The sequence below is a fragment of the Nyctereutes procyonoides genome, unplaced genomic scaffold (genome assembly GCF_905146905.1).
Source record: "Nyctereutes procyonoides isolate TBG_1078 unplaced genomic scaffold, NYPRO_anot_genome, whole genome shotgun sequence".
Taxonomy (NCBI): domain Eukaryota; kingdom Metazoa; phylum Chordata; class Mammalia; order Carnivora; family Canidae; genus Nyctereutes; species Nyctereutes procyonoides.
In genome coordinates, this window is record NW_026575126.1 from 68363363 (window position 1) to 68475581 (window position 112219).

Below are 112219 nucleotides of genomic sequence, written 5' to 3' on the forward strand. Positions count from 1 at the left end.
TTCCCAGAGAAGGAAGTGCTTATGTCTGTTCAAGTAAGTTGGTGACAAAGGACTCTAACAGAGGGGATTCCATTGGAACCGGGTGGGAGGATGAGTAGGATCCTTGTAGGGGGCACAGGAGCATTTGTAGGCAGAGGAAAGTACATGGGTAAAGGTGTGTAGACCTAGCTTGTTTGAAGGATTTCAAATATTTAGGGGTGCAGGGAACCATGGTGACAAGGACAGGTTAGAGGGTTAAGGACAGTGATTTTAATGAGTTTCTGTAACCTTTGAGATTACTGATGACACTGAGTTGTTTATTGATTTCCACAGAGTATGAACTCATAGGAGATCAAAATGGAATTGTTTACCTTACTTTGCCAATGCTCATGGCTGGGGGGTTGCCTGCTGGTGGAGCACATGTCACCCTTCTGGTGGCTGTAGCTCCAGCCCCGCCCCCTTTCTGTATATATATAGTCTAGTCTCACTGAATCCCCACAAGTGGGAATGAAGCTCTGCACAAAAGGCCATCAAAGACTAGCACACACCGCTGAGTGAAAGTACAGAGAATTCACAGAGGACAAGTGGTCATGGACTTGATCCCAAGCTTTTCCACAGAAACCTGGCTTCTTCTGGCTATCAGCCTGGTGCTCCTCTATCTGTGAGTAACTTTCCAGGCTCATTGCCTCTGTATCCTTGATTTGGATTGCTAATTAGCCTCTACCCTGTTTTCCTTTTCTGTTTTGAAGATCAAAAGTGTTAACAAAGGGGATGTAGCTTGTGTTGAATGCTTCATACATACTAGGAACACATAAGAGGTTATTATTGGCCTTACCAAATCTGCTGAAAAAGTGCTCCCCACACTGGACTCTAACTTCTGTAGCTAGAAGGTAGAGTGATATTTCCTCCTAGGGATGATCTTCTGATTGCCTATATATTGGGACCTAGATTAATTAAGTAGAATTTGGCTGAGGCACAGTAAAATCAACAGGTCCCTGTGCTCTAGGGTCCTCATCCCTTTTCCAAGCTGTGACAATTCTGGAGGTAGAGGGAGTGACTTAGGTCTTTGTCTTATTATCTTCACCTTCTCCTCTCTGTTATAAGAGACATTATAGAAGAATTGGGCTTGTGTCACTCATGTGGCTCCTGCTCCCCCCTCTCCACCACCAGGCATCATACACACAAGGCACCTGGTGCAACCAGTCTTTGGGGGAGGGGGGCTGAGGATGTCTCATCTTCTTCTTCCCAAAGGTCTCTTCCCTCTTTTCTGCCCTTCTACTTACCATTCCCCACCCCTACCCCCCATAATATACAGAACTCCTTACCCCTAAATGAGCATCTTTACAGCTGAGGAGACTTGGCAGATTTCTAAAAATGTTATTCATTTCAACTTTTCCTTCTAGTCTCTGGGAGGGCAGAAATCTCAGTATAGAGATTTCTTTACCCCCAATATGAAATCTGCCAGCTGTCACAAAGACATAGCCCTGAAAGCCAATTTGGATTTTAAATATGTTTTTGCCTTTATATTACAGTACTGGAGGAGGAATCCAAACATCTAGCATAGGAATTCCTTTCAGTGGTGGGATTACCAGCATCATGGAGCAGTTTGGGAAAGACTGAGTTTCACAGTGTGGGTAGGGATGGACCGTCCATGTCACGTTTCACCTCTGTTTCAATTTCACTTTCTTTAACAATAGGAAATCATGAGGACATGAACATAGAACATGAAAACCTCATTTTCATTTCCTGAGAGAAAGGTTAGGATTCCCAGGTGCTATGGCAACACATTTTTTGTGTGATGACATTTAAGATTAATTCATGTGGTTTATTTTTTTTTTAAAGATTTTATCTATTTATTCATGAGAGACAGACACACACACACAGAGGCAGAGACACAGGCAGAGGGAGAAGCAGGTTCCATGCAGGGAGCCCGATGTGGGACTTGATCCCGGGTCTCCAGGATCAGGCTCTGGGCCGAAGGCGGTGCTAAACCGCTAAGCCACTCGTGCTGCCCAATTCATGTGGTTTAATCTCATTCTATTTAATTATAGATTTTTTCTGACATAAGACGCTTTCCAGCAGGTTCTTTCTGAAGGATACAAGAGGGCTATTGGTTCAGCCTTTACTACAAAGGAGTGTAAATAACCTACATCTTCTAGAGTGATGTTGAGGATATGAAATTAGTGTACACACACATAGTTCTGCGATATAGGTCATATATATTTTTAAATACATGTGACCGGGAGGTTATTTTAACCTCTCAGCACAGGGGAGTAGTGAGACTGAACCAGTACTGATGTGAGAGGCATCCAGGTAGGACTGGGGATGGAGCGGGAGAATATTCTTTCCTCAGAGCAGATCTCCCAGAGATTCTTCTTGATCCTGGTCCCACAGGATCATTGATGTGGTCATCAATGGACCACAGGGTTAGCATCTCATCTGCTTGCAGCCAGTTGTCAGGGTTACCATGTAAGTCATAAGTCACAGTGTGTGTGGTCTGTCTGGCAGTGGGGCTGTCACAGGATACTGTCATCACCAGGTAAACAACACTGTAGACTTAGAAGACACTGGTGTAGCCAAGATTCAGTAGCTGTAGACAGTGCCCTCTGCATGCAATGCAACGTAAAGGCAATAAAAATGAGTGGCTTTATTTTAACCCCTTCATTTGTACCAAAAGCAATATTAATCTACCAAGAAGAGGGAAGCTGGAAAGAATCAGAAAAATTTTCCTGGCCTATCCTCCATGACATATGGAGCCATGTGGGTCTAGACACTAGACAAGATCTTTCCTTGGGACACATCACTCACTAGTTTTGCCTCAACTGGGAGCTCATGTAGGAAACAAAACAGAAACTGATTTGTTGTGGTGGTGATGGCAAGGAAGGAATGGAGGTGAGACTGAGGCTACCCCGGCTCCTGGCAGTTGGTGCTCCTGTGTCCAACTGTTCTGGAGGAAGGAAGGATCCAAACACCCAGCTGGGCCCAGCTGAGGTGCCTCTGCTGATCCCTTAATGCAGTTTTGAAGTTTTATTTGATTATATAAGAGTTGCTGGATTTGTACAGAATATCTGGAATTTCTACTGCCTTAAAGGCTAACCTCCAGAAAAGAGAGAAGGTCTTCATTCCAATTAAAAATAACATTTTATTAACAGTGAAAGGGAATGAAACTAGACCACTCTCTTGCACCATACACAAAGATAAACTCAAAATGGATGAAAGATCTAAATGTGAGACAAGAGTCCATCAAAATCCTAGAGGAGAACACAGGCAACACCCTTTTTGAACTCAGCCACAGTAACTTCTTGCAAGATACATCCACGAAGGCAAAAGAAACAAAAGCAAAAATGAACTATTGGGACTTCATCAAGATAAGAAGGTTTTGCACAGCAAAGGATACAGTCAACAAAACTAAAAGACAACCTACAGAATGGGAGAAGATTTTTGCAAATGACGTATCAGATAAAGGACTAGTTTCCAAGATCTATAAAGAATTTCTTAAACTCAACACCAAAGAAACAAACAATCCAATCATGAAATGGGCAAAAGACATGAAGAGAAATCTCACAGAGGAAGACATAGACATGGCCAACATGCACATGGGAAAATGCTCTGCATCACTTGCCATCAGGGAAATACAAATCAAAACCACAATGAGATACCACCTCACACCAGTGAGAATGGGGAACATTAACAAGGCAGGAAACCACAAATGTTGGAGAGGATGCAGAGAAAAGGGAACCCTCTTGTACTGTTGGTGGGAATGTGAACTGGTGCAGCCACTCTGGAAAACTGTGTGGAGGTTCCTCAAAGAGTTAAAAATAGACCTGCCCTACGACCCAGCAATTGCACTGTTGGGGATTTACCCCAAAGATTCAGATGCAATGAAACGCCGGGACACCTGCACCCCGATGTTTCTAGCAGCAATGTCCACAATAGCCAAACTGTGGGAGGAGCCTCGGTGTCCATCGAAAGATGAATGGATAAAGAAGATGTGGTTTATGTATACAATGGAATATTCCTCAGCCATTAGAAACGACAAATACCCACCATTTGCTTCAATGTGGATGGAACTGGAGGGTATTATGCTGAGTGAAGTAAGTCAATCGGAGAGGAACAAACAGTGTATGTTCTCATTCATTTGGGGAATATAAATAATAGTGAAAGGGGATATAAGGGAAGGGAGAAGAAATGTGTGGGAAATATCAGAAAGGGAGACAGAACTGGGGTGGTGGAAGGGGAGGAGGGCGGGGGGTGGGGGCGAATGGGTGACGGGCACTGAGGGGGGCACTTGACGGGATGAGCACTGGGTGTTATTCTGTATGTTGGTAAATTGAACACCAATAAAAAATAAATTTATTATTAAAAAAATAGTGAAAGGGAAGGGAGAAGAAATGTGTGGGAAATATCAGAAAGGGAGACAGAACAGAAAGACTCCTAACTCTGGGAAATGAACTAGGGGTGGTGGAAGGGGAGGAGGGCGGGGGGTGGGGGTGAATGGGTGACAGGCACTGAGGGGGGCACTTGACGGCTTGAGCACTGGGTGTTAATCTATATGTTGGCAACTTGAACACCAATAAAAAATAAATTTATTATAAAAAATGAATAAATAAATAAAATCTTTAAAAAACATTTTATCATTACTCATTTTTTGTTGTATAGCATGTATTCTGCTGTCCTTGGAGGTATCAGGACTTTGGAAAACCCTCTGTTAGTTGAAATCACCTATAGGCTTGTTGAACCATTTCTACTCATCATCCTTTCCCTCCATACTTTCTTAATTTGCCTTTATGGGGTTAGTCTTGTAGGCCTAGCAGGTTAATGGGTAAAATGGTTTCTGGCAATGTCTTTCCTCAGCCTCTCTTCTTCCATGCTGTCATTTCTCAGCAACACCTAATCTAGAACCCCCCGTTGTGGGATTCCACACATAACACATGAAAGATGATTGTAGGCAAACCTGCCATAAGAAGCACCATTCATAATGGGTTTCTGAGATAGTTGACACACAGATTCAGTAAACTAACTGCTATGTGAGTAACCATCTTGAAAAGAAAATGAGTGTACCTGGGAGTGTGCTGAGCAGGTGAGTATCACAGATTGAAGGACCTGATGCCACGATGGGAAGGATGGTCTGGAAGTGGATTGTTTCCTTACCGATTCTTTTATATGGAATCATTTAGGGCACATATTTGTCAGTCCCCCTTCTCTGTAGCTCAAGAGAACCAGAGTGCCTGACAACAGAGACTTGGGTAGAGCTAAAAGTATCTCACTTTTCTATGAGGTCAGTGGAGCCTTGGACACAGTTTTCATTGTATAGAAATGACAAGAGTGTCATTGCTCAAAGTGTCTCAGTGAAGAGATAATTAAGAAGGACCAGATCTCACACAGTGATAGGTCCTACAAGGAAGGAAAAACACAGAAGTCTTTGAGCAAGCTGTATCAACATTTTCACAGTAGGCTCTTATGAACATTCTATCACTGAGTGAATATAATTAAGCAAAATATCATCATTGGAGCAGAAAGAATTTTTTTCTCTTCCACTCTAGAGAAAGTTATGGAAGAATCATTTATTAAATAAGCATGAGTGAAATTCCTGGAAGAAGTTGGCATAAACCTTTTAGGAACCTTTTCCACACTCAAGTGTTGAAACACTTACCAAATCTTCACTTTAGGATTGTGACTATGAAGCTTTCAGCTGCTCTTAGCTAATCATCATGTTCCGTGAGTCTTATAGTGACGGTGGGAAAGGAGATGATGAATAAATGTATTACTGTCATTGAAATTGCTATCATTATTTCTTGCCTGCGTGTTACCTCCCTCCCTTGCCTGTCCCAGTTCTCTGTCAATGACTGGCTAGCTCCAGCATCTATTCCACCATCCCTGTGACCTGGCTTTCTTTTCACTTTGTAGGTATGGGACCTACACACATGGGATTTTTAAGAAGTTGGGAATTCCTGGGCCAACACCTCTGCCTTTTGTGGGAACTGCTCTGGGCTACCGTAATGTAAGTGTTTGATCTCCCTCTTTTTCTTCTTGTGGTTGCAAATCACAGCTTAGTTTCATAATAAAGATGCTCCTCCTCATGAGGAAGTGCTTAGGTTTCAGACTTCCCAGAAATGGTGTCAGAGGCTGCACCCAGTACATGGCTGGTTCTACCCCAGGGCACTATTGTTTGTTGTTCTGAGCCTCAGGTTTTGCTACAGTGGGCAGCCCAGTTCTCTGGCTAATTCAACACGGAACTTGACATTCGAGCTTGTTAGCATTGTGAAGAGGCTTTTTGTTTCTGGCAGGTGCAGATTCCTAGGAGAGCATAATCATACTGTATGAGAAGAAAAGCATCAAGGGGGTCCATGCTAGTGGTCCATTAAGCTGTAGGCTAGAGTCAGACCTTTATGTTCACTGTACAAGCTCTGGGTAGCCTTTTGTTTTGCTGGATAGCTCTGGAACGTCAGATTATTGGGAAGCCCAAGATTCACCTTTGGGGAATTTGCACATAGTTGAATTTTCGCAAGAATTGCCAGCCTCTGCAGTTATTTCCAAGCCCTAACTCTCCTTTTGCTAATGGTGACATCTCTTGGGATTTGAGAGGTTGAACCAGAGATCTCTGCTTTACTTTTCTACCTTCATTGTAGGTAACTTCTGGGTGAGTTGAGGAGGGAGGGAGTTTTGGTAAGGGCAGATGGTGCTTGTCTTGACCTTGACCCAAAGAATTTAACCTTTGAATGAGTTGTGTGTATATATGTTGTTTTTCATACAAAGGTAGAACCACTTATACAAAATCACTAGAAAAGAAATGCTTTGACAAATTTATTAAGAAATTAATATACTGAATGGAGTGTACTAGTAGACACACAGACTGATGTTGGTAGAGCTGTTGTGGCTAATTCAGCTTTGGTGCCTCGTCCAAGGCTCAGGCCCTGCATAGAAGGTTAGGAGCTCACGTCCAGAAGGCCAGCAGGCAGAGTCTCATCTGCAGGCTGCTTTCTGGTGTGGAGTTCTTTTCCCACAGATGTGCGGCTTGTTTCCCAGATCTCACTTCTCCCTGCTGAGACCCTCGTTGCCCAATTACTGTCTCAGAACTTCCTGGGCCTTTTCTTTCCAAAAGAGCAATAATTTCCTTTCCACTTGCCCTAGATCAATTCCTTAGTACATATATCCCAAGAGCCACATTTATGGGGACCCTGTTTTCATGGTTAAAACATCAAAATCACAGTTGAAACTTAGGGACAGGAAGTGTCTTGTTTTGTTTTAAGTGATAGAAGTGAAAAGTCATATCAAGTGTTTTAGTTTGTTTTGCCCTTTGTTGAGTGGTGGCATTATCCCCTCTTTCCATGTTGAGATGGTGGACTGGAACGGGATTCCACCTTGTCATTCATTCATTCATTCATTCATTCATTCATCTCTCATTTGTTCAGACAACAATAGTGTTAGAATTTGTAAAACTGCTAGATTAAAAGAGGCCACTGGTGTCTTAATACCCTAAATCCACTGACATCTCATAGGGCTCATATTGATCAATGAACAGAGTGGTAACTGGGTGTTCAGCGTGTGCAGGCCATGCTCACTTTCCTCAGCTCCCATTTTCCCATGTGGCTCTGAGGTAGTATTTCAGAGGGTTCTGAGATTTAGAGAAAAGACACACACAAGCCAAACACATCAGACAGACAGGGGTTACACAGTCCTCAGAGACAGGGTAAGATGTCCAGTATCTACAATACTCATAGAGAATTCAAGAGGGACTTGATATTCTCTCTTCCAGGATCTCTTCTGTTTTCTTTCCTTTCCTGTAAGATGCCTATAAATCAGAGCTTCCCTCTGCCAGTGGGAGGTAGTAAGCCATATTTCATGCAATCTAAGTCGTATTGGTCCCTGTTACACATAGGGTTTGGACATTTAGGTGAGTAATATGTTTTGTTTCTTCTTGCAGGGTTTTTCTGTTTTTGACAAGAGATGTTTTAGAAAGTATGGAAGAATGTGGGGGTGAGTATTCTGGAACTTTCTACTGGATAGGCTTGTTGTGACGAGCCCCCCGTGGTGTAGACAGTTTGTTGAGAGCCACTAGGAATGAAGCCTGCTGTGGTAAAGCTTCTGAGTCTCCCTTCCTGAAATCCCATGTGTCACCAGGTGTGCAGGTCTAAGTATGAACCAGACCTAGGGAGTATAGCGTGGTGATGTGATGATCACAGCCAGTGTTGTATCACTCTGCACCTCTTTATCTTCTCTGATCACATCCTTAGAAATCGAATGGCTCTGAGTGGCATGGCCCATAGCAACATGATGGAGCTGAAAGAAGATAGATCTCTGAATCACCCTGGTTCAGCTCCACTGCCCCTTCCTATATTCAGTACTTATCAGCTCTGGATGGATCCGGTCTTACATCTGTAGCCCCAGTTCTGTCCTTAGTACTTGGTTCTCATCTTGGCTGTGGATAAGACCTCCTAGGAGAGCTTGTTAAAAATGCAGATTGTTGAGTAATATTCCATTGCATATATGTACCACTTCTTCTTTATCCATACATCTGTCAAAGTACATCGTGACTCTTTCCACAGTTTGGCTATTTTTGACATTGCTGCTATGAACATCAGGGTGCAGGTGTCCCAGTGTTTCAGAGACAAATACCCACCATTTGCTTCAATGGATGCTTCCAGTGGATGGAACTGGAGGGTATTGTGCTGAGTGAAATAAGCCAATCGGAGAAGGACAATCATCATATAGTTTTTCTCATACATGGAATATAAGAAATAGTGAAAGGATTATAAGGGAAAGGAGGGAAACTGAGTGGGAAAAATTAGAGAGGGAGACAAACCATGAGAGACTCCTAACTCTGGGAAACAAGTAAAGGGTTGAGGAAGAGGAGGTGGAGGGGGGATGGTGATAGGCAATGAGGAGAGCACTTGTTGGGATGAGTATTGGGTGTTATACTATATGTTGGCAAATTGAATTTAAATTGAAGATTAAAAAATGTAAAAATAAAGATTAAAAAATGTAAAAATAAAGATTAAAAAATGTAAAAATAAATGCAGATTCGTTTCCATCCCCAGGAATGCCAAATCTGAAGGATGTGGGCTGGGTCCCAAGAATCTGAATTTAACTGGTAGTGGAAACAATATTAGGATGAATATAACAGAGTTAAGTCAAAACCACTGTTCCTTGTCCATCCGCATGTTTTGAATGAACATGATGAGACAAGGGGAATCATCCAAGACTTATGATCAGGCTGCTGGAAGAGCTGACATAAGTGCCCCCTCAGTAATTTCTATCACTGCATCAACACTAAATGCTGTCTTCACCCGCTGAAACCTTCTGAATTTTAGAATGCCATTTGAGATAGTAGCATTTAGTGTAGCGATCTCATCCATTTTAGATGTGATCACAAAACATTTGAGATTCCTCTGTGATGTCAAAGAAATAGCAGGAGACTTGTGGAAAATCTTTCACTATGTTTCAATAAATGCAAATGATTTATAGTGGAAACAAAATAAATTTAATTTATGGTGTAACTAAGCTTATAATAACCTCATGCTGGTGACAGATTCCTATTAACAGGTAGATCATACTGACAGACAGGAAGTCAGACAGGATTTGGACAGATCACATACAGTCAGCTTTGTGTGAGACATATCCAAAAGTTGGCTTGCCCTAATGCTATGGGTTGTCACCTACATGAAGCCCAAGGAACTTCCACTTGGAACCCACATATATGAAAAAATATAAGCAATAAAAAAGAAATATATCTAAAATGAGTTATATATGTTTTTCTGTATTTTTAAATTCTATTTTTGTATCAAATTTTTCTGATTTAATGCTCTCAAGGACCTCTCTTAAGATTTAAAATAATATTTCCTTTCAAATGTAACTAGAAAGCATATTTTAGAAAATAGGGCAAGGATATAATGTATAATATTGCCATCGCTTTTTGAGCATTCTAAGTCTTTTCATTTGTAGACACCTCTTCCATATGTGTGATTAGTGTGTGCACAATTTTCATCCAATATTCTATCACATGCCTTTCATGTGTTTTATATATCTTCAACATTATAATTTTTAGTGACTGGGTAGGTGGATTCTCCTTTTTTTTTTCTGTTCCTAGATGATTTACTTGCCTTCAGTTATTTACCAACCTAACTTCCTCTTTAATAATATTTGATAAATTATTTGAAATGCTTGACATAATTCTAAAATATTTGAGATATTTTAAACATAGAAAAAACCGTGGAGAATGGTCCAGGAACTACCCACGTACGCATGTATACTCAATAAATGTTCTAATGTTATTTCTAACCCTAATCTCAGAGAATGGATTAGGTACCATGAGGATAAAAGTCTGGACTGCTAGGCATGGCTGCAGCTGCAAAAACTAACATGTTAAGTATAATCACATCTGTTTTCCCAACACAGGTTTTATGATGGGCGACAGCCTGTGCTGGCTATCACAGATCCGGACATGATCAAAACAGTACTAGTGAAAGAATGTTATTCTGTCTTCACAAACCGGCGGGTAGGCATGGGTTTATTTTAAATTTACATAGTTATTCATAAAACTTTTATTTTGAAATAAGAACAGATTCACAAGAAGTTGTCACAGGATGTCCCATGTAACCTTCAAGCTGTTTCCTCTAAGGTAAGATCCTGCATAACTATAGTACAAGGTCCAAGTCAAAATTGACATTGGTTCTAGCCACAGAGCTTACTCAGTTGTCAATAGTTTTATATGTACTCATTTGTGTATGTGTGTGTGTGTGTGTGTGTGTGTGTGTGTCTGTGCTGCTATCTGAACATTTATCTTACATGTAGACTTTTGAATCCACCACTCCAAGGATGTTACAGAGCTGTTCCACCCCTGGAACTCTCCTTCTTCCTATTCTTTAATAGGCATGGTGTGTAACTTGTCTTTTCATGGACTCAGAGTCTTCAGCAGAGCAAACACTTCGTAAATTATTTTGATAAGGCTACTTTATCCTTTTTTTCCTTTTATGGATTGTGACTTAAGCATCAAGTTTGAAAAATCTTCACCTAGCCATAAGTCTCAAGGATTTTCTCCAAGCAAATGTGTTACATTTAAGTATATAGTTTTACGTTTTATATTTATAATGTAAACTCATATCTTCTTATGCTTCACATTTAACATTTTGTGTCAATTTTTAGTGTTAATGAGAGATGTGAAGTTTAGGTCAAAGGTCTTTGGTTTTGGCCTATGGATGTCTAAGTGCTCCAGCACCATTTGTGAAAAGGCTGTACCTCCTCCATTGAATTGTTTTTCTACCAGTATCAAAACTGAGTTGGGCCTACGTGTGTGTGTACCTATTTTTCATTCTCTTCTGTTCATTGATCTCTGTATCTGTCCTTCTACTGGTGCCACCGTCTCTGGATTACCGTAGCTATATAGTAAGTCTCAACATCATGAACAGTGATTTCTCCCATTTTATTTTTGTTGGAATTGTTTTAGGTATTCTAGCTCCTTTGCCTTTCCAAATTTAGAATTAGCCTATCTGTGTTTATATGATATTTGCCAGGATTTTGTAAGACATGATTTCGACCTACCAATCATTTGTGCAAAATCTATGTCTTTACTATGTCATGTCTTTCAATGCACAAACACAATATGTGTTTATTTAGGTTTTCTTTGATTCTTTTCACCAACATTTAGTTCTCAGCACAGGAAAACCACATATATTTTGTTAAATACACATCCCAAGTTCTTTTTCATATTCCTCAAGATTTTCTACATTGACAATTATGTCACCTGAAATAGGAACACTCCAATATTTATCTTTCTAATCTGTATGCCTTTTATTTCTTTGTTTTGTCTTATTGCATTAGCTAGGATTCTAGTATGATGTTAAAAATAGGAGTGGTGGGAGTGGACTTTTTTTTTGTTCTGAGACCATTTAAACATTTTAATATATATTTTTATAATGGAAACTGTATATATTTAAGCATGATGTTTTTATTTATGTATACATTGTAAAGTGATTGTGACAAATGAATTAATAGATCAATCACCACTCAGATTTATTTTGTATATGTGTGTCTTGTGTGTGGTAAGAACATGTAAGATCTACTTTTATTTTATTTTTTAAAAACATTTTATTCATTTATTCATGAGAGACACAGAGAGAGGCAGAGGCATAGTCATGGGAAACCTGATGTGGGACTCAATCCCAGGACCCTGGGATCATGCCTGAGTCAAAGGCAGACGCTCAACCACTGAGCCACCCTGGTGCCCCTAAGATCTGCTTTTAAAGCAAATTCAAGCATACAGCACGTTATTAGTGATTAATATCACCATGCAACATATTCAGTTTCCAGAACCTATTCATCTTATGACTAAAAGTTTGTACTGCTTGATTTCTATCTGTCCTTTGCCCTCCTTCCAGTCTGTGATAATTACCATTCTACCCTCTGGTACTGAGCTTGACTTTATTTTTCTAGATTCCACTTATAAGTGAGATCATGGAATACCTGTCCTTCTGTGTCTGGTTTAGTGCTCCTAGCCTGTTGTCCATGTTATTCGGGTTCATCCATGTTTGGAAATGGCAAGATTTCCTTCCTTTTTAAGCCTGAGTAATATTTCATTTTCTTTATCCACTCATCTGTCCACTTACATTTAAAGTAGTTATTGGTAGGTAAGTATTTACTATTGTCATTTCATTAATCCAGGTGTTTCATAGATCAATTGTCCCTTCTTTCTATCTTCTCTTGTAATTTCATGGTTTTTAAAAAAAATAATGACATGCTTTGATTGTTTTCTCTTTATCCTTTCCATATCTACTCTAGAATTTTTGCTTTGCAGTTACCAGGAGGCTTACATAAAACATCTTACATATAACCATCTACTTAAGCTAATAAGAACTTAGCTTTGATTACATTCAAATCTCAATGGTTTTACTCCTTCGCCACCAGTTTTATAATTTGTTGTCATAATTTACATATTTTTATATTGTGCACAAATTATTTTAGCTAGAGTTTTCAAAATTATTTGTCTTTTAACTTTGCACTAGTCATAAGTGATTTGCATATCTTAATACAATATCACTGTGTTCTGAATTTGACTATATATTTATATTTACTAGTGAGATTTATACTTTAATGTGATTTCATGTTACTAGCAAGTGTCCTTTTTTTTTTTTTTTTTTTGCTTGAAGAATTCCCTTTAGTATTTCTCGTAAGGCAGGTTTAGTCATGATGAATTCTTTTTTTATTTATATATTTTTAAAAGATTTTATTTATTTATTCATGGGAGACAGAGAGAGAGAGAGAGAGAGAGATAGAGAGAGAGAGAGAGAGAGGCAGAGACGCAGGCAGAGGGAGAAGCAGGCTCCATGCAGGGACCCGATGTGGGACTCAATCCCAGGACACCAGGATCATGCCCTGGGTGAAAGGCAGTCACTGAACTGCTGAGCCATCCAGGCATCCCTATGATGAGTTCTTTCTACATTTGTTTGTCTGGAAATATCTCTCAATTCTGAAAGCTCTGTTTTTCTGGGTAAGGGTTTCCTTTTTAAAATTTTTTGTTTAAAGGTAATGTATTCTTGATTGATATTTTTTAAAGTACTTTGAATAAATCACTCACTCTCTTCTGGCTTTCAAGATTTCTGTGGAGGAATCCACAGATAGCCTCCTGGTGTTACCTCGTAGGTGATGAGCTCCTTTCCTCATACTGCTTTCAAGATTTTTTCTTAGTCTTTAGTTTTTTATTTTAGTTTTATTACAATGTCTTGATGAAGTATTTTGGGGATTAAATCTGATAGGGAACTCTAAACTTCATATCCCAAGATTTCCATATATTTCCCTAGATTTGAGAAGTTTTCAGCCATTGTTCCTTTAAGTCAGCATTCTGCCCACTTCTTTCTTCTATTAGGGCTCCCATAATGTGAATATTGTTTCACTTTATGGTATCCTATAAGTCCTGTAGGCTTTTCCCCCAAGTTCTTTCCTTCCCTCCCACCCCCACCCCGCCACTTGGACTGGATAATTTGAAATAATCGAAGAGGTCATGGTTGGTTCAGGATTTGGGGGGGGGCATAATATCAGCAACTGCATGATCCTTAACAGCAAATACAGCGGAAGGTTCTTAGTAGCTGCAGGGCCTTCAGCAGCACCACCAGATCCAGGGCCATGGGACCAGGGAAGGAGAAGAGTGGCAAGAGTTGGTACAATAGGGCAGCCCTGGTGGCTCAATGGTTTAGTGCCACCCTCAGCCCTGGATGTGATCCTGGAGACCTGGGATCAAGTCCCTCGTCGGGCTCCCTGCATGGAGCCTGCTTCTCCCTCTGCCTGTGTCTCTGCCTCTCTCTCTCTCCCTCCCTCTCTCTCTCTCTTTGTGTGTGTCTCTCATGAATAAATAAATAAAATCTTTTTAAAAAAAGAGTTGATGCAATGCACACACTCAGCTGTGGGGCTGAAAGCAAGCACATACCCCAACAGGGCTGTGGTGAGCAGCGGGGACTGTGACCAACTGTGGGACCCAGGTAACTCTGAGTGCCTGGGCTGTCTGTGTGTACTCATGTTGCTTTATGGTTAGCCACTACTGTATGCTCAGCAGTGGGGGCTCATGACTGGAGTTTGGACTGGCAGTTTGTAGATATAAAATTCAGGGTTTAGCTGTGGTCTCATGTGCCAGTTCAGTGTAGTGACAGGCGTCAGGCATGGCCTCAGGTACCTGAAAGCTACTGGGCCTGGGATGATGTTGTACATATGCCAAGGCTCCCTTGGTGAGATTCTGAGGCTCAGGGTATAGGTGGTGGCTCTGCTGAGGTAACTCAAGGGAGAGTAGATGGAACTAAGCAAGAGTCTGGGGCAGCTGGAGTCTGCAAATGTGAAAACCTGTGGGAATATCAGCAACAACATCTTAGAGGGTACACAGCGCTGGGCTGGCTGTTGGTTCTCAAGCAGTTAAGGCTGCTAGGGTCCTCTGCAGAAAAGGACTCAGAGAATCATGGTCACTCATGCCACGTGGCTAATACTGGTAGTCTTGGTCTTCTTTGATCCTAGCCATGTCTAGATGTGTCAGCTCTGCCGATCTCTGGAGGTTTGAAACTAAAGCAGGTCACTTGTATCATGCCCCGAAGGGATGAGTCTAATGGTCTCTCTGCTGTTCCCCAGGACTGGGAAGTATCTCAGGTCAAGGAGTATCCTCTTGATGCTGAGCAGTGCTGGCCTGGGTCATGGAGTGATGCAGGCAAAATGAAGCTATTTTCTCTACTTTTTTTGTACAGTTATCTTCAGGATTCTTTGGATACTTTTTTTATTGGAGTTCGATTTGTCAACATATTGCAAAACACCCAGTGCTCATCCTGTCAAGTGCCCCCTCAGTGCTCATCACCCCATCCCCCTGCCCACCTCCCTTTTCACTACCCCTTGTTCGCTTCCCAGAGTTAGGAGTCTCTCATGTTCTGTCACCCTCACTGATATTTCCCACTCATTTTCTCTCTTTTCCCCTTTATTCCCTTTCATTATTTTTTTATATTCCCCAAATGAATGAGACCATATAATGTTTGTCCTTCTCCAATTTACTTACTTCACTTAGCATAATACCCTCCAGTTCTATCCACGTTGAAGCAAGTGGTGGGTATTTGTCATTTCTAATGGCTGAGTGATATTCCATTGTATATATATACACCACATCTTCTTTATCCATTCATCCATCTTTCGATGGACACCGAGGCTCCTTTCACAGTTTGGCTATTGTGGACACTGCTGCTATATCTTCAGGATTTTGATCACTGTGTTGTTGAAGCTTCTTAAATGGGCTCATAGCTCTTAGGCCTATTTTTGCTTGTAGTTAGCTGTCTAATTGTTGTTCTTTGTGGAGTGACAGAGGATGAGTGACCTGTCTCATAATCTTGGTAATATCACGTCAGTCTTTTGTCACTGAGGTGATTTCGTCATTAGGCGTAAAATTTTTTGATGCTCTTTATTAAGTTGAAGTGTTCCTCTGTTCTTAGTCTATGAGTTTTTATTGTGAAATGATTTTGGAGACATCTGAACCCTCTTGCACTCTTGGTGGGAATGTGAACTGGTATAGGCACTCTGGAAAACTGTGTGGAGATTCCTCAGAGTTAAAAATAGAACTACCCTACGACTCCTACGACTCAGTAACTGCATTACTGGGGATTTACCCCAAAGATACGGATGCAGTGAAAAACCAAGACACCCGCACCCCAATGTTTATAGCAGCAATGTCCACAATAGCCAAACTGTGGAAGGAACCTCGGTGTCCACCGAAAGATGAATGGATAAAGAAGATGTGATATATATATATATATATGATGGAATATTACTCAGCCATTAGAAACGACAAATACCCACCTTTTGCTTCAACGTGGATAAAACTGGAGGGTAATGCTGAGTGAAGTAAGTCAATCGGAGGACAAGTATTATATAGTTTCATTCATTCAGGGAATATAAGAAATAGTGAAAGGGATTATAGGGGAAAGGAGAGAAAATGAGTGGGAAATATCAAAGAAGGTGACAGAACATGAGAGACCCCTAACTCTGGGAAACAAACAAGGGGTAGTGGAAGGAGAATTGGGCAGGGGGGTTGGGGTGACTGGGTGACAAACACTGAGGGGGGCACTTGACGGGACAAGCACTGGGTGTTATACTATATGTTGGCAAATCGAACTCCAATAAAAAATATACCAAAAAATTCAACCACTGGACAGATCCAGTTTAAATTAATTTTGTATTTCTCAGTCAAAAATTTATTTCAGTAATACATGACTTTTCCAAACCATAAATGTCATGTGTCGAATTTGCAAGGTGTCTTACTGAATTTAATGCATCATTTTGTCTTCAAAGAGAAAAGTAAGAGTTGATGTTTTTTAAAAATCAGAACAGCTTTGCAACTGATATTCTTTTATTACTCTTATTTTTTTTAAAGATTTTATTTATTTATGAGAGAGAGAGAGAGACACGGCAGAGGGAGAAGTAGGCTCCATGCAGGGATCCCACATGCAGGTCGATGTGGGACTCGACCCTGGGTCTCCACGATCACGCCCTGGGCTGAAGGAGGTGCTAAACCGCTGAGCCACCCCGGCTGCCCGCAACTGATATTCTAAAGAAATAAAATAGAGTGCTGGACCCAGAAAAAAAATATAGTTTTGGAAGCTGGAGGAAAGATTCCAGCTGGTTGGCTTTGTAGGCCAGTCCTAAGCTAAGAAACATAATTATATTTTTTCCTTCTGTCTCTTTGGGGAAAATACAGGGGGGAAAGATTTCCATGTAATTGCATCATTTCTTCATAATAGCAAATGGATTCCTAATCTTTTTTAGTGTTAACTACATTTTTTTTTCTAAAAAAACCACCATATCAAGAAATCTGTTTTTTGAGATACTCACGCTTTAGATACATGTAAAGACAGAACTGGTAGAAGCAACTTACAGTTGACAAGGCTATCTGACTATCTTCCATCAATCCAATTCTATTCAGCACAGCTTAGGAGAATATAGTAGGTGTTAATCATGTGAATTCCCCTGAAGGAGTGGTTTCCCTACCAAATTTTCCCATACCACATTTACACCGAAAAGGAGATTGGAATATAAGGGCTGGAAATACTACAGGTAGCTAGATGCCGCCTTCAGCCTTGCAGGAAGCACTGCACTGGGAACAAATATCTATTGAGCATCTGGCAAAAGCCCTTCTACTAAGTCAATGGTCACTAAAGATTTGTTTAATAATTTCTTCCCATTTAACAAACTTTCCGCAACCTTTGAGACTTCTAAAACTTATTTAGGGCAAAATGTTTTGCTTTGACTCTAGAGTCTTGGTCCAGTAGGATTTATGAAAAGTGCGATCTCTCTGTCTGAGGATGAAGAGTGGAAGAGAATGCGAACTTTGCTGTCTCCAACCTTCACCACTGGAAAGCTCAAGGAGGTAAGAAAAGAAGAAGACTTTTAATTAGGAAGTAAAGGAATACACCTGGGAATAAATATAAAATAAGATCATAGTCCATCTCTAAGTGGTACTCTGCTGCATTTGGGCTTCCTAAAAATAGTCTTTTATCTTCATCTCCTGGAAGAAATATGATAAAATTTGTTATTAAATGTCCCTTATAGCTACATGCTTGTGAAAGTCATGTCATTCTAGTACTCGGGTTTTGGATTTAACTTCAGGTGGTGTACTTTGTGTGTAGATGTTCCCCATCATTGGCCAGTATGGAGATGTGTTGGTGAGCAACCTGAGGAAGGAGGCAGAGAAAGGCAAGGCCATCAACTTGAAAGAGTAAGTAGGAGTGCAGCTTCTGGGATTCCAACTCTGTCATGACACTTTCCAACTGCTGCCACAGAACCCAATTCCCACTGTTTAGTTACCACAGCTGAAGTAGATTTGTGGCGTTACAACAATGGGCCAGCCAAGGAGAGGTAGCTCACCTAAAAAGGCAGAGCAACCAGGAGGGAGAGGGTCTTCTTTTGTGCACATGAGGCAGGATTAATTGATCTGCTATAATGTTACCTTGAATGCCCTGGAAGATAAAAATATATACTTGAATAAAGGAAACATGATTGTACCAAATCTTTGAGTGTAGGAGTTATGGAATGGTGGGAGCGGGGGGTGGAGAGCACTTGGTACAGATTGTGGGCACTGGGTGGGGAAAGTTTTCATGTGGAATTTGGAACAACTTAAACCCCTTCCTGATTTTGTTGCAGATATTAGCAAAATACTAAATATTAACTCTTAAGGTCAATTTTGGTGTGAATTAGTATGTATTTTTAAAGTAATAACATTCCTAGTTCTTCTAGTTTCCAGAAGTGAGTGAGTCCTCAGGGCAATCTCGGATCACTGCAGCTGAGACAGAGTGGGTCATTCAGGAGACTTAGCAGGAGTATAGAGAAGGGGTGGTGTTCCTGGCAGCACAGAACAGGGTGTTGGTGTTCTGTAACATACTATTGAGGAATCAGCTCTGAACATAGAGACTGTGGTAAGAGAGGATCCAGATCAGTTTCAACTTTCTTGACTCCCTGAGGAAGGGTTAATTATTCCATTATTTGTCCTGCTCAGATACTGTGATTATTACCTTCTATTGCCCATGCTCAAAACACACTACTGTAAATTATCCATCTTTGTATCTCTAGCCCTCCATGACTAGATCTCTAGCCCTCCATCTTTGGGTCTCTAGATCTCCATGACTGAGATCAAGCTTCTTGATCTCAGAAGTCCATCTAACTTGCCCTAGAGACCCCATCACCCCCAGGAAAAGGTGAGCTGAATCACTGATAACTCATGAATATCTCATGAGTGAATGTGATGGGATATAGACTCTTCAGATGATCCAGCAGGTGGAAGTGTGGCTCTTGTCTTGCCTGGACATTAGAATCTACATGTACTTCTTGCTGCAGATGTTGGATAACGATAGTAAAGAGGTACTGATTTTAATTATTCGCATCTTTATTTCTCTCACAGTGTCTTTGGAGCCTACAGCATGGATGTGATTACCAGCACATCGTTTGGAGTGAACATTGATTCCCTCAACCACCCACAAGATCCGTTTGTGGAAAATACCAAGAAGCTCTTAAAATTTGATTTCCTTGACCCATTGTTCTTCTCCATATGTATGTACAGTATTATTTTCCTTTTTCTCCTCCCTTTCCTTTTTCTTCCCTTCCTTCCTCTCTCACTTCCTATTGTTGTACAATCTTATTGAGATATAACTTCATATAACTTATAAGTTCCCCTTTAAAAACATACAATTCCATTTTTATGGTGAGTGTTCACTGACCAAGAAATGGACAAAAAATGTATATACCATGAAATTTTATTCAGTCATAAAAATGGAAGGAAATCCTGTATTTGGACTGCATGGTTGGAATCTGAGGACATTACAATAAGTGAAGAGAGTCAGGCAGGGAAAGACAAATACTGTTTGACCTCAATTACGTGTGCACTGAGAAAAATAGCACAAGAACCAAAGTCATACAAAAAGGAGATCAGATTTGTGGCTATCAAAAGCAGGGGTTGGGGGTGGTACTTGAATGATGGTGACCAAAGTTATAAACTTGCAGTTATAAGATAGATAAATACTGGACAGTTAAATACAACATTATACCTATTGTTATTGCTGTTGTATGATGTATTTTGACATATTAAGTTCTAATTCATGATCATTGGATATTTTTCCATTTACATGGGTCTTCTTTATTTCAACAATATTTGTAGTTTTCACAGTATAAGCACTTCCATTGTTACGGCTATTCTTAATCATTCTGTTCTTCTTGATGTTATTGTAAAGGACTTATATTCCTAATTTCATTTTTGGAATTTTTTTGCAGTGTATGAAACAGAATTGATTTCATGTGTTGATTTTGTATCCTGAAACCCTGCTAAATATTAGTTCCAATAGACTTTTATTGCATTCCTTTGGATTTTCTATGTATAACATTATATTGCTGATAATAGAGATGCTTTTACTTCTTTACCTCCTTTATTAATAGCTTTCTTTCTTTCTTTCTTTCTTTCTTTCTTTCTTTCTTTCTTTCTTTTGTCTACTTTTCCTGGCTCAAATTTCTAATACGATGTTGAATAGAAGTGGCAATAGAGACATCCTTGTTTTTGCTTAATCTGAGGGGAAAATATCCAGTCTATATCTGTTAAGTGCAGTGTTAAGTATGAGTTTTTTGTAGATGCCCTTTATCAGGTTGAGGATACTCCTTTCTGTTCCCGGTTTGTTGAGTGTTTTTATTGCTAAATGGTGTTGGATTTTTGTCAAATAGTTTTTCTTTTGCCTGTATTGAGATGACCATGTGGTTTTTTTTAAAAAAATTATTGTTATATTGTATGTATAACCTGGCATTGCTGGGGTTAAACCTCTCTTGGTTGTGGCATATCCTTCTTTGGATATGTTGCTGGGTTCATTTGGCCAGTTATTGTGTTGAGGATTTTGTGATGTCATAAGATGACATGTCATAAGGTACATTGGTTGGTAGTTTTCTTCTTCCTCAATATCTTTGTCTGGTTTTAGTATTGGGTAACACTGGCCTCAAGATTGAGTTGGAAGTATTCCTACCTCTTCTGTTTTTTGGAAGAATTTGTGTAAAATTGGCATTGATTCTACTTTAAATATTTGCTGGAATTCATCTGTGAAACCATCTGGAGCTGAGCTTCTTTTTGTTGGTCCTTTCTTCACTATTAACTCAATCTTTTTACTCATCTTTCAGATTGCCTATGTGGGTTTTTTTTAAAAAATATTTTATTGTTATATATTTGAGAGAGAGAGAAAGAGAACATGGGGGGCAGGGAGGGACTGAGGCAAAAAGAGAAGCAGACTCTTGTTGAGCAGGGAACCTGATTGAGATTCAATCTCAGAACCCTGGGATCATGACCTGAGCCAAAGACAGATGCTTAACCAACTGAGTGAGCCCGGTGCCCCTGCCTGTGTGTTATTTTTTTAAATGTCATCTTCTACTTTGTGTTGTTCTAGCAATTATTCCATTTCATCTAAGTTATGTAATTTCTTAGCTTACAGTTTTTCATGGTATTCTGTATGTCCTTTTTATTTTTGTAATGTCAGCAGTAATCTCGTCTTTCACTTATAATAATAATAATAATTTGAATCTCTTCTCCTTTTTTTGCTTGGTCCGTCTATCTATCTAAAGTTTTTTTGAAAGATTCAGCTTTGCTTTCATTGAATTTTCTCTTGTTTTTTATTCTCTATTTGATAAGTTTCTGCTATTGTCTGTATTACGTGCTTCCTTCTGCTTGCTTTATTTAGTGTGTTCTTGGTTTCTAAGCATGTTTTTGACAGAGAGCAAGGTAGTTGATTTAAATATTTGTTCTTTTTAGAAGTAGGCATATATAACTATAAATTTCCTTGTGGTCACTGCTTTTACTACATCCTGTGAGCTTTGGTACGTGATTTCTTCACTTTTGTAATCTCCAAGTGATTGATTCTTAAGTGCCCTTTTGATTTCTTCTTTGCCCAGTGGCTATATAGGAATGTATTGTGTAATTTCTACAGATTCATGGGTTTCCAAATGTTGTTTGTGTTCTCGATTTCTAATTTTATTCCTTTGTGGTTGAAGGGCATACTCTGTATTATTTACATCCTGGCAACAATTTCTTAAATAGCATGATTAGTTATAATAGCATATTATGGTCTGGTGTTTCCAAAGAGACTCTAGTCCAAAAATAAAAGCCTAAGGGATCAGGAAATTGTTCCTGGGTTCCTTTGGTCACTCCAAAGATGTTCCAGAAGGCACCGATCTGACTGCTCTAGTGGTGGCCTCTATGTGTGACTTGCTCTGGCTCAGCCATTGGCTTGAAAGTTCAAGTAAAAGTCCTAGAAGGACAGACTCCTGGTCTCTTTTATTTTTAAAATTATTTTTAAAAAAGATTTTTTTTACGTATTCATGAGAGATACAGGGAGAGGCAGAGACATAGGCAGAGGGAGAATCTGGCTCTGCACAGGGAGCCTGATATGGTACTTGAACCAGGATCCCACGAGTCAAAGGCAGACGCCCAACTACTGAGTCACCCAAGTGCCTATCCTGGTGTCTTTTAATCTTCTGATTGGTAGACCAAAGTATAATTGCTCCAGGTAAATTTTGCATTTTCATTATGCTTTCCATTGTTCTTTTTCCTTACAGTACTGTTTCCATTCCTTACTCCGGTTTTTGAAATATTAAATATCTGGCTATTTCCAAAGAAAGTTACTGATTTTTTCAGAAAATCTGTAGAGAGAATGAAGGAAAGTCGCCTAAAAGATAAACAAAAGGTAAATCTATTGGTGGTTATATGTAGGTATTCACTTTAAAAAAAAAGATTTTATTTAATTAAGAGAGAGTATGTGGATGAACAGGAAGACAGGTAGAGGGAATGAGAGAGAGAGACTCTCTGGCAGACTCCACACCAAGTACGGAGTCCAACATGAGGCTTGATCTTACGACTCCAAGGTCATGACCTGAGCGGAAATTAAAGTTGGGCACTCAACTGACTGTGCCACCCCGGTGTCCCCAGGTGTTCACTTTTTGATAATTTATTGAGCTGCATATACCCAATATCTGCACTTCTATATGTTTTTATGGTAGGTAGAGAACTGTAGGGTTTAAAGCAGGAGACTTCTAACATTTTAGGGAGAATGAAGAAGGTGGAGGTCAGGGAAGGAAATAAGAAGATGAGTCAGAGGGACTATGTTTAAAATTTATTATTTTTTTATAATAAATTTATTTTTATTGGTGTTCAATTTACCAACATACAGAATAACACCCAGTGCTCATCCCGTCAAGTGCCCCCCTCAGTGCCCGTCACCCACTCACCCCCACCCCCCGCCCTCCTCCCCTTCCACCACCCCTAGTTCGTTTCCCAGAGTTAGGAGTCTTTATGTTCTATCTCCCTTTCTGATATTTCCCACACATTTCTTCTCCCTTCCCTTCTATTCCCTTTCACTATTATTTATATTCCCCAAATGAATGAGAACATACACTGTTTGTCCTTCTCCGATTGACTTACTTCACTCAGCATAATACCCTCCAGTTCCATCCACGTTGAAGCAAATGGTGGGCATTTGTCAAACGACAAATACCCACCATTTGTTTAAAATTTATTAATAAACATGGCAAGTAGTATGTCACTGCATAAACTTCAGTGAGAAAAAAACTACCGCTTTCTTTCAATAAATTGTCAAAATGTAAAAATTACTGTGTAAAATCATTTTCCTGGTAGTGTAATTTTGCCAGATCTTACATTGGCAAAGAATCCCTTCAATTCAAAGCCTCTTATCTTACACCTTCTCCAGGGGAAGGTCCTATTAGGCACCTGGTGGAGTATATAGTCTATGTTAAATTTGACCCTGCCATAGTCTGGAATAGGTAGAAATCTTCTCTGGGCACTGAAGCTGCAAGCTGGCTAAGCCAGCTTTGCCTTCATGAGGCCTGATGGCCAGCTGTAGGACATGTGTAGGACAAGGAGACAGTGCTGATATCACTGAATATTGTGCAGAGTTCTGGGAGGGTGGAACATTGGAAGATGCTGACACAGAAGCTGCTCATGGACTCTGCAGAGGTCAGGGATTGGTCTATGTGGCTATTAAGAATTAAGGCTGGAAGGAAGGACTGAAGTCAGGGACTTTCTCCTTAGCTAGTAGATGTGACAGGAGAGGGATCAGGCAACTCTTGGGCCAGGAAGGTATGTTCAAAAGTCAGAGAAGCTGAGGATCAGACAGAGCAAGATCCAAAAAGCAATGAGACTTAATGGCTGGATTCCTGTCAGGGAAACATCCTGCTCTCCAAGATTTATAGCTGAGCATTTTTGTTCACCGAGGACTCTGGCAACACTAGTCTAAATTCGGGATGTAAATGGGTCGTAGTCTCAGGATACTTCACGTCTGATTTACTTCTGACTTCACAAGTGATTTTTTGCCATGGAAATTTCTCTTTTTGTTTCTAGCACCGAGTGGACTTTCTTCAGCTGATGATTAACTCCCAGAATTCCAAAGAAATGGACACTCATAAAGGTAAGCGAGAAGAGCTTCAGAGGGCCATTGATGAGGTGGCTCAGAAACAGGGGGTGGTTCCAAGGTGTGGAGGAAGATTTTTAGCAGATGGAATTTTGGCAAATTGAAGAAAGAAATATGTTCAGATACAAAAGGTAGACAGAGCATTTTCCAGAAAAACCAAGCCATACTACCTGTTCAAAGCTTGAAGGGGAACCATAGACAAAACAATCTGTGGTCTGCCACAGGGGAACTTGTTTCCAATGTCAATCCTGCAGCCTAATCCAGACCCACCGAATCTGCCTGGAAATTCACATCAAGTCTTCATCACATAAGGAGGTACATGGCCCCAGTGTTGATGACCGTAACTTGAAACACTTGTGGTTATACTTTAGTCACTAGCTTAATCTACTTCAAGTGTTTTTTCCCTTTTTGTAATTAAGAAGTAACTGGTGCAGGTATGTGTACACATTGTATTTCTCTTTGAATCATCATCTACTACTTTTATCATCCATGGATGGTCTTTGACTAAAACTATTATTACTATGATGGTTACAAAATGATGACTCTTTACTTGCACCATTTCTTCTATATTTTGAGTAATAGTCCATCGTTAGGGTCAGCTTTCTATACGTCATCATTATTGTATTTGTTTCTTTATATATGTCGGTATGATCTCTTATATTACTAAGTGTCTTATATCATTTTTTTCTTAGATCCTTGATTCTTTCAGATTTTTTGTCTGGAAGCCCTTTAAGTGGGCACCTGTGTTTTTGTTTTTCCTTTCTTCTTTTTTTATGTTTTCAATAGACTTTGGTTTTTCAAAAGATTTTATTTATTTATTCATGAGACCCAGAGAGAGAGAGACAGAGGAGAGAGAGAGAGAGAGAGAGAGAGAGAGAGAGAGAGATATGCAGAGACACAGGCAGAGGGAGAAGCAGGCTCCATGCAGGGAGCCTGATGTGGGACTCCATCCTGGGACTCCAGGATCACGTGCTAAGCTGAAGGCAGATGCTTAAGTGCTGAGCCACCCAGGTGCCCCAGACTTGATTTTTTATAGCAGTTTAGGTTCACTGCAAAATCAAGTGAAAGACATAGAGATTTATCTCATATTTCCCCTGCCCCACCTACATACAGCATCCCCAATCAAAATCCCTCATGATGTGGTAATTTTTAAATAATCAATATACCTACAACAACACATTATTACCACCCAAAATCCATAGTTTATATTATAGTTCATCCTTGTTGATGTATATGCTATGGGTTTTGATATATATTATATTATCTATATATATATATATATATAATGATGTATATCCACCATTAAAAAAAGAGAGTATTCTGTATCCTTTTCCCATATTATTTTCTGGGCATTACCTTGCATCCTGATGTGAGACATCTCAGATTTCTCTTCTGTTTCCCCTGATGAGCCCTGAACCAGCCATTTCTCCAAGAAACTCTGATTCCTTTTAGTTAAAATGGTATTTAGAAACCAAATCTGGGATCTAGGAGTACTCGTTGCTACTAGGGGTTATTTGCTTCTATTTCCTCTCAGTGAGCCAAGCTAACAACATCAAATATATCTACCCAGCACTGATCAGCACAAATATTTCTTTATCCATAACCCATGATGTAAGTATGCTCTCAGTATTTAAAAGAAAAAAAAACAGACTTAATTTATAGTTGTTTCTATGACAGAAATATTTCCATCATGGTTAATTTCAAGCCATCTGTGATTTGACAACCAGCTCACAAAATTGTTGAATATATAACAGTTGATTCTAGAGGAAAAGGATGGGCTTATTCTATCATACCATTAATCTATCTATCATCTATCTATCTATCTATCTATCTATCTATCTATCCATTTATCCATCTCTACCTACCAATCTATCTCTACTTGTATTCTATCTATCTGTCTATCTATCTATCTAGTTCTACTTTTTTCTCTGATGGAGGTAATATGTTATATTTGCTTGGTCCTGTACAGAAACACTGCACACATGTGATTTTTGAGCACTTACCATGTGGCTAGTGTCACTGAGCTCTGAATCTTATATTGTATTTAATATAACTAATTAAAATTTAAATATAAATAGCCGCATCTGGCTACCTTATTGGAGAGTACAGCCCTGAACTTTTATTATCATGGGGTTTGTGGTAATGGAGAGCAAGAATTTTTTTGTAGAGAGGGAGGGGCAAGATGGCGGAAGAGCAGGGTCCCCAAATCACCTGTCCCCACCAAATTACCTAGATAACCTTCAAATCATCCTGAATATCTACGAATTCGGCCTGAGATGTAAAGAGAGACCAGCTGGAATGCTACAGTGAGCAGAGTTCGCGCTTCTATCAAGGTAGGAAGACGGGGAAAAAGAAATAAAGAAACAAAAGGCCTCCGAGGGGGAGGGGCCCCGCGAGGAGCCGGGCTGAGGCCGGGGCGAGTGTCCCCAGGACAGGAGAGCCCCGTCCCGGAGGAGCAGGAGCTGCACCAACCTTCCCGGGCGGAAAGGGGCTCACAGGGAGTTGGAGCAGGACCCAGGAGGGCGGGGATGCCCTCGGGCTCCCGGGGACACTAACAGACACCTGCGAGCGCAGGAGAGTGCTCCGAGCTCCCTAAGGGCTGCAGCGCGCACGGGGCGACCGAGCAGCTCGGAGGGCTCGGGAGCGGCTCCAGGGAGGGAGCTGCAGGGCGGGAGCGCGAATCCAACAGCGCAGGCCCCGGAGCACAGGGCGCCGGGACACAGCCCAGGATCCCGCCTCCCCCTGGGACAGGCAGAGGCCGGGAGGGCCCAGGACAGCGAGGACGCTCCTGCCCCGAGCTGAGCAGATCAGCGGCCCCGCCCCGGAGCCTCCAGGCCCTGCAGACGGAGAACCGAGAGCCCCGAGCCCCGTAGTTCCTGCGGAGGCTGAATCCAGGCTTCCAGAGTTGCCATAGCAACTGCGGCTGATCCTCCTGGGGCCCCACGGGGTAAACAACCCCCGCTGAGCCCTGCAGCAGGCAGGGGCAGAGCAGCTCCCCCAAGTGCTAACACCTGAAAACCAGCACAGCAGGCCCCTCCCCCAGAAGACCAGCTGGACGGACCAGTGATACTCCCCCGTGTTCCAATACAACTTGTTTTTGGCCACTCTGCACTGAGCAAAATGACTAGAAGGAAAACCTCACCTCAAAAGAAAGAATCAGAAACAGCCCTCTCTCCCACAGAGTTACAAAATCTGGATTACACTTCAATGTCAGAAAGCCAATTCAGAAGCACTATTCTACAGCTACTGGTGGCTCTAGAAAAAAGCATTAAGGACTCACGAGACTTCATGACTGCAGAATTTAGATCCAATCAGGCAGAAATTAAAAATCAATTGAATGAGATGCAATCCAAACTAGAAGTCCTAACGACGAGGGTTAACGAGGTGGAAGAACGAGTGAGTGACATAGAAGACAAGTTAATGGCAAAGAGGGAAACTGAGGAAAAAAGAGACAAACAATTAAAGGACCATGAAGACAGATTAAGGCAAATAAATGACACTCTAAGGAAGAAAAACCTACGTTTAATTGGGGTTCCCGAGGGCGCCGAAAGGGACAGAGGGCCAGAATATGTATTTGAACAAATCCTAGCTGAAAACTTTCCCAATCTGGGAAGGGAAACTGGCATTCAGATCCAGGAAATAGAGAGATCCCCCCCTAAAATCAATAAAAACCGTTCAACACCTCGACATCTAATAGTGAAGCTTGCAAATTCCAAAGATAAAGAGAAGATCCTTAAAGCAGCAAGAGACAAGAAGTCCCTGACTTTCATGGGGAGGAATATTAGGGTAACAGCAGACCTCTCCACAGAGACCTGGCAGGCCAGAAAGGGCTGGCAGGATATATTCAGGGTCCTAAATGAGAAGAACATGCAACCAAGAATACTTTATCCAGCAAGGCTCTCATTCAAAATGGAAGGAGAGATAAAGAGCTTCCAAGACAGGCAGGAACTGAAAGAATATGTGACCTCCAAACCAGCTCTGCAAGAAATTTTAAGGGGGACTCTTAAAACTCCCCTTTAAGAAGAAGTTCAGTGGAACAATCCACAAAAACAAGGACTAAATAGATATCATGATGACACTAAACTCATATCTGTCAATAGTAACTCTGAACGTGAATGGGCTTAATGACCCCATCAAAAGGCGCAGGGTTTCAGACTGGATAAAAAAGCAGGACCCATCTATTTGCTGTCTACAAGAGACTCATTTTAGACAGAAGGACACCTACAACCTGAAAATAAAAGGTTAGAGAACCATTTACCATTCAAATGGTTCTCAAAATATACTCTAAAAACTATAGAACACTTCTGAAAGAAATTGAGGAAGACACAAAGAGATGGAAAAATATTCCATGCTCATGGATTGGCAGAATTAATATTGTGAAAATGTCAATGTTACCCAGGGCAATTTACACGTATAATGCAATCCCTATCAAAATACCATGGACTTTCTTCAGAGACTTAGAACAAATTATTTTAAGATTTGTGTGGAATCAGAAAAAACCCCAAACAGCCAGGGGAATTTTAAAAAAGAAAACCGTATCTGGGGGCATCACAATGCCAGATTTCAGGTTGTACTACAAAGCTGTGTTCATCAAGACAGTGTGGTACTGGCACAAAAACAGACACATAGATCAATGGAACAGAATAGAGAACCCAGAAGTGGACCCTGAACTTTATGGTCAACTAATATACGATAAAGGAGGAAAGACGATCCACTGGAAGAAAGACAGTCTCTTCAATAAATGGTGCTGGGAAAATTGGACATCCACATGCAGAAGAATGAAACTGGACCACTCTCTTGCACCATACACAAAGATAAACTCAAAATAGATGAAAGATCTAAATGTGAGACAAGATTCCATCAAAATCCCAGAGGAGAACTCAGGCAACACCCTTTTTGAACTTGGCCACAGTAACCGGAGAAGGACAAACAGTGTATGTTCTCATTCATTTGGGGAATATGAATAATAGTGAAAGGGAATATAAGGGAAGGGAGAAGAAATGTGTGAGAAATATCAGAAAGGGAGACAGAACATAAAGACTTCTAACTCTGGGAAATGAACTAGGGGTGGTGGAGGGTGAGGAGGGCGGGGGGTGGGGGTGAATGGGTGACGGGCACTGAGGGGGACACTTGACGGGATGAGCACTGGGTGTTATTCTGTATGTTGGTAAATTGAACACCAATAAAAATTAATTTATAAAAAAAAGAATTTTTTTGTATATTTTTTATTGGGGTTCTATTTGCCAACATATAGTATAACACCCAGTGCTCATCCCGTCAAGTGCCAATGTTTATAGCAAAAATGTCCACAATAGCCAAACTGTGGAAGGAGCCTCGGTGTCCATTTAAAGATTAATGGAAAATGTGTATATATATATATACACACACACACACACACGCACATACACACACACAATGGAATATTACTCAGTCATTAGAAAGGACGAATATCCACCATTTGCTTCAATGTGGGTGGAACTGGAGGGTATTATACTGAGTGAAGTAAGTCAATTGAAGGACTAACATTATATGGTTTCACTACATGGGGATATAAAAAATAGTGAAAGGGAATAAAGGGGAAAGGAGAGAAAATGAGTGGGAAAAATCAGAGAGGGTGACAGAACATGAGAGACTCCTAACTCTGGGAAACGAACAAGGGGTAGTGGAAGGGGAGGAGGGCGGGGGGATGGAGTGACTGGGTGAAAGGCAAGAATTTGATCGTTGAATTTACCCATAGCAGCTTCACAAAAAGTGTGACTGGGATATCGGAACTTTGTAGACTTTTCTAGCACTTTTTGCATGTTTTTAGCTGTGAATTATGGGTTTGTAGTGGGTAGGTGCTCTCAGCATCTAAAGGTCCTAACACAGGTTTTGTCAAATAGATTAGGACATGACCTTGCTGAGTTTCTGCCAGGAGCAAATCAAAAGATATTTAATTTATATTCAGAGTGGGGCCATTCACTAAGGAAGGTGAAATTCAGGCCATGATTGCTAATTCCATTCACTGGATTCAATTCGTCTATATTTCATGCTGGTCAGTACATTGCCTTTGATACATTTTTTTCTTCTGCTTCTTTGGTGGCATTAATTAAGCCAGCTCCATCACCAGTCTTTTTTTTTTTGTATATTTCAGTTTGCCAACATATATTATAACCCCCAATGCTCATCCCTTCAAGTGCCCTCCTCAGTGCCCATCACCCAGTCACCACATCCCCCCACCTGCATGAACAAATGAATGAATAAAGAAGATGTGGTATATATATACCACATCTGTGTTGTAGTTTCTGTACATATTGGAGATCATGCACTTGCGAAGTTGTGTGCCAGGTCTTCTACTAGCTGAGACCTCTGAAAGGTATAATCCATGCTTCTCAAGCTAGGTTGTTCACACAAATCACCACATCTCATGAAAGCTCAGACTTTGATTTGATAGTTCTAGGGTGAGGTTTGAGATTCTGCATTTCTAATAAACTCCCAGATGCTGCAGATGCTGATGGTCCATGGATCTCTCTTTGAGCAACAAGAATTTATCAGTAGCCCAATATTGTTCTCTTCACTTTCCACAAATACGTTTAGATGAAAGATCATTCATTTTTTTCCTGACAATTGAGTCTTGGTATCACAAACTCTCTAAGGAAATTTAAGTTCTCTTTTAGCTAGAAGAATATAAACTTTCTTGGGGGAGAATGGTATCCCATGTTACTTACGACTGAAGTACTTTTAGGATCCTCCAAAGGTCATGCTGATAACACCATGTACGTTAGACAGAAATGCCATCTCCTGAAATTACCTATCTGTGTTGGTGCAGAGGGTGGCATTAGCAGGAGCAGATGGCCAAGAATAGTATAGACCATAGGAAGAACCAGATCAAGATAACTTCTGGCTTTTCTGGCTCTGTAAGATAGACATCAGAGTGCAAACCACTCTGAGTTTGATTCTGAATTGCTTTTACATTTTCCCCAAGGGAAATGGGAGTTTCGAATAGATTTCTCATTATCTAAAGTGTGGTTTTTTACATTCACCTGTTATAGCTAAAATGTGTTTCTTCTCCTTTTAGCTCTGATTTGGAGCTGGTGGCCCAATCTATTATCTTTATTTTTGCTGGCTATGAGACCACTAGCAGTTGTCTTTCCTTTCTTATGTATGAATTGGCCACTCACCCTGATGTCCAGCAGAAACTGCAGGAGGAGATTGATGCAACTTTCCCCAATAAGGTAAGTGGGTCATACCTGAAGAAGGGAGTCAGTGTAGGCTTGGTTATGTCTCAGTAATAGATGAGCCCTCAAACCTAGTAAGTTTTCATAAAAGGGATTACTCCTATTTCCACATTTGCGTGTCAGATATGGGCCTTAGCAGAAGATTGGAGTGAGTCTCTGCTCCAGACAGTTATTGGCGATACCAGGTAAAGAGGCTCCATTTTATTATACCTGCATTATCTAGAACCTGGGGACTTACTGTTTGCTGGGTAACAAGGAGCTATGTGTTGCTCACTTGATTTTCAAATGTTTGGCCCTGAACTGACATTTGTCTCATCAGTTCATTCCCCATTTGCAAAATGGTTTCCCGTAAATTCATGAGAGCTGGGAAATATGGGGATCTGCATGGATCCTGGATGAGCAGTGAGTTTCTCTACCACATACCCTATGAAGTATCAACTGTATTATCTCCATTTAACAAGTCAGGAAACTGAGCTACAATCTGTAAAATGTTGGCTCTTAAATATAACACCAAGTGATAGACAGATAATTTCCCTCATTGTTTTCAGATCTCTGCCCAACCTGGAGTTCCCTGTTTATGAAGACACCTGACCTCTGGGTCTGGAGTGACCTATATGGCAAACAGTGAAACTCCAAAGTGACAACTAGGAGACTGTTCCAACAACAGAGGGTGGGGTTGAGAGTAGGGTTCTGATCCCCTTATTACTTTTCCTAAAACTGAAATTTATGTCTAGAATTGGTAGCATCCAATTGTAGCCTTCTCTTGCCCTATTTGGTTTGAGACGAACTAGTGTCTCCCCAAATTATACTTTTTCAATATAATGTTCCTCTCCAAATATTGTATATATAATTGAAAAGCTAGGAAGCAGAATATTTCATATGGAGTATTCTTTTTAAGATTATTTATTTATTTATTCATGAGATACACTGAGAGAGAGAGAGAGAGAGAGAGGCAGAGGGAGAAGTAGGCTCCATGCAGAGAGCCTGACTTGGGACTTGATCCCGGGTCTCCAGGATCACGCCCTGGGCCAAAGGCAGCACTAAACCACTAAGCCACCCAGGCTGCCCCAACAGAATTTTTCAACTAGAAGAGTTTATGTAGAAGAGGGGATATTTTCTGTTGCATGTTCTCCTTTCATGGTGCAGATATGTGGCCCCTGTTTTGAAAGGAATCAGTCACTTCAACATATTTCACTTAAATTAAGGGTCATAGGCAAGGGTAAATAAGACAAAAACAGAGAGGGAGACAAACCATAAGAGAGTCTTAAGTATAGGAAACAAATTGAGGGTTGCTAGAAGTGAGGGGTTGAGGGGATGAAGTAACCAGGTGGTGGACATAAGGAGCACTAAATGTAATGAACACTGGGTATTATAAGCAACTGAGGAATCACTAAATTTTATCCCTGAAACTAATATACACTATATGTTAATTAAATGAATTTAAACAAAAAATTTTAAAAAGATCAAGCGTCACACTCTATTAGTCACTTTTGTTCATATGAGGAAGAAAAACCACTATCTGGTAATGGGAAGGATTTCAGGTCCTGTGTAGGGGATTGTCACAGTGGTCTCCCCTAGTCATTACTATTGCTCACAGCTATTGCTCACAGCTATTGCTCACATGTCAGTGGGCCATTGAGTAGATCAAAGGACATGGTAGACATTCAAATGTCTATAAATACCCTTATCAAAATAAGTGATTCTTAGGTGTTCTAACACTTCAGTAGTAGTACATAGAGTGCTTTGAGCATTGATCCAAATCTCCATTTATCTAAATCTGTTTCTTCCTTCCAGGCAGCACCCACTTATGAGGCCCTTGTACAGATGGAGTATCTGGACATGGTGTTGAATGAAACTCTCCGATTATACTCAGTCGCTGGTAGACTTGAGAGGGTCTGTAAGAAAGATGTGGAAATCAGTGGTGTGTTCATTCCCAAAGGGACAGTGGTGATGGTGCCAACCTTTATTCTTCATCAAGACCAGAATCTCTGGCCAGAGCCTGAGGAATTCCAACCTGAAAGGTACAGGGAACCCTGCAAAGGGGAACCCACCCTCACATTGGAGGATATTCTGTATCTTCTTAGTATAGATGACAATCGTGTGGTGGTACAATGATTTATTTGTACATTTTTTTATTCTTAGAAGTATTTTTCTTGTTACAAAATGAACATTATTGTCCACATTTTACAAACTCTAGTTGAGAATAAAGAAAATTAACATCATCACCAGTCACAATATATCAGGATTATTAATCATGTGATGTATGTCCTTGTGGATATTTTTCTATGCATATATAGAAGCTTAAAAGTTAAGATGGCATTATATATTTTTGAGGTACTGAGTTAATGTAACAGTAAAGTATAAACAACGTACCATATTTGTGTTTGTGATTCTATGTGTATACATAAAATACTTAACCATTATCTTAATTAAGAAAATGGGACTTTTTGTTACTTTAGTGTTTGTTTCTGTCCTCTTTAGCTCTCTGGATTTACTCCTTAGATTTTCGCATTCTGTGTGTGTAACCCTGCGCCACCATGTCTGCTAGGTATAGTGTGAGGACAGAGGCTGTGGTGCTGAGAGTTCACATCCCTGGCAGGAGGAGCAGCAGCCTGAGGACAGAGTGTGCTGGAGACCTGATAGGTCCTGTGCTGTCTGTGGTTGCAGTTCTAAGCATCTCTCATCTCTCTAGTATCTAGGATTTATCCAAAGTGAGGTCATCTGTTCTCTAGCCATTTAGACATCCTCCTTGGAGGGGTCTTGAGCTTTCTCTTCTGGGAATTCAGAGCAGAGTCTGGCTTTGGGTAAGCCTGAATTCTGCAAAAGTCCATGCTTTCCTGTTTATTGTATTGGTGGGCAAAATTTGGATGAGTTTTTAGAGACCTAGATGTTTAGCCTTGACTCAAAGTCCCCGTTGGCAGAGCCCTTGTCTGGTTGCATAGTGTCCCTAGTGCTAGCAATGCGTCTACACATAGTACTTGCTGAAAGAACTTAGAATTGACCAGTCATCTGTTTTCTGGACCAGGAGACCTGATGACTCCCACAAGCTCAGCTGTTCAATCTTCTGTAGCTTCTTGAACAGAAACCAGAGACCACTCCTGGTACTTCTTCATGATTCATTCAGCCATGAGAGGAAGTACTTATTATCTATGTGTGTTAGGGACTGTGCCAGGCAGTGAATCCATGTATTAAAAATGCCAATTATGGATAAGTTTTTAAAAAATATTTTATTTATTTGAGAGTGAGAAGCAAGTGAGCATGAGCAGGGTGAGGGGCCAAGGGAGCGGGAGAAGCAGACTCCCTGCTCAGCAGGGAGTCCAACATAGGACTTGATATGAGGACCCTGAGATCATTATCTGAGCCAAAATCAGACACTTAACCAACTGAGCCATCCAGTTGCCCCTATTATGGACAATTTTTTTTGTGAAAATTTTTTACTTACTCCAGTTTCAACTCCTTGATGTGTGACAACTAAACAGACAGACAACACAGAACTTTATTACTTTCAATGCTTTAAATTACTTGGAAAATAAGTCACCTACTGCTTTGACATTAGCAATGTGACATGATACTCAAACAGCAATAATTGCATGTAAGGCTAGCCTAAAGAAGGGAGGAATGGGACAAAAGTCAATTGACTGACTGGTGTGTAGAATAGGATTTCATTTGTTTCAGGAGGATAGGGAAGCATTTATGGACAATTTTTGACACAGGTACAAATATATTCTATAGACACAAGTGTGTGAAATATTTTTAATGAATCTATATGTGCCCACCACCTGCCAAACAACCACTAACCCGTATCAACTGCCCCATCCACACACCATTATAATACCTAGACTGTTTTCCATATTACTTTTTTTAAAAAAGATTTTTTATTTATTTATTCATGAGACACACACACACACACAGAGAGAGAGAGAGAGAGAGAGGCAGAGACACAGGCAGAGGGAGAAGTAGGCTCCATGCAGGGAGCCCGACATGGGACTTGATCCCGGGTCTCCAGGGTCACAGCCTGGGCTGAAGGCAGCACCAAACTGCTGAGCCACCCAGGCTGCCCTGATTTCCATATAACTTGAAGGCATATCATCTATAAACATTCCAGTATGTTCTTCATGATATAAGGAGTTTATTTTTTGATATAAGGAGTTTAAATAATACCTCACTAAATGCCATTATCATTTCCCCAAATCCACATATTTCCTTAATATAAGTATTAAAGAAAGAATTTTGAATAAAGTGTAAGTCTAACCCTCAAGGAATTTATAGTCTCTTAGAACAGATAGACAAGCCTCAGTGGTTATAGTGAGTATACATAGACCTGAGTATGATTATAATGCAGTAGCATCCTGTGCCAAATTAACTCATCTGAAAATTTGTTCTGTGTAAGTGGTTGGGAGTGGTCCTAGCAAGGAGTGTAGGGATGTGAAGGGAAAAATAACAAGGTAAATCATAGGAGGCATTTCTCTATTTCCTTTTTCTATGAGCATGTGACCAACGTAAGTGAGAATGGAGGCGCAAACCTACCTTTCCTTCAGTAAGACTCATTTCCTGCTTGCCTTTCAAAGTGTGGACATCTCACCACCCTCAATATAATTCTAGTGTCTAAGATAAGTCTTTTCAATGGCATTCATCTCATGTCCTCAGCAAGACTGAATGCTTCATAGAGCAAGGAGTATCCAATGACCTGTAGTTTACAATTGTCACAGCAGAATAAGCATAGCAGGATTAAAGGAACCAGCCTATCAAATTTCCAATATACTCCTGGTTGAGAACCCCAAACAGGTACCTCTTGTGATTTTTATGATTAACTAACTTGTTTTCCACTTCCATTGTGGAGCCAGGTTCAGTAGGAAGAACAAGGACAGCATAAATCCTTATACATACCTGCCTTTTGGAACTGGACCCCGAAACTGCATTGGAATGAGGTTTGCAATAATGAACATGAAACTTGCCCTTATCAGGGTCCTGCAGAACTTCTCCTTCAAATCTTGTAAAGAAACACAGGTCAGAGAGATAACTTTCTGCATAAATAGTGTTTTATTCTTGTTTTTTTTTAAACTAAGAGATGTAGGATAGATGTATGTATGTGTATATTTGGGAATGGGCTCATTTATCCCTAATAATTCCTTCTATCACCAGAGAATCTATTTAGAGTTATTGTGACTTTTAAGGGTCCTTCAGCTCTTGGGTGCCATATCTATGGTTTATGATCACCCAACTAAAAGGGTCATCTGTCAGTGCATTTTGCATGACATGATTATGTGCAGACCTTTGATCTTAAGCAATGTTTTAAATTTCTTTCAAGTCCGCTGAAAGAAAGGGAACATGTTATGCATAATCATGATATGCAGTGATAACCATGACATGCCTTTTGAAAGATGCTTTTCTCCATCACAATTTACAGATGCTCTGGTGACTAAGGTTCTCAAATCCTTGCTGTACATTGAAATCAGTGGGTTCATTAAAAAATACTGATGCCCAGATCATCTCAGATATTCTAACATAATTCACCCAGAGTGTGGCTTTTTTTTTTAATTGGAGTTCAATTTGCCAACATATAGCATATCACCCAGGGCTCATCCCGTCAAGTGCCCCCCTGAGTGTGGCTTTAAATGTGCCCCCTTTGATTCTCACGTGCAAGCAAGGTTGAGAATCACTGGTGTGAAGCATGTCTGGCAGATATGAAGGAGGCCTGCAGTCCAGGCCATCCTGGCTACTTGGCTCCATCTTCTGTAGACTGGCTCCAGTCAGGCTGTGTTCCCTTTCCATCCCAGTCTGTCATCATAAATGGATGTTTCCATGGGAGAGAATACAGGATGGTTAGCATTGTAGATGTCCAGACAATAAAATGTGTAATAAACACTCAGGATGACCTTGCAAGTTTCAACATATACAAAATAAACTGTCACTTTTCAAAATTGTTTGCCGTAATGGCTGAAAATCTCTTAAATTTTAAACACTTATCCTTTTTACTTAAAATTTAGATCAAAAAAGAACACAAACCATCAAGGGTCTAGAGCCTGGTACAGAGTAGGTGCTCAAAAGATATATTTGTTGAATGAGTGATGGGTGAATGCTTACATGCTCCTGTCTTGACACCTTACAGAATAATTTCAACATATGAGAGATATATGAATCTAAAAGTAGTATTTATATATTTGTAATGCATTTTTGTCCTTCATATATCTTGCCCGCTTTGCTTCTGTTGTTAGCAGGATTTTCATTGATTGTTTCTCATATACTTGTTTAACTGTTGCAGATCTCCCTGAGAATAAATACTCAAGGGATTATTCAACCTGAAAAACCCGTTGTTCTCAAGGTTGAGCCAAGAGATGGGAGTGTAAGTGGAGCCTGACTTTCCTAAGGACTTCCCCTTTGTTCTTTAAGAAGCTGGATCCCAAAATACCAGAGACCTCAATTTTCTTTATGAGTAAAACCCAAAAATGAAGATGGGCTTCACGTACAGCCTGTGATGGATGACTGGGAATTCCATACATTCATTTAGCTTTCTCCGATGTCTATGTCAAGCATTATATATTGTGTAAAAAAGTGACTAATTAAGTGTCAGACATGTAGACTCAGCCTATCCGGTTCACACAGACTACCCCCTGTTTGTACCATCTACTCCCCTGAGAACTGATCAAGAATAAAAATTTCTCAACAATTTTGTCAACGAACTTTAATAGAAACAAGGATTATTATTATTATTATTATCTTAAAGATTTTATTTATTTATTCATGAGAGACACAGAAAGAGAGAGATACAGGCAGAGATACAGGCAGAGGGAGAAACAGGCTCCACGCAGGGAGCCCGACGTGGGACTCGATCCCAGGTCTCCAGGATCACACCCTGGGCTGAAGGTGGCGCTAAACCGCTGAGCCACGCAAGCTGCCCAAAAACAAGAATTATTGTGGTGACTGTGGTAATGATGTTTATATAAAATGTCTTATTTTGAACATTTTACATTAAATATTACTCTGAGTGAGTCAATCAACGTCTCTTTACAAATGTATTAACTAATGGCTTCATGCACATTAAGGGGGAATACACAGAACTGATGAGTGAGAGCCAGTGACTGAATATTTTGAACATCACAGTCATTGAGTGGATGGAGCTTGTTCAGAACAAGTGATGTGATATGTTAGATAGATGAGTTAATCTACTGTGACTTTGCCCATTGCTCAGAAAGTTTTCTTTTTAAAGAATTTATTTATTTATTTATTCATGAGAGACACAGGAAGAGAGGCAGAGACACATGCAGAGGGAGGAGAAGCAGGCTCCATGCAAGGAGCCTGATGTGGGACTCGATCCCAGGAATCCGGGATCATGTCCTGAATCGAAGGCAGATGCTCAACCACTGAGCCACCCAGATGTCCCCATTGCTCAGAAAGTTTATTAATAGTTTAATTCTACAGGTTTTTGGAGCACATTGTTGTGCCCAAGATTATGTTCTGAGAAACCACCAAGGAGCTGACACCGATGCAAGTACATGAGGGTTTATTTACAAGCTCCAGCTTGGGTCCAAATATACTCCACACAGCAGAGCAGGGGCTTAGACCCCAAAGTGGGTTACAGCTGGGTTTTTTATGGGCTGGTCTAGGGGATTTTCAGAAGGGGTGGAGGAATTTTTTCCATTCCAATATGGGGGACAGGGTAGAGGAGTTTCTTAAGATCTGATATGGGATTCTCTGCCAAGGGCATTTTGAGCTCTGTTGTCTTTCTGATATGGGATTTCCTGCCGAGGGCATTCTGCAGTTTTTCCTGTAAAGTTCAGCTCTTATTCACAGGGGCCTAAAATGGCTGTACTTGTGCTAATGCTAAACTTGAGGCGAAATGGCCTTAATTTACTCAGCCTCCACAACATATTTTTTTATAATACTCAGTTGAGGCACTTAGTATTATATTGTTAGTTTTGAGCTAACATTTTCATCTCTCTACCCTGTGTTCTGGTAGGTGGGAAACATGCTTTGTCTTTCTATTCCAGCCTCAGCTGGGGAGGTGGGCGAGGCGGGGGTTTGGGGTGACTGGGTGACGGGTTCTGAGGAGAGCACTTGGCGGGATGAGCACTGGGTATTATACTATATGTTGGAAAAATCAAACTCCAATAAAAAATATACCAAAAAATAGATTCTAAAAAAGAAAAAATAAAGTTATATTAATGGTGAAAAAACAAAACAAAACAAAAAGGAACAGGAGGATGTGGTGGCACATCACCCAATAGGATGTGATGAGAAGAACATAGCATCACCTCTGGGATATTCTTGCCAACAAGAGAAACCTGAAAGTGTGGAGGCTGAGAAAATTAAGGCCATTCCATCCTAAGTTCAGCATTAGCACAAGTACAGCCGTCTCAGGCCCCTGTGAATAAGAGCTGAACTTTACCTTACTTCAGTTAAGCCCCATATTAGAATCAGAACAGAGCTCAAGCCAATGGCAGAAAGTCTCATATCAGAATGAGAACAGAGCTTAATGCCTTTGAAAGCCCCATATCAGAATGTAAACAGAACTTGAGAAATTCCCCCACCCCTTCTGGAGGTCCCCTAGACCAGCCCATAAAACTAAGCTGGAACCCATCTCGGGGTCCAAGTCCCTGCTCCGCTGTGTCAGGTATACTTGGACCCAAGCTCAAGCTTGTAAATAAACCCTCTTGTGTTTGCATTGGTGTCGGCTCCTTGGTGGTTTCTCAGGCACCTAATCTTGGGCACAACAAAAGTAGTTCCCAAAAAGATCAGACAAACCCAAGCTGAGGAATATCTACTCCTAATCTGTAACTGGTGTGTAATCTTCTACAAAGTAAAGGTCCTGAAAGCAACAAAAAAGAAAAAAACAAGCCCGAACAGATTCACTTTCCCACCAACCCCACCTCATAGCAATCATAACTAATGACATTTTCACCTGTCCCAGGAAGGTGAACTTTTAAGAGTCCTCCTGAAACTTCTTGATGGGCAGTAGTCAGTCATCTACAGGATAGAAACCCTGTAGGTCCACCCCCCAGAAAGAAGGGATCCTGGCCTTAATCCTTTCTTTTCCTTCTATGCACTTCTTGCCCCACCCTCCTTCCTATAAAACCCTGCATTTTGTACACCTCCTGGGAGTATCTGTCTACTCGCCAGGTAGGATGTGCCAATTCATGAATCACTTAATAAGGCCGATTAGATCTTCAACTTGTCCTGCTGGATTTTTTTTTAACCAAAAGCTAGAGATAGACTAAGGAAGTGTTCCAGATTGAAGTAAAGAGACAACAGAGGGGGACATGTACCTCAGTCTGTAAGCAGGGTTCTTCTATAATAAGGACATTGTGGGACAGTTGGGGAAATTGAGAGCTCTGATGGTTACATGGCAGTAATGTGTTAGCCTCCCTTTCCTGACATTGATGGAGAATCTCTTTGGAGGAATTGCAGGGGATTATGAAATATCAGGTCGGTATTTTACTCTGAGATGGGTCAGGAACAAAGTTCCTGGAACAGACTCTTCTGGAAGATTGTGATTTTTGGGGGGAGAAGTAGGTCACAAAAGCAACTTGGGCCTACGTTGCTCATCCCCATAGTCTGACTTGTATTGTTAAATACAATGAGGCAGTACCACACAGTGATGAGAGATGGGGAGCTCTGAGGCTGGAGTTCCTAGGGTTTGAATCCTAGCTCAGTTCTAGACATTTCAGTGGCTTTGGGTAAATGAGGAAAAGGTGCCCCCTTTGCATAGCTTGGCCTGCAGGACTTGGGCTGCTTTTCAGCACCTTTATGCCCCTTAGTTGAATGCCACTGTGCACATACTAGCTTGGGCTTTGTCGTTTTCCAGGCTGGGTCCCTAAAGGCAGAGCCAGAGTTGGGGATTCTGAAGCAAATGGTATCCTGAGACAGTGCTCTCAGGAGAAAGGATTGAGGCGAGCTGAGTAGAGCGGGACAACAAGCTGAGCAAAGCTGTGGTCAGGGGAGCCTGATCTCATGGGGAGCTTTGGAGGCAGAAATGTATTACAGAATCAATATCACTTTGAGGCAGGGGCTGTCATTTTGTACCCCATCAGTGACTGCATTCCCACCCCCAGGAGGCACCAACTCCTAGGTGAAGTGGATTCAGTTTGGCCAAGGGTGATTCTCCAGAGAGTAAAGCAGCTATGAGCTAAGAATGAATACTTCCAGAAGCCTGGGGATGAGTGTGCTGCCCAGTGACAGGAGTCTAGTACCTTGCTCCTCTATAGACACTTACACGTGGGACCATGAACTAATTAACACCTTCCTGCCTCAGTACTTAGTGCCTCAGATTGTGTAAAATAGGGGAATAATGGCAGTGACTATCTGATATGACGATGAAAGTAGATGGTGTGTGTGGGAGGTATTTAAGACACACAAGCCATGGAGCATGCAGTGAGCACGTAATCAATGTCCCCTATTACTTTCATAACTGTATTATCCTCAGTCCTCGGGGGCCATGTTGGTCTGGACATTTGGGCTCCAACCTAGTCAAGTCCAGCTTCAATCTGCCATTTGAGAAAGTAATTGCATACATCTCTCCCAGAGGTTTAACTTAGAAAGTACTGATGTCTTGGCTGATGTTCTTCAGGAAATTTCAAAGAACAATATAAATCACCATTCTTTATATATATATATATATATATATATATACATATATATATATATATATATATTTCTTATTGGAGTTCGATTTACCAACATATAGTATAACACCCAGTGCTCATTCTGTCAAGTGCCCCCCTCAGTGCCTGTCACCCAGTCACCCCAACCCCCCTGCCCACTTCCCCTTCCATCACCCCTTGTTCGTTTCCCAGAGGTAGGAGTCTCTCAGTTAGGATGTTCTGTCATCCTCTCTGATTTTTACCACTCATTTTCTCTCCTTTCCTCTATAATCCCTTTCACTATTTTTTATATTCCCCGTATGAGTGAAACCATATGTTTGTCCTTCTCCGATTGACTTATTTCACTCAGCATAATACTCTCCAGTTCCATTCTTGAAATGTCTTTGTCAATAGAGAATAATGTGTATCACTGATACGGAATGAGGAGTTTTCAGCAGGGGCCACCCTCAACCATTCCACACAGACCCACCAGGAAGAGCTGGATTTGACCTTGCAGGGATTGGTCCTTGTGGTACTTTACTATCCCAGCTGCAGGAAGAAGGGCTCTCCTTGTCACCACAACCCCCCACCCTTTCTCCTCACAAGAGCTCTGCAAATGAGAAGCTGCCACACTTCTAACTCTGAGGTTACTCCAATGAACTCCAGTTTATAACAGCCTTCCCAGCTTTCCTTTTTCTCCTGAAAAAAAAAAAAAAAGCATACCTGCCTTTTGATCTTCAAATTTGGCTATGGTTTTGCTGCAGCTTGTTTGTCCTGGATTGCAATTCTCATTTATTTTTAAATAACTCCCTTTTGGCTGGTTTAAAACTGGGAGTTTTCAGTTGTATAGTTCACAGTCATCACAACTAGATATGGGCAGTGTTGGAGGCAGAAATGCACTGCAGTGATTGGAGGGAAACACTACTACTGTGTTCATGTGGGCTCTCTCAGCCCTCTCTTAGAATTGCTTTTCTGGTGACAGAGTTCTGCCCATTGTATCTGGCCATGTTCAGGCTGTGCAGTGCTCAGGTTGCATGAAAAGGTAGCATGAGAGCTGCTTCAATCTTTGGGCGTCAAAGATAAGCAGGGCCAGGGAAATGTCAAGTCAAAATTAGCTAATTCAGGGTTTTCCCTTCTCTCCTGTTACAAACCTGCTTCTGCAGAGTAGGTGACCATTCACTGGACTGGAAGTTCACATCCATGTGTAAGCTTCCATATTCACTTCTGTAGGCCAAGAATTTTCCTCACCATAGAATCTTGTTTGAAGATGCAAACCGTTTTTATAAGTGTGGTAGTGGAAGTCTCATGTCATTATATAGGATTCTGTCTATCATCTATTTACCTGCCTCTATCTCTTTATCATCTATCCATATTTACCTACTACTTATCTGTCTTTTCTATCTCTCTATCTCTTTGTTGTATGTATCTTGAAACACAGAAATTTCTGAGGAGCCACAGGTTTCCTGGCCCAGCTGTTCGAATGTCTCCAACTGAGACTTGGGAAGAGAGTCTTCAGGATGACCTCAGCCCTAATCTGTCTGCAAACACATGAGACTCCAAACAAGGGCTGACCAGCTGAGTCCAGTCCACCCCAGATTCATGGGTAAAAGAAAAGATTGTCCAATCCTTTGGGGTGATTGTTATGCCACATTAAATCATTTGAATATCCCTTTTTCACTTCGGGAGAGTCAGATTTATAGGACCCAGAAGAGAGGTGCCAATTGTGGGAAACTGGAAACTATCACCTTTCATTTCCTGTGAATCCTGGAGGCAGCAGTGGGGGTGTGGGTGAGGTAAGAGAAAGGAATGTTGGTGTCTAAGCAGGGGTGACCCTTAGAGTCCCATGGATCAGGGCCAAAGGAAGAAGTGAAAGGACTGACTATTGAGAACCTGAAAGTGTTGGGTCTCCTTGAAACCAAAGCTTTGTGCCCTCAGCATGCCTCTCAGTAGAGCAACATTGTGATTGTAGGGATAGCTAGCTTTGAAGAACACCCTACTGTCTCCTGGTATGTATTTTCCATCCCATGGACAGAGCTGACCTGGGAAACCAGGAGGATATTGAGGTCATGTCAGCATGTGACTCTGTGGCCAATTCATAAGAGACAAAGATTCTTCCACCTAGCCCCTCTTGGTCACTAGACTGGGGAAAGCCAGCTGCCGTGTTGTGAGGGTAGTCAATTGGCTACATGCTACACATCTGAGACCTCCTGCCACAGTTAATATTAACCTGCCAGGCCCACAAGTGTACCACTTCTGATACGTTTCCAGTTCTGTCCAGTATACAGATAATGCAGCCCCAGGCAATAGCTTGGCTGCAGCCTCATGAGAGACTCTGGTCAAAACCACTCAGCCAAGTCACTTCTGAATTCCTTACCCAAAGATTCTGAGATGATAAAATCATTGTTTTATGATACTGTGTTCTAGAGTAATTTGTTGCAGGGCAATAATTAATACAGAGATAGAGGAATTGGGTCATCTTGGATGCCACAGCAGAGAACTCAGCAGATTGTCCAGGGGCTTGCCTGTTGGCTAGACTTCCTGGGCAGGGAGGGAGGTGGTGGTGGTGTGTGAGTGTGGTGTCCAGGGGTGTGTGTGTGTTCAAGTGACTGTACAGGTGTGTGTGTGTGTGTGTGTGTGTGTGTGTGTGTTCTGGTGGCTACACAGGGGTATGTGTTTTTAGGTATATGCTTCTGTGTATAGAATGTGTATACACAGGGGCATGTATACTCAGGAGTTGTATACTGGAATGTGTGTGTGTGTATGTGTGGGATATGTGTGCACATAAGCAAAGGAGTAAAGTCCCAGCAGTTGTTCTGCTGGGAGGCTGAAGATTACTGCAGCCACTAAGCTGTGCTGGATCAAGGGCAAACTCTCCCTGGATTCGCTTTAGCCACCTGCGCCAAAAAGAGCCAGGGGACCTAGTTATTTAACCCTAAGGACCTCAGTTTCCTCATCTGTGATGCAGGGAGGATAACAATGGGCCTGCATATGCCGCATAGGGCTAAAGGACCCACAGCAGTGAACATGCACTCTCTTCAAAGCTGCGTGGAGAGTGACTGGGTGGAAGGTACCATTGAGAAGGGCCCATATCTTCTTTATCCAATCATCTTTCGATGGACACTGAGGCTCCTTCCACAGTTTGGCTATTGTGGACATTGCTGCTAGAAACATCAGGGTGCAGGTGTCCCGGTGTTTTATTACATCTGAATCTTTGGGGTAAATCCCTAACAGTGGTTTATGTATACAGTGGAATATTCCTCAGCCATAAGAAACGACAAATACCCACCATTTGCTTCAACATGGATGGAACTGGAGGGTATTATGCTGAGTGAAGTAAGTCAGTCGGAGAAGGACAAACAGTGTATGTTCTCATTCATTTGGGGAATATAAATAATAGTGAAAGGGAATATAAGGGAAGGGAGAAGAAATGTGTGGGATTTCAGAAAGGGAGACAGAACATAACACTCCTAACTCTGGGAAACGAACTGGGAGTGGTGGAAGGGGAGGAGGGCGGGGGTGGGGATGAGTGGGTGACGGGCACTGAAGGGGACAATTGACGGGATGAGCACTGGGTGTTATTCTGTATGTTGGTAAATTGAACACCAATAAAAAATTAATTTATTAAATAAATAAATAAATAAATAGAGAAGGGCCCATATCAACAGGGTCAACTCCCAGGATTGATAGAATCATGGACACAGCCACAGACCATCAAGGACCCTGTGTTGAACCAGGACAGGCAGCAGGTGTCACTTGTAAGGTCCAGGACAGAGACAGGATCTGAGGCCCACTTTCCCAGCCCAGAAATCTCACCCACAAACATCCTAAGCTCATTCTGGCTGGCACAGGGAAAGAGAAATGGGGATAGGATCAGAAAAACTGAACTCAGAAAAGCTCTACATAAGTCAGACCAAGAAGTTGTAAGTGGTAACAAGAAAATCTCCCTCCCAGGTGTCACCCCAAGAAAGCTCTAATGGGGATGATGATGTGAAAGATGAAAAGGTAAAAGGTGTATATCAGATAAAGGGCTAGTATGCAAGATCTATAAAGAACTTATTAAACTCAACACCCAAGAAACAATCCAATCATGAAATGGGCAGAAGATATAAACAGAAATTTCACTGAGGAAGACATACACATGGCCAACAAACACATGAGAAAATGCTCTGCATCACTTGCCATTAGAGAAATACAAATAAAAACCACAATGAGGCACCACCTCACACCAGTGAGAATGGTGAAAATTAACAAGACAGAAAACAACAAATGTTGGAGAGGATGTGGGGAAGGAGGAACCCTCATGCACTGTTGGTGGGAATGCAAACTGGTACAGCCACTCTGGAAAACAGTGTGGAGATTCCTCAAAGAGTTAAAAATAGAGCTACCCTACAATCCAACAATTGCACTATGGTATTTACCCCAAAGATACAGATAGCAGCAATGTCCACAATAGCCAAACTGTGGAAAGAGCCATGATGTCCTTCGACAGATGAATGGATAAGGAAGACCTGGTCTATATATGCAATGGAATATTACTCAGCTATGAGAAAGGACAGATACCCACTATTTGCCTCGACATGGGTGGAAGTGGAGGGTATTATGCTGAGTGAAGTAAGTCAGTAGAAGGACAATTATATGGTTTCACTTATACAGGGAATATAAGAAATAGTGAAAGGGATTAGAAGGGAAAGGAGGGGAACTGAGTGGGAAAACTTAGAGAGAGAGAGAGAGACAAACTGTGAGAGACTACTAACTCTGGGAAATGAACAAAGAGTTGTGGAAGGGGAGGTGGGCGGGGGGGCTGGGGTAACTGGGTGACAGGCACTGAGGAGGGCACTTGATGGATGAGCACTGGGTGTTGTTACACTATATGTTGGCAAATTGAACTTCAATAAATAATAAATAAAATAATCTTTATAAACAAAAAATTTTTAGCTGAACAAAAGAAAAGAAAACAAAAGAAAAAAGGAAAGCTAAAAAGTTACATTTTCTTTTGGCATCTGTTTCCAAAGCAGTGTGTCTCTCATGCTGCAGTTGGAACTACAACAGAGTTGATTAACAAAGATGAAATGGTGGAATCAGAAAGCTGGAAAGATCTCACTGTTCAGGTCAAAGGATTTAATTTTATAGGTTTCTCACTTACCTCTGAACCTGAGGCACAGAGGGGTTAGTTATTGGCTCAAGGTGAGAGAGCAGAAGAGATGGAGCCCTCTCCAGCACTCACTCCCTATCCTGAGCTGCTTTCAGACAAGCTCATTAGTCCCACTGCTAGGCTGGAGCCCATAGGCCCCCAAAGGAAAGGAATGGCTTTGTGACTAATGTTGGCCTCACAGCTGTCCTCTCAGAGCCTACACAGAGCTGAGCACACATTAGGCCTTTAGTAAATTATTTGGTGGCTGTTTGTGAAACACAGATTGGAAACAGTACACGGACTCCACCAGTAGGTCTATGATCTTGTCACTTGGGCATTTCCAAACACCCACTATCTAAGATTCATTTGAACCTCAACCACCCTAGAGGTCAGCAGGAAGGTTCTTAGTCTGTCTTTTACCTAGATCCACAAACATTTCCTACTTAGTGCTCCAGATCAGGTCCAAATGGGCCCCATTGGTGGGGAAAATTCAGACCCATGAATAGACAGTGTCAATATAGTGGAAGGTCAGGCATGCTGCTTTGAGAGCACAGAGAAGGAACACTTGTCACCAAAGAGGGTTGAGAGGGGCTGATACCTGGTCTGAGGCTTCCAAAAATTTATTTTTAAAAATCAAATGTATAGATGTACATGCTTTAGAAAGTTGTACAGTACTAACTACAGTGGTTTTAAAAAAAACAACCTAGTGGTGCCTCACTCTTCCTGATTTCTTTCTGATGTTCTCCCTCATTTTGGCAAAGATTTTCTTCCTGTTATTTTCAGAAGAATGATGCAGAGGAATAAATTTTTCCTGAGAATGTGCATGTCTGAATATATCTTTGCTCTACCTTCTTACTTGATGGATGATTTGAGTACAGATTTCTAGGTGGGTTGGAATTTTCTCTGTGAACTTGAAGACATAGAGACTTGTCTCTAGTATCACTGATGAGAAGATCAGTGCCCTCTGATTCCTTGCATGGACCTGTGTCTTGCTCTTCTCACTCTCTCTGCAAGCATTTGGGATCTTCTTTTTGTCCTTGGTGTTCTGAAAGTTCAAGACGATGAGCCTTCATGGACATGCTGTCATTCATTATGCTAGGCAGAGCTGTCCAAAAGACTTTGCAATGACGCAAATATTCTCTGTGTTGTCCAATATGGTTGCTTCCAGCCACATGAGGCTATTGTGCGCATTAAATGTGGCCGGTGTAGCTGAGGAACTGCATTTCTGATTTTGTCTATTTAAAATAAATGTATGCAGAATGCAGAAGGTGGCGGAAGAGTAGGGTCCCCAAATCACCTGTCCCCACCAAATTACCTAGATAACCTTCAAATCATCCTGAAAATCTACGAATTCGGCCTGATTTAAAGAGAGAACAGCTGGAATGCTACAGTGAGAAGAGTTCGCACTTCTCTCAAGGTAGGAAGAAGGGGAAAAAGAAATAAAGAAACAAAAGGCCTCCAAGGGGGAGGGGCCCCGCGAGGAGCCGGGCTGAGGCCGGGGCGAGTGTCCCAGGACAGGAGAGCCCCGTCCCGGAGAAGCAGGAGCTGCACCAATCTTCCCGGGAGGAAAGGGGCTCACAGGGAGTTGGAGCAGGACCCAGGGGGGGCGGGGATGCCCTCAGGCTCCCTGGGACACTAACAGACACCTGCGCGCCCAGGAGAGTGCGCCGAGCTCCCTAAGGGCTGCAGCGCGCACGGCGGGGCCGGAGCAGCTCGGAGGGGCTCGGGCTGCGGCTCCGCGGAGGGGCCTGCGCGGCCGGGAGCGTGAATCCAGCAAAGCAGGCTCCGGAGCACAGGGCGCCGGGACACAGCCCAGGATCCGGCCTCCCCCCGGGACAGGCAGAGGCCGGGAGGGCCCAGGACAGCAAGGACGCTCCTGCCCGGAGCTGAGCAGATCAGCGGCACCGCCCCGGAGCCTCCAGGCCCTGCAGACGGAGAGCTCCGGAGTTCCTGCGGGGGCTGAATCCAGGGCTCCAGAGCTGGCCCCACCACTGTGGCTGTTCCTCCTGGGGCCTCACGGGGTAAACAACCCCCACTGAGACCTGCACCAGGCAGGGGGCAGAGCAGCTCCCCCAGTTGCTAACACCTGAAAATCAACAAACAGGTGCCTCCCCGAGAATACCAGCTAGACGGACAAGTTCCAGGGGAAGTCAAGGGAATTAAAGTATACAGAATCAAAAGATACATCCCCGTGTTTTGTGTGTGTTTTTGTTTGTTTGTTTGCTTTTTGATTTCTGCTTGCTTCCCCCACCCCTTTTTTTCCCTTTCTTTCTTTTTCTTTCTCTTTTTCTTCTCTTTTTTCTTTTTTTTTCTTCTTTTTTCTTTTTTCTTTTTCTCTTCTCTTTCCTTCTTTCTCTCCTCTCTTTTTCTCCTTTTCCCAATACAACTTGTTTTGGCCACTCTGCACTGATAAAATGACTAGAAGGATAACCTCACCTCAAAAGAAAGAATCAAAAACAGTCCTCTCTCCCACAGAGTTACAAAATCTGGATTACACTTCAATGTCAGAAAGCCAATTTAGAAGCACCATTATACAGCTACTGGTGGCTCTAGAAAAAAGCATTAAGGCCTCACGAGACTTCATGACTGCAGAATTTAGATCCAATCAGGCAGAAATTAAAAATCAATTGAATGAGATGCAATCCAAACTAGAAGTCCTAACGACGAGGGTTAACGAGGTGGAAGAACGAGTGAGTGACATAGAAGACAAGTTAATGGCAAAGAGGGAAACTGAGGAAAAAGAGACAGACAATTAAAAGACCATGAAGACAGATTAAGGGAAATAAACGACAGCCTGAGGAAGAAAAACCTACGTTTAATTGGGGTTCCCGAGGGCGCCGAAAGGGACAGAGGGCCAGAATATGTATTTGAACAAATCATAGCTGAAAACTTTCCTAATCTGGGAAGAGAAACAGGCATTCAGATCCAGGAAATAGAGAGCTCCCCCCCCCTAAAATCAATAAAAACCATTCAACACCTCGACATCTAATAGTTAAGCTTGCAAATTCCAAAGATAAAGAGAAGATCCTTAAAGCAGCAAGAGACTAGAAATCCCTGAGTTTTATGGGGAGGAGTATTACGGTAACAGCAGACCTCTCCACAGAGACCTGGCAGGCCAGAAAGGGCTGGCAGGATATATTCAGGGTCCTAAATGAGAAGACCATGCAACCAAGAATACTTTATCCAGCAAGGCTCTCATTCAGAATGGAAGGAGATATAAAGAGCTTCCGAGACAGGCGGGTACTGAAAGAATATGTGACCTCCAAAGCAGCTCTGCAAGAAATTTTAAGGGGGACTCTTAAAATTCCCCTTTAAGAAGAAGTTCAGTGGAACAATCCACAAAAACAAGGAATGAATAGATATCATGGTGACACTAAACTCATATTTCTCAATAGTAACTCTGAACGTGAATGGGCTTAATGACCCCATCAAAAGGCGCAGGGTTTCAGACTGGATAAAAAAGCAGGACCCATCTATTTGCTGTCTACAGGAGACTCATTTTAGACAGAAGGACACCTACAGCCTGAAAATAAAAGGTTGGAGAACCATTTACCATTCAAGTGGTCCTCAAAAGAAAGCAGGGGTAGCCATCCTTATATCAGATAAACTAAAATTTACCCCGAAGACTATAGTGAGAGATGAAGAGGGACACTATATCATACTTAAAGGATCTATCCAACAAGAGGACTTAACAATCCTCAATATATATGCCCCGAATGTGGGAGCTGCCAAATATTTAAACCAATTAATAACCAAAGTGAAGAAATACTTAGATAATAATACACTTATACTTGGTGACTTCAATCTAGCTCTTTCTACCCTCGATAGGTCTTCTAAGCACAACATCTCCAAAGAAACGAGAGCTTTAAATGATACACTGGACCAGATGGATTTCACAGATATCTACAGAACTTTACATCCAAACTCAACTGAATACACATTCTTCTCAAGTGCACATGGAACTTTCTCCAGAATAGACCACATACTGGGTCACAAATCGGGTCTGAACCGATACCAAAAGATTGGGATCGTCCCCTGCATATTCTCAGACCATAATGCCTTGAAATTAGAACTAAATCACAACAAGAAGTTTGGAAGGACCTCAAACACGTGGAGGTTAAGGACCATCCTGCTAAAAGATAAAAGGGTCAACCAGGAAATTAAGGAAGAATTAAAAAGATTCATGGAAACTAATGAGAATGAAGATACAACCGTTCAAAATCTTTGGGATGCAGCAAAAGCAGTCCTGAGGGGGAAATACATCGCAATACAAGCATCCATTCAAAAACTGGAAAGAACTCAAATACAAAAGCTAACCTTACACATAAAGGAGCTAGAGAAAAAACAGCAGATAGATCCTACACCCAGCAGAAGAAGAGAGTTAATTAAAATTCGAGCAGAACTCAACGAAATCGAGACCAGAAGAACTGTGGAACAGATCAACAGAACCAGGAGTTGGTTCTTTGAAAGAATTAATAAGATAGATAAACCATTAGCCAACCTTATTAAAAAGAAGAGAGAGAGAAGACTCAAATTAATAAAATCATGAATGAGAAAGGAGAGATCACTACCAACACCAAGGAAATACAAACGATTTTAAAAACATATTATGAACGCTCTACGCCAATAAATTAGGCAATCTAGAAGAAATGGACGCATTCCTGGAAAGCCACAAACTACCAAAACTGGAACAGGAAGAAATAGAAAACCTGAACAGGCCAATAACCAGGGAGGAAATTGAAGCAGTCATCAAAAACCTCCCAAGACACAAGAGTCCAGGGCCAGATGGCTTCCCAGGGGAATTCTATCAAACGTTTAAAGAAGAAACCATACCTATTCTACTAAAGCTGTTTGGAAAGATAGAAAGAGATGGAGTACTTCCAAATTCATTCTATGAGGCCAGCATCACCTTAATTCCAAAACCAGACAAAGACCCCACCAAAAAGGAGAATTACAGACCAATATCCCTGATGAACATGGATGCAAAAATTCTCAACAAGATACTAGCCAATAGGATCCAACAACACATTAAGAAAATTATTCACCATGACCAAGTAGGATTTATCCCCGGGTCACAAGGCTGGTTCAACACTCGTAAAACAATCAATGTGATTCATCATATCAGCAAGAGAAAAACCAAGAACCATATGATCCTCTCATTAGATGCAGAGAAAGCATTTGACAAAATACAGCATCCATTCCTGATCAAAACTCTTCAGAGTGTAGGGATAGAGGGAACTTTCCTCGACATCTTAAAAGCCATCTACGAAAAGCCCACAGCAAATATCATTCTCAGTGGGGAAGCACTGGGAGCCTTTACCCTAAGATCAGGAACAAGACAGGGATGTCCACTCTCACCACTGCTATTCAACATAGTACTGGAAGTCCTAGCCTCAGCAATCAGACAACAAAAAGACATTAAAGGCATTCAAATTGGCAAAGAAGAAGTCAAACTCTCCCTCTTCGCCGATGACATGATACTCTACATAGAAAACCCAAAAGCCTCCACCCCAAGATTGCTAGAACTCATACAGCAATTTGGTAGCGTGGCAGGATACAAAATCAATGCCCAGAAATCAATGGCATTTCTATACACTAACAATGAGACTGAAGAAAGAGAAATTAAGGAGTCAATCCCATTTACAATTGCACCCAAAAGCATAAGATACCTAGGAATAAACCTAACCAAAGAGGTAAAGGATCTATACCCTAAAAACTATAGAACACTTCTGAAAGAAATTGAGGAAGACACAAAGAGATGGAAAAATATTCCATGCTCATGGATTGGCAGAATTAATATTGTGAAAATGTCAATGTTACCCAGGGCAATTTACACGTTTAATGCAATCCCTATCAAAATACCATGGACTTTGTTCAGAGAGTTAGAACAAATTATTTTAAGATTTGTGTGGAATCAGAAAAGACCCCGAATAGCCAGGGGAATTTTAAAAAAGAAAACCATAGCTGGGGGCATCACAATGCCAGATTTCAGGTTGTACTACAAAGCTGTGGTCATCAAGACAGTGTGGTACTGGCACAAAAACAGACACATAGATCAATGGAACAGAATAGAGAACCCAGAAGTGGACCCTGAACTTTATGGTCAACTAATATTCGATAAAGGAGGAAAGACTATCCATTGGAAGAAAGACAGTCTCTTCAATAAATGGTGCTGGGAAAATTGGACATCCACATGCAGAAGAATGAAACTAGACCACTCTCTTTCACCATACACAAAGATAAACTCAAAATGGATGAAAGATCTAAATGTGAGACAAGATTCCATCAAAATCCTAGAGGAGAACACAGGCAACACCCTTTTTGAACTCGGCCACAGTAACTTCTTGCAAGATACATCCACGAAGGCAAAAGAAACAAAAGCAAAAATGAACTATTGGGACTTCATCAAGATAAGAAGCTTTTGCACAGCAAAGGATACAGTCAACAAAACTCAAAGACAACCTACAGAATGGGAGAAGATATTTGCAAATGACGTATCAGATAAAGGGCTAGTTTCCAAGATCTATAAAGAACTTCTTAAACTCAACACCAAAGAAACAAACAATCCAATCATGAAATGGGCAAAAGACATGAAGAGAAATCTCACAGAGGAAGACATAGACATGGCCAACATGCACATGAGAAAATGCTCTGCATCACTTGCCATCAGGGAAATACAAATCAAAACCACAATGAGATACCACCTCACACCAGTGAGAATGGGGAAAATTAACAAGGCAGGAAACCACAAATGTTGGAGAGGATGCAGAGAAAAGGGAACCCTCTTACACTGTTGGTGGGAATGTGAACTGGTGCAGCCACTCTGGAAAACTGTGTGGAGGTTCCTCAAAGAGTTAAAAATAGACCTGCCCTACGACCCAGCAATTGCACTGTTGGGATTTACCCCAAAGATTCAGATGCAATGAAACGCCGGGACACCTGCACCCCGATGTTTCTAGCAGCCATGTCCACAATAGCCAAACTGTGGAAGGAGCCTCGGTGTCCATCGAAAGATGAATGGATAAAGAAGATGTGGTTTATGTATACAATGGAATATTCCTCAGCCATTAGAAACGACAAATACCCACCATTTGCTTCAACGTGGATGGAACTGGAGGGTATTATGCTGAGTGAAGTAAGTCAATCGGAGAAGGCAACAGTGTATGTTCTCATTCATTTGGGGAATATAAATAATAGTGAAAGGGGAATATAAGGGAAGGGAGAAGAAATGTGTGGGAAATATCAGAAAGGGAGACAGAACAGAAAGACTCCTAACTCTGGGAAACGAACTAGGGGTGATGGAAGGGGAGGAGGGGGGGGTGGGGGTGAATGGGTGACGGGCACTGAGGGGGGCACTTGACGGGATGAGCACTGGGTGTTATTGTGTATGTTGGCAAATTTTACCCCAATAAAAAATAAATTTATTATAAAAAATAATAAAATAAAATAAAAGTTTGCTTAAATGTAACTTCCCACATGTGTCCAAGGGCTGTGTATTGGACAGTGTATTGGCCTATCATTCTAGAGACTGTTGCTCTTCAGTCCTGGGAAATTTTCTTGAATTATTTCTATCATTTTGTCTCTTCTTTGTTCAGACACCTATAGTCAGATGAACTGACCATAGGATGGAACTCCTTGAATTATTCTCTAGCTTTCCTATCTTTCCCTACCTTTTTCTTTTTCTTTTTTTTTGGGGGGGGGGTGAATACATAAAATTAACCCTGTGAACATGTCTTTATTTAAATTTGTATGTATTTTCCCTCATTGATTTCTTGCATAATATTGAGTTTTTAAAATAAGGTATGCAAATAAATTGTATAATTTATATGATTACTGAGAATTGGCAATTTTGCCCATAAGTGGAATGCCTCACTTGCCTCTCTGGTATCAGCAGGCCTGCTTGGAAGTCCCAACTAAATTTTTTAAAACATTGTGTTGGTAAGAGAAAATGTCCTCTCCTTACTCCTACTGTTTGTTTCATTTTGGGATTTAACTTTTCTTGACCTACAAGATATCTTTCTACTTGGGAACTGTTTTGAGACCCATTTTGCCCACTAGGGGAAGGAAGACAAGTGGGTTCTCATCCTGGCGTTTCTTTAGATCCTACAGGGCTGGGGAAAACTGAGGTGTGGTGGTCCTTCTCTCTACCTTGTGTTTACACAGCTGGATAGACACTTCAGACTTCAATTAGAATCCAGGAAATGGGGACATCCGGGTGACTCAGTGGTTGAGAGTCTGCCTTTGGCTCAGGGTGTGATACTGAGGTCCTGGGATGAGTCCCCCATCAGGCTTCCTGCATGGAGCCTGCTTCTCCCTCTACCTACGTCTCTGCCTCTCTCTCTCTCTCTCTCTCTCTCTCTCTCTCTGGATAAATAAATAAAATAAGTATATAAATAAAATCTTAAAAAAATATAATCCAGGAAATTAAGTCTCTAAACATTTATGAGTTCAGTGTCTCCTCACAGAGCATGTGGTAAAAAGAGCCATTTACACATAATCCATAAAAAGAAAAAGGTCAATAGTCCACATTCAGCAAACTTCCAACTTTTTGATTATGTATCAGTTAAAACTTGGACTCACGTCTCCTCATTCTGCTGAAAGAGACTACATTGCATAATTTGGAGTTACTCTATAACTCTTGTCTCTCTTAGCCATGAGTTGAACTGTGTATGAGTTCATATTGAATGAACATTTCTAAAGGGCCGGTGAGGGTCAGGTATCTGGTTGGGCAAAGTCACCAGATAGACCAGATACCATTACCCTATAGCAGGTGTTGATTTATAACCCAATGGTCGTGTGGTTATTTGTTTAGTGTCTCTCATACCTTTAGAGTATCAGGTTCATTAGGCAGATATTTTGACCTTTTAATATTAGGGCTAGGCCCATGGACAAAATGCAGCAGGTGTAGAGCCCAACCAACATGTAGGGAAATGGGAGAAGGACCCATCTCCTCCAGTTTTCGGAATGTCCATGAATCAGTCAGTTACTTCACCACTCCCACACCAACCACAGGACCCAATCACCAAAACTTAGATACCCCCAGGTAATCCAAAATTGACAAACTCAGGTATGGGCTTACTGAGAAGAATGAGGGCTTGACAGCTTAGGAACAGACAGGGAATCTTGGTTTCATTTTTATAACCTGAGATTGGGACCTGTGAAATTTGGATACAATGCACAAATATTTCCATTCTAGAGCAACACTGACTCCCAAACTGTGAGCAGTTCTCTCTTGGCCAGTAAAAAATCAGGCCCAGCTTCTGAGAAGAGGTACCACAAGGGCTCAGGATATAAAGGGATGGGAATATTAGATGGCCCAGACTCCTTTCCTCCCTGAGTTTCTGACTGCCTGTCCACCAACACTAGTATCCGAGCCTAAGACTTCCCTGAACATATCTGAGGTTCAATATACAATAGCGAACGAAACTGAAAAGCATAGAAATCCTTCCCTGTGCAGGAAGATGCATAGTTTATTTTCCTTGGCTATACTATAATTATCTGTTAGATTCCCCTATCTTCAACCTGAATGATGTCTGAGTCTTAGCTGTATTTTTACCCTCACAAAATTAGAGTTTGGAAAGTACATGATGAGCATATTTGTACAGGAAGGAGTGATCAGAGCCACAGAGCATGCGGGGTAGTCCCTGATGCTCACTGTCTTCCTTAACACATTCTGCACAGCTCTGAGAATGGGAATCTTGTCATGTCAGGTGTCCCCTGCCGGGGAAGGATGGGGCACAAACCTCATGCTTCTATTATTTTCCCCTACAGACAAGACCATCTGCATTGGTCCGGTGCTGGCTGCATTTTGGTCCCCAGCAATGGCTAGGATATCACTGTTGGGACAGATTCCAAGCAGCTAGAGCAGGACCTGAGGTGAATAGGGCAGGTGGATACTCATATTAGGCTTGGTTAGGAAATTGTCATAGTGGAGCATGGGTTTTGGAGGAGGATGAAGGCGTGTTAGTTTCCACAGAGATTTGATTTCCAAGTAAAATAAGAAAGGCTCTGTGTTTACGTGAGAGATGTAAGTGGTTCCTGTTATCCAATGACAGGAATCTTTCCTTGTTTGCGTGTATTCTGTGTATCTCTCTGCTGGGGAACTTAGGGAGGCAGATCCCATCCAACGATATTCTTACTATCACCTCTATTGGCAATCTGCCTTCCCTGCTGAGATGAGGCAGAGTTCTTTGTTGTGGGAGACCCACAAGGAAACCCCTGTTCAGGTCACCATGAAGGTCTTGAACAGAAACTTAACCAGTTTGCTGTTGTAGTCTTGGGTCTCAGTTTCCTATTGTGACCCTTATGACGGAGGGCTCTGATGTTGTGAGTGCAGAAGACTCTTCAGTCTCTCTTCATGTTCACTTATTTGCAATAGGTTCTTGTGATCAATGGCGGATGGAAAACCCATTGCAGTCACTAAGTCTCAGTCTTTACATCTGTAAACACAGAATAGTATGACCCTATTGAATGGTGGCCAGTAAATACCCCAAAAAGGGGCAGAATATTTCAGAATTCCTGGGAGTTGTTCCCCTACTTTTCCTAGGATTGTCTTCCAGCTTCCTATGTCTATGCATTGTTGGTACTAAAGATTGGAGGCACTTCTCTGGGATAACTCCATTGTCCCAGAGATTCCAGAGGTATGCCACATAATCCACGGTTTCTCGGGCCATACAGACACAGAACATGGGTCTGAATGATAATGAGCAGGTATAATTTCCAGATGCTATGTTCTCAGATCTCTCCCATCAGGTATGTGGGCTGGTCACCAAAACCTGCCGAGATAGGACCTACAGGAAGCCCAGTCATTGCACCTCTACCAACTCAACTCCACCAACCTTTCTGAATGCTTGCTGAGTATGTAGTCCTTTGCTGGGAACTAGGGCCATAATGTTGACAGGTGCTCAGACTGTGCCTTTCTGAAGCTCTCTATCTGTAAGGCAAATAGATGTGCAGACCAATAATAGGGCTGGAGGGTAGAGAGGACAATAATAGAACCGGGGCATAGGGGATAGAAATCTCCCAGAGGACAAAGCGGTTATATGTGTTCAAGGAGGTTGCTGAAGAAAGACTCCAATAGAGGGGAATATATCAGAGCTGGATTTGAAGGATGGGTAAGAGCTTTCTAGGGAGCCCAGTGACATTTGTAGTCAGAGGAACCCACATGGGTAGAGATGTGCAGACTTAGTTTGCTTGAAGGATTTCATGTATTTAAAAATAAAGGAAGCCATGGTGACAAGGGCAAGTGAGGGATTTAAATACGGTGACTTTACCTGAGTTTCTGTAACCTTTGAGATTACCGATAACACTGATTGAGTTGTTTATTGATTTTGGACAGAATATGATCTCAAAGGTCAATCTGGGAGTGTGTCCATGATGCTTTGCCAACACTCATGGCTGGGGGAAAGGGCCCTGCTACTGGCTCCAGCTCCAGTCCTGCCCCATTTTCAGTATACACATTCCAGCCTCACGGAATCATTGCTATAGGAAGGGAAGCTGCACACACGCAGGTCATCAAAGAATAGCCCACACTGCTGAACAAAAGTAGAGGAGACTCACAGAGAGAAAGTGGCCATGGACCTGATCCCAAGCTTTTCCACAGAAACCTGGCTTCTTCTGGCCACCAGCCTGGTGCTGTTCTACCTGTAAGTAACTACCCAGGTTCATCATCCCCAGAACCTTCAATTTGTGTTGCTAATCAGCATCCACTCCCTTTTCCTTGTCTGTTTTGAGAATCAAAGGAATTAAGAAAGGAAAAGTTGCTTAAGTGTTGAGTACTTCAAACATGCTGTGAACACCTAAAAGATTATTATTGACCTCACCAGATCTACTGAAGTATACACCTACCACACCGCAACTCCAATTCCTGTAGCTAGGAGGGTTTGAGGACAGTAGTTGCTTCTGGGGGTGATCTTCTGATGGACCACCAGTTGGGACCTAGACTAATTAAGCAGATTCAAGAGAGTCAGAATAAAATCAACAGGCCCCAATACCCTGGGTTCCTCATCCCTTTTCTAAGCTATGGGGATTCTGGAGGCTGAGGGAGTGGCTTGAGTCATTGGCTCATTACCTTCACCTTCTGGTCTGTCCCTTCCACAGGATATGTATAGGATTGGGCCTGTATCACTAGGTGGCTCCTGCTCCCCCCCCCCTACCGCCAGGCATTATGAATACAAGGCACTTGATGCACCCTGACAACCGAGGGGGTGCTAGAGATGCTTTTTTCCCCTCTTCTAACTGAGCTCTTCCCTCTTTCCTGCACCACTCTACTGGCCATCCCTCACCCTGTACTGTGCAGAACTCCTTACCCCTAAATCAACATCTTTAGAGCTGAGGAGACTTGGTAGAAATCTTTCAAAATTTATTCATTTTACCTTTTCCTTCCAGTCTCTGGAATGGTTAGCATCAGGATAGAGATTTTTTTTTTCCCCTATCCCTCGATATGAATCTGCCAGCATCCAAGAGGCAGAGCTCTGAAAGCCAATTTGGATTTAAACTATGCTTTTGCCTTTATATTACAGTATTGGAGGAGGAATTGAAACATCTGGCAGAGGAATTCCTTTCAGTGATGGGATTCCCACCATCATGGAGCAGTTTGGGAAAGGATTGAGTTTTACAACATGGGTAGGGACAGACCCTCCGTATCATATTTGACCTCTGTCTCAATTTCACTTTCTTTAAGAGGAGGAAATCATGAGATTTAAACATAAAACATGGAACATAGAACATTTTCATTTTCTAAGAGAAAGGTTAGAATGCTAGGTAGTGTGGCAAAACATTTCTGTATGATGACATTTAAAATGAATAGATAGTGTTTAATTTCATTCTCCTTAACAATAGGGTTGGGTTTTTTGTTTTGTTTTGTTTTTTTTTTTGCTGAGATAAGAGTCTTTCTAGTATGATTTTTCCTACCAATAAAAGAGGGCTGTTGGTTCAGCCTTTGTGACTGTAAAGGTGCATAAATAGCATACATCTCCTAGAGTAATATGAATTTAGTGTACACATGCATTCTTCTATGATATAGGTTGTATGTATCTTACATGCATGTGCCCACAGCTTATTTTAATTTTTCAGCACAGGTGAGTAGTGAGACAGAGCCAGAACTGATGTGAGAGGCATCCAGATAGAACTGGGGATGGAGCAGGAGAATATTCATCCCTCAGAACAGACCTCCCAGAAATACTCCTCTGTCCTGGTCCGACAGGAGATCATCACGGGACCATAAGGTTAGCATCTCATCTGCTTGAAGCGAGTGAACAAGAACACACCATGTAAGTTCCAGTGTGTCATCTGGCAATGGGGCTGTCACTGGATACTATCACCACCAGGCAAACAACACTGTGGACTTAGAAGACACTGGTGTAATCAAGACTCAGTAGCTGTAGACAGTGCCCTCTGCAGGCAGGCAAGCAAAAACAATTTTAAAAATGGCTTCTATGTTAGGCCCTTCATTTGTACCAGCAGCTGCATGACTCTACCAAGAAGAGGGAGGCTGGAAAGAATCAGAAAAATTCACTCAGCCCACTCCCTGTCATCTTATGGAGCCATGTGGCTTTAGACAGTACACAAGATCTTTCCTTGGGACCAGTGTTCCTGACTATCCCTCACTTGCTTGGCCTCACTTGGGAGTTCATGGAGCACAGTGAATGTTCAGAAACAGGACTTGATTTAGAGTGGTGGTGATGGCAAGAAGAGAATGGAGGTGGGACCAACTAAGACTACCCTGGCTTCTACAATTGGTGCTGATGAGTCCAGCTGTACTAGAGGAAGGATCCAAACACTCAGTCGGGCACAGCTGAGGTACACCCACTGGTCCCTCAAATACTGGTCATTTTGTGCAATTTTGTGAGTTTGTTTACATTTTATATGATTTGCTGGATTTGTAGAGACTATTTTGAACATTTACTGTCTTCAGGCTAGTCCCCAGAGATGAGGAGACAGGGTCTTCATTCCAATCTATGGAACATTTTATCATTACTCATTTTTGTTGCATAACATGTATTCTGCTATCAACTGGAGGTGTCTGGACTTTGGAAGGTCTCATATCAGATAGCCCCTGCAGGGCATGTACCATCTCTACCCAACACCGTTTCCAACTGTACTTTCCTTATTTGTCTCTCCTGGGTTAGCCTTGTGGGCCTAGCAGGTTCGTGGATAAAATGGTTTCTGGCAGCTCCTATCCTCAGCCTTTCTTCTTCCTCCACCCTGCCATCCCTCAGCAAACCTAAGTGGAAGGGTTCTAAGTATCTAGAACCCCCAGTTATGGGATTCTACACATGACACATGAAAGATGATTGTAGGCAAGCCTGTCATAGGGAGCATCAACCGTAGTGGGTTTCTCAGACAGTGGAAGCACAGAGCCAGTAAACTAACTGCGTTGTGAGTAACCATCTTGAAGAGAAAATGAGTGTACGTTGCAGTGTGCTGAGCAGGTGAGTATCACAGGCTGAAGGACCAGATGCCACGATGGGAAGAATGGTCTGGAAGTGGATTGTTTTCTTACTGATTCTTTTATATGGAGTCATTTGGGGCACATATGGGCCAGTCTGTCTTCTCTGCAGCTCAAGAGAACCAGACTGCTCCACAACAGAGACTTGGGTGGAGCTGAGATTTCACTGTTAGCAAAGCTGTCACTTTTCTATGGGACAGTGGAGTTTGGACATAATTTTTATTATACAAACATAAGAGCACTGTAGTTGCTCAAGGCCTCTCTCGCTGAAGATAGATTTAAGAAGACCCATATTCAGAACCATCACAGAGCCTATAGTGAAGGAAAAACACAAAGATCTCTGAGCAAACTGTATGAGTATTTTCATGGTCGGCTCTCAGTAACCTCTCAGCTCTTGAGTAGATGCAATTAAGCAAAATCTCATCACTAGAGTAGAGAATCACATTTCCTCTTTCCACCTAGAATGAGAATCTCCAAAATCATGGAAGAGTCATTTACTAAATAGGCATAACTGAATTTCCTGGAAGAAATCAGCATGAATCTTTCAGGAGCACTCAAGGGTGGAATATTTATCAAATATTCATTCTAGGATTGAGACCACGACATTTTCAGCTACTCTTAGCTAATCATTATTACGTTTTGACAGTCTCACAGTGGAGACTGGAAAGGAGATGATCAACATCATCTTCAGATGATGATGAGCGAATGCAATTATTGCTGTTGGAATTGTTGTTATCATTTCTTGCCGATTGTTACCTCCTCCCTCCCTTGACTATTCCACTTCTGTGTCATTGACTGGCCGGCCCCAGCACCTATTCCACCATCCCTGTGACCTGGCTTTCTCTTTCACTTTATAGCTATGGGACCTACACGCATGGACTTTTTAAGAAGCTGGGAATTCCTGGGCCAACACCTCTGCCTTTTTTGGGAACTGTTCTTGGCTACCGTAATGTGAGTATTGTTTGAGCTATGACTTTTGCTTCTGTCAATTGCAAATCCCACTTTAATTCCATAATAAAAATGCTCCTTCTCACGAGGAAATCTCCGATTTCTGACTTTCCAGAAATGGTGTCAGGTCTACCCCAGAGCTCTATTGTCTGTTATTACGAGCCTCAGGGTTTGCCTCAGTGGGCAGCCCAGCTCTCTGACTAATTCAGCATGGAACTTGATGCCTTAGCTTATGAGCATTATGAAGAGGCTTTTGTTTTGTTTTTGGAAGGTGTGGATTCCCAGGAAGGCATCATCATATTGGTATTAGGAGAAGAGAACCAGGGTGTCCGTGCTAGTGGTCCAGTGAGCTATGTATGCTAGAATCAGACTTTTTTGTTCTTGCACAAACCCTGGATAGCCCTTTCCATTTCCTGGATGGTTCTTGAACTTCAGATTATTGGGAAGCCCAAGATTCACCACTGGGGAATTAGCACATACTTGAGTTATCTCACGAACTGACCAACCCCCTGCAGTTATTTCCATGCATCTAATTCTCCCTTTGCTAACAGTGAAATCTCAGCTTTACTTCTCTACCTTCAAAAGAGACACCCTATGTGTGAGTTCAGCAGGGAGGGAGTATAACTGAGGTGAGATGCTGTTTCTCTATTGACTTCAGGTTTTAACCTTTAAAGGACTTGTGTGGTTTTCGTTTTCCTACAAAGCAAGAACCACCCATATATCCCTAGAAAAGAGATACTTTGACAAAATTATTAAGAAATTAATGTAACTTGTTAAGCCGGGTGGGTGGCTCAGTTGGTTAAGCAACAGACCTTCGATTTCAGCTCAGGTCATGATCTCAGGGTCATGGGATGGAGCTCAGCATCTATTCCACATGCAGCATTGAGTCTGCTTCAGATTCTCTCTCTTCCTCTCCCTTTGCTTCTTCCCTGCACCCCCCACCCTGCTTGTGCTCTCTCTCTTTCATTTTTGAAATAAATCAATAAAATCTTTACAAAAAAGAAATTAATGTAATTGAATGGAATGTACTAGTGACATACAGACTGATGTTGGTAGAGTGGTTGCGGGTAATCCAGCTTTGATGCCTTGTCCGAAGTCTAGTCTTCTACAGGGGTTAGAAGATCACATAGAGGAAGTCAGCAGTCTCACCTGCAAGCTGTTCTCTGCTGTGGAGTTCCTTTCCCACAGATCTGAGGCTTGTTTCTCTGATTCTGCTTTTCCCTACTGAGACTCTCAGTGCCCAATTATTGTCTAAGAACTTCTGGACTTTCCCTCTGAAGAAACAATAATTTCCTTTCCACTTTTCCCAGATCAATTCCTTAGTACATACACCCAAGACCACATTTCTGGGATCCTGATTTGTATTGTTAAAACATCAAAATCACAGTTGAAATGTAGGCATTAGAAGTCTTGTTGTTGTTCTTTTAGTGATAGAAGTGAAAACTCTTATCAAGTGTTTTATTTGTCTCTGATATTTGTGGGATGGGGGCATTATCTCCTCTCTGTGTTGTGATGGAGAACTGGAAGGAGAGTCCACTCTGTCATTCATTCATTCCTCACTTTCTCACTAAACAAGCATGTTTAGACTCATATAAAACTGCTAGATTAAAAGAGGTCACTGGTGCCTTAATATCCTAAATCAGCTAGGGCACCCCCCAGGTGGCTCAGTGGTTGATTATCTGCCTTTGGCTCAGTCATGATCAGAGTCCTGGGATCGAGTCCCAATCAGGCTCTCCGCAGGGAACCTGCTTCTCCCTCTGCCTATGTCTCTGCCTATCTCTGTGTGTCTCTCACGAATAAATAAATAAAAATCTTTTTTAAAAAAATTAAAAAATAAAGAGTTAAAAATTAACATAAAATAAAACAAATATCCTAAATCCATTGGAATCTAGTAGGGCTCATGAGATCAACAAACAGAATGCTATCTGACATTCAGAATATGCAGCCATGTTGCCTTTCCCTCAGCTCCAGTCTTCTACATGGCCCTGAGGTAATGATTCAGAGGGTTCTGAGATTTAGATATAATGCACAAGCCAAACACATCAGACACACAGAGACTACCCAGTCCTCCCAGACAGGGTAAGATGTTCAGTATCTCCAACACTTGGAAAGAGTGCAAGAGGGACATGAAATTCTCCATTTCCATATATCCTCTGTTTTCTCTCATTTCTGATAGTCCCCTGTGATTAACAGCTTCCCTCTATCTGCTAGTGAGAGGCTGTAAAGCACATTTCATGTGATCTAAGTCATTTTGTTCCCCATTACCCATAGGGCTCAGTACATTTAGACTAATAATATGTTTTGCTTTTTCTTGCAGGGTTTTTGTGATTTTGATGAGAAATGTTTTAGAAAGTATGGAAGAATGTGGGGGTGAGTATTCTGGACATTTCCATTGGTTAAGCCTGTTGTGATGAGGAGGACCCTGTGGTGTGGACAGTCTTAGTCGAGAGCCCCTTGTGATGAATGAAGCCTGCTGTAGTAAAGCTTCTGGAGGCTCTCCTTCCCAAGATCCCACCACGTGTGCAGCTCTAAGTGTAAATCGGACCTGGAGTGTATCCTTTATTTATAGTCTGGATTAAATATATCTTTTGAAAGAAGGGTTTGGATAAACAGAATGGAAAACCATTTCTACTCACCTTTTCTTTTTTTATCTATATTTTTTATTGGAATTCGATTTGCCAACTTATAACACCCAATGCTCATTCTGTCAAGTGCCCCTCCTCAGTGCCTGTCACCCAGTCACCCCATTCCCCCGCCCACCTCCCCTTCCACTATCCCCTTGTTCATTTCCCAATGTTAGGGGTCTCTCATGTTTTGTCACCCTCTCTAATATTTCCAACTCATTTTCTCTGCTTTCCCTTATAATCCCTTTCTCTATTTTTTATATTCCCCATATGAGTGAACTTATATAATGATTGTCCTTCACCAATTGACTTGCTACTCACCTTTTTCTTACTTTTTTGTAAGTGTGAAGTTTGTTTTGCATTTTAATATTAGGCCCAGATTTTTCTTTCAACGGAAGTATTCAATGTGGAAGTATTTCTTTATTCTGTGGACTTGAGATGTAAGAGAATTTTAAGCCACAGTGTTTCCTGGTGGGCTGATGGACTTGGTGATTTTGTAGTATGATCTTGGCTTCTTGCACTGGATGCTCCTGTGCAGAGCTGCCAGAGGTTTGGTGAAGCTGAGGGAGAGATATGATGTGGTTCTGGGATGCTCACAGCCAGGAGTGTACCTCCTCTTACCTCTTTATCTTCTCTGGTCACATCCTCAGAGACCGTGGGGCTCTGAGTGGCAAGGCCCATAAGCAGCATGATGGAATAGAAAGAAGACAGATCTCTGGATGGACACTGGTTTAGCTCCACTGTCCCTGCCCACCTTCAGCACTGCTCAACTCTGAATGGAGTCAGAATTACATCATGTGCCCCGGTTCTGTCTTTACTGTGTGGCTCTCGAGCCTGGCTGTGACAAGAACCACCTGGGAGAGCTTGTTCAAAAGGCAGATTCTTGGGCCCCATGTCAAACTTACTAACCTAAGTTTCTTCTGGATGATATATATAAACATTATTTGAAATGTCTAAAATACATCAAAAATATTTGAAACATTCTAAACATGCAAAAAAACTGTAGAGAATGGAACTATCCATGTACACATCACCTAGAGTTAACAAATGTTCTACTGTTATTTCTAATCATGATGTCAGAGTTTAGATTATATAATGTCAGGATAAAAGTTGAGACTTCCAGGTATGGCTGCAGCTGCAGAAACTATCATGTTAATATAATCAGCTCTGTTTTCCCGACACAGGTTTTATGATGGGCGACAGCCCGTGTTGGCTATCATGGATCCAGACTTGATCAAAACAGTGCTAGTTAAAGAATGTTATTCTGTCTTCACAAACCGACGGGTAAGAATTGAGTTATTTTAATTTTATTTATTATTTATTTATTTATTTATAATAAATCTATTTTTTATTGGTGTTAAATTTGTCAACATACAGAATAACACCCAGTGCTCATCCCGTCAAGTGCCCACCTCAGTGTCCACTACCCAGTCACTCCCACCCCCCACCCACCTCCCCTTCCACCACCCAAGTCGTTTCCTAGAGTTAGGAGTCTTTCATGTTCTGTCTCCCTTTCTGATATTTCCCACTCATTTTTTCTCCTTTCCCCTTTATTCCCTTTCACTATCTTTTATATTCCCCAAATAATTGAGACCATATAATGTTTGTCCTTCTCCAATTGACTTATTTCACTCAGCATAATTTATTTTTTCAATTGGAGTTCAATTTTCCAACATATAGCATAGCACCCAGTGCTCATCCCATCAAATGCCCCCCTCAGTGCCCGTCACTTAGTCACTCCCACCCGCCGCCCATCTCCCTTTCCACCACCCCTTGTTTGTTTCCCATCGTTAGGAGTGTCTCATGTTCTGTCTCCCTTTCTGATATTTCCCACTCATTTTTTCTCCTTTCCCCTTTATTCCCTTTCACTGGAATTGGAGGGTATTATGCTGAGTGAAATAAATCAATCGGAGAAGGACAAACGTTAATGGTCTCATTCATTTGGGGTATATAAAAAATATTTATTTATTTATTTATAAAACTTTGTTTTGACACAATGACAGACTCACAGGAGGTTGTCATAGGAGGTCCCATGTTGTATGGTCTTCAAGCCCTTTCCCCTAAGGTAATATCCTGCATAATGATAGTACAGTATGGAAGCAGAAATAGCCATTGGGTCTAGCCATTGAACTTATTCAGATTTCAGTGATTTTAGGCACACTCAAATGTACCTTGTGCACGTGTGTATTGCTCCTGAACACTGATCTTACATGTAGACTTGTGTATCCTCCACCCCATTCATGTTATAGAGCTGTTCCATCATCAGCCTCCTGCTTACTTTCTTTTGTAGGCATGGTATGTAGCTTGTCTTTTTGTTGTATGAGAGTCTTCTGCAGAGCAAACATTTCTTATCTTGATAAGGCCAATTTAACATTCTTTTCCTTTTATGGGCTGTGACTTTGGCATCAAGTTTGAAAACTCTTTATCTAGCCCTAAGTCCCAAGAATTTTCTCAGAGTAGTTCATTTTATAGTTTACATTTAAGTATATACTTTTATGTTTTATATTTGTAATATGAATCATGCATAGTTTTGTGTTTCACATTTAATTCTGTGATCCATTTTGTGTTAATTTTTAGTGTTAATTGTGAGCTGTGACATTTAGGTCAAAAATCCTTATTTCTGGCCTATGGATGTGTAAGCACTCCAGCATCACTTGTGGAAAGGCTGTACTTCCTGCATTGAATGGCTTTTGTACCAGTATCAAAACTGAGTCGGGCCTATGTGTTTGTATCTATTTTTCAATCTCTGTTCTGTTCATTGATCTCTGTATCTATCCCTCTACCGGTGCCACCGTGTCTTGATTACTGTAACTATATAGTAAGTCTCAATATCATGAACAGTGATTCCTCCCATTTTATTTTTGTTGGAATTGTTTTAGGTATTCTAGCTCCTTTGCCTTTCCATACAAATTTAGAATTAGCTTATCTATGTTTGCATAATATTTGCCAGGATTTTGTAAGACATGATTTAGACCTACCAATCATTTGTGCAAAATCTATATCTTTATTATGTCATGTCTTTCAAAGCATGAACACAATATGTGTTTATTTAGGCTTTCTTTGAGTCTTTTCACCAGCATTTCATTCTCCACAGGAAAACCATACATGTTTTGTTCAATACACATCTCAAGTATTTCACCTTCTTTGTGTGATTATAATTATTGTGTTCTTTTTTTAATAAATTAATTTTTATTGGTGTTCAATTTACCAACATACAGAATAACACCCAGTGCTCATCCTGTCAAGTGTCCCCCTCAGTGCCCGTCACCCATTCACCCCCACCCCCCGCCCTCCTCCCCATCCACCACCCCTAGTTCGTTTCCCAGAGTTAGGAGTCTTTATGTTCTGTCTCCCTTTCTGATATTTCCCACACATTTCTTCTCCCTTTCCTTATATTCCCTTTCACTATTATTCATATTCCCCAAATGAATGAGAACATACACTGTTCCTTCTCCGATTGACTTACTTCATTCAGCATAATACCCTCCAGTTCCATCCACGTTGAAGCAAATGGTGGGTATTTGTCGTTTCTAATGGCTGAGTAATATTCCATTGTATACATAAACCACATCTTCTTTATCCATTCATCTTTCGATGGACACCGAGGCTCCTTCCACAGTTTGGCTACTGTAGACATTGCCGCTAGTAACATCGGGGTGCAGGTGTCCCGGCGTTTCATTGCATCTGAATCTTTGGGGTAAATCCCCAGCAGTGCAATTGCTGGGTCGTAGTGCAGGTCTATTTTCAACTCTCAATAAATGGTGCTGGGAAAATTGGACATGCACATGCAGAAGAATGAAACTAGACCACTCTCTTTCACCATACACAAAGATAAACTCAAAATGGATGAAAGATCTAAATGTGAGACAAGATTCCATCAAAATCCTAGAGGAGAACACAGGCAACACCCTTTTTGAACTTGGCCACAGTAACTTCTTGCAAGATACATCCACGAAAGCAAAAGAAACAAAAGCAAAAATGAACTATTGGGACTTCATCAAGATAAGCAGCTTTTGCACAGCAAAGGATACAGTCAACAAAACTAAAAGACAACCTACAGAATGGGAGAAGATATTTGCAAATGACGTATCAGATAAAGGGCTAGTTTCCAAGATCTATAAAGAACTTCTTAAACTCAACACCAAAGAAACAAACAATCCAATCATGAAATGGGCAAAAGACATGAAGAGAAATCTCACAGAGGAAGACATAGACATGGCCAACATGCACATGAGAAAATGCTCTGCATCACTTGCCATCAGGGAAATACAAATCAAAACCACAATGAGATACCACCTCACACCAGTGAGAATGGGGAAAATTAACAAGGCAGGAAACCACAAATGTTGGAGAGGATGCGGAGAAAAGGGAACCCTCTTACACTGTTGGTGGGAATGTGAACTGGTGCAGCCACTCTGGAAAACTGTGTAGTTACTGTGTTCTTAATGTGTTTTCACATATTCATTATCTAGAAATGTGGATGATTTTTGGTGTTGATCTTTCTTCCTACATCCTAGCTTAGCTCATTTATTAGATGCAGAGATGTTCTTTTTTATATCCCTCAAGATATTCTACATCACCAATTATTTCACCGATATAGGGACACTCCTATTTTTTATTTTAGAAAAATACTTCATTTTATTTTATTTTATTTTAGTTCAATTTGGCAACATATAGCATAATCCCAGTGCTCATCCCATCAAGTGCCCCCCCAGTGCCCGTCACCCAGTCACCCCAATCCCCTGCCCTCCTTTCTTTCCTCCACCCCTTGTTCGTTTCCCAGAGTTAGGAGTCTCTCATGTTCTATCACCTTCACTGATATTTCTCACTCATTTTCTCTCCTTTCCCCTTTATTCCCTTTCACTATTTTTTATATTCCCCAAATGAATGAAACCATATAATGTTTGTCCTTCTCCAATTGACTTACTTCACTCACCATAATACCCTCCAGTTCCATCCACTTCAAAGCAAATGGTGGGTATTTGTCATTTCTAATGGCTGAGTAATATTCCATTGTATAAATATACCACATCTTTATCCATTCATCTTTTGATGGACACCAAGGCTCCTTCCACAGTTTCGCTATTGTGGACATTGCTGCGATAATCATTGGGATGCAGGTGAGGGACACTCCCACTTTATCTTTTTAATCTGCATGCCTTTTATTTCTTTGTCTTGTCTTATTGCACTGGCTAGGATTTCTAGTATGGTTTTTGAATAAGAGTGGTGAGAGTGAATATTTTTGCCTTGTTCCTGATGTTAAGGGTAAACATTCAGCTTTTCACCATTTAACTATTTATACATGTATTTTTACAATGCAAACTATATATTTAAATGTGATGTTTTGATTTATAAAGTCATCATCACAAATGAAACGCATTAACATATCTATCACCACCCAGAGTTACTTTGTGTGTGTGCATGCGCGTGTGTGGTAAGAACATGTAAGATCTACTTTTTAAGCAAATTTCAAATATATGGTACAGTATTTTAATTATAATCACCATGCAGTATATTTGGTCTCCAGAACTTATTTTTCTCAACACTGAAAGTTTGTACCCTGTGATTACTATTTGCCCTTTTTCTTCCTCCCCAGCCTCTGACAGCTACCATTCTACTCTGTTATTGAGCTTGACTTTATTTTTCTAGATTCCACTTATAAGTGAGATCAGGTGTTACCTGTCCTTCAGTGTATGGCTTAGTTCCCTTAGTATGTAGTCATGTTGTCCACATTCAACCATGCTATTGGAAATGGCAGGATTTCCTTCTTTTTTAAGGTTGAGCAATATTCAATTTTCTTTATCCATTCATCCTTCCATTTAAATTTAAGTATGTATACATGTATGTATTTGTACTTAAAATCTAGTGAGTTAACATACAATGCAATATTTGTTTCAAAAGTGGAATTCAGTGATTTATCGCTTATATACAATACCCAGTGCTCATCACGGGTGCCCTCCTTAATGCTCATCACTCATCTAGCCCTTCCACCATTCACCTCCCTCTATCGACCCTCAGTTTGTTCTCTATCATTAAATGTCTCTTGTGATTTGTTTCCCTCTCTCCTTTTTCCCCCTCCCTTCGCATATGTTCATCTGTTTTGTTTCTTAAATTTGACTTAGGAGTGAAACCATATCGCATTTGTCTTTCCCTGACTGACTTATTTCACGTAGCATAATACTCTCTTGCTCCATCCACGTTGCTGCAATTGGCAAGATTTCATTTATTTGATGGCAGAGTGATATTCCATTGTGTGTGTGTGTGTGTGTGTATACACCACATCTTTATCCATTCAAAAGTTGATGGACATTTGAGCTCTCTCCATAGTTTTCCTATTGTTGATAATGCTGCTATAAATATGGAGCATGTATGCCTTTGAATCTCTATTTTTGCATGCATTGGGTAAATACCTATTAGTGCAATTGCTGGATTGTAGCATAGTTCTATTTTCAACTTTTTGAGGAAATTCCATACTCTTTTCCAGAGTGGCTGCACAAATGTGCGTTCCCACCAACAATGCAACAGGGTTTCCCTTTCTCCACATCCTCACAACATCTGTTGTTCCCAGAGTTGTTAATTGTAGCCATTCTGGCAGGTGTAAGCTGGTATCTCACTGTGGATTTGATTTGTGTTTCTCTGATGATGAGTGATGTTGAGCATTTTTTCATGTGTCTGTGAGCCTTCTGCATGTCTTCTTCCGAATAGAGTCTTTTCATGCCTTCTTCCCATTTCTTAACCAGATTATTTGTTTTTTGGGTGTTGAGTTTCATAAATTATTTATAGGTTTTGGATCCTGTCGGGGGCGGTCCCGCGGTGCAAGGCAAGGTTCCAGGTTGAGCAAAGGCTCATGTCATACCTGGCCAACCCGGTATGCACCTAGTTCTTCCCCCTTATGGAAGTAAAAGTACATATTTGCTTCTCCTTTAAAATGTTATTGGGACAAGTTCCCATAAAGTAAGCAAGGAAGTGGCTTGACACATGACTGCCTTGGCAGACATTACTTAATAAACAAACCTCACTGTTTAGTCTAAATGTGGCATTCAGTTTTAAAAACAATGTATGTTTATGCACGAGATGTACTTCTCCTTAGAGAAATAGGCCACCTGCTTACAGAGGCTATATAAACTCTACATGTAAAAATAAAGCTTGTCCATTGTGGCCATCAGCTGCATGGAACCTCCTATCCCATGAAATTTTAGTTTCTTGTTTATTTCTCATCCCCTTGCCCACGGTTCCTGAATCCGGACCTTCTCGTGCCGGCCGCGACAGGATCCCAATCCTTTATCAGATATATAATTTACAAATGTCTTCTCCCATTCCAAAGGTTGTCTTTTAGTTTTGTTGATTGTTTCCTTCACTATGCAGGAGATTTTCATCTTGATGAAGTCCCAATAGTATGTTTCTGTTTTTGTTTCCCTTGTTTCCAGTAACGTGTCTAGTAAAAGTTGCTAAGGCTGAGGTGAAAGAGGTTTCTGCCTTTTATGTGATGTGCCCCTTGTTTCTTGCTCCTGTCAAGATTTTTTCTTTGTCTCTAATTTTTTTGTCTTCAATTTTTGACAATTTTATTATCATGTGTCTTGGTGGAATCTTTTTTTGAATTCAATCACATTGAGGACTACATATCCCAAGATTTCTGTGCATTTCCCTAGTTTGGGAAGTTTTCGGCCATTGTTTCTTTAGGTAAGCATTCTGTCCACTTCTCTTTTCCTCTACTGGGATCCCCATAATGTGCACATTCTTTTACCTGATGGTGTCCTATAAATCCTGTAGGGTTTTTTTCCCTAGGTTTTTTTTTTCATTTTCTTTTACCCCACTCTGAATAATCTGAAATAATCCAGGAGGGGATGGTGTTTCCGGTATTTGAGGGCCACAATCCATCAGCAATTGCATGATCCTTGACAGGAAGCACAGTGGAGGGTTCTTGTGGATGCAGTGGCTATTGGGGTCCTCAGTAGCATCACCGGATCCAGTGCCAGGGGACTAGGGCAAGCAGAATGGTGGCCAGAGTTGGTGCTACACACACACTCATCTGTGGGGGCTGAAACCAGGCACATGCTCCCAACAGGGCTGGGCTAAGTGATGGGCACATGGGTACTTTGAATGTCTAGGCTGTCTGTGTACACTCACGTGGCTGCAGGAATAGTCACTACAGCATGCATGGCAGTGGGGGCTTTTGACTGGAGTTCAGGCTGGCAGTGTGTAGATGTGAAGTTTCAGGGATTAGCTGTGGTCTCATGTGGCAGTGCAGTCCAGTGACGGGAGTCAAGCCTGGCCTCAGGGACTTGAAAGCTGCTGGGGCCTGGGCTGGTGTGGTATGTATGTCCAGTCACAGGGGCCATGGCTGGTTGTGGGTGCAGATTCTGAGGCTCAGGGTGTAGGTGGTGGCACTGGCTGAGGCAACTCATGAGAGGGCAGATGGGGCAGAGCAGGACTCAGGCAGCTGGAGTCAGCAAATATGAAAGCCTGTGGGACTATCAGCAGCAAAATATTAGAGGGTGCACTGCACTGTTGATTCAGCAGCTGCTAAGGCTGCTAGGGTCCTCTGCAGAGCAGGACACAGGGAACCATGGTTACTCCTGCCACTTTGCTGATACTGATAGTCCTGCCTTTCTTTGTTCCTTGCTCTGTCTAGATGTATGCCAGTATCTGGAGGTTTGAAACCAAACAGGTCATTTGTGCTGTGCCCTGAAGGGCTGGGGCTAATGACCTTTAGTCCTTTTCCAAGCAAGAGGAATTATCTGAGGCTGGCGGGTGTCCTCTTGGTGCTGAGTAGTGCTGGCCAACTCCTGGTATGATGGAGACAAAATGAAGCTCTTCTCCTTACTTTTCTGATGCACTTATTCTCAGGAGTTTTGCTCCACTGTGTTGTTGAAGCTTCTTAAATGGACTCCTAAGCTCGTAGGTCTATTTTGTTTGTGGATAGCTGTCTACCTGTTGTTCTTTGTGGGTTAACAGAGGCTGATGTGTCCTGTCTCATCATCTTGGTGATATCACACCAATCCTTCCTCACTGAGTTGACATGTGCTATAAGGTTTTTTGATGATCTGTATTAGGTTGAAGTAGTTCTTCTGTTTCTAGTTCCTTTGTGTCTTTTTATCATGAAATGGTTTTGGAGATATCCACATTAATACAAAATATACTTTTGGAAAATGGTAGTTAGATTCAAGGTTGTTGGCTTGATAGGCCAGTCCCAATATGAGAAACAGAATTATCTCTTCTCTTTTCCTTAGTTCCCTTTGGGGTAACACCGGGGAAAAGATTTCCATGTAACTGTATCATTTATTGAGAATAGCAAACAGACTCCCATCTTTTTAGGGTACACTGCTATTTTTGAAAAAAAACCACCATATTAACACATCTGTTTTTTGAGTTTCTCATGCTGCGGATATATGTGAAGGCAGAACTGCTCTGAAGCAACATACAGTTTGCCAGGCCATCTGGCTATCTTCCAATACAATTCTACTCTGCACACCTTAGGAGAATGTAGGTATTATTACTATGTTGGTATTATTACTATGTTGGTATTATTATGTAGGTATTATGTAGGAATGTATTAGGTATGAATCCAGTTTATTCTCCTGAAATAGTTTCCCTGCCAAATTTTCCATGTCACATTTACATTGAAAAGGAAATTGGAATATAAAGCTGGAAACAGCTACTACCTGTAGTGCTGCCTCCTTCAACTTCACAGGAAGCTAAGCATTTGGGATAACTATCTACTGAGTATGTAGCATAGGGACTGCTACTAAGGAGACACTAAATATTTGGTGAGTAATAGATGTTCTTTTTTAATAAATTATTTTTATTGGTGTTCAATTTACCAACATACAGAATAACACCCAGTGCTCTTTAACAAATTTTGCAAACTGTGAAGACCTCCAAAACTTATGTATGGCAAAATGTGTTTTGCTTTGACTCTAGTCCTTTGGTCCAGTGGGATTTATGAAAAGCGCCATCACTGTGTCTGAGGATGAAGAATGGAAGAGAATACGAACATTGCTGTCTCCAACTTTCACCAGCGGAAAGCTCAAGGAGGTAAGAAAAGAAGAGGTCTTTTCATTAGGAAGTAATGAATGCACCTGGGGATAATTAGAAACTAAGATGTAGTCCACTTGCAAGTGGTACTATGCTGTATTTGGGCTTCCTAAACATGGTCTTTTATCCTTATGTCCTAGAGGAGACATGATAAAACTTGTTATTAAATGTCCTTTCTTGCTCCATGTTTGTGAAAGCCATGTCATTCTAGGACTTCATTCTCGGATTTAACTTCAGGTGGTGTTGTATTTTGTGTGTAGATGTTTCCCATCATTGGCCAGTATGGAGATATGTTGGTGAGGAACCTGAGGAAGGAGGCAGAGAAAGGCAAAGCCATCAGCTTGAAAGAGTAAGTAGGAGTGGGGCTGCTGGAATTCCAACTCTGTCACGACACTTTCCAGCTGCTGCCACAGAGCCCAATTCCCACTGTTGAATTACCCCAGCAAAGAAGCTGAGGTAGACGTGTAGTGTTACAACCCCAATGGGCCAGCCAAGGAGAGGTAGCTCGCCTAAAAAGGCAGAGCAGCCAGGAGGGAGAGGGTCTTCTTTTGTGTACATGAGGCAGGATTAATTCATCTGCTTGATTGTCACCTTGGATATGGTGGAAGACAAAAATATGTGCTTGAAAATAAGGAAACACAATTTTTCCAAATCTTTGAGTGTAGAGGGTAATGAATGGTAGTGGTGGGGACCACTTGGTACATATTGCTGGGCACTGGATGGGGCAAGAAAGTTTTCATGTGGAACTTGGGACAACTTAAATCCTTTCCTGATTTTGTTGAGGATATAAGCAAAGTACTAAATATTAACTTTTATGACCACTTGTCCATCTTTCAAACTCAAAAGGGAGAAGGCCTTGCACATGGGATGGGTAGGGTGAAAAAGTAGCCTAAATTGAGATATATTTTATTTTTACAAAAAGTTTCACTTATTTATTTGAGAGAAAGAGAGAGAGAGAGAGAGAGAGCAAGCCCATGCAGGGGGCAGGAGCAGAGGGAGTAGCAGACTGCCACCCTGAGCAGGAAGCCCAAAGTGGGGCTGGATCCCAGGACCAAGAGATCATGACTGGGAAGAAGGTGGAAGGTAGCCATTCAACTGACTGAGCCACCTGGGTGCCACGGGATATATTTTAATATTGCAGGATGAACAGATGCATATTAGGACTGTCCTGGCAAAACTAGTAGCATATGATCACTTAGCTATGGCATCCCCTAAGTCAGTTTTGGTGTGATTTAATATATATTTTTTAACTAGGAACATTCTCAGTTCTTACTTTTTCCAGAAATGGGTGAGTCCTCAGGGCAATCTCAGATCAATGGAGATGAGACAAAGTGGGTCTTTCAGGAGACTTAGCAGAGGTGTAGAAAAAAGGGATGGTATTCCTGGCATCACAGAACAGGGTGTTGGTGTTCTGTAACGTGCTAAAGAGGACTCAGCTCCAAGAGCACAGAGACTGTGGTGAGAGAAGATCCAGATCAGTTTCACCTTTCCTGACTCCCTGAGGAAGCGTTAGTTATTCCACCATTTGTCCTGCTCAGACACAGTGATTATCCACCTTCTACTGCCCTTACTCAAAACACACTTGTATAATTTGCCTGATTTGGGGTCTCTATCCCTCCAAGATTAAGCTCCTTGAGCTCAGAGGTCTCTCTAACTTGCCCTGGTATCCCCATCACCCATAGCACAAGGCCAGCTGTGTCACTGGCACCTCACGAGCACCTCATCAGTGAGTGTGATGGCATACAGACTCTTTAGATGATCCATCAGGTGGTTCTCAAAGTGTGGTTCTTGTCTTGCCTGGACATTGGAATCTACAGGCACTTCTTGTTGCAAGCATTGGATAAGGATAGTAAAGAGGTGCTGATTTTAAGTATTCATGTCTTTGTTTCTCTCACAGCATCTTTGGAGCCTACAGCATGGATGTGATCACCAGCACGTCGTTTGGAGTGAACATTGATTCCCTCAACAACCCACAAGATCCGTTTGTGGAAAATGCCAAGAAGCTCTTAAAATTTGATTTCCCTGATCCATTTTTACTCTCCATAAGTATGTACATTAATGTATTTTCTTTTCTTCCTCTCTTCCTTTTTCCTTCCCTTCCTTCTTTTCTCCCTTGTTGCTTACCTCCCACTTTTCTACAACAATGTTATAGTTTATATCACTATAAACTTTTAATAGTTTTTTATTACTATCAAATGTCACATACATTGAGGCCCCCTTTTACAATGTATAATTCAATTTATGGTCCCACTGTTCATCAACAAAATTGTTAATGTTGATAATGTATAATGTATATATTTTTCCTTCATTTCTGTGCTTTTGGTGTCAGATCTTAAATTCAATGAGAAATATGAGATCATGAAGATTTATCCCTTGGTTTTCTCCTAAGGATTATTATACAGTTTTAACTTTTATATTTGGGCCTTTGATCCATTTTAAATTTATTTTATTTTTATTTGTTGTAGGAAGTAAGAATTAAACTTATTTTTCTTCTCTCTCTTTTTTTTTTTTTTTGTTTTGGGTTTTGTTTGTTGGCTTGTTTGCATGGGACTGTTCTCTTGTTGAGCACATTCATGGAAAATACTATTTTTTTACTTGAATGGTCTTAGAAACCTTGTCAAGATCAGTTGCCCACGCTGAAGGGGGCACTTGAGAGGATGAGCACTGGGTGTTATTCTATATGTTGGCAAACTGAACAACAATAAAAAATAAATTTATATAAAAAAAGATCAGTTGCCCATGAACAGAGGGTATAATTTTGGACACTTATTCAATTCCAGGGGTTTCTGGGTGACTCAGTTGGTTAAGCATCTGCCTCTGGTTTCAGGTCATGATCCTGGAGTCCTGGGATGGACCCCAAAATGAGCTCCTTGCTCAACCATTGACTTGAAATTCAAGTACAGATCTAGAGGGACTGACTCTGAGTTTCAAAGAATCCCAGTGTCTTTTAATCCTCTGATTGGTAGACCAAGTTATAATTGCTCCAGGTAAAATTTGCATTTTCACTGTGCTTTCCATTGTTCTTTTTCGTTACAGTATTGTTTCCATTCCTTACTCCACTTTATGAAATGTTAAATATCTGGCTATTTCCAAAGAAAATTACTGATTTTTTCACAAAGTCTGTAAAAAGGATGAAGGAAAGTCGCCTCAAAGATAAACAAAAGGTAATCCGGTGGTAGTTACATGTGAGTGTTCACCTTTGATGTTTTATTGAAGTGTGTACTTCAATAGAGTCCAGGGACAGCTTCATGGACTGTCAAGTGTGGTCATTTAAGTATGTTTTTAGGTAGGTAGAGAACTGGAGGGTTTAGAGCAGGAGACCTCTAACATTTTAAGGAGAATGAAGAAGATGGAGATCAGGGAAGGAGGAAAGAGAATGAGTCAGAGAGTCAACGTTTAAAATTTAATAATAAGCATGGTACCTACTATGCCAGGCAATAAAATTTGATGAGAGAAAAAAACTACCTCTTCTCTTCAAAAAATTGTCAAAGGGTACAACTTCCTGTGTAAAAATAATTTTCTGATATTAAAATTTCCCCAGATGTTAGAGTGGCAAAGAATTCCTTCAATTCCAAGCTTCTTATCTCACACCTTCTCCAGGGGAAGGTCCCATCAGGCACCTGGTAGAGTAGAGTGTGTGTTAAATTTGAGCCTGCCATAGTTTGGAGTGGACAGGAGTCTCTCTGGGCACTGAGGCTGCAAGCTGGCCAAGCCAGATTTGCCTTCCCGAGGCCTGATGACCAGCGCTAGAATATGTGTAGGAGGGAGAGGCAGGGCTGGGTACCCCAGAATGTCACTGAAGATGAGTTCCAGAGGGTGGGTCATTAGAAGATGATGACACAGAAGCTGTCCCTGGACTCTACAGAAGTCATGCTATTGGTCTGTGGCCATTCGTTAAGAAATGAGTCTGGGGGGGTGGGGAAGGACTGAAGTCAGGAACTTTCTCCTGAGTTAGCAAGCATGACAAGAGAGAGAGCATGCCACTCTTTGGCCAGGAAGCTGTGTTCAAAATCCAGAGAAGCTCAGGATCAAGGGAGCAAGAACCAAAAAACAGTGGGACACAATAGCTGGATTCCTGTCAGGGAAGCATCCTGCTCTCCAAGATTTTGGAGCTGGATGTTTTTGTTCACTGATGACTTGGGTAACACAAGCCAGACTTCTGGACTTAAAGGGGCCATATTCTCAGGAAAGAAATCCTGCATCCCTAATTTCTTTCTGACTTCACAAGTGATGTTCTGTTGTTGAAAGTTCTCTTTCTGCTTGCAGCACCGAGTCGATTTTCTGCAACTGATGATTAACTCCCAGAATTCTAAAGAAATGAATACCCACAAAGGCAAGTAAGGACAGCTTAGAGGGCCAGTGATGGGAAGTCTCTGATGCAGGGGGAGGTTCTGAGGTGTGGAGGACAAATTTTAGCAGATGTAATTATATAAATCAAAGAGAGACACGTGTTCAGATACAAATGGTAATGGAAGCATGTTCCAGAAGCACACAGCCATAAGTTGGTTCAAAGCTTGAAGGGCAACCATCGACAAGGCAGTCAGTGGTTCATGGATCACCTATTTCATAACCTCTGGGGAGCTTGTTTCCCGTGTCAGTTCTCTGAGCCTATACCTGGAAGTTCACATCAACGCTTCACCATATCAGAAGGCATATGGCCCTGGTATTGGTGACCTGGAACACTTGGTTAAAGTTGTGTTCATTGGTTTAATGTACTGTAAAGTTTTTTTTTCATTTTGTAATTAAGAAGTGACTGGTGAAAGATGCCTTTGTGACAGTGTAAATGCTGGCCACTTTCACCTACTACTTTCACCTACTACTTCTATCAGCCATGGATGCTATTTGACTGAGACCATTATTACTAAGATGGCTCCAAAATGTTGGTTTTCTAATTCCATCATTTCTTCTATGTTGATGAGTAATCGTCCACTGTTAGGGAGCTTTTCATTCTCTCTCTAAAACATTTAATTTATTTATGTCAGTATGATTTCATATATTACTAAGTCTCCTAGCTCCTTCTTTTTTTTATAAATTAATTTTTATTGGTGTTCAATTTACCAACATACAGAATAACACCCAGTGCTCATCCCGTCAAGTGTCCCCCTCCGTGCCCGTCACCCATTCACCCCCACCCCCCGCCCTCCTCCCCTTCCACCACCCCTAGTTCATTTCCCAGAGTTAGAAGTCTTTATGTTCTGTGTCCCTTTCTGATATCTCCCACACATTTCTTCTCCCTTCCCTTATATTCCCCTTCACTATTATTCATATTCCCCAAATGAGTGAGAACATACACTGTTTGTCCTTCTCCGATTGACTTACTTCACTCAGCATAATACCCTCCAGTTCCATCCACGTTGAAGCAAATGGTGGGTATTTGTCATTTCTAATGGCTGAGTAATATTCCATTGTATACATAAACCACATCTTCTTTATCCATTCATCTTTCGATGGGCACCGAGGCTCCTTCCACAGTTTGGCTATTGTGGACATGGCTGCTAGAAACATCGGGGTGCAGGTGCCCCGGCGTTTCATTGCATCTGAATCTTCGGGGTAAATCCCTAACAGTGCAATTGCTGGGTCGTAGGGCAGGTCTATTTTTAATTCTTTGAGGAACCTCCACACAGTTTTCCAGAGTGCTAGCTCCTTCTTTATTTAGATCCTCAGTTGTCTCCAATTTGTCCTCTGGAAGCCATTTCAAGTGAGTTCCTATGTTATGTTTTGTGTTATTTTTTCTTTCTTTTTCTATTTTTATGTTTTCAACAGACTTTATGTTTTGTACAAGTATTAGGTTCACTGCAATGGTTAGTGACACCGAGATTTCCCATATTCCCCGCCACGCTCACCTACACACAGCATCCCCCACTATCAGAATACGTCACCATTTGGTGTATTTGTTACAATGTCCCTCAATGACACATCACTACCACTCCAAATCCATAGTTTACATTACAGTTCACTCTTGGTGTTATACATTCCATGGATGTTGACAAAGGTATAATGATTTTTATCCACCATTACAGTACATAGAGTATTCGGTACCTTTTCCCATATTATTTTCTGAGCATTTGCTTGCATTCTAGTGTGAGACATTCCAGGTTTCTCTTCTGTTTCCCCTGATGAGGCTTGGAATCAGCCATTTCTTCAGATGTTGTGTTTCCTTTTAGTGAGCAATGATATTTAGAAACCAAAATCTGGGATCAAGGAGAGATCACTACTATAATGTTTCTTTGCTTGTATTTCCTCTCCGTGGGCCGAGTTAAGAATATCAAATACATTTACACAAAACTGATGAACATAAACATTTGTATGTCTACCCATCCAGTGATGCAATTATGGTCTCTGTGTCAGAAAGAAAAAAAAGAGCCTTGATTTATAGTTTGTTCCTATGACAGAAACATTCCCATCATGGTTAAGTTCAGGCTATCTATGGTTTCACAACCATCTCCCAAAGTTCTTGAATATTTAGCAATTTATTCTAGGGACTACAGATGGGCTTACTCCATCAAACCACTAAATTATATGTATACCTATATATACATTTATTACTTTCTATCTATCTAGCTAGCTAGCTCTTCTATTTTCTAGGTTGAAGAAAATATTCTCTATATGTCCAGTTCAATACAGAACCACTACACACATATGGTTAATTGAACACTTGACATGTGGCTAGTGTCACTGAAGAACTAAATCTTATATTGGTTTAAATTTAAGTGACATTTAAATATAAATAGGCACATCTGGAGAGTGACTACCATACTGGACAGCAGAGTTGTGAAATTTGATTTTATCATGGGCTTCATAGCAATTGGGGGAAAGAATTTGATAGTTGAATTTATCCACACCAGATTCACAGAAAGTATGACTAGAAAATCAGAATTCTGTAGACCTTTCTTACACTCACTTTGTATTATTTTTAGTTTTGAATTTTATGTCTGTGGCAAGTACCATGTTAATTTCAGTCAACTAGATTAGAGCATGACTGTGCTTAGTTTCTACTACAAGAAAATCAAAAAGGAGGCCAATATATATTCAGGGTGCATCCATTTGCTGAGGAAGGTGACATTCAAGCCATGATTAAATAAACATTGCTAATTCCACTCAGTGGATTCTGTTTGTGTATAATTCATGCTGGTCAATGTCTTTTTATTGATCATTGTTTCTTTTGCTGTTTCAATGCAGTTGATTAGACTAACGTCATTCACCACTCTTCTAGCATTTTGTCTCTGTCACGGTTTTATATGTATCTGAGATCATCCATGTAAAGAATATACCCCAGGTCTTCACTTAACCGAAACCTCTCAAAGGTATAATCCATGCTTCTCAAGCTAGGTTGTGCACACACGTCACCACATCTCCTGAAAACTCAGATTTTGATTTCATAGTTCTAGGGTGAGGTTTGAGATTCTGCATTTCTAATAAGATCCCAGGTGCTGCAGATGCTGCTGGTCCATGAACTACACTTTGAGTAGCAAGACTTTATCTGTAGCCCAACATTGTCCAGTTAAGTTCCCACGAATATGTTTACATAAAAGATAATTCAATTTTCCTGACAGTTAAGCCTTAGCATTAGAAACTCTTACAAAAAATTTAAGCTGTATTTTAGCTGGGTGAATTTATATTTTTCCTGGGGGAGGGTGCTAGCCCATGTTACTTAGGGCAGAAGTACTTTTATGATTCTCCTAAGGACTTACTGATAACTCTGTGTGTGTTAGACAGAAATACCGTCCTTTGCCCAGGCAGTTACGGAAGGAGGAGCCTGCTTCCTTCCTCAACAACCTTTTCTCGCCTCGGAGGCGGAGTCAGAAAACGCGCAGGAGGTTTAAACCGCACTTGCCAGGCAGCCTGGTGGCAGCCCAGGGCGTGATCCTGGAGTCTGTGGATCGAGTCCCACGTCGGGCTCCCTGAATGGAGCCTGCTTCTCCCTCTGCCTGTGTCTCTGCCTCTCTCTGTGTGTCCCTATGAATAAATAGATAAAATCTTAAAAAAAAAAAAGAAATATCGTCCCTTGAGATTACCCACCTGTGTTGGTGGGGTGTGTGTGTGGCATAGGCAGTAACAGGTGTTCAAGAAGAGTAGAGACCATAGGAATAATCATATCCAGACAACTTGTGCCTCTTTTGGGCTCTGTAAGATAGACATTAGAGTAAAACCGTCCCAGTTTGATTCTGAATTGCCTTTACATTTCTCACCAGGTATTTGGGAGTTTCAAATGGATTTGTCATCATTGAAGCTGCCATGTTTTACATTCACCTGCTGTAGCTAAAATGTCTTTTCTCTCCTTTTAGCTCTGTCTGATCTGGAGCTTGTGGCTCAAGCTATTATCTTTATTTTTGGTGGCTATGAGACCACTAGTACTTCTCTCTGCCTCCTTATGTATGAATTGGCCACTCACCCTGATGTCCAGCAGAAACTGCAGAAGGAGATTGATGCGACTTTCCCCAATAAGGTGAGCAGGTCATACCTGAAGAGGGAGTCATAATAGGCTTGGTTATGCCTCAGTAATAGATTAGCCCCCAAATCTAGTGGGTTTTCATAGCAGTGGTATACTTCTAATCCACCCTTGCTTGTCCAACATGGGTATAGTAGAGGTTGGGAGTAAGTCTCTGCTCCACACAGTTGGTATACAAGGTAGAGAGGGTCTGCCTCTTAACCTGCATTATCTGGAACTTGGGGGCTTCATGTTGAATGGGTAACAAGTAAGTGGAGTGTTGCTCACTTGCTTTCAAATGTTTGGCTCTGAATTGATATATATCTCCTCAGTTCACAGCTCATTTGCAAAGTGAGTGTCCCCTAATTTTACAATGCTGGGAAATATCGGGGTGGGTTGGGGTGGGGGCCTATGTGCATATTGGGTGAGCAGAAAGTGTCTCTGTCACACATCCTATAAGTATCAATGCTATTATCTCCAAGTAAGAAATCAGGAAACTGAGCTACAGAGAGACACATCACATTCTTTATCTAATACATAACTAGTGGTGAAGAAGCCAAGCGAGGCACAAGGTGCTGGGATCCTTATTGAACTCTTAACCTGTATACTGTTGACCCTTAAATATAATACCAAGTGATAGGAACATATTGCCCACATTGTTTTCTGACCTCTGACTAACTTGAGTTCCCTACTCATGAAGAGAACTGGGTTATAGGGCTGGAGCAACTTATTTGGCAAACAGTGAAACCCCAAAGCAATAATGAGGAAACCCTTCCAGAGTAGAGGGTGGGGCTGAGAATAGAATTCCAATCCCCTTAACAGTGTTCCCAAGAACGGAAATTGTGTTCTCACAATTGGAGCATCCAACCCAGCCTTCTTTGCCCTATTTGGGTTGAAAAGAACCAATGGCACCCCAAAATATTTATATTTTTGTATAATATAGTATTTCTCTCTAAATCTTGTTAGATAATTGAAGAACCAAGAAGCACTATATTTCAACTAAAAGAGTTTGTGTAGATAGAGAATATTTTCTGTTGCACATTCTCCTTCCATGGTACAGATGTAAGGCCCCTCTTTTGAAAGGAAAGTGACTTCAGCATATTTCAATAGGAGTAAGCAGGGATCCCTGGGTGGCGCAGCTGTTTGGCACCTGCCTTTGGCCCAGGGCGCGATCCTGGAGACCTGGGATTGAATCCCACGTCGGGCTCCCGGTGCATGGAGCCTGCTTCTCCCTCTGCCTATGTCTCTGCCTCTCTCTCTTTCTCTTTCTGTGACTATCATAAATAAATAAAAATTTAAAAAAAATATTTAAAAAAATAGGAGTAAGCATCATAGTATATTAGTCACTTTGTTCATATAAGGAAGAAACACCACTACCCAGGATTGGAAAAAGTTTCAGACCCTGTGTAGGTGATTGTTCCAGTGGTCTCCCTTAATTGTTACTATTGCACACATATCAGTGGGCCATTGAGCAGGTTAAAGGACATGGTAGACAGTCAAATGCCCATGAATGCCCTTTACCAAAACAAGTGATTCTTTAGGTCCCTTTCTAACAGGTCAGTAGTTGTCAGTAGGAATTGGAATTGATCCCAAATCTCAATTCATCTAAATCTCTTTCTTCCTTCCAGGCAGCACCCACTTACGAGGCCCTTGTACAGATGGAATATCTGGACATGGTGTTGAATGAAAGTCTCAGATTATACCCAATTGCTGGTAGACTAGAGAGGGTCTGTAAGAAAGATGTGGAAATCAGTGGTGTGTTCATTCCCAAAGGGACATTGGTGGTGGTGCCAACATTTACTCTTCACCGAGACTTGGATCTCTGGCCAGAGCCTGAGGAGTTCCAACCTGAAAGGTATAGGGAACCCTGAAAAGGGGAACCCACCTTCATATTGGAGGATATTCTGATATTTTCTTAGTATAGATGACAATTGTATGGTTGTACAATGATTTATTTGTACATCTTTTAATTTTCAGAAGTAATTTTTGTATTACAAAAAGATCATTGTCAAAATTTTATAAGCTGTAGAGAATATTAAAGTCATTGTCAATCAGAATACATCAAAATTATGAGTAATGATACATATGTCCTTGTGGACACTTTTCTATGCATATATTGATTACTAAAAATTAGGATGGCATTATATTTTTTTGAGTGGCTTACTTAAGATAACATTAAAGTATAACAACATACTATAATTGTGTTTGTGATTATATGCATATGCCATAATTAATTTAACCACTATATTATTGAAGGAAATGGTATTTTTTCTTTAAGTTTTTTAGTCCTCTTTACTCTCTGAACTTACCCACCATGACCCCACATTCCTTGTCTGTAACCTTGGCCACCATTCTGCTAGCCTAAGTGGGAAAGCAGGGGCTGTGGATCTGAGAGTTCTCATCTCTGGTAGGGGAAGCAGCCTCATGAGGACAGAGAGGCACACAGGTCCCGTGCTGTCTGTGGCTGCAATCCTGTGCAGCTTTGTTTGTTTGTTTGTTTGTTTGTTTTTGTGAGAAAATCTGTTGTATTTATCAGAGAGCACATGGATGCATACAGTATATAAGATTTTTGTTTCTTTTTTTTAATAATAAATTTATTTTTTATTGGTGTTCAATTTGCCAACATACAGAATAACACCCAGTGCTCATCCCGTCAAGTGCCCCCCTCAGTGCCCATCACCCATTCACCCCCACCCCCCGCCCTCCTCCCCTTCCACCACCCCTAGCTCATTTCCCAGAGTTAGGAGTCTTTATGTTCTGTCTCCCTTTCTGATATTTCCTACCCATTTCTTCTCTCTTCCCTTCTATTCCCTTTCACTATTATTTATATTCCCCAAATGAATGAGAACATATAATGTTTGTCCTTCTCCGATTGACTCATTTCACTCAGCATAAACCCTCCAGTTCCATCCACGTTGAAGCAAATGGTGGGTATCTGTCATTTCTAATGGCTGAGTAATATTCCATTGTATACATAAACCACATCTTCTTTATCCATTCATCTTTCGATGGGCACCAAGGCTCCTTCCACAGTTTGGCTATTGTGGACATTGCTGCTAGAAACATCGGGGTGCAGGTGTCCCGGCGTTTCATTATATCTGTATCTTTGGGGTAAATCCCCAACAGTGCAATTGCTGGGTCATAGGGCAGGTCTATTTTTAACTCTTTGAGGAACCTCCACACAGTTTCCCAGAGTGGCTGCACCCGTTCACATTCCCACCAACAGTGTAAGAGGGTTCTCTTTTCTCTGCATCCTCTCCAACATTTGTGGTTTCCTGCCTTGTTAATGTTCCCCATTCTCACTGGTGTGAGGTGGTATCTCATTGTGGTTTTGATTTGTATTTCCCTGATGGCAAGTGATGCAGAGCATTTTCTCATGCGCATGTTGGCCATGTCTGTGTCGTCCTCTGTGAGATTTCTCTTCATGTCTTTTGCCCATTTCATGATTGGATTGTTTGTTTCTTTGGTGTTGAGTTTAAGAAGTTCTTTATAGATCTTGGAAACTAGCCCTTTATCTGATACGTCATTTGCAAAAATCTTCTCCCATTCTGTAGGTTGTCTTTTAGTTTTGTTGACTGTATCCTTTGCTGTGCAAAAGCTGCTTATCTTGATGAAGTCCCAATAGTTCATTTTTGCTCCGTTTGTTTGTAATGGTTCATCCAAAGCAAAGTCATCTAAAAAATCTGCTCTCTAGCTGTCTGAGGAGCCTTCTTGAAGAGGTCTTGAGCTTCCTCTTCTGGGAATTCAGAGCAGAGTCTGGCTTTGGGTACAACTTAAATTCTATAAAAGGGGATCCCTGGGTGGCGCAGCAGTTTGGTGCCTGCCTTGGGCCCAGGGCGTGATCCTGGAGACCTGGGATCAAATCCCATGTCGGGCTCCTGGTGCATTGAGCTTGCTTCTCCCTCTGCCTGTGTCTCTGCCCCCCCCCTCTCTCTCTCCCTGAGTGACTACCATAAATAAATAAAATTATAAATAAATAAATAAATAAATAAATAAATAAATAAATAATAAATTCTGTAAAAGTTGGTACTTTCCTGTTTATTATATTGGTGAGGAAATTTTGGAGTGAACTTTTTAGGGATCTAGACTTTTAGCTCCTGACTCTAAGCTCCCTGATGGCAGAGCCCTTGTCCTGTTGCATGGTGTCCCTAGTGCTACCAACACATCTGCATGTAATACTTCCTAAAAGAGGTCAGAATTGACCAAATCAGCTGTTTCTTGGATCAGAAGCCCTGGTGGTTCCCACAAGCTCAGCAGTCCCCATTCCTGCCACTTCTCAAACAGAAACCAGAAGACCACTCCTGGTGCTTCTCTCTGATTCATTCAGTCATGAGAGGAAGTGCTTACTTATATGTGTTAAGGACTGTGCCAGGCAGTGCAAGATTCACGTATTACAAATGGCTGTTATGGAGAATTTTTGACACATACACAGGGATATCCTGGAAACACACAGTGTAAGAAATACTTTTAATGCATCATATGTGCCCATCACCTGCCCAACAACCACTAACCATGTCAGCTGCCCCATCCACAAACCTTTGCAATTCCTTGTCTGATTCCCATATTACATTAAGGCTCATCATCTATAAACACACTCCAGTATGTTCCTCATAATATATGGAGTTTTAAAAAAATACCTACTGAGAATGCCATTATTACCTTCACCAAACCGACATTTTTCCCTTAATATAAATATTGAGGAATGAGTTTTGAATAAAATATAAGTCTAACCTTCAAGGAATTCATAGCTTCATGGAACAGATAGATATCAGTGATTATACCGGTATACATAACCGTGAGTATGAGTATAGTGGAGTAGCATCATGTGCCCATGTAAATCATCTGACATACTGTTATTTGGAAGTATGGTGCTACTGGGAAAGGGGGGTAAATGAAGGGAAAAATAACAATACAAATCATGGGAGGCATTTTTCCTGATTCCTTTAACCATGGATATGTGAGCAATGTAAGTCAGTGGGGGCAGGATCCTACTTTTCCTTCAATCAGACTTATTTCCTGCTCACCTTTCAGAGAGTGAACAACTCACCACCCTGAATGTAATTCCAGTATTCAAGACAAATCTTGTTTTCAACAGCATTCATCTCATCTCCTAAACAGTACCGAATGCTCCCATAAGGAAGGGGTATCCAATATCTATAGCTTAAAATTGTCACTACAGAATAAACACAGCAGGATTTCAGTAACCAGTCCAAAGATTCCTATATACTCCTGGTTGAAAACTCCTAACATGTGCCTCTTCTGGTTTTTATGTTTCACTAACTTGTTTCCAACTTGTATTGTGGAACCAGGTTCAGTAAGAAGAACAAGGACAGCATAAATCCTTATACATACCTTCCCTTTGGAACTGGACCCCGAAACTGCCTTGGAATGAGATTTGCAATCATGAACATGAAACTTGCCCTCATCAAAGTCCTGCAGAACTTCTCCTTCAAACCTTGTAAAGAAACACAGGTCAGAGAGATCACTTTCTGCATAAATAGTATTTCATTGTTTTTTTTAACTAAGAGATATTGAATGGATGTGGGGGGGGGTCATTTATTCTTATTAATTTGTCCTATTGCTTGGAGAATCATTTTTGACCTTTTAAGTGTCCTTCAGCTCCTGAGAGCATGTCTGTGTCTTATGACCACCCAACCATAAGGATCATCTATTCAGTGCAGTTCACATGACATTATGCACAGACCTTTAACTTCAGCAATGTTTTAAATTTCTTTCAAGTCCACTGAAAGGAAGGGAACAAGTTGTGTACAGTCATGACATGCATTGATCACCGTGACATGATGTTTGAAAGGTGCTCTTCCCCACCACAACTTACAGATGCTACCAAGACCATGGTTCTCAACCTATGGTTTTATATTGGAATCAGTGGGTTCATTAAAAATCCTGATGTCCAGGTCATCTCAGAAATTCTAACATAATTCACACAGTGTCTAGCTTTAAAAGTACCCTCATTGATTTTCAAGTACAAGCAAGGTTGACATTCACTGGTTTGAAGCATTTCTGCCAGATGTGACAGACTATCATGGTCCAGGCCATCCTGGGCACTTGGCCCCACTTTCTTCGAGCCCCACTCCAGTCTATCTGTTCTCCCTTTCTACTCCAAACTGCCACTATGAATGGGTATTTCCATTGGGAGAGGTGACAGGATCATTAGCAGGGAAGATGGCCATAGAATAAAATACATGATACCCACTCAGGATGACCTTTAAACTTCAACATACATAATTGAACTCTATATCACTTCAAAATTGTATGCCATAATGGCTAAGAATCTGTTTTAAATTTTGAACACTCATACTTTTTACATAAAATCTAAATCAATAAAAAACACAAATGAACTCTATGTACTCAAAAGATACTCTGTTGAATGAGTGATGAATAAATGTTCCATGCTCCAGTCTTGATAGCTTACAGAATAAGATGAAGAATAAGAGATATAGGATGCTAAACTGAGAGTATTTATATATTTGTAACACATTAGGGTCCTTCATGTATCTTGCTTACTTTGCATCTGTCATTGGCAGGGCTTCATTCCTGGCTCTCATTTGCTGGTTTAACTGTTGCAGATTCCCCTGAAATTAAGTTCTCAAGGGTTAATTCGACCAAAAGAACCCATTGTTCTCAACGTTGAGCCAAGAGATGGGGGTGTGCTGGAGCCTGAATTTCCCTAAGGACTTCCCTTTTGTTCTTTGAGAAGCTATATCCCAGAACACCATAGACCTCAATTTCCTATGTGAGTAAAACCCAGAAATGAAGATGGACTTTGTTTACTGCCCATGACGGATGACTAGAGATTCTGTACACGCCTTCAGCTTTGTCTGGTGTCTGTGTGGAGCATTATATATTGTGGAGAGTAAAGGATGTGACTAATAAGTGCCAGACATGTAGATGCAGTCTATCTGGTTCATACAGACTTACCCCCAGTTTGTACCATCTACTCCCCTGAGCACTGATCAAGAATAGAAGGGAAGGGAGAAGAAATGGGTAGGAAATATCAGAAAGGGAGACAGAACATAAAGACTCCTAACTCTGGGAAATGAGCTAGGGGTGGTGGAAGGGGAGGAGGGCGGGGGGTGGGGGTGAATGGGTGACGGGCACTGAGTGGGGCACTTGACGGGATGAGAAATGGGTGTTATTCTGTATGTTGGCAAATTGAACACCAATAAAAAATAAATTTATTATTAAAAAAAGAATAAAATTGAACTCCAATAAAAAAATTTTTAAAAAGAATAAAATTTTATCAACATTTTATCAACAAACTATAATGAAAACAAGAATTATTGTGGTAACTGTGGTAGTGACATTTATATCACATGTCTTATTTGGAGTATTCTACATTAAATATTACACTGAGCAAGTCAGTCAACATATCTTTACAAAAATACTAACCAATGCCTTTATGCACGTTAACAGGGAATCCATAGAACTAATGAGTGAGAACCAGTGGCTGAATATTTGACCATCACAATCACTGGTGGACGGGCCTTGTTCAGAACTTCAATGTGATCTGTTAAGATAGAGAAAGTTAATCCACTATGACAATGGGCACATTGCTCAGAATGTATATTCATAGTTTAATTCAACAGTTTTTGAAGCACTTGTCTTTTATAACAATCGATTGAGGCACTTAGTATTATATTATTAGTTTTGATTTAACATTTTCATCTCTCTGCCTTGTGTTCTGGTAGACAGGGCACATGCTTTCTCTTTGTATTCCAGCCTCAGCTCCCAACTGTCTTGACACAATGAACATTGAATAAAAGATGGTTCATTTGCCAGTTGATTGGTCAGAAAGCCTAAAACCATTTATCCATTTCATTTGGTACCAGAAATTACACAGGAATCTTCCTACTTATCCCACAACTCATGCCCTTCTTTATCTTTTCCTCTTCTCTTCCTTTGCCTTACCTTACAGATAATTCAGTCCTAAAGCTAACTAGTGCAACACAGGCAAGTGGGCAGCCCCACATTGGGGGCCAGAGGCAGAAGAGTCACGGTGACTCCAAGTTAGACACTGAGTAGGGTGGGAAGGTGTCCACATGGAGGAGCAGACTGGCATGGGTGTGGAAGCCCAAGCTAGGTGAGATGAGTGCCATACAGAGGGTGGCCTGGTGGGAGCCCTAGAGTCTAAATATAGTATAGAGACCCAAGTAGCATGAAGGTGATATCTGTGAGTGTTAAGGGATGAGGTAGGGATTAGTTAGTTACATGAAGGAGGATTGATCAAATAAGTAAATTATTTAGGATAAACAATTTCAGGAATTTCTCACTGTTGGAAAAGGAAGTCACTGATTGGATAAAGAAGATGTGGTTTATGTATACAATGGAATATTACTCAGCCATTAGAAACGACAAATACCCACCATTTGCTTCAACGTGGATGGAACTGGAGGGTATTATGCTGAGTGAAGTAAGTCAATCGGAGAAGGACAAACAGTGTATGTTCTCACTCATTTGGGGAATATGAATAATAGTGAAGGGGAATATAAGGGAAGGGAGAAGGAATGTGTGGGAGATATCAGAAAGGGACACAGAACATAAAGACTTCTAACTCTGGGAAATGAACTAGGGGTGGTGGAAGGGGAGGAGGGCGGGGAGTGGGGGTGAATGGGTGACGGGCACGGAGGGGGACACTTGACGGGATGAGCACTGGGTGTTATTCTGTATGTTGGTAAATTGAACACCAATAAAAATTAATTTATAAAAAAAAATAAAATAAAATAAAATTTTTTTAAATTTAAATTCAATTTGCCAACATATAGTACAACACCAAGTGCTCATCCATCAAGTGCCCTCCTTAGTTCCCATCACCCAGTTACCCCATCCTTCCACCCACCTACCCTTCTGCAACCCTTAGATTGTTTCCCAGAGTTAGGAGTCTCTCATGGTTTGACTCCTTCTCTAATATTTCCCACTCAGTTCTCCCTCCTTTCCCTTACAATCTCTTTCCTATTATATTCTGCATATGAGTGAAACCATATGATGATTGTCCTTCTCCAATTGACTTATTTCACTCAGCATAATACCCTCCAGTTCCATCCACATCGAAGCAAATGGTGGGTATTCGTCCTTTCTGATGGCTGAGTAGTACTCCATCGTGTATATATACCACATCTTCTTTATCCATTCATCTGTCGAAGGACATCATGTCTCCTTTCACAGTTTGGCTATTGTGGACATTGCTGCTATAAACATTGGGGTGCAGGAGTCATTGATTTAAAAAGGGTGAAAGCCAATGAATCCTGTGTATTCAGAGATTGGAAGTAAGTGTGTCAAGGTCAAGTCATGCTCTTCTCTAGGTAAATGATAGACTGGTAGAGAGGGAGAGAAAAAGAGAAATGTGTGTGTTTGTCTCTCTGTGTATAAAGACACATGTGTCCTACCTCTCCCCACAGGGATTTCTTAGTAACAGTGACACTGTAAGAGCAATGAGCACACTTTGTGCCCAGATCTTGACTTATAAATGCCATTTTCCACTGAAAAGAGCTAGAAATTCTCAGAGAAACGGCTGATACCAGGCTTGAAGAGCACATGATGAGCCTGGAGCATGTTGAGCTACACAGTGATGGAGACTCTTCCATGGGATGCAAAACCAGCCTGAGGGGCTTCACCCACCCGTCAGGCATGGTTTGGGCATCATTATAACTAATGTTAGGAAGAGATTATAACCTATTAAATAAAATAGGGAGGGATCCCTGGGTGGCGCAGCGGTTTGGCGCCTGCCTTTGGCCCAGGGCGCAATCCTGGAGACCTGGGGTCGAGTCCCACGTTGGGCTCCCGGTGCGTGGAGCCTGCTTCTCCCTCTGCCTGTGTCTCTGACTCTCTCTGTGACTATCATAAATAAATAAAAATTTAAAAAAATTTAAAAAATAAATAAATAAATAAATAAAATAGGGAAACACGAGTACACAGGTGGAGATAAATACAGGGATAAATTAAAATCGATAAGGACACTTATACAGCTTCAAAGTACTATCCCTCAAACATTCATGAGTTAAGAAGAGGAAAGAGCAGCTCATAGAGCAGAGACCTGGCAGACAAATGAGCATCATCAGGAACAGGAGAATGTGATGGTATATCACTGGAAAGGATGTGATGAGAAGAACCCAGAATCACCTGTAGGATATTCTTGCCAAGTAGGGAAACCTGTAAATAATCCCTAAAAAGGTCACACAAACCCAAGCTGAGTAATATCTACTAATTTAGCTGGTGTGTGATCTTCTACAAAGTCAAGGTCTTGAAAGTAACAAAAAAGAGAAAAACAAATCAGAATGGATTCACTTTCTGGCCAAACTCTCCTCATAGCAATCACAACTAATGACAGTTTCCATCTATCTCAGGAGAGTGAATTTTTTTTTTTAAAGTCTTCCTGAAACTTCCTGATAGGCACTAGTCAGTCATCTGCAGGATAGAAACCCTGCAAGTCCATTCCACAAAAAGACGGATCTTGGCCTGAAACAAAACTTTCTTTTCCTTCTATGCACTTCTCACTCTGCCCTCCTTCCTAGAAAACCCTGCATTTTGTACACCTCCTGGGAACATCTGTCTACTTGTCAGGTGGGATGTGCCAATTCATGAATCATTTAATAAAACCGATTAGATCTTCAACTTGTCTTGCTGGGATTTTTTTTTTTTTAACAAAAGCCAGAGATAGACTAAGGAAGTGTTTCAGACTGAAGTAAAGAGACTACAGAGGGGAACAGGTAAACTCAGTGTGTAAGCAGGGTCCTTCTGCTATAAAGGACATTGTGAGGACAGTTGGGAATTGAGGGCTTTGATGGTTACACAGCAGTAATGTGTCAGCCTCCCTTTCCTGATATTTCTTTAAAAGATTTTATTTATTTATTCACGAGAGACACACAGAGAGAGGCAGAGACATAGACAGAGGGAGAAGTAGACTTCTCGCAGGAAGCCTGATGTAGGACTGGATCCCAGGACCAGGATCACGCCCTGAGCCAAAGGCAGACACTCAACCGCTAAGCCACCTACGCGTCCTACTTTCCTGATATTGATGGAGAATCTCTTTGGGGGAAATATAGGGGATTATGAAATATCAGGTCAGTAACTTACTCTGAGATGGGTCAGGAACATCATTCTTGGAACAGACTATTCTGGAAGATTCTGATTGTTTTAGGGAAAAGTGAGTCACAAAGCATCTTGGGCCTACACAGCTCTCCTCGTCCCTTGCATTAATCTGACTTGTATTATTTAATACAATGAGGCAGCACCACACAGTGATGAGAGATGTGGAGTTCTGAAGTTGGAGCCCCTGGGTTTGAATCCCAGCTCAGTCCAGGGCTGAGGCTTTGGGTAAGTGAGGAAAAGGTGTCCACTTTGCATAGCTGGGCCACAGGACTTGGGCTGCCTTTCAGCACTTTGTCATTGCTGCCTTTCAGCACTTGTATACCCTTTAGTTGAATGCCACTGTGCACATACTAGCCTGGGCTTGGGCTTTGTTGGGTCCCTAAAAGTAGAGCTTGAGATGGGGATTCTGGAGCAAACGGATTCTTGAGAGAGTGCTCTCAGGAGAAAGGATTGAGGGGAGCTGGGCAGGGCAGGAAGACAAGCTGAGCAAAGCTGTGATCAAGAGAGCATGATCTCATGGGGAGCTCTGGAGGGCAGAATTGTATTACAGAATTGATATCACTTTGAGGCAGGGGCTGTCATTTTGTACCCCATCAGTGAGTCATAGACTGCATTCCCACCCCCAGGAGGCACCAACTCGTAGGTGAAGTGGATTCAGTTTTGCCAAGGGTGATTCTCCAGAGAGTAGGCCAGCAGTGAGCTCATAAGAATGAATACTTCCAGCAACTTGGGGATGAGTATGCTTCCCAGTGACAGGAGTCTGGTACCTTGCTCCTCTATAGACACTTACACATGGGACCTTGAACTAATTATTTAACACCTTCCTGCCATGGTACTCAGTGTCTCAGATCTTGTCAAATAGGGGAATAATGGCAGTGCCTATCTGATGTGATGATGAAACTGGATGATGTGTGGGGGAGGTATTTAAGATACAAAGGGCATGGAGCATGTGTGAGCACATAATCAGTGTCCCTTTTTCCATAACTGTATTATCTTCAGTCCTCAGGAGGCCATTTTGGTCTGGATGTTTGGGCTCCCAGCCTTGTCAAGTCCATCTTTAAATTGCCATTTGAGAAAGTAATTGCATACTTTTCTCCCGGAGGTTTAACATAGAAGGTATTGATGCCTCAGCTAATGTTTTTCAGGAAACTTCTAAAGAACAATATAAACATCCCATTCTAGAAGTGCCTTTGTCAAGAGAGAATAATGTGCATCACGGAGATGAAACGGGGAAGTTTCAGCAGAGGCACACTCACCCCTACCACCAGACCCAATGGGAAGAGATGGACTTGACCTTGCAAGGATTTGTCTTTGCTGTACTTTACTATCTCAGCTGTGGAAAAAGGCCTCTCTGTGTCACCACAACCCACCATGCCTTCTCCCCACAAGAGCTCTGCCAGTGAAAAGCTGCCATACTTCTAACTCTAAGGTTACTCCAATGGACTCCAGTTTATAACAGCCTTCCCAGCATCCCCTTTTCTCCTGGAAAAAAGTATACCTCCCTTTTGTTCTTCAGATTTGGCTATGGTTTTGCTGCAGCTTGTTTGTCCTGGATTGCAATTCTCATTTGTTCTTAAATAACTCCCTTTTGGCTGGTAAAACAACTGGCAGTTTTTAGTTGTATGGTTCACAGCCATCACAACTAAGCGTGGCCAGTCTTGGGGGCAGGGAGGCACTGCAATGACTAGAGGGAAACTCTGTGTTCATGTGGCCCCTCTCCAGCCCTCTCTGAGAATTGCTTTTCTGGTACCAGAGTTCTGCCCAGTGTATCTGGTCATGTCCAGGCTGTACAGTGTCCAGGATGCACGAAAAGCTAGCATGAGAGCTGCTTCAATCTTTGAAGGTCAAGATAGGCAGGACCAGAGAAATGTCAGGTCAAAATTAGCTAATTCAGGGTTTTGCTTCCTCTCCTGTAACAGACTGTCTTCTGCAGAGTACGTGACTGTCCATGGAGCTGGAAGGCCCTGTTGGGTGTGTGAACATCCATATTCACTTCTATAGGCCAAGAATTATCCTCACCATAGAATCTTGTTTGAAGATGCAAATCCTTTTTTATAAGTGTAGTAGTTCTATCTATCATCTTTTTATCTGTTTCTATCTCTTTATCATCTATCCATATTTACCTATTCATCTGTCATTTCTATCTCTATCTACTCTTCTATCTATCTATCATATACCTATCATCTATCTATCTATCATCACCATCAATGTCGTATGTATCTAGAAATGTAGAAATGCCTGAGGAGCCCCAGGCATTCCAGATCCAGCAGTTCAGGTCTCTCCAACTGAAACACGTGAAGAAAGCCTTCAGGATGACTCCAGCCCTTGCCTGTCTGCAACCACATAAGACTCCAAGCAAGTGCTCCACTGAGTCCAGTCCACCAGATTCATGAGTAAAATAAAAGATTTTCCGATCCTTTGGAGGTGGTCTGTCATGCCACATCAAGTTGTTGGAATATCCCTCCTTCACTTCAGTGGAGACAGATATGTAGGCCCTAGAAGAGAGGTGCTAATTGTGGGAAACTAGAATCCGTTGCCTTTCATTTCCTGCGAATCATGGAGGCAGCAGTGGGGTTGTAGGTGAGCTCAGAGAAACGGGTGTTGGTATCTAAGCAGGGTTGGCCTCTGGAGTCCCATCAGGGCAAAAGGGAAGAAGGGAGAGGACTGACTCTATTGAGAAATTGTTAAGTGTTGGGCCTCCTTGACACCAAAGCTTTGTGCCCTCGGCAGGCCTCTAAGTAGAACAACATTGTTGTTGTAGGGGTAGCCAGCTCTGAAGAGTACCCCAGTGTCTCTCTCCTCCTGGTGTGTTGTCTCTGTTCCATGAACAATGCTACCTAGGAAACCAGGAGAATATTGTAGACATGTTGGTGTGTGACTCTGTGGCCAATACATAAGAAATATGCTTCCACATTGCCCTCTTGGTCACTCCTCTGGGAAAGCCAGCTGCTATGTTGTGAGGGTAGTCAAGTGGCCATGTGCCACATACCTGTGATGGACAGCCACAGTTAATATTAACCTGCTGGGCACACAGGTGAACTACCTTTGAATTTGGTTCCAGCTCAGTCCAGCATGTAGATGATGGCAGCCCCAGCCAGTAGCTTGGCTGCAGCCTCATGAGAGACTCTGGTCAGAACCACTCAGCCAAGTCACTTCTGAATTCCTCACCCAAAGATTCTGAGATGATAAAATCATTGTTTTATGATACTGTGTTCTAGAGTAATTTGTTGCAGAGCAATAATTAATACAGATATAGAGGAATTAGGTAATCTTGGATGCCACAGCAGAGAACTCAGCAGATTGTCCAGGGGCTTGACTGTTGGCTAGACTTCCTGGGCAGGGAAGGAGGTGGTGGTGGTGTGTGAGTGTGGTGTCCAGGTGTGTGTGTGTGTGTGTGTTCAAGTGACTGTACAGGTGTGTGTGTGTGTGTGTGTGTGTGTGTGTTCTGGTGGCTACACAGGGGTGTGTGTTTTTAGGTACGTGCTTGTGTGTATATAATGTGTATACACAGGGGCATATATATTCAGGAGTTTGTATACAGGAAAGTGTGTGTGTGGGGTGGGATATGTATACACCTATGCAAAAGAGTAGAGTCCCAGCAGTTCTGTTGGGAGGCTGAAGATTACTGCAGCCACTAGGCTGTGCTGGATCAAGGGCAGACTCTCCCTAGATTCATTAGCCAGCTGTGCCAAAAAGAGCTAGGGGACCTAGTTATTCAACCTTAAGTCCTCAGTTTCCCCATCTGTGATGCAGGGAGGATAACAATGGGCCTGCACATGCCGCATAGGGCTAAAGGACCCACAGCAGTGAACATGCACTCTCTTCAAAGCTGCGTGGAGAGTGAGACTGGGGGGGGGGAAGGTACCATTGAGAAGGGCCCATATCAACAGAGTCAACTCCCAGGATTGATAGAATCATGGACACAGCCACAGACCATCAAGGACCCTGTGTTGAACCAGGGCAGGCAGCCGGTGTCACTTGTAAGGTCCAGGACAGAGACAGGATCTGAGGCCCACTTTCCCAGCTCAGAAATCTCACCACAAACATCCTATGCTCATTCTGACTGGCACAGGGAAAGAGAAATGGGGATAGGATAAAAAAAAAACTGAACTCAGAAAAGCTCTACATAAGTCAGACCAAGAAGTTGTAAATGGTAACAAGAAAATCTCCCTCCCAGGTGTCACCCCAAGAAAGCTCTAATGTGAAAGATGAAAAGCTAAAAGGTACATATCAGATACAGGGCTAGTATGCAAAATCTATAAAGAACTTATTAAACTCAACACCCAAGGAACAATCCAATCATGAAATGGGCAGAAGACATGAACAGAAATTTCACCGAGGAAGACATACACATGGCCAACAAGCACATGAGAAAATGCTCTGCATCGCTTGCCATTAGAGAAATACAAGTAAGAACCACAATGAAATGCCACCTCACACCAGTGAGAATGGTAAAAATTAACAAGACAGAAAACAAATGTTGGAGAGGATGTGGGGAAGGAGGAACCCTCATGCACTGTTGGTGGGAATGCAAACTGGTACAGCCACTCTGGAAAACAGTGTGGAGATGCCTCAAATAGTTAAAAATAGAGCTACCCTACAACCCAGCAATTGCACTACTGGGTATTTACCCCAAAGATACAGATGTAGTGAAACTCCAGGACATCTGCACCATGTGTTTATAGTAGCAATGTCCACAATAGCCAAACTGTGGAAAGAGCCATGATGTCCTTCGACAGATGAATGGATAAGGAAGACCTGGTCTATATATGCAATGGAATATTACTCAGCTATGAGAAAGGACAGATACCCACTATTTGCCTTGACATGGGTGGAAGTGGAGGGTATTATGCTGAGTGAAGTAAGTCAGTAGAAGAAGGACAATTATATGGTTTCACTTATACGGGGAATATAAGAAATAGTGAAAGGGATTATAAGGGAAAGGAGGGGAACTGAGTGGGAAAACTTGAGAGAGAGAGAGAGAGAGAGAGAGAGAGAGAGAGAGAGAGAGAGAGACAAACTGTGAGAGACTACTAACTCTGGGAAATGAACAGAGTTGTGGAAGGGGAGGTGGGCGGGGTGACTGGGGTAACTGGGTGACGGGCACTGAGGAGGGCATTTGATGGGATGAACACTGGGTGCTATACTATATGTTAGCAAATCGAACTTCAATAAAAAAATAAAATAATCTTTATAAACAAAATTTTTTAACTGAACAAAAGAAAAGAAAAGCTAAAAAGTTACATTTTCTTTTGGCATCTGTTTCCAAAGCAGTGTGTCTCTCATGCTGCAGTTGGAACTACAACAGAGTTGATTAACAAAGATGAAATGGTGGAATCAGAAAGCTGGAAAGATCTCACTGTTCAGGTCAAAGGATTTAATTTTATAGGTTTCTCACTTACCTCTGAACCTGAGGCACAGAGGGGTTAGTTATTGGCTCAAGGTGAGAGAGCAGAAGAGATGGAGCCCTCTCCAGCACTCACTCACTATCCTGAGCTGCTTTCGGACAAGCTCATTAGTCCCACTGCTAGGCTGGAGCCCATAGGCCCCCAAAGGAAAGGAATGGCTTTGTGACTAATGTTGGCCTCACAGCTGTCCTCTCAGAGCCTACACAGAGCTGAGCACACATTAGGCCTTTAGTAAATTATTTGGTGGCTGTTTGTGAAACACAGATTGGAAACAGTACACGGACTCCACCAGTAGATCTATGATCTTGTCACTTGGGCATTTCCAAACACCCACTATCTAAGATTCATTTGAACCTCAACCACCCTAGAGGTCAGCAGGAAGGTTCTTAGTCTGTCTTTTATCTAGATCCACAAACATTTCCTACTTAGTGCTCCAGATCAGGTCCAAATGGGCCCCATTGGTGGGGAAAATTCAGACCCATGAATAGACAGTGTCAATATAGTGGAAGGTCAGGCATGCTGCTTTGAGAGCACAGAGAAGGAACACTTGTCACCAAAGAGGGTTGAGAGGGGCTGATACCTGGTCTGAGGCTTCTAAAAATTTATTTTTAAAAATCAAATGTATAGATATACATGCTTTAGAAAGTTATACAGTAACTACAGTGGATATATATATATATAAACTTAGCGGTGCCTCGCTCTTCCTGATCTCTTTCTGATGTTATCTCTCATTTTGGCAAAAACTTTCTTCCTGTTGTTTTCAGAAGAATGATGCAGAGGAATAAATTTTTCCTGAGAATGTGCATGATATATTCCTGAGAATATATCTTTGCTCTACCTTCTTACTTGATGGATGATTTGAGCACAGATTTCTAGGTGGGCTGGAATTTTCTCTGTGAACTTGAAGACATAGAGACTTTCATCTAGTATCACTGTTGAGAAGATCAGTGCCCTCTGATTCCTTGCATGGACCTGTGTCTTGCTCTTCTCACTCTCTCTGCAAGCATTTGGGATCTTTTTGTCCTTGGTGTTCTGAAAGTTCAAGACGATGAGCCTTCATGGACATGCTGTCATTCATTATGCTAGGCAGAGCTGTCCAAAAGACTTTGCAATGACGCAAATATTCTCTGTGTTGTCCAATATGATTGCTTCCAGCCACATGAGGCTATTGTGCGCATTAAATGTGGCCGGTGTAGCTGAGGAACTGCATTTCTGATTTTATCTTTTTAAAATAAATGTTTGCTTAAATGTAACTTTCCACATGTGTCCAAGGGCTGCATATTGGACAGTGTATTGGCAGTGTATTGGCCTATCATTCTAGAGACTGTTGCTCTTCAGTCCTGGGAAATTTTCTTGAATTATTTCTATCATTTTGTCTTTTCTTTGCTCAGACACCTATAGTCAGATGAACTGACCATAGGATGGAACTCCTTGAATTATTCTCTAGCTTTCCTATCTTTTCCCTTCCTTTTTTATTTTGGAGTGAATACATAAAATTAACCCTGTGACATGTCTTTATTTAAATTTGAATGTAGAGGGGAGGGGCAAGATGGCAGAAGAGTAGGGTCCCCATGTCACCTGTCCCCACCAAAATACCTAGATAACCTTCAAATCATCCTGAAAATCTACGAATTCGGCCTGAGATTTAAAGAGAGAACAGCTGAAACGCTACAGTGAGAAGAGTTCGTGCTTCTATCAAGGTAGGAAGACGGGGAAAAATAAAGAAACAAAAGGCCTCCAGGGGGAGGGGCCCCGCGAGGAGCCGGGATAAGGCCGGAGCGAGTGTCCCCAGGACAGGAGAGCCCCGTCCCGGAGAAGCAGAAGCTGCACCAATCTTCCTGGGCGGAAAGGCGCCCGCAGGGAGTTAGAGCAGGACCCAGGAGGGCGGGGATGCCCTCAGGCTCCCTGGGACACTAACAGACACCTGCGCGCCCAGGAGAGTGCACCGAGCTCCCTAAGGGCTGCAGCAGGCACACATTGACCCGGGAGCAGCTCGGCGGGGCTCGGGCTCGGCTCTGCGCGGAGGGGGCTGCGCGGTTCCGGGAGCAGCTCGGCGGCGGCGGCTCGGGCAGAGGAAGAGGCTACGTGCGTAGGGGGCTGCGCGACTACCGGACCAGCTCAGAAGGGCTCGGGCGGCGACTCAGCGGAGGGGGCTGCACGGCCTGGAGCGCGAATCCAGCAGGGCAGGCCCGGGAGCACAGGGCGCCTTCCCCCGGGACGGGCAGAGGCCGGGAGGGCCCAGGACAGCGAGGACGCTCCTGCCCCGAGCTGAGCAGATCAGCGGCCCCGCCCCGGAGCCTCCAGGCCCTGTAGACGGAGAGCTCCGGAGTTACTGCTGAACTCAGTAACTGGGTTATGGAGGGTTACTGGGCTGAATCCAGGTTTCCAGAGCTGCCTAATCACTGTGGCTGTTCCTCCTGGGGCCTCACGGGGTAAACAACCCCCACTGAGCCCTGCAGCAGGCAGGGGGCAGAGCAGCTCCCCCAAGTGCTAACACCTGAAAATCAGCACAGCAGGCCCCTCCCCCAGAAGACCAGCTAGACGGACCACTTCCAGGAGAAGTCAAGGGACTTGAAGTATACAGAATCAGAAGATACTCACCCGTGTTTTTTTTTTTCTTCTTTTAGATTTCTGACTGCTTCCCCCACCCCTTTTTTTTCACCTTTCTTTCTTTTTATTTCTCTTTTTCTTCTCTTTTTTCCTTCTTTTTCTTATTTCTGTTTCTCTTTTCTTTCCTTCTCTCTCTCTCTTTTTCTCCTTTTCCCAATACAACTTGTTTTTGGCCACTCTGCACTGAGCAAAATGACTAGAAGGAAAACCTCAACTCAAAAGAAAGAATCAGAAACAGTCCTCTCTCCCACAGAGTTACAAAATCTGGATTACAATTCAATGTCAGAAAGCCAATTCAGAAGCACTATTATACAGCTACTGGTGGCTCTAGAAAAAAGCATAAAGGACTCAAGAGACTTCATGACTGCAGAATTTAGATCCAATCAGGCAGAAATTAAAAATCAATTGAATGAGATGCAATCCAAACTAGAAGTCCTAACGATGAGGGTTAACGAGGTGGAAGAACGAGTGAGTGACATAGAAGACAAGTTGATGGCAAAGAGGGAAACTGAGGAAAAAGAGACAGACAATTAAAAGACCATGAAGAGGGGAGGGGCAAGATGGCGGAAGAGCAGGGTCCCCAAATCACCTGTCCCCACCAAATTACCTAGATAACCTTCAAACCATCCTGAAAATTTACGAATTCGGCCTGAGATGTAAAGAGAGACCAGCTGGAATGCTACAGTGAGAAGAGTCCGCGCTTCTATCAAGGTAGGAAGACGGGGAAAGAGAAATAAAGGAACAAAAGGCCTCCGAGGGGGAGGGGCCCCGCGAGGAGCCGGGCTGAGGCCGGGGCGAGTGTCCCCAGGACAGGAGAGCCCCGTCCCGGAGGAGCAGGAGCTGCACCAACCTTCCCGGGCGGGCGGAAAGGGGCTCGCAGGGAGGTGGAGCAGGACCCAGGAGAGCGGGGATGCCCTCGGGCTCCCTGGGACACTAACAGGCACCTGCGAGCGCAGGAGAGTGCTCCGAGCTCCCTAAGGGCTGCAGCGCGCACGGCGGGACCGACCCGAGCAGCTCGGAGGGGCTCGGGCGGCGGCTCCGCGGAGGGGGCTGCGGGGCGGGAGCGCGAATCCCACAGCGCAGGCCCCGGAGCACAGGGCACCGGGACACAGCCCAGGATCCGGCCTCCCCCGGGACAGGCAGAGGCCGGGAGGGCCCAGGACAGCGAGGACGCTCCTGCCCCGAGCTGAGCAGATCAGCGGCCCCGCCCCGGAGCCTCCAGGCCCTGCGCCCCAGAGCCTCCAGGCCCTGCGGACGGAGAGCCGAGAGCCCCGAGCCCCGTAGTTCCTGCGGAGGCTGAATCCAGGCTTCCAGAGTTGCCATAGCAACTGCGACTGTTCCTCCTGGGGCCTGGCGGGGGTAAACAACCCCCGCTGAGCCCTGCAGCAGGCAGGGGCAGAGCAGCTCCCCCAAGTGCTAACACCTGAAAATCAGCACAGCAGGCCCCTCCCCCAGAAGACCAGCTAGAGGGACCAGTGATACTCCCCCGTGTTCCAATACAACTTATTTCTGGCCACTCTGCACTGAGCAAAATGACTAGAAGGAAAACCTCAACTCAAAAGAAAGAATCAGAAACAGCCCTCTCTCCCACAGAGATACAAAATCTGGATTACACTTCAATGTCAGAAAGCCAATTCAGAAGCACCATTATACAGCTACTGGTGGCTCTAGAAAAAAGCATTAAGGCCTCACGAGACTTCATGACTGCAGAATTTAGATCCAATCAGGCAGAAATTAAAAATCAATTGAATGAGATGCAATCCAAACTAGAAGTCCTAACGACGAGGGTTAACGAGGTGGAAGAACGAGTGAGTGACATAGAAGACAAGTTAATGGCAAAGAGGGAAACTGAGGAAAAAAGAGATAAACAATTAAAGAACCATGAAGACAGATTAAGGCAAATAAATGACAGTCTAAGGAAGAAAAACCTACGTTTAATTGGGGTTCCCGAGGGCGCCGAAAGGGACAGAGGGCCAGAATATGTATTTGAACAAATCCTAGCTGAAAACTTTCCCAATCTGGGAAGGGAAACAGGCATTCAGATCCAGGAAATAGAGAGATCCCCCCCTAAAATCAATAAAAACCGTTCAACACCTCGACATCTAATAGTGAAGCTTGCAAATTCCAAAGATAAAGAGAAGATCCTTAAAGCAGCAAGAGACAAGAAGTCCCTGACTTTCATGGGGAGGAATATTAGGGTAACAGCAGACCTCTCCACAGAGACGTGGCAGGCCAGAAAGGCCTGGCAGGATATATTCAGGGTCCTAAATGAGAAGAACATGCAACCAAGAATACTCTATCCAGCAAGGCTCTCATTCAAAATGGAAGGAGAGATAAAGAGCTTCCAAGACAGGCAGGAACTGAAAGAATATGTGACCTCCAAACCAGCTCTGCAAGAAATTTTAAGGGGGACTCTTAAAACTCCCCTTTAAGAAGAAGTTCAATGGAACAATCCACAAAAACAAGGACTAAATAGATATCATGATGACACTAAACTCATATCTGTCAATAGTAACTCTGAACGTGAATGGGCTTAATGACCCCATCAAAAGGCGCAGGGTTTCAGACTGGATAAAAAAGCAGGACCCATCTATTTGCTGTCTACAAGAGACTCATTTTAGACAGAAGGACACCTACAACCTGAAAATAAAAGGTTGGAGAACCATTTACCATTCAAATGGTTCTCAAAATATACCCTAAAAACTACAGAACACTTCTGAAAGAAATTGAGGAAGACACAAAGAGATGGAAAAATATTCCATGCTCATGGATTGGCAGAATTAATATTGTGAAAATGTCAATGTTACCCAGGGCAATTTACACGTATAATGCAATCCCTATCAAAATACCATGGACTTTCTTCAGAGACTTAGAACAAATTATTTTAAGATTTGTGTGGAATCAGAAAAGACCCCAAACAGCCAGGGGAATTTTAAAAAAAGAAAACCATATCTGGGGGCATCACAATGCCAGATTTCAGGTTGTACTACAAAGCTGTGTTCATCAAGACAGTGTGGTACTGGCACAAAAACAGACATATAGATCAATGGAACAGAACAGAGAACCCAGAAGTGGACCCTGAACTTTATGCTCAACTAATATACGATAAAGGAGGAAAGACGATCCACTAGAAGAAAGACAGTCTCTTCAATAAATGGTGCTGGGAAAATTGGACATCCACATGCAGAAGAATGAAACTGGACCACTCTCTTGCACCATACACAAAGATAAACTCAAAATAGATGAAAGATCTAAATGTGAGACAAGATTCCATCAAAATCCCAGAGGAGAACTCAGGCAACACCCTTTTTGAACTTGGCCACAGTAACCGGAGAAGGACAAACGGTGTATGTTCTCATTCATTTGGGGAATATGAATAATAGCGAAAGGGAATATAAGGGAACGGAGAAGAAATGTGTGAGAAATATCAGAAAGGGAGACAGAACATAAAGACTTCTAACTCTGGGAAATGAACTAGGGGTGGTGGAGGGGGAGGAGGGTGGGGGGTGGGGGTGAATGGGTGATGGGCACTGAGGGGTACACTTGACGGGATGAGCACTGGGTGTTATTCTGTATGTTGGTAAATTGAACACCAATAAAAATTAATTTATAAAAAAAAAGAAAGAAAAAAAAATAAATTGGAAGGTGGAAAACTTAAAAAAAAAAAATAAAATAAAAGACCATGAAGACAGATTAAGGGAAATAAATGACAGCCTAAGGAAGAAAAACCTACGTTTAATTGGGGTTCCCGAGGGCGCCGAAAGGGACAGAGGGCCAGAATATGTATTTGAACAAATCCTAGCTGAAAACTTTCCTAATCTGGGAAGGGAAACAGGCATTCAGATCCAGGAAATAGAGAGATCCCCCCTAAAATCAATAAAAACCGTTCAACACCTCGACATCTAATAGTGAAGCTTGCAAATTCCAAAGATAAAGAGAAGATCCTTAAAGCAGCAAGAGACAAGAAGTCCCTGACTTTCATGGGGAGGAATATTAGGGTAACAGCAGACCTCTCCACAGAGACCTGGCAGGCCAGAAAGGGCTGGCAGGATATATTCAGGGTCCTAAATGAGAAGAACATGCAACCAAGAATACTTTATCCAGCAAGGCTCTCATTCAAAATGGAAGGAGAGATAAAGAGCTTCCAAGACAGGCAGGAACTGAAAGAATATGTGACCTCCAAACCAGCTCTGCAAGAAATTTTAAGGGGGACTCTTAAAATTCCCCTTTAAGAAGAAGTTCAGTGGAACAATCCACAAAAACAAGGACTAAATAGATATCATGATGACACTAAACTCATATCTGTCAATAGTAACTCTGAACGTGAACGGCTTAATGACCCCATCAAAAGGCGCAGGGTTTCAGACTGGATAAAAAAGCAGGACCCATCTATTTGCTGTCTACAAGAGACTCATTTTAGACAGAAGGACACCTACAACCTGAAAATAAAAGGTTGGAGAACCATTTACCATTCAAATGGTTCTCAAAAGAAAGCAGGGGTAGCCATCCTTATATCAGATAAACTAAAATTTACCCCGAAGACTGTAGTGAGAGACGAAGAGGGACACTATATCATACTTAAAGGATCTATCCAACAAGAGGACTTAACAATCCTCAATATATATGCCCCGAATGTGGGAGCTGCCAAATACTTAAACGAATTATTAACCAAAGTGAAGAAATACTTAGATAATAATACACTTATACTTGGTGACTTCAATCTAGCTCTTTCTACCCTCGATAGGTCTTCTAAGCACAACATCTCCAAAGAAACGAGAGCTTTAAATGATACACTGGACCAGATAGATTTCACAGATATCTACAGAACTTTACATCCAAACTCAACTGAATACACATTCTTCTCAAGTGCACATGGAACTTTCTCCAGAATAGACCACATACTGGGTCACAAATCGGGTCTGAACCGATACCAAAAGATTGGGATCGTCCCCTGCATATTCTCAGACCATAACGCCTTGAAATTAGAACTCAATCACAAGAAGAAGTTTGGAAGGACCTCAAACACGTGGAGGTTAAGGACCATCCTGCTAAAAGATAAAAGGGTCAACCAGGAAATTAAGGAAGAATTAAAAAGATTCATGGAAACTAATGAGAATGAAGATACAACCGTTCAAAATCTTTGGGATGCAGCAAAAGCAGTCCTGAGGGGGAAATACATCGCAATACAAGCATCCATTCAAAAACTGGAAAGAACTCAAATACAAAAGCTAACCTTACACATAAAGGAGCTAGAGAAGAAGCAGCAAATCGACCCGACACCCAGCAGAAGAAGAGAGTTAATTAAAATTCGAGCAGAACTCAACGAAATTGAGACCAGAAGAACTGTGGAACAGATCAATAGAACCAGGAGTTGGTTCTTTGAAAGAATTAATAAGATAGATAAACCATTAGCCAACCTTATTAAAAAGAAGAGAGAGAAGACTCAAATTAATAAAATCATGAATGAGAAAGGAGAGATCACTACCAACACCAAGGAAATACAAACGATTTTAAAAACATATTATGAACAGCTCTACGCCAATAAATTAGGCAATCTAGAAGAAATGGACGCATTCCTGGAAAGCCACAAACTACCAAAACTGGATCAGGAAGAAATAGAAAACCTGAACAGGCCAATAACCAGGGAGGAAATTGAAGCAGTCATCAAAAACCTCCCAAGACACAAGAGTCCAGGGCCAGATGGCTTCCCAGGGGAATTCTATCAAACGTTTAAAGAAGAAATCATACCTATTCTACTAAAGCTGTTTGGAAAGATAGAAAGAGATGGAGTACTTCCAAATTCATTCTATGAGGCCAGCATCACCTTAATTCCAAAACCAGACAAAGACCCCACCAAAAAGGAGAATTACAGACCAATATCCCTGATGAACATGGATGCAAAAATTCTCAACAAGATACTAGCCAATAGGATCCAACAACACATTAAGAAAATTATTCACCATGACCAAGTAGGATTTATCCCCGGGACACAAGGCTGGTTCAACACTCGTAAAACAATCAATGTGATTCATCATATCAGCAAGAGAAAAACCAAGAACCATATGATCCTCTCATTAGATGCAGAGAAAGCATTTGACAAAATACAGCATCCATTCCTGATCAAAACTCTTCAGAGTGTAGGGATAGAGGGAACTTTCCTCGACATCTTAAAAGCCATCTACGAAAAGCCCACAGCAAATATCATTCTCAATGGGGAAGCACTGGGAGCCTTTCCCCTAAGATCAGGAACAAGACAGGGATGTCCACTCTCACCACTGCTATTCAACATAGTATTGGAAGTCCTAGCCTCAGCAATCAGACAACAAAAAGACATTAAAGGCATTCAAATTGGCAAAGAAGAAGTCAAACTCTCCCTCTTCGCCGATGACATGATACTCTACATAGAAAACCCAAAAGCCTCCACCCCAAGATTGCTAGAACTCATACAGCAATTTGGTAGCGTGGCAGGATACAAAATCAATGCCCAGAAATCAATGGCATTTCTATACACTAACAATGAGACTGAAGAAAGAGAAATTAAGGAGTCAATCCCATTTACAATTGCACCCAAAAGCATAAGATACCTAGGAATAAACCTAACCAAAGAGGTAAAGGATCTATACCCTAAAAACTATAGAACACTTCTGAAAGAAATTGAGGAAGACACAAAGAGATGGAAAAATATTCCATGCTCATGGATTGGCAGAATTAATATTGTGAAAATGTCAATGTTACCCAGGGCAATTTACACGTTTAATGCAATCCCTATCAAAATACCATGGACTTTCTTCAGAGAGTTAGAACAAATTATTTTAAGATTTGTGTGGAATCAGAAAAGACCCCGAATAGCCAGGGGAATTTTAAAAAGAAAACCATAGCTGGGGGCATCACAATGCCAGATTTCAGGTTGTACTACAAAGCTGTGGTCATCAAGACAGTGTGGTACTGGCACAAAAACAGACACATAGATCAATGGAACAGAATAGAGAATCCAGAAGTGGACCCTGAACTTTATGGTCAACTAATATTCGACAAAGGAGGAAAGACGATCCACTGGAAGAAAGACAGTCTCTTCAATAAATGGTGCTGGGAAAATTGGACATCCACATGCAGAAGAATGAAACTAGACCACTCTCTTGCACCATACACAAAGATAAACTCAAAATGGATGAAAGATCTAAATGTGAGACAAGATTCCATCAAAATCCTAGAGGAGAACACAGGCAACACCCTTTTTGAACTTGGCCACAGTAACTTCTTGCAAGATACATCCACGAAAGCAAAAGAAACAAAAGCAAAAATGAACTATTGGGACTTCATCAAGATAAGAAGCTTTTGCACAGCAAAGGATACAGTCAACAAAACTCAAAGACAACCTACAGAATGGGAGAAGATATTTGCAAATGACATATCAGATAAAGGGCTAGTTTCCAAAATCTATAAAGAACTTATTAAACTCAACACCAAAGAAACAAACAATCCAATCATGAAATGGGCAAAAGACATGAAGAGAAATCTCACAGAGGAAGACATAGACATGGCCAACATGCACATGAGAAAATGCTCTGCATCACTTGCCATCAGGGAAATACAAATCAAAACCACAATGAGATACCACCTCACACCAGTGAGAATGGGGAAAATTAACAAGGCAGGAAACAACAAATGTTGGAGAGGATGCGGAGAAAAGGGAACCCTCTTACACTGTTGGTGGGAATGTGAACTGGTGCAGCCACTCTGGAAAACTGTGTGGAGGTTCCTCAAAGAGTTAAAAATAGACCTGCCCTACGACCCAGCAATTGCACTGTTAGGGATTTACCCCAAAGATTCAGATGCAATGAAACGCCGGGACACCTGCACCCCGATGTTTCTAGCAGCCATGTCCACAATAGCCAAACTGTGGAAGGAGCCTCGGTGTCCATCGAAAGATGAATGGATAAAGAAGATGTGGTTTATGTATACAATGGAATATTACTCAGCCATTAGAAACGACAAATACCCACCATTTGCTTCAACGTGGATGGAACTGGAGGGTATTATGCTGAGTGAAGTAAGTCAATCGGAGAAGGACAAACAGTGTATGTTCTCATTCATTTGGGGAATATGAATAATAGTGAAAGGGAATATAAGGGAAGGGAGAAGAAATGTGTGGGAAATATCAGAAAGGGACACAGAACATAAAGACTTCTAACTCTGGGAAATGAACTAGGGGTGGTGGAAGGGGAGGAGGGCGGGGGTGGGGGTGAATGGGTGACGGGCACTGAGGGGGACACTTGACGGGATGAGCACTGGGTGTTATTCTGTATGTTGGTAAATTGAACACCAATAAAAATTAATTTATTAAAAAAAACAAATGGTCCTCAAAAGAAAGCAGGGGTAGCCATCCTTATATCAGATAAACTAAAATTTACCCCGAAGACTGTAGTGAGAGATGAAGAGGGACACTATCTCATACTTAAAGGATATATCCAACAAGAGGACTTAACAATCCTCAATATATATGCCCTGAATATGGGAGCTGCCAAATATATCAATCAATTAATAACCAAAGTTAAGACATACTTAGATAATAATATACTTATACTTGGTGACTTCAATCTAGCACTTTCTACACTCGATAGGTCTTCTAAACACAACATCTCCAAAGAAACGAGAGCTTTAAATGATACACTGGACCAGATGGATTTCACAGATATCTACAGCACTCTACATCTAAACTCAACTGAATACATATTCTTCTCAAGTGCACATGGAACTTTCTCCAGAATAGACTACATACTGGGTCACAAATCAGGTCTTAACTGACACCAAAAGATTGGGATCGTCCCCTGCATATTCTCAGGCCGTAATGCCTTGAAATTAGAACTAAATCACAAGAAGTTTGGAAGGACCTCAAACACGTGGAGGTTAAGGACCATCCTGCTAAAAGATGAAAGGGTCAACCAGGAAATTAGAGAAGAATTAAAAAGATTCATGGAAACTAATGAGAATGAAGATACAACTGTTCAAAATCTTTGGGATATAGCAAAAGCAGTCCTGAGGGGGAAATACATCGCAATACAAGCATCCATTCAAAAACTGGAAAGAACTCAAATACAAAAGCTAACCTTGCACCTAAAGGAGCTGGAGGAAAAAACAGCAAATAGATCCTACACCCAGCAGAAGAAGAGAGTTAATAAAGATTCGAGCAGAACTCAATGAAATTGAGACCAGAAGAAAGGTGGAACAGATCAATAGAACCAGGAGTTGGTTCTTTGA

At 41.7% G+C, this 112219-nt stretch overlaps 2 protein-coding genes across 3 annotated transcripts; both read left to right on the top strand.

Annotated features, from left to right (window-relative positions):
- The first annotated feature begins 463 nt into the window (after positions 1-463).
- Positions 464-38457, top strand: LOC129519435 (cytochrome P450 3A12). The gene is made up of 14 exons (XM_055339939.1): positions 464-640; positions 5887-5980; positions 7904-7956; positions 10375-10474; positions 17741-17854; positions 18114-18202; positions 19382-19530; positions 22561-22688; positions 24359-24425; positions 30745-30748; positions 31486-31642; positions 33440-33666; positions 36490-36652; positions 37908-38457. Exons 1-14 carry the CDS (start codon positions 570-572, stop codon positions 38001-38003), a joined length of 1512 nt encoding a protein of 503 aa, XP_055195914.1. The 5' UTR covers positions 464-569; the 3' UTR covers positions 38004-38457.
- Positions 38458-58813: 20356 nt separating this feature from the next.
- LOC129519424 (cytochrome P450 3A12-like) lies at positions 58814-90894 on the top strand. 2 transcript variants are annotated; one of them, XM_055339917.1, is made up of 13 exons: positions 58814-58998; positions 62660-62753; positions 65068-65120; positions 66559-66658; positions 75296-75409; positions 75670-75758; positions 77307-77455; positions 78446-78573; positions 79676-79742; positions 83695-83855; positions 85466-85692; positions 89147-89309; positions 90425-90894. In XM_055339917.1, the coding sequence occupies exons 1-13, from the start codon at positions 58928-58930 to the stop codon at positions 90527-90529; spliced, it is 1521 nt and encodes a 506-aa protein (XP_055195892.1). In that variant the 5' UTR covers positions 58814-58927; the 3' UTR covers positions 90530-90894. The 2 variants fall into 2 exon arrangements, with proteins under 2 accessions (XP_055195892.1, XP_055195893.1); XM_055339918.1 differs by having other exon boundaries at positions 90383-90494.
- Positions 90895-112219: the final 21325 nt, after the last annotated feature.

Excerpts from the sequence above, each read along its gene's own strand:
- LOC129519424 (XM_055339917.1), top strand. The coding sequence starts at position 58,928 with ATGGACCTGATCCCAAGCTTTTCCACAGAAACCTGGCTTCTTCTGGCC. Across the intron at positions 65,121-66,558 it reads AAGTATGGAAGAATGTGGGG|GTTTTATGATGGGCGACAGC; the intron begins GTGAGTATTCTG and ends TTCCCGACACAG. Across the intron at positions 77,456-78,445 it reads TCCATTTTTACTCTCCATAA|TATTGTTTCCATTCCTTACT; the intron begins GTATGTACATTA and ends TTTTCGTTACAG.
- LOC129519435 (XM_055339939.1), top strand. The coding sequence starts at position 570 with ATGGACTTGATCCCAAGCTTTTCCACAGAAACCTGGCTTCTTCTGGCT. Across the intron at positions 5,981-7,903 it reads CTGCTCTGGGCTACCGTAAT|GGTTTTTCTGTTTTTGACAA; the intron begins GTAAGTGTTTGA and ends TTCTTCTTGCAG. Across the intron at positions 7,957-10,374 it reads AAGTATGGAAGAATGTGGGG|GTTTTATGATGGGCGACAGC; the intron begins GTGAGTATTCTG and ends TTCCCAACACAG.